Genomic DNA, 115056 nt, shown 5'->3' with positions numbered 1-115056 from the left:
ATTCACATCTAGTTTGCATAATTTGCAGGTACGTTTGTATAATTCACATATTTTTGTAGAATTGAGTAATACAAAGTCTGAAATTATACAAATATGATAAAACTCAAAATAACGAATTGATACAAACATAAACATATAAACTTTAAATTGTTATACAAATTATATTAGACAAATTACATTATATAAATTATATTATACAAAATCCGAAAACTACACGTTTATTCAAACTTTAAAATGTTATACAAAAAAAAGATTGAATGTATATGGTAATAAAACTGAAAAACCAAAGGAAATCATCATCATATACAAATACAAATCAAACGAAGAATTGTTAGTTGTGAACTATACAAATGTGATGAATTATACAAATGTGGCTAATTATACAAATTTGAAGTCAACCCATGTAATTAATGATTAATATTAGTCGCGATCAGTAATTATAGCAAACTATATCTATGATGACTAATTAAGTAGTATAAGTTTGCTTAACAACATAATTTCCCCTAAAAAAATTAGTAAATTCTTTGAATAGTCATTCATATTTGGCAAATTATTTAATAATATCACTTTTGTTTCTTTTGGAACCATAATATCAACCAACAATTTTTATTTCCTTAAAATAAAATGTACTTTCACATAAAAACATTCTTCCTTTTCCAGAATCCTGATAGGATAATAGAAAAGATCTTTTACAAGTACAAAATGATAAACTAGGGGGCCGTTTGGTTACTGGTTAGAATTATGCAGGTATTAGTTATGTAGGTATTAGTTATGTAAATATTAATTATACAAATATTAGCTACGTAGATATTATTTATGTATGATTTAGTTATGTAGAAATTATATTACATAAATTATTACTTATTGATTATTTAATTTATTGTAAATTAATATACTTTAAAAAAAAAAAAAATTGGAAATTATAACATCCATGCTTATAAATCAAGCCGTCAAAATGGGATTAGCCTATGGGCCGGCCCAACCCTACCCATTATTGGGGTAGGGTTGGGATAGGATTTTTCAAGCCCCATTTAAAACTAGGGCTTATAAGCCCGACCTATATAAGCCATTGGTCCTTGAGGCTTGATCGGGGCTGGGTCGGGGTCGGCTCATGGGTCAAAACTTTTGTAATTTACAATAATCTTACTAGTATATAAACTAATAATTTGAGTACACAATGTGTTGTAATATTATAAATCTTCGTACCCAGATACATGTATCTCGGAATATATGGACTCAAAATTAGGTTAATTTATTATATATACATTCTATCAAAGTAGATTCGCATGTATCTAGGATACACATACAAATCTCGTGCCCTCGCCTCCCTCCCATCTTGCTTGTCACTCTTTTATCTCACTCGCATATATGGTATGCGAGATACATGCTAATTAAACTAAATTTTTGCTAGTGTTATTGAAACAACACCATTGTTTGTCATATTTGATTTGAAAATCTTCTCATTTTCTTGATGTTATAGAATTACAAGTTTGAAAACAAAAAAGTAAATATAAAAATAAAAAGAAGGGCTAGCCCGCCCCAGTCCTCGGCCCTTCTAGGATTAGGTTGGGTTGAGCATTTTCAGGCCCTACCAAATGAAGGGCCAGTCCGCCCTAGCCCTTCAAATTCCTTGGCCTGCGAGGCTTGGATCGGGTGGGGCTGGGCCAGTTCGTTTTTACAGCTCTACTTATAAACAAGCAGTATCCAAAATAAATAAAATGCAACAATCCCTCAGGGTGGGGTAGGGATGTAAAAACGACGAAACTAAAAAATCATGTTAGAGGATCGTTCTGGATTATTTTTTTGGGTGGTTGTGTGTGTGGTTGGGGGGGGGGGGGCAGGGGGCGGTGGGGGAATATAAATAATGTAACTGCAAGTTACAGAAATAGACTAAGGGTGTGTTTGGTATGAAGGAAAACATTTTCCAGAAAATGTTTTCTAATTTTCTCATATTTGGTTGGGCTAAATATTTTCCAAATCAACTCATTTTCCTCAAATTTAAGGAAAATGACTTCCCTTCTAAACTTAAGGAAAACATTTTCCAAAACTCTCTTCCAGCTTCAAATTACAATTATTATTTTTGTTGAAAAAATCAATTTATTTTGTCCCTACCCTCAAACCACCCCCCAACCAACCCCCCCCCTCCCCCCAAATAATTTATTTTTTTTAAAGCTTGTTTTTAAATTCAATTTTTTTACCCCACCCCCTTCCAAAAAAATATTAAAAATTATTTTTAAAAGATATTTCTAATTTCAATTTTTTATTTTTTTACCCCCCACCCACTACCCTCGCCCCCCCCCCCCAATCAACCCCCCCTATCAGCCCCCAACCCTTCAAAAAGTAAATTTAAGTTTGTTTTTAAAAAATATTTTCAACTTCAAATTTTTATTTTTTCATCCCGATCCTCGATCACCCACCCCCCTCTCCGGTCACCCCCCCACCCCCAAAAAAAAAATTGAGTTTGTTTTTAAAAAATATTTACAAATTTAAATTTTCATTTTTTCACCCTACCCTCGACCCCCCACCCACCTCCTACCCAGCCCCCACCCACCCACCCCTAACCCCCCTCCCCCAAAAAAAATAATTTAAGTTTGTTTTAAAAAATATTCTCAACTTCAAAATATCATTTTTTCATCCTACCCTTGACCCCCCTCCTACCCAGCCCCCACCCACCCACACCAGCCCCCCCCCCCACAAAAAATTTAAGTTTGTTTTTTAAAAAATATTTTCATTTCAAAATTTCATTTTTTTTCACCCCTAGAACCCGCACCCACCCACCCCCTACCAGCCCCCCACCCCCCCTCCCCCAAAAAAAATAAAACATTTCAAGTTTGTTTTTAAAAAATCAAAATTTCAATTTTTCACCCCTACCCTCGACCCCCCCCTTCACCCACCCCCTACCACCCCACCCCCCAAAAAAAATTTAAGTTTGTTTTTAAAAACTATTTTCAATTTCAAAAAATATTTTCTACTCTAGTAAAAATAAAAGATATTTCTCAAAAATATTTTTCATTCATAAATCAAACACTAAAAATCTTTTCCGGAAAATATTTTCTACTCACCAACCAAACATGAGAAAATAAGTCAAAAATCAACTTGTTTTCCAGGAAAACATTTTCCATGGAAAACATTTTCCTTCATACCAAACACACCCTAAGTCCTTTTCTAAAAAATGAAAAGATATAACTCCTTAATTTTGTAAATTAATATACATTATTATTTACAAACAAATAAGTAAGTAAACAAATTAAGGGTAAATATGTAATTTTATTATTTTAATTCATGTATAACTAATACCCTCATAATTTACTCCACCTTCTACCCCGCATAAAATTATACATAAATTTCTTCATAAGTTATGTAAGTATTAACTTTGTAGCATTACAAAAAAACAATCAAACACCATATAAAATCAATACATGTATAATTTTTATACAACATTGGAGACACACCAACCAAACATTGTATAAAATTTATACATGAATAATTTTGATTCTACTTACAAACAAAACATGGTACAAAATTAATACATGAATAACTTTGTTATTCATGTATTAACTTTTCCCCTTTCTAGTAACCGAACGGCCCCTAGATCTTCTAGACATGTATACAAAAAAATTTATACTTTATATGCATAATTGAGTTAAATTTTCTAAAAAATGATCTGATGGTTCCTCTTTTCTTCACATTTTTTCCATTTTTCCTCTTATTTCCTCCTTAATACTGTAATATTTTGTAGCTTATCCTTTCTCTCTTTTTCCTTGTTTCATTGGTTTTCTTCAAAAAAATAAAAAAAATTGTTAGTTCTTTAAAGTGAAGTCATAACTTATGGAGAGCTGAAAATAGAAGTGACGATGTCTCAAAGTAATGGCGTAGCCAGGAATTTTATGAAGGGTGTCCAAACTTTGAATAGTAAGTTTTTTGTTTCAAAAAAATAATGATTTAAATTATCAAAATAAATAATCAAGCTACGTAATATTTAATTACATATAAGAATATTTTTATATCACATTGAAAGCATAATTTAAATATAATAATACTTCATTGATGAGAAAACTCTTTCAACGGTTGAGTAGCTGGCAAAAGCAAAATAAATTTCACTAAGCGAAATATAAGTGAATTCAATTTTAATTGAAAAAAAAATCCTTATTGGAGGAGAGATTCGAAATTGGGTCACTCAAGACAAGATTGACATTATATACCACCAAGCTACTGAACATTTATGTTAAAGTTACGCATGCTTATTTATTTTTTAACTTCAAGAAGGCAAAATAATTACAGAAAAATAAAAACACTCATGCGGGGAATCAAACTAGGGTAACGAGTGGGATTGCGACAGCTTTAGCCAACTCCACTACGAGTTACTTTATTATTTAGGGTGTCCAAAATACAATACATATACCAATATAAGTCAAAACTTTACGTGTATATATAGTACAATTTTTCGTCGAAGGGTGTCCAATTGGACACCTGGGACAACGTGGCTCCTCCCCTGCTCAAAGGTTATTTAGGTGTAACCTAAAAAAGAGGAAAAACAAAGGGCTGTATTTTGAGAGCAATATTAGCTGGGTTTTTGTTAATTTTTCATAGTATACCAATCCTTGACAGCAGTGACGGTAAGATTTTGTTAATTTTTGATAGTGAGATTACAACAGTGACGGTAGGATCGAAGATCTGAGATAAAGATGTAAGAGGAGAAATTGAGAAGATTAATAAGGGATATCAGGTCAAGAAGAATCAGTGAGGAGAGTAATACACGTGTCTTCATAAATACACTATACATTTATGAAAGGAGATGTTTGTATATCCCCGTACAACTTATTCTACTTTGGGTACAACTGATAGATGCTATGTTCGTCCTAGCCTTGTTGGCTTATAATATAGGGTAATATATATATTTTTTATTTTTAAAATCAAGTGATAGTATAAATATCTTATTTTACATGAACAAATTAAATACAAATAATTATTAAAAGAATTGATTAACATAAAATTTTAGAGTACTTACAATTTTCATAATTATACTATGAAATTGAAATATAAAAAGTAAATCACTTACCTATGAAGACAACAAATTTTAATAAGAAACGAAGAAGGACTTTGTTTGAGCCACCGTACTTCTCCCTCGTGTTGCTCTCCACTAATTGGAAGAGGCTCCTCTCCAGTACACTAACTCCAGTTGATCCAGTGCATATTTAATTTAATAATATCTGTCAATTTAAAATTTTAATAATTTATACTTATTTAAATAAAGCAATCTTTAAACCATGATTAAATAATATGAACTCTAGTTAGCAGTTCTCTCTCTTCAATCTTTTCTTCTTTTTTGTAGGAAACAACCTTCCTCTCTTTAGAGGATTTCTTCATTAAGGAAATTCAATTGTGCAAATTAAACTACGAAATTTATTTTTTGGTTCTTTTCTCACCATTATCAATCGAAATTACTTTTTACCCTCCTAAAACACTTTAATAACAACAAATAACAAGATCCAAAATATGCATTTGGGTTATGAAATTATACAAATCCATGTAAGAAGAGTGAATTGAATTCGTTCGATGGTTGTTTAGACGGAAATGATGTTCTAAAGAAGCTTGGTATCTTCTTCGAATTGGCAAAATTATTTTCAATTTCGGTTTCACCATAATTGTAAGGGCGTGAAAAACGGCAAAATTGAGTAGAAAATAAAAATGATGTTTGCTTTTTGCTGCAAAATTCGTTCGATGATTGTTTAGACAACGAATTATGATGATGTCTAAACAACCTTCGAACGAATTCAATTCACTCTTCTTACTTGGATTCGTATAATTTCATAACCCAAATGCATATTTTGGATCTTGTTATATGCTTTTACTAAAGTGTTTTAGAAAGGTAAAAAGTAATCTCCGATTGATAATGGTGAGAAAAGAATAAAAAAAATGAATTTCGTAGTTTAATTTGCACAATTGAATTTCCTTAATGAAGAAATCCTCTAAAGAGAGGAAGGTTGTTTCCTAAAAAAAAGAAGAAAAGATTGAAGAGAGAGAACGGGAGAAAATGCATAAGTATCCCCCAGTCTATGCCCAAAATCCCTGAGACACACCTAACCTTTATTAAGGTCTTATTACCCCCCCCCCCCCCCGAACTTATTTTATATATAGTTTTCTACCCCTTTTTGGCCTACGTGGCACTATCTTGTGGGCCCAGTGCGTGTTGACAATTTTTTCAAGGATAGTGCCACGTAGGCCGAAAAGGGGTAGAAAATTAATTAAAAAATAAGTTCGGGGGGTAATAGGACCTTAGTAAAGGTTAGGTGTGTCTTAAAAATTTTGGGCATAGACTAGGGGGTACTTATGCATTTTCCCGAGAGAATTGCTAACTAGAGTTCATATTATTTAACCATGATTTAAAGGCTGCTTTATTTAAATAAAGAGAAACTTTCACATATAGCAAACAAAAAAATCATATTTGTATGCTATAGCAAAGTTTGCATAATTGCGCTCCATAGCAAACATATATATGTATAATTCGCTATACATATATACAAAAAGAAGCAATTGTATAATTCGTTGGCTCCTCTTCAAAATTGTATAATTTCGCTGGCAGACCATTTATATAAATTGTTGTTAGTCTCTCGTTTGTATAAATCGTTGACAAACATAAATTATACATTATACAAGCATAAAACTGGGCAGGGGAATATTTTTATTGTATAATTATAAGTGTATAGGACGAATATATATGTATTTGCATGTGTATATACAATTTTCTCTCGCTTTATACAAACAGAAACATATAAATTGTTGTTAGTCTCTCGTTTGTATAAATCGTTGACAAACATAAATTATACATTATACAAGCATAAAACTGGGCAGGAGAATATTTTTATTGTATAATTATAAGTGTATATGACGAATATATATGTATTTGCATGTGTATATACAATTTTCTCTCGCTTTATACAAACAGAAACATATAAATTGTTGTTAGTCTCTCGTTTGTATAAATCGTTGACAAACATAAATTATACATTATACAAGCATAAAACTGGGCAGGGGAATATTTTTATTGTATAATTATAAGTGTATAGGACGAATATATATGTATTTGCATGTGTATATACAATTTTCTCGCGCTTTATACAAACAGAAACACAATTTATACAATTCTGTTGTATAAAACGAGAAAGAGAGAAAGACAAAAGAGAACTGGGCAGGGGAATATTTTTATTGTATAATTATAAGTGTATAGGACGAATATATATGTATTTGCATGTGTATATACAATTTTCTCTCGCTTTATACAAACAGAAACGCAATTTATACACTTTTGTGTATAACGCGAGAGAGGCGAGCACAGAGAGAGTGAGCGAGAGAGGAGAGTGGCGAGCAAGAGTTTGAGGGAGAGAGGCGCTGACAAACAGTTTGCTATAGGACACAATTAAATCAAAGTGTGGTTATACCATTTAATTTGAATTAATAGTTTGCCATTATGTACAATTTTCCCTTAAATAAATATGGACTGTTAGATTTTAAAATTGACAGATGCCATTAAATTAAGTATGCATTGAACCAACTGGAGAGATATATTAGTGTATTGGAGAGGAGCCTTTTCCCCACTAATTTCCTTACGAAATAAATGACTTTTTTAGTTGAGCTCAAGACGTAAATTCAAATTGATTCTTGAAAATAGCTTCATCTAGTTACCTCTACCTTTAGTTGAGCTCCTGCCTCATCTTGAAAATAGTCTCATCTTTTGTTGAGCTCCCAGACATAAGATCAAATTGATTTTTGAAAACAGCTCATCTAGTTACCTCCACCTCCCTTTCCCAAATTTTTATAGTATGATTTAACAACTTAGTATCATTTTAATCATTATAATTTTGAATATCATCTTTATTCTTTGTACAATGAAATCATTGGTTAAACATCCTATTGTTATAAAAGGCAAGTCACATATTTAGTATGTCGGTTAAAATAATTATATCCACTATTCAAATATATGAAAAAATTTACTCTATTTTGTATAAAAAATGTATACTTCATAAATATCAATCAATCATAAATAATAGGAAGTTTCTCATATTTTTCTTACATCTTGTTAGGAAAATATTTGGGGCAATTCAATGGTGATATTTTTCTATTTTTATGCGTATGTTGACCAAGAAAAAGTTGAGGTAGTATTATTGTGTTATTTTCCCTTTAATTTTTTCTAAAAGTATGTAGTGTTAAACTGGAATTAAGACGCGTTCTTAAATAAGCCTATATTAACCAAATAGGGAAATATAGACAAGAAATTTATTTCCTTTCATTGTCGTATTTGATTGGTTCGATCTATATTTATATATAAACCCAGTAGCCTACTATATGCACCCCTCTAATGCTCTCTTCAAGAAAACATACATGCACTTGTCGTATACAATAAACTATATCAAGAGTTGTATCAATGGATTGAGGGAGAATTTCGGTGTAATTGATAAAGTTGCTAATTAGGAGGTTAAAAGTTTAAGTTGTGAAAATAATTTTTTTTATATAGATGCGGGATAAGATTGTATATAATAGATTCTTGTGATATGATTCTTTTAGAATTCTTTGTACATAGTGAGAGTTTTAATGCACTAGACTATTCTTTTAGTTATATCAATGAACTATATTTAACTTGTGATTGAATACACGATTTCAAATCAACATTTGAATATATGATTTGGGATCATGATTTCAAATTTCATTTTCTTTAAAAAACATGATTTTGGATTTCAAGTCGTGATTATAATTTTTTGAAAATGTAAAACTTAATCGATAATTTTATCTTACCAAAACAATTACTAATTTTTAAATTTCAAATTTTAACTTAAAAATGTACCGTAATAAACTAATAAATTTGTGTACATGCATCATATATCCTTTAATCTATTTAGTGTAAATATAAATAACTTTTTTTTTCCCGTAACCCCTCTAATCTTATTAGGAAAAAAGGTGCCTATTTTTCAAGCTAGGAGATTTCCATTTCTTTTCATATAGTAGTAAAAAATTCTTAGGAAAAAGCCAAACGGAGACTTGACTTAAAAATGAGAACGGGGTAAAGCCAATAAATAATCGCCACGTACTCCCTCACCCCCCAACCCCCCAAACAAGAATTTCCTCTTTATTGCCGATGATTGCATTTCTTCATCAGTCTCCTACACAGAACCAACTCTTCCTTCACCATTTTTGAACTCATCACTCTCAAACCCAAAAAAAAAAGAAAAAAAAATTAAAAAAGTTTCTCTGAACCAAAAATCTCAGCAAAACTCTCAAACTTCATCATCAATTTCTCAAGTTTCATTCTCCGGAGTTGATTTGTTTGTTGATCAAAAAACGGCTACCCTCCGCTATCTCTGTGAGTTTTTTTTTTCATCTAAAGGTGCCGATCAAGTTTTTAGTTGTGAATTCATCTTTGATTCTGTTTTCTCTCTGTTTTGAGATTTTGTTTTTCGCAACCAGAATTACTGATTTAAATTTTTTTCGTTTTGTGTTTCTGTATTCCGATTATATGGCATCTGTTTTGATACATTTGATAACTTCCCCAAATTCCGTGATGAAGCTAGAATTTTCATTATATGAATCATGCTATTTACGTGATTCAACTGACTCTTCTAAAAAAGCTACTAATCTCACTAGCAGTTGAATCATATCATTTAGGTGGAGGTCAAAGGATTCAACCTTTAGTTAAATCATGTAAAAATTGTTTAATTTTCCGTCGATAAAAGCCCCTCGGACTTTTGCTAACTCCGCCCCGATTTAAATCCCTCATTTTCTCCGTTTTTTATTATTTCAATCTATTTTTGAAAATATTTTAACACAAAATTTCATTGATCAATTTGCACGGCATATCAATACAAATTTTTTGATGGACTGAATAAATAAATGAACGATTCAATAATTCATAATCAAATTAAATGCTAATTTTGCACATTCTAAATAGTTAGACCTTGAATGGGTCATCAGTTCCTGTAGTTGCATGAAATTATATGAACACTGGGAATTTAACACATGTATCTAATAGATTCTATGTTCACCATTCTCTTACGGACTTTTTCTTTTTCGTTTTACTTATGATGTGCGTGTGTGACTCAGCGAGAATAAATTGGTGGTTTTCTAATGTATTAAAACTCGAGTCAAGTTGGCTAGGAAATGACGTGTTGTTCATAGTGATAAAACGTTTTAATTTATTTGTCTTATTTTAATTTGTCATGTAGTTCAAGAAAATAGAAAAAAAGTTTTGAATTTTGTGATTTTAGTTTGACATGGTATTTATGTTATATAATATTTTCTAATATTGATAGTGTTATTTCTTTGTTGCATTAGAAAAAATAATGCATACATTAGCTTTTTGTGTTACTAATGTTTTGTTTGGTACATTTTTTCAACATATCTCTTAGAGGGTGTCTGGATTGATTTTTTCAAATGACTCCCAATTTATGTGACTTACTTTCCTTTTTAGTCAGTCGAAAAAAGAATGATACATTTGTATATTAAGTAACAATTTAACTATAAAATGTTTATTTTACTCTTAATGAAATGATTTATGACCACACAAATTTTTATTATTTATTTTGGATCACAAATTTTAAAAAATTTCATTTCTTTCTTAAACTCTATATCAAGTGAAGCTACCCCACATAAAATGAGACAGAAAAAATATAAATTAAAAGTCATAAGTTGATAATACCTAACTTTTGACTTTTTGTTTTGTATTTAGCTTTATAAAAGTACTTAAAAGCACTTCTGAAGCTATACAAATAATTTCAAAACTAAAAATAAATGTTTAAAAGCCAAAGTCATAAAAATTAAGTCAATTTAAACACCACTGAGTCATACACTTTATTTGGTATCAAGATACGAATAACTATAATGCAAGGAGTTTTAGTGCATTTATTAGCGTGGTTAAAAATATATTTATCCCTTAAAATATTTTCAGCATCCTTTCCACCATATTTGAGTAGAGTATTTTTGCATACAAATATTTTTTTCTTAGAAATTATGCAATGCATGTTATTTTTTATGAACCAAATCAAACAGTGCATATAAATTACCGTCTGCATAACTAATATCAATATTACTAATACGCCTTATTCAACATTATTCTTATGTACTTTACTAAACCATCTCTCACTCTTGGTTTCAAATTTGGCTTTTTAAATTTTCCTCCCTATAATGCAAAAACTTGATCCCCAAGTAATTTTGGTACATTCCTATCAACTACAACCAAGTGGGAATAGACTCCACAATAATGACGATTTCAATTCTTTGTTACAAAGTCTCGGTCAAATTTGCATGCGTTGACAAAACTAGTTGTCTTTGTTAATAGGAGCAACACATAGATAGCATGAATTATTTGCCAATCTTCCTATTTCGTTTTGTTTCACTAATTTTCTACATTAAATTAGTATGTCTAATAATTTAGTTATCATTTTATTGTATGACTTATAGTAAGATAAAGTTTTGAATAAGAATGATGATATTAGTAATAATTGGATAGTACTCTAGGATGTAACCTAAGGATTAATAAAGTGGATTAAAAATGTTGAGGTCTCAGATTTAAATATCCATTAGAGATTTTAAATTTAAATACATATTTTTCAAACTTTTTATAATATTAAGAAATGAAAAATATAGTAGGCTTAACAATTGTTTTGCTTAGAATAGTAAATGTTGCAATTATGTTTCTTTGCCAGGAGGCTGCTGGGGCATGATGTCCAGCAATACTCCCTTTTTTTACTGATTTTTTTCTTTTTTTTTACCCTCCCTAGGAGCTCCCACCCCTTTTGCTCCCTTGGTGACTCAAACTCACAATCTTCAGGTTGGAAGTAAGGGGTGCTTACCATCCGAGCAACTCCGTCTCGTCTTTTTTTTACTGGTAATGAAAAAACTAATATTATTTTTTGTTTTTTGCTGGCTAAATATTATTTAAACATCAAATGTTGTTATAGGTGTATATTTTTTTTTTGTTATAGGTGTGTATAAGTGAACTTATAACAATCAAAAGATGTTGTAGAAAGTATTTGGTAGTTGGAATGATGGAATTCTGGTTTTGATATTTGGTTGGTGAGTGAAAAATATTTTTAGAAGAAAAATATATATTAAAAGTTAATAATCAAATTGAATAGTATTTTGATAAAATATTTTTTTTAAATGAATAATTATGTAAAAGTGTTAGATGAAGATGAAATTAAATAGTTAAGATAATTCTCTCTGTTTTTATCTTCAACTTTTTTGCAGAGAAAAAGACTAGACATTGCTCTGTGATTGTGATTCCAATGGGTCGTTTTCCCTATCAATAATTTCACTCTTTTGTCTTTTCCTTTCTGTGTTTCCAATGAGTGAAATGTGTTTTTTATTCCATTGTTTTCTCCACCTTTTTTTTGTTTTCTTTTGATGGGGGTTCTTCATACGAAATTGTTTACAATTAGTGGCTTTATATGAAGAAATATATGAATCTTGGAATTTAACTCTGCTCTTTTTGTATGATACAATCTGTGCTTCGATTTTCTTGATGGCTTTTTGTTTCTCTTTTCTGTAAATAAATATAATATCTTGACAGGACATTATATCAGCAAGAATTAGTGTTCCTGCTATGCTAGTGAACCGTATGGGAGCTTTTTGTAAATCTTGGTAACATGATCCCAATATGTGAAAACAGGATATCGATTTCAAATTCTTAGTCGTGAGGGGGGTTGACCATTAGTCTTTGATAGTAATAGTTTTCTTGGCTTGGATTTGGTAATGTACAATATATGACTCTTGGAGTGACTATTTTCTAAACGCAGAAAAATGGAATTCTCTCAAGCATATTACATGAATGATGACTCTGACGATAATTCTCCTTATATCTTCAAGGGATTTTCCTCAGCAACTACATCTCAGAGGCGTGGTATTCACCCGGTATGTTCAAGTTCTTTATGAAACATTGATCTTTTTTTCCATAAAAAGAGCACATAGGTAGTACAACTTACCTGCAAAGAGTAAAGTAGCAGCTATTTTCTATATTTATTGCTTGTTAAGGCCTTCTCTTTTCAACAATTGTGATGTATGCATTTCCTTTGTGACTTAAGACAGCAGTTAAATTGAAAATGTTTTGTTAGTTCTGAGTCATGTTTGGCAAAACTATTGAATAAAAGTTTGAAGCGTTCTTTTGATGATTAGAGGTGTAACCTAGTTCTCATGTATTACCATCTTCTTCCCCATATTCTTTTCTTTTTGACGATGAATGCACTTGACTAACAATTCATGCAATATACAAGCTTCAATTAATTGAATGTCCCATTGTGTTTCATGATGAGCCAATCTTTAGTCCCTGTTTCCTTTATAGCGTCTTCTTTTAGACGAAGAAACAAGGGAAAGAGTCTATGAGAGCAAAATCTCTTGATTTTGAGAAGTTACCTCTCTTGTACTGCAGCTTGCAGGATATGACTTTAAGACTGAGGCTTATCAGAAGGTAGATGAATTTCCTGCACACATCATAAGAAAAGGGGATAAGAAGATAAAAGATTTGGTGAAGGAGCATGTACTCCCTTTCCTTCCTGCTAAATCGCTTATGAAGTTTAAGGCTGTGTCCAAAGATTGGGAAAAATGGATAGCTAGTCCCTTATTAACCCACCAACAAAGTTTCTCTTGCCAGAGTTTTTCGGGCTACTTCTATCAAAATATGAGTAAATGGGATATGAATACTACGTTTTTATCTCTGGACCCTTCTACAATTGGAGTTCCCAGCCCAGCCCTTGATTTCTTGCCTGAAGTTGTCAAAATTCTAAGCTCTTGCAACGGGTTGCTCCTTTGTCAGGGGTTAGAGAAGTATTATGTTTGCAATCCTGCAACCAAAAACTGGAAAATTCTCCCCCCTCCTCGGTACTATCATGGGGATGAACCGGCAATTGTTCTTGCATTTGAACCTTCTTTGCGTAACATTGAGGCATATTATCATGTTATCTGTGCATTTCCTATGCTTGATCAGTCAATCATCGGATTTGAGATTTACTCTTCAGAATCAGATTCTTGGAGCTGCTCTTCTGCATACTTTTCTGATCTAGAAAATCCGTGTCTTGTTGGTGGGGGTTTGTTTATGAAGGGGGTTGCTTACTATGAGACAAAATCAAACGAAGTATTGGCCTTTGATGTGAAAGAAGAGATCGCTGCAATTATATCTTTACCTGTTGAAGTTGAGGGGGATGGATCCTTAACACAGATGGACGGTGAGCTGAGCTACGTTACTGCTTCTAATGTAAGGGAAAATGTCTTCTTAATAGATATCTACCAAGGCGTGGAACTGAACCTGAAGCACAGTGTTAGCATCAATCTTGGACCCGAGAGGAGTCTTACTTATGCGTGCAAGGTACTACCCTGTGTTAACAGTGATGCTGTGGCTATTCAGGTTCGCGAACACATATACTTGTATCACATCAGGGAGCAGAAAGTTGAGTCTATAGCAAGTCCAAACGCATTCGGTTCAGCCAAAAAGTTCCTGCCCTACATAAACAGCCTTGCTAATGCTACATTGAACTGAAGCCTTAATTCACTCTGTCCATGGGTGAAAATCACTGATTTTACAGCTCTTTTGAATCTCTGCTTACATTATGACTTGGATGATGTATAAAACTAAGTTGACATTCTCTTTTTTGTGAACAATGAATTTTGTGTAAGGACCTGTTTCATGTGGATAGTGACATTCTTATTATCTTTCGTCTCAACATGAATATTTATTTATTCATTTTTGTGGTTTATTTTTCAACTGTAAATTATGGTATATTCACCCCACAGAAATCATAATGAGTATTGTGCACAATGTATAATGCAAGAAACAATTTTATTCAAACATGTTAGAGGTAAAAAAAAAAAATCAATGCTAGAGAGAGATCTCATTGTGTCACTTTTTTTGGTTGAATGAAAAAAGCCACGAGTTTGAGAACCAATTATTAACAATCACAAACACGTTGAAAAATTTCATCTTCCTCAAAATCTAACACGATGATGACATTTGCTAGCTTGTCTCTCTTTCTAATATCTATGACCATTTCTCTGATCAGTAAAATACTTTTTAAAGATATTTTTATCCATCATAAATTCGGATTGGTTAGCTGATATCAGTTTGGGCAAATACTAATTCCAATTTGTCAATAATAACTTTGGACATAATCTTATTAATGAAGTTACTCAAACTTATTGGTCTCATATCAGAAAAAAAGTATTAATATTATTTATTATTATTATTAAGAAGGATTAGATTAGTATGATTAAGCTTAAACCAAGTTTGTCATACTTTATAGATGCTTACCGAAAAGTGCCTATTTGTGAAGCAAACTTTTGATGCAATGCAACCACTAGGAATACTCCAATGGAGAAATGACTTGGTAAATCCAATGAAAATTAACCACGTGACCCCATTCCACAAAAATATAAAGTTATATTATATTCTCGTTTATTTTTACTTGTCTATTCTAAACTTTTTACGCTTTTTAAAAATCAAAATACTTAATGAACAAGTAAAACAAATTTGACTTTTACTCGCCTATTTTGAACTTTACACACATTTTAAAACAAAATACTTTGGCCCTGTTTGGAAAGTCACACTAGTAATTGAATTTAGTGTAATTGAGTATTATTACACAGTGTCTTACATGTTTGGTTGGTCATGTAATTATTTAGTTTGGTTGGACAGGTAATTACTTGGTCAACAAGTAATTGAATGTAATTGAAGTAGGTAATTACATGGTATAATTACAAGCTGGTTACTTTTTAAATTCTTGCTTTTAAGTTTTTTTTTTCATTTTAATTTATTTTTTATTTTTACTACTTTAAAAAAAATATTATATTATTATTTTAATATTTTTAATTTTTTATTATTATTATTTATATTTAATTTCCTTCTCATTCTCAACATTTACTTCATGTGATTCCATGCAATTTTTATTTTTTTTTCATTAGCATAATTTTGATAGTATTCTAATTTTAAAATTAAAGTAGAATTCATTGTTGAATAATGTTATAGATTTACATTCTCCTCTTCTTTTAAATCATATTTATGTATGTTATGTTGAAATTTGACATAAGAGTATTATGTCAACTTTTTTGTTTTAGATTTAGAATTTATGTTATATTTTCAATTTCATTTGTTTTAGGAGTATTGACTCGATATTTTACATTGCAAACTATTCTTTTAGTTAGACTTAATAGATTATGTTTTGTCAAATGTTTTTATAATTTTATGGCATTATATTTATAATACTAATTTTTTTGTCAAACATGCATTTCATAGAAATTTTGTACTTTAGTTTTTGTGATTAGTTTAATTAAAATATACTAATTTAAAAAATATAAATTAATTATTTTTTATAATATTAGGCAAGAACATATGTTTATTAATTATTATATTTTTAAAAGACAATATATATCTTAAATATTCAATTTAAAATCATTTATAAATCACTTATTTGTCTAGTATATTTTTTTAATTTTAGATAATTAATTTTTATTTTAAAAATTTAATATAACCTTATGATTATCAGGCCGGGGTGTAAATATATATACTTTAAATGTAGAATTTGACATATATATATATATATATATATAACGTAATTTCTGATAACCTTATGATTATCAGGCCGAGGCCACTGCATTGCTTGTTTAAAATCAAGAATCCTCAGCGCGATTTAATTATGTCTGCTTTCTGATAAGATGCTCTGTTCTGTATCATATTAAAATTCTGTATGCTCTGTTCTGTATGTATAAGATTCAAATTCTTAGTCGCGGAGATTTGATGAGTAATAGTACTAGTTTTTTCTGATTACAACTTTTCCAAGAAAGAAGAAAAATTAGCTACTTACATTGCCAAATGCCAATATATGACTTTTTCTAATTGCAGAAAGATGGAATTCTTTGAAGCAGACAACATGATCCATGACTGTCACCATAATTCTCATAAGGTTTTACCCCTTTTTCTTTATACCTCAAATTGCTCTCTTCAACTGCAGCTTGATTACTTAAACAACTTCATTTCTTATGAACTTCCTCCATATGTCGCAATGAAGAAAGATCTGAAGATAAAAGATGTGGTGAAGGAACATGTGCTCCCCTTGCTTCTTGCTAAATCGCTTATGAAGTTTAAGGCTGTGTCCAAAGATTGGGAGAAATGGTTATCTAGTCCCTTATTAGGCATGAAAATGAGCCTGAAGCGCGCATCAATCGAGGTACTAACAATGATGTTGTAGCTATTCATATACTTGTATCATATCAGAGAGCAGAAAGTTGAGTTTATAACATGTCCATGCGATAGCGGCCTGAAGGAGCCTTAATTCACTATATTTTTTCCCTACAGTAGAAAATCACTGATTTTACCTATGAATTTTCAATTTTTGGTTCATGTACACCATTTCTTTATAATCATAGATATGTCAATATATTAATAAGAAATGCAACAATTACAAATAAATGAGGAGCGTGCTTTTATTATTTAAAATTAATTTATTTTAAAGAAGCAACGGTAAATGAGAAAAGTGACAAGTAAAGAAGACAATTGTGGGGTAGAAAGCACAAAGACAAGGAGGAACTATAATTCTGGGAATAAGAATAACTAACTAATGATGTTAGGTGAAATTAGAGGTGTTAAATGGCAAGATTTGGCAAGAGAGAGAGGCCCCCTTCTTTTGAGGAACACTCCAAGTATTGTTTTGGGGGGTTGGGGCTGGGGAAAACTGCTAGACTAAGATGAAAATTTTACAATGTTAACATTTCTCTCTCTGTTCCATTTGACAATCATTATACATTCTTGTTCTTCATTGAGGTAAAAAATCTTTTTTTTATTTATTTATTCCCATATTATATAATGCAAGTAACATTGTTCATGGAAATATTGTAGGGACATTGAAGAATCGTTGAGAAGAGCAGTTAACGGGAGATAGATATTGAGGGAATTTTTATCATTTGTTAAAAATATGGATTCATCTCCTGGAACTGCTTCCTCCAATGATACTGATTCTAAAGAAAGCCCTTCTTCAAATGGAACTCCGCCTTCATCTTCAGATTCAAAAAATGATTCTCCTTCGTCTTCGTCTTCGTCTCCACCACCAAAAAATGAATCTCCACCTTCATCACCACCACCACAATCTCCTCCTCCATCTCCTAATGCATCACCACCTCCAAAAAATGATTCTCCTCCGCCTGCTTCACCACCACCATCCTCTTCTGAATCTAATTCATCACCATCAAAAGATAATAATAATATTAATAATAATAACGATCAATCCCCAAATCCTTCTTCTAATACACCTTCACAATCACCACCACCATCATCCACGTATAATACTCCATCAACCCCAAATAGTCCTAAAAATCCTCCATCATTTCTATTATTTTCTCCACCACCGCCTGTTTCTTCACGTGAATTGCCTGCACCTCCTCATGCACATTTGTCTCCTCCTCCACGCTCAGGATCTAATCAACCATCACCTGCAAACGATGATTCCTCAAGTACTGTTGGTATAGTAGCTGGAATTGCTGTCGGAGGCATAGTCATAATTGCATTAATCATTCTATGTGTATGGTGTAGTAAAAGGAAGAAGAAACAGAGATACTATATGGCTCCTGGACCTAAAGGTATGTTACTAATTACTAATAAAGTGTTGTTTAAAGCATAGTATTACTTTTTCTTTTCTTTTTTTTCCCGATTAAATATGTTTTTGATTAGGTGGTGATCCATACTACAATAACAACAATCAATGGAATAGACGTCAGTCGATGGATCATGTAATGAAGGTACCACAAAGTGAAATGGGGACTCAGAGTGGTTGGGCTGGAGCTACTCCACATCAGCAGGGAGCTAGTTCAAGCGGCGAATTTGGCTCAGGTTATTCAGGCCAAGCAGTGCCATTGCCTTCTCAATCACCTAACATGGGACTTGGTGGTTTCTCCCAGAGTCAATTCAGTTATGAGGAGCTAGCTAAGGCCACAGATGGATTTTCTCAGACCAATCTGTTAGGACAAGGTGGTTTCGGATACGTGCATAAAGGTGTTTTGAATGATGGAAGAGTGGTTGCCATCAAGAGTTTGAAAGCAGGAAGTGGACAAGGAGAACGAGAATTTCAAGCTGAGGTTGAGATCATTAGCAGAGTTCATCATCGTCATCTTGTGTCCCTCGTTGGATATTGCATTGCTAATGGACAACGCATGTTGGTCTATGAATATGTTGACAACAAAACCTTGGAGTTTCACCTTCATGGTACATACTCCCCACTTCTACTAAGATCATGTGAATCATATTCTGAAATTAAGAGAATTATTTTCCTAGTTGATTCCCGAATTTCGATTCAATATATTTCTTAATTCTAGTTTTGATAAGGGTGAAATCAAATTCATTATTGCAGGAAAAGGTCAACCTGTCATGGATTGGGAGACCAGACTTAAAATTGCTTTGGGATCAGCTAAAGGACTTGCTTATCTCCATGAAGATTGTATGAACATCCTAATCTACACTTTCACCTCTCTCTGTCTCTCTTTATCTCTCTCTCTCTCATTTCTTGATATATACATGCAGGCCAATATAGAATTATCCACCGTGACATCAAGGCTGCAAATATTCTACTAGACCTCAATTATGAAGCCTTGGTAATTAAATGATCAGCCACATTTGATATGTCAATGAAAATATGAAGAACAAGTTTTATGTTAAAACCTCGCGTTTTTGTTTAAGAAAGGTTTATTAACCATCACAATGCCTTTTAGATTTAAAGGAAAATTTTGGTTTATTAGGTGGCAGATTTTGGATTGGCTAAGCTTACTTCGGATAACAACACTCATGTATCAACTCGTGTTATGGGAACATTCGGGTGAGTCAAGCATAACTACTTAGTCGTATAAAACTTGTATTCAACAATCAGAACCAATTATGCATTTTAACAAACTTCAGATGTCTCTAAGCTAGAAAGTTACTTGCAGGTACTTAGCTCCTGAATATGCATCAAGTGGCAAACTAACAGAGAAGTCAGATGTGTTTTCATATGGAGTAATGCTGTTGGAGCTCATAACCGCAAAAAAACCTGTTGATCCTAGCAATATGATGGAGGATAGTTTAGTAGATTGGGTTTGTTCTAGATCCTCAGTTCACATTTGATGTGCTTAGACTTTTAACTTTTGCTTGAGGTATTGATCTAATATATGAATGTATACAGGCTAGGCCCCTTCTTACAAGAGCACTGGAAGAGGAAAAATATGATGGATTGGTAGACCCACGTCTTGAAGGGAACTTTGATACAGAAGAGCTACATCGCATGATAGGTTGTGCTGCTTCTAGCATTCGCCACTCTGCTAAAAGACGTCCCAAAATGAGTCAGGTATGATTACCCTCTCTAGAAGATAACAAATACTGCATATTTACATTATAATTTAACATGTTGTAGCATATTTTGGTGGTTTGCTTATATGGACTCGAGAAATCCTCTAGTTGTCATATCTTTACATGATATCAGAGTAAGGTTCATCTCCGTTTGGACAAAATGACTAGTTTCACTTATAAATATTATGTATTATGAACAGATTGTACGTGCATTGGAAGGCAATTCATCGTTGGAGGACTTGAACGATAATCCAAAACCAAGCAAGGTTCCTAGCTTTGCCGCGTCAAATGGGGCATCCACTCAGAGCTATGATACTGGTATGTATAATGCTGACATGATGAAGTTCAGGAAAATGATTATGCCAACCCAAGAATTCAGCAGCAGTCCAAGTGAGTAATGAACCAACCCTTCTTCCTCCTCCTCAAGCAACGATTCAACACGCGGGCAAGAGTAAAAAAAGAATGCACCTAAAGCTTGAGATATTTTTTTTCAAAACATATTCTTGGCTGGAACTTATAACAGAGATTTGGGATTACAAAAAATTAATGTTTATGATGAACATTCACTACTCATATCTTGATTTGAATAACAAAGATTATAGGATCAGAATACAATTATACTTTTTTTTGTTTCAATATGTACAGCAATTCACATACAATTTATTCCTACAAAAATGTTGAAGATCTTTATGTTTACCATATAGTCATCTGCTTGCTATTTGTATGTTTATATTTGATGTCCATTTGTAATTACAAAAATAATTTATGTATCAAAATCTTGTCCTTTTTTTGAGTAATTTATTTTTAATTTTATCAAAAGATTGCTTTAAAAGATTTCATTGTGCTCTCAGAGACAGAGTCACAATTTCTGTTTGTTAAAAAAAAAAAAAAGACACAATCAATAGTTTCTGTTATTGCCGTATACATTTCTCTGTTTCTAAATAATTTAACTTCAACGTTTCACTTTACTAGGATAAGATTATTAGTTATAATCACATAAATATTTTAGATTGCAAATTTCAAAAGTATTTTTAGGAATAAGTGACAAGTAAAAATGAATGGAGGAAGTAATATTGTACATTGGATGACGTGATATAAATCTCATCTCATTTTATATTATAAATAGGAAGATTCAAAGCTTAAAATTGAATTATCATTTTACCCTTATATTAAAACAATTAAAACAAATGTTATAAAATATAATTAAATAGTATATAGTAAAAAAATGCTCCTCAAATGTAATAAATATTGAACTACGTATCCTTCAAAAAGTCGTCTTCTTTATTATATATATCAAAAATAAAATAAAAAGACGTGGGACTCAAAATAGTAATTACTATAATGAAAGTTTGTTTCTCGCGTTAATGCAATAAAAGCCGTTTCCCGTGTTAATGCAAGATTGCACAAGAAAACCAAGAAATTTACATTAATCAACATTTTTCCATTGCAAATTAAAAGCAAGATTTTAAAAGATTTGTATTGAACAATTTAATAAATAACTCATTTAAATTGGTACATGAATCAAATTCACATTAATAGTCAATTTCTCTTTTTTTGTAAAAAACAAAAGTATTTGAAGAGTTTTTCCATTAAATAAATTTGATATGGACTAAAATCATTGAACTAAATTAATGCAAATTAATTTTATCTACTCAAAGGGCATCCTAACTACTGCTATAAAATGCCTAGCATGGTCTTCATGTAAATGATAAGAGGAGGATGAGAGATTATCATGCAAAAAACTAATCTTGCTCATCATTTTGTATGTGCAATAATTTTCTTTGGTTTTTATCCGCTCTTTCTTGACCAGCCTAAGTATTTTATATGTCTTTTTTTTTATATATATTTTGATATATTTTCTTATGATTTTGTTTTTCTATTGAAATATCTCGTGTTCTACATGAAGAAATTAGTGATATACAACTCATGTTCTACTAATAATTGATGAAAGGTTAATTAGTTAATTTGATATGCTATTTGGCTCTCAGTAGAGTGTTCTACTTTAGTATAAATATATTTTTGAGTTTATTATTTATGAGTAGAGAGAGGAATAATTAAATATTTGATTTAAAAAAAAAAAAAGAATCCATACCCTAAAATAAAATGCGCCACCGAATTGGAGATAAATGATGGATCATAATATGTGATTTGAGGCTGTATTTTTATTTAACTTTTCGTTTATAATCTATTTACTTTATTAGTCTATTATTCATGTGTTGAGACATTCATTCCTCAAATTGACCATATATGTTATATATCTAGAATAAGTCATTTTGAAATGTTTGAATTGTTCAATTTATATTAATTATGCAAACGTATATTTACTGTGATGAGAAGCTATTTATTGTTGATGTAAAATTTTAAGTATGGATGAAAGATTGTCAAACTCCAGTCTTCAGATTATTGGCTGGACCCATAAGTAGTTAAGTAGTAATTGTCCAAAGTAGAATGTCTACTTTTGTCTTAGAGATATTATTTATGAGAATGTGATACATTCTTTTGCCTAATTATTGAATGTTAATTATTACTCATACCTATAATTTTTTAATATCAAATGGTTTAATCTTATGTATATATTATAATAACTTATTAAAAGTGAAAACGAAAGTGTATAGTTGGATTACCATTTTGCCCCTATACTAAATCAAATACCTAATTAGTAAAATATTATATATCATTAACGTACAAATTAAAGATTCAATAAATGTAAGATAAAAAATAAAAAACTAGATCTGCATTTGAATAGTAATTGTCTATTACTATTCAAAATAAAAAGTTGAATATGAAGAGTCATTCTCCACTATTATGTAAAAACACCTACAGAATTAAAAATTTGAATTTACTTTTTAAGAACCAATTTTACAAAGATTGATGTTATCATTGGAAGTACATTGCACAATTCAAATTTCAACATGAGAATAAAAGAGAGTGAGAAATAACAAAAAATGATTGAGTATATCATCTATTTAATGTTCTTCTTCATAGTATATTTTTTATTATTTAGTGAATAAAATACAAATGGTAAAACTACTATTGTTAATTTCAGCATTTCCTATTTTAACTCAACTTTTTAGTATATAGAAATTTAATAATAATAAGGGACAAACGTGCAACACACGTTTTCAGAAACTAGTTATACAAATATATCCACGAATTATACAAATGATGTGTGAATTATAAAAACGAGGTCGTCCATAGCAGCTTAAACTATAGCTACAACCCGTAAATATGCAAACTATAACTAAGGAGCCTAATTAAGTTTATTATAATGACTATCTGTGATATATTTTTTTCCTATTTTTATTTGTTTTTACCTTTCATCTTTTATAAGTGACCCCATAGAGAGTATTAGGGACAAGTTTTTTTTAATCAATTTAAGGAACATATTCCCTTCCTCGAGTTATTAAAAAATTAACAACCACAATAAAAAGTTGTATCTCAAAGGGTACATTTATGGACAAGCTTCTTCGCTAAACGTTAATCATTATTAACCCTTTTTCTTGTAGTGTTGTAATCATAAACAAGTGTAGCAAATATAATGTTATTTTTATCTATTATTTTTTTCGTAGAAAATAGTTAATTATTCGTCTACAAATCATCCCTATTTAAATATTGCATATTTTGTGACAAAACAATGATCGTCACTAAATCGCATGTTGATTAGAGACAATAAAATAATCGTCACTAATTGCTTATTTATTAGTGACAAAAACAAAGGTCACAAATAAGTAGAAAATTTTGTGGCTAAAGCTTACACCCTTTAACTACGAACTCTATTTTGTCGTTGTTGTAACAAGTTATTTTTTATGACGAAACCTTTTTTGTATTCAAAATTCTAACTATTTTAAGGCAAACAATAGTTTGTCACAAATTAAATGTATTATTAGCGACAATATAATGTGTTACTAATAACTTAAAATTCGTCGCTCTGATACCTAATAAATGGTACAATTTTTTGGTGGAAAATTTTAGTGGACAAAAATTTGCTACGAAATTATATGTTTCGTCACTAAAAGTATATTGCTCATGCATTTAAATACGAAATAAAAATTTTGTCACAAAAGATGAATAATTAGTGACAATTTTGTGTTGTACCTAATAATTTCGTAGCTAAATATCACATTTGTTGTAGTGCGACCACGTGCTTGGCATGATTTGTGCAGATCATAGTGAATGAGTGATATTTGTATGAATTTCTTGGGTCTTTTCATTCTTTAAATCAATTCATTTGATTCTGTAATTTAATAACTAGTGTAATGTATAATTAGTATGTAGATGGTCCTTCAATTTCTTTTCTATTCGAAACTGAGTGGTCATTGAAAGTCTCATTTCATGGTTTCAATGGATGGATGGATCAACTAATAAAATGGAAAGAATGAGTTCAAACGATTGAGTGTATCCATCACCCTGTATAGAAAGTTGCAGGGTTTTATAGAGCTATCAAGAGTTCAGTTTATAGAGTTTAGACGGATCAACATTTGATTTTTGGGTTAGTAGAAAGATGGTGTTGTGAGATTAACATTTTTGTGTTTCAGTGGGGTGAAGCAACTGTAACTCTTTGAAGATAGGGAAAAAGGTCTGAAAAATACTCAAGTTTTGGCCGAAATTGTTGTTACGATATCAAACTTTATGGAAGACCTTTTATCCCCTACACTATTTAATAGAGTATTTTAAAGGTATATATGTGCCCACGTGGACACATTACTATTTAAAATGATGTGATATTTATGATGTCCACGTAGACACATATATACCTTTAAAATATACTATTAAATAGTACATAAAATGTCCTTTCCAAAGTTTGGTATAGTAACAACAATTTCGACCAAATTAAGTTGGAGTATTTTTCAGACCCTTTTCCCTTGAAGATATGATATTTTGGGAGGCTTCTCTGTTTTGGGTCCTTTCCAAAGTTTGGTATAGTAACAACAATTTCGACCAAATTAAGTTGGAGTATTTTTCAGACCCTTTTCCCTTGAAGATATGATATTTTGGGAGGCTTCTCTGTTTTGTCCCCTCCCCCCCCTCTTCAATCCCCTGAATTGGTAGAGATTAAAGAAAATCTTGAAAATGCGCGAATGGAGCTTATCAGATTGAAGATTAATAATCAGAGTAGATGATTGGTTATCAAGATTTGTTTTTCTAGGTAAAATAGGTGCTCATGTTTTCTCAATAACTGTTAATTTGGCAAGAGGTATGCAATTAATGCTAGTTGCATACCTCTTGCAAGATTAACAACTATTGAGAAAATATGAGAACCTATTTTACCAGAAAGCACAAATCTTGATAACCAAAGAGAAATAAAAGTTTCATGCTTAAAATTCCTACCACTGTTCATGAAAAAATTCAACCATCTACTTTGATTATTAGTCTTCAATCCGATAAGCTTCATTCGCGCACTTTCAAGATTTTCTTCAATCTCTACCAACTCAGGGGATTGAAGAGGGAATAAAACAGAGTCACTCAAAACAAAGAAGTCTCCTGAAATCATCATATCTTCAAGAGTAATAGTAGCTTAACTCCACGAAAACACAAAAGTGTTAGTCTCACAACACTGCCTTTCTACCAACCTAAAAAATCAAATTTTGATCCGTTTGGACTCTATAAATTGAACTTTTGATAGCTCCATAAATCCCTACAACTTTTTATACAGGGTGATGGATAGACTCAATTATTTGAACCCATTCTTTTCATTTTATTTGTTGATCCCTACATCCATTGCAACCATGAAAGGAGACTTTCAATGGCCACTCAGATTCGGATGGAAAAGGAATTGAAGGATTTATACAAACATCACTGATTCACTATGACATACACAAATCATGCCAACTACTTGAAAAAGTTTGGGTTATCTTTGTCCCTCCCAGATAATCTATAGTATTTTCAAAAGCTATGTATATTTGAAAATTTCCTATTCTTCTATCCACATTTAATATTTATCAAAGGCTTAAGTCATATGCTGCCCTTTAAAGTTGTTCGCATATTTCACTTAGACACCTCAATTTAGCCTCATACCTATTGAACACCTTATATGTTCAAAAATGGTTCCTATTGGACACAAAATGCATATGTGGCAAAAAATGTGTATTTCACCGTCCTTAAGCGCGTGAAACCATTGGAAATGTTTTTTTCCTTTTTCTTTTCAACTAATAAACCTAATTAATAAATAGTATAAATAATAATTAATTTAAAATTAAAAAGAAATCATCTTCTCCCTATCATCCCTCTCTGCAACTACTCTCATCTCTTTACACACCCACCCTACTGATGTGCCGCGAAATCGTGGCACATTTGATGCTTAATAACTATGAACTAATACTGATTTAAGTGATATTTTTGGGATTATTTTATGGGTTTGTTAATTGTGTAGGCAAATTCTGGGTTGTACAGGAAATGAAACAGAACTGATGTCGACCAAGTGAAGATCACGGAGGGGTATACGGGCCGTTGTTCTTACCACGGACCGTGGTACCTACCGTGAAGTTGAAGCAGTATAAAAACATGAAAGAGTTGAAAGAAGGTTGAAGCCCAAGTGAAGACCATAAGTGACTTCACGGGCCGTGGTCCTCACTATGGACCGTGGTAGCTCTCGTGGTACATTTTCCAGTGACCAAGTTTGAAGACCCACTCTGTGAAAGCTCAAAGGCAAGACCACGAAGGACTTCACGGGCCGTGGTCATCATTACGAACCGTGGTAGCTCTCGTGGTACATTTTCCAGTGACCAAGTTTGAAGACCCACTCTGGGGAAGCTCCAAGGCAAGACCACAGAGGTCTTCACGAGCCGTGAAGACCTTGACGGGTCGTGGTAGTGGCCGTGACAAGGCCCGACAATTCAGTCCTAACTTGATTAGGACTCATTTTAAACATTCTATTTTGGAATTACTTTAGGTCATTTTTGCAGGCATTATCGGGTATCTGACATTTTGGAGAAGAAAGGACGGCGGATTACTTTTAGTTTTGGGATTTTGGGATTTAGATTATTGTGATCAGTTGGAAGTTGTTCATCTCGATCTTGAGATTATCAAGTGGTTGTTGATTTACCAGTTATTTTTGTAAGTACATCATAACATGTTTTCATTATCCAGTATTGATTCTTTGCATAAAAACATGAGTGGCTAAAAGTCACTACTGGGTGTGTGGGATCTATGATGACATTCTAGTTGCGATTCCGTAAAATGAGTAAAAGACAATCTTTGTTTACAACCTGTAGTTTACAGCTTTCATTATCATTTTCGTCTATTGAGTGCACGCTTTAGACAGGCCTGTATCTGGTGTTTGTTCGAGAGAAAAACATTAGTAGGGAAAAAGCTAAACTAAGTTTACAAATTGGAGTTAAAGTAGGATTTCGAGAGAAGGAATCTTTAACACCATATCAAATTGAGCGAAGTCCAATATCGATAACACTTTACATTCGAGAGAATTAGAGTGAATATTATCTGATTAGGCTGAGAAGCGTTAGATTTATTTAATTCGCAAAGGTTCTGTAAATATTGACTTACCTGACACTAAATTTACGGGAGAGCATTATAATTAATGTCATAGTGAACACAAAACCTGGTTTCCTTAAATTAATTGAATCAACTTACAACGAGATCTTTTGTGAACTGTGTAACTAAGTTTTGATAGAATACTTTTCAATCAGACCCAAATTTACTTTTCTTGTTAATTGTTTAGGAAATAGTAACGACAATTGAGTAAACGCGACAGTGAAAATTTATCTGTAAAGAAATTCTCTGTGGGATCGACCTCAACTCTAGTTGAGTTCTGTAAATTGACAACGACCGTTTACACTCCTTATTTGGGGTGTAAGTTTGGACGTATACCCCCTCCAACTTTTCTCCCATTACTCCAATGATTCTCGTGTTTTTTCCTTTTTTTTTTTTATGTAAATCTAATTAAAGTCTCAAATATTTCGGCAAACTTACATTGTTTTCGATAAAAATAATATTTCGGTGAAGCAATTGATTTTTTTTTTATCTGTAAAAGTCTACTTTTTCTTGTAATTGTTATAAATAATTATTAGTGGAAAGAAGATAAAGATAACGAAGAGAAGGTTCTGATGCAATTATAATGAAAGGTGAATGAGGAATTAGCTTAGATGGACAATAATGGTGTACTGACTCCGGTGAAAGGGATAAAATTCAATGGATAAGAAGAAAGGGGTGAAGGCTATGGTTGACTAGCGTTGAGGCGCAGCGGCCAGTGGAAAGGGAACGGAGAAGAAGAAGAAGAAGAAGAAACATGGAGGTGACGGTTAAGATCGACGGAGAAGAAGAAGATAGGTGGGTGGCCGGTGGGGTTGGGGTGGGTTAATTCAAATTTTTGTTTTCTTAAATTGCTTTTTGATTATTTAAATAATTTTTTTTTAAAAATTAATCCAATTGCCATGTGTCATCGCTTCTTGGTCCATTTGCTATGTATGAGCGTTTGAAATGCACACAAATTTCTCTTTTATTTGACTATCATTTTGTGTTAAATAGGTATAAATTTGTTAAGGTTTAAGTGTTCAATAGGTACAAGCCTAGATTGATGTGTCTAAATGAAATATGAGGACAACTTTAAATGACTTTAGCCTTTATCAAACTTATGAAAACATGTCATGTGCCTATATGATACAATTTTTTATGGAATACTTAACTTGTCACGATAAATTAGTGAGTTTTGATATAAACTTAACTGTTGAAGCACACAAATCACTAACTCAAAATCAAATCACAATTGGACTTTTCATAATTCAACAACATTTTGAACTTCGTCATACTAAAATAAATAAAAAAATCATGAGGTGATCATTTTAGACTCCTCAATTGGATGATATTCCTTTTAGACATCTCATGTAGGATCCCGTTGTGTCAGTTTGACACTTTTTTGACAATCCACTAAAATTACATTGTGCGTGTAACACACTCGCGGATAACATAATATAATGGCTAATTAAGGAAAGACACGTGATATTTAAGTATAAAATAATACTTTAAAAATACATTATAGGAAAAATTAATTTTCAGCCAAAATTAATACTTAGTAAATAAAAGCATTTAGTTTCTAAACCCCACCAAACTATCCCACCCCTTCTTCCTCAGTCTTCCAAACTTTTCCAGCGCCTCCTCTTTACCCCTAATTTCATCTTTTGTTTTTTTTTCACTTTTTGGGGTTTTTATTAAATTCAGATTTTCATTTTTTTTTGTTGTAGATTTATTTTGTATGTTATTAATTTCATGCTTTTTAATTGTGTATCTAATATTACAATGCCTCAAAAAGGAATAAAACTATAAAAGGAGCACAAATACGAATGTTATGTATTATTTGTATGTTGTAGTCCCTCCCGTTTGGTATGAATATCTGCATATATGAACTTGATGGGTGTGATAGATGTACAATGGCGTGTAGCACTGAACTTGAAAGATTGCAATAAAAGTTGTAATTGTTAAAGAATAAGAATGAGAAGATGACGATGATTGTGGTGCTTTTCGGAACTGAAAAAATTAAAAAATTAATTTGATTGTATTAATAGCGATGGTGGCAGTGGTGGTGAATGGATGGTGTGTGGTGGAGGAGAGAATGAGGAAGAAGAATAGTTTTGACCTTTTAAATATTATTTTTTTGGCCTGAAAAAGAGCCTCTTCACACGCTGATTTTGGGTGCATTACACTTACCATGCCATGTCAGCGAAAAGTATCAAAATAACACAGTGGGATCCTACCTGAGATGTCTAAAATGAACATTAGTTAGTTGAGGTGTCTAAGTGAAATTTTGTGCCAAATTTAGGGGGATACCGATGAGTTTGGCCATTTTTTATGGAATACTTAACTTATCACAATAAATTAGTGAGTTTTGATATAAACTTAACTGTTGAAGCACACAAATCACTAACTCAAAATCAAACCACAATTGGACTTTTCATAATTCAACAACATTTTGAACTTCGCCATACTAAAATAAATAGAAAAATCACGAGGTGATCAATTTCTATCTTGTTTGAAGTTAGAGATTGTCAAACTATTTAAATTGATTTTTTAAAATTAATTATAAATTAAAAGTCAATAATCAAAATGGAAACACCCAACTTTTGACCTTTTTTTTTAAAAAAAAAACTTTTGAATGTGTTTGAGAATATTCTAACACTTTCAAAACAAAAATAGCTTAAAAGCAAAAAACCACTAAAAATATATCAATTGAAACAACGCTAGCTTTCAAATAGAAATATCAGAAATTTAAATTAATTTGAAAGCGTTTAAATTTTATGAAAAGTTATGTGTGGGGTACTTTGGGCCGCTGAAAAAACAATTCGAACATTGACTCACCAATCCTAATTTCGTTATTACATCCAACTCCAGGGGCAATTTTACAACATGGATTTCCCGCCCTTTTTGGTCTCTCTTACACCGGCAAGGTAATAAAATATTAAACCTACACGTTCATACCCACGCGCGCACACATCCCAGTTATTCTCCTACAAAAATCCCTACTGCATTTTCATTGCCGCCCAATTTCTTTGAATCTCTTCCATTGATTCCGATTACTCCTTGCCGGAGAGGAGTAGGTAAGTTCGTTTGTTTCAATCACAGTTTCGCTTAAATTTTTTATGATTTTGCCCTATTTTCTGACTACTTGTTGGATTTCGGTTTCCGTACATTTTTTTTGGACTTATTTTTTGGAGAGATAGAACAACAATAGGTTTGTTTTTCGAGTTGATGAAGCTTTTTGCATTGTGCATTTTGTGAAAAATCTTTTCTTTTTGGAGGTTAGGGTTTGGACACACTGAGATGGTTGCTAACGCCGACACCGGAGTGAAGGATGTTGTTACTAAAGCGGATTCTCCTGTTTCCGTCCTTGCAGAGGAGGTATTGCTTTTGTATTTTAGTTGCTTTGTTATCTCATCGAGTATTGGAATGAAATGAAATGAACCAAAGTAGAGCGGAATGGTGGATATAGAAGGTTCACATAACTAGAGCCTCATTAGTAGTAATTGTTGCTTTCTCCTTCAGGTACTCTGGCTAGTACTTGCGTTCTTTTAGGCTTTTGAATTTTTGTACTCATTATTGTTGTGTCTTGTGTCTTCATTCTGTGCATTAGTCCCATTTGAGGAAAGAAGTAAGTACTGGAAAATGGAAAAAACTTGCCTTGTGTGTTACTGTTGATTGTTGCTAAAAGCCTATGATATTTCCTGTTCGGGGTGGTGGGTGGAGAAACTTTAAGCTAGTCTTGAAGGAATCTAGCATTTTTTTTTTCTGCGTGGGTGGGGGGAATAGAGTTGTATGGCTGCGAGATGTACTAGACTGTGTATGGTGTGACATTGCACTTAATTGTCATTAGCATTGGTCTTGTGGTTTGTTAGCGTACTTCTTAAAAATCTAGGTAATTGGATGAGATAAGAGTGACAACATATTGTTTCTTGAAATGTGTCTAAACTATGACAATTAAGTTATCTTGATTTGAGTTTATGTGTTTGAGTCACATGCCAGCTTCTTGGATTATTTACCAGTTATTTCCTGTTGACGTACTTGATTGGTAATATACCTTGTTGATAGGGTTTTAAAGCTTGTTCAGCTTTTCCTTGAACACATTACTTGTACACGTTACAGTATGAAGGTAAAAGTAAATACGATCTGTATGGGTTGGAATTAGTTTGAACGAAAATTAGAATGTTCTTTAATTTTGTTGGTTTTCAAGTTAGATGCCCTCTTCTAAGTTTTGAATTGATAATTTCTTTGTTCCTTGTCCGAATGCCAGTTTCTGGCTCGGAGAGATGTTTAGCAAAATATTTGCTTATGCATTACACTTGTGTATTCTCAACTTGAAGGATACATGCAAAGAGAAGCTTGCTGTCAAATTGGAGGATGAAGTATTTCTTGATGCAAAAAATGGGGATGTCTCTCTTTTATCTGAATTGATGAAGAAGGAAGAGGAGAACTTGATAAAAGCACATGTAAAGGAGGAAGAAGTAAATGATCCCAAAGAGGCCCCGAACTTGAATGACCTTCAATTTAGTAAGTTGGACGAGCTTCTTACACAAACCCAGCTTTACTCAGAGTTCCTGCTGGAGAAGATGGATAACATCACAGTGGTATATCCTTGATTTTGTGAAGAATCTTGACTGCTGGGTGCGAAAAGCTGTCTCTATTTTGCTAATCCAGGTTCATTTCTGCATTTTTCATTTGCAGACTGGAGTGGAAGATGAAGAGAAAGGCAGTGAAGACAAGAAGAGGGGTCGTGGCAGAAAAAGAAAGGCTGATACAAGTTATAATAATGTATTTCTTCTCTTGTCCTCCTTAGAAAATAGGTCTACATTGAGTTTTTCTTCATCTTGTGAATCATTATGCGCAACACCTTGGTTAATTATTAGTGTATATTTACATGTTGTGTATGCGGCATTTGATTAGGTGAGTTCTACTAGTACCGTCCAACAACCAGTTAAGTTTTCCTTTTTGTCTCGCATGAATTGTGAAATAGCACTTGGTATTGCTTTGTGTAGCACTTGCCTGATTCTGTAGGTCATTAGTTTTTGATTTTTCAAGTCTCAAAGGTAATTTGAGAGCTTTATTGGAGCTAGTTTTTCTTTTTTGTTGGACGGGTCAGTCATTTAGTTTCTATGCATTTTGTCAGTTGTTGCCCTTCTTCCATTCTGTGAAATAGTTCAAATGTCTAATGCAGAAAAAGGCCAAGAGAGCTGTTGCTGCCATGCTTTCAAGATCTAAAGAAGGTGGTTCTGTTGAGGATTCAACCCTCACGGAAGAGGAGAGAGCTGACAAGGAGCAGGCTGAACTTGTGCCCTTGCTGACTGGTGGAAAGTTGAAGTCTTATCAACTGAAAGGTGTCAAGTGGTTGATTTCATTATGGCAAAATGGGTTGAACGGGATTCTAGCAGATCAAATGGGACTTGGAAAGACCATTCAAACTATTTCTTTTCTTGCACATTTGAAGGGAAATGGGTTAGATGGACCTTATTTGGTCATTGCTCCCCTGTCAACTCTTTCTAATTGGATGAATGAGATAGAAAGGTACATTAATATCCTATTGCGAAATTAGTAGAAGTGCTATCCGTGTTTAGTTGATGCAGGTGCTTATATTGTTATTAAATTGTCTCCGGTTGCTAGTCTGCAAGACAGGAACTAAAGGGATAAAATTTTAATTATTTTGCTTGATAGGTTTGTCCCATCCATTAATGCAATCATCTACCATGGAGACAAGAAACAAAGAGATGAGATAAGGAGGAAGCATATGCCAAGGACCATAGGTCCCAAATTTCCAATCGTAATTACCTCTTATGAGATTGCAATGTTTGATGCAAAGAAATTCTTGAGGCATTATACTTGGAAGTATCTCGTGGTTGATGAGGTACCTCTGGCTTACATAGTCTTAAACTTGTCACATTTATACTGTTTTATTCTACAAGTTTTGTGCTTTAATGTAGAAGGCAACTTGTTCTGCATTTCATGCTGATATTGTGTTTCTTGGTTCTTCCGAAGGGGCACAGGTTAAAAAACTCAAAGTGCAAACTGTTCAAGGAACTCAAGCTGTTGCCAATTGAAAACAAGCTTCTATTAACTGGAACACCTCTGCAGAACAACTTAGCTGAGTTGTGGTCATTGTTAAATTTCATCTTACCAGATATATTTTCATCCCTAGAAGAATTTGAGTCATGGTAAACAGCTGATTAGACATTCTACCATTTTTCTTGAAGTGCTTGTTTCAATAGCTAAATATTTGTTAATTCTAAATGATGCTTGTCTTATTATTTTCTTTAATGAGCCTACCTTGCTAGCATTTTTTTCTATCTTTATCCTGCATATAATATGGTTCTCTCTCGTACTGGTTATTTACTGCCCTGAATTGTAAAATTTTGGTTAGCATATTGACATCGTTTTCAGATGTAATGCAGTGCATATCAGATGAAACCAAATTGTAAATATGGCCGATCAAATGCTTTAGTTTGTGATATCAGACAGTTCTATCTTAGAACACTGATGTATAACACACAGGGTAGACTAGTCACAAGTATCTGGTTAATTGTCCTGGTTCTTATTAGAGCTCATAGCAGATATATTGCGTTGCACTTCCCTTGTTTAGAGTACAGTGTATCATTTGAAACACATGACTCACTCTTCTTCTCAAATGGTCGTGTAAAGATTTTAGTGTAGGTCAAATGATATCATGAGAAGTCAAAGTGTTAAATGATGACCTTGTTTTTATTTGCTTATCAGGTTTGATCTATCTGGGAGGTGCGGCAATGAAGCCCAAAAGGAAGAAATGGAAGAGAAAAGGAGGACACAAGTATGATTGTTGTTCAGTATTCCATTTTTCCATTTTAAAGCAGATGATGTTTGTTTATGAGTGTCATAACTGCAGGTTGTTGCGAAACTCCATGCAATTTTACGCCCTTTTCTTCTTCGGAGATTGAAAGTAGATGTTGAGCAAATGCTTCCCCGAAAGAAAGAAATAATTTTATATGCTACCATGACTGAGCATCAGAAGAAGTTTCAGGACCATCTAATTAACCAGACGTTGGAGGGTTATTTGACCGAGAACTTGTCCATCGGTAATTATCTCACTTATATAAATATCTTAAATATTCTCGGTCCATCGGTAATAATCTCACTTGTATAAATATCTTAAATATCTACTTCCGAGAGAAAATGAGTGTCTTTTGTTTTTCCTCATTTGAGAGTTAACATTATAGTCCATATCCTCTATCCACAATTGCACTTTCTTAACTATTCTCTTTCTCTAAGTTGCTACTGAAGTATTGACGGATCCAAGGTTCCATTCTCTTTCTCTAAGTTGCTACTGAAGTATTGACGGATCCAAGGTTCCATTCTCCAACAAATAAGTTCTTAAAAGGGAAATTAGCTGAATGGAAAATTTAAGTATAGTTTGTATAAAAATTTCAATGTTTTCTCAATTGGCAAGCTGATGTAGATTGTACTCAAATTTATATATAATAACATACAGAACATCTATCCAGATTAGCTTTATTATGGCATCTGTAGTTAGCTTGGAATGCGTTATGGGTTTCTCTGGTGAAGCAAACAATTCCTTTTTATTGCCATTTTCTAAGTGCACGATACCCCTCATGACACTTCAGGGTTTGCAGTATTAAAGTTCATTTTCTGAATGTGCAGGGAATCATTTTAGAGGAAAGCTCACTAACTTGATGATTCAACTCCGCAAAAATTGCAATCATCCTGATCTCTTGGAGTCAGCATTTGATGGTTCTTGTAAGTGACTATGATTTATTGAACTGATTGTATTGAGGTGTGTTGACAATGGCCTTACATTATTTTTTATCTTGTTGGCAGATCATTATCCACCTATAGAACAAATAGTTGGGCAATGTGGCAAGTTCCGCTTACTGGAAAGGCTTTTGTCAGAATTGTTTGCTCGCAAGCACAAAGTATGTGCTTCATTGTGCTTTTTTGTGTGCCCACCTTGCTGAAACTTTCTATTAATTTTACATCTTTTCCGTACAGGTTCTGATATTCTCTCAGTGGACTAAAGTACTGGACATAATGGATTACTATTTTAGTGAAAGGGGCTTTGATGTTTGTAAAATTGATGGCCGTGTGAAATTGGACGAAAGGAAAAGACAGGTGATTGGTACTTCAATTGTGATACAGATGGAGTATGTAATTTATAAGCATTTGATGACATTTTAAACCATGATTGTCGCTCATTGATGACGCCAATTGTTAAATTAATCTTAGGCTGTGTAATTTTTCTTGCTCAAGAAAAATTTAAGCAAGTCATGATAACATGATCAACATAGGCTACAAACATATTCTTGAACACCTCTGTCTATAATCTTCTGGTACTCCAGAACTCTACTTGCGTGTAGAACTTCATTGTGGCTAAGGAAGAAACCTGATGATACTGCACTGTTAATGGACAGATCTATATCTAGATTTCTGCCAACATCTTTGTTATTGGATGTTGAATTGCCATTTTGTATTAATCAAGTATGCACAGTGTCAGTATCAGAGGGGTTCATTGTTACGTTGCTTATGTATTCCACTTAGACTCAAAGTTGCTTCTTTCTTCTTTATTGCATTTAGATCTCTCCCCCTGCCCCTCCTTGCAATTTACTTGCTCTCCCTTTTAATCCTTTGTCCTGAAGTGGCAAGGTTTAATGTTTATGACTTCACATGATAATACCTATTAAAAGAAGATTAAAAAAAGGTATTCTTCTTGATAACAAATAATAATATTTGAACAGATTGAGTAAATTGGCCCAGCAGGAGCATGAAATAATTGGGTTATCTGGAAGCTTTTGATTAAGTTGATCTAATTATACTCTTCTTTTGTAATGAAGTAAAAGATCTGATTATACTCACTTGTTGCTCTGAACAGATCAAGGAGTTCAATGATGTTAACAGTGAGTGCAGGGTATTTCTGCTGAGCACCAGGGCTGGTGGTCTTGGCATTAATCTTACTGCTGCAGACACCTGCATTTTATATGACAGTGACTGGGTACCTTCTTGCACCCTTCTGTTTTTTTTTTTTTTATGTGGCTAAATGATACTCTCACACTTTATCAATACTTCAATTAAGGTTGATGTAACAAGCAATTTAACAAGCATTGCAAAATCAATGTATTTTAGGATAAAGAATAACGTTATACCAATGATGGTCTAGAGAGTAAAGGTTTTAGGATTAATTATAAGTAAGAATTGTACGTTGTAAGTTTTGCTAGCATAAGAAAGAAAGTGAGTTGAGATTAGATGATATTGTGATGACTAATGCAGACAATCCAGATTTTGGCTAAACTTTTCAAGAGAATGACATGATGGGCTTAGATGTAACATATCACATTAAATAAGATTAGCTGAAAGAGAGGATGACTACATGAATATTATGTGATAGCTTACAGGGGGTCAGGGAATACTTAATGAGTGAAAGATAACTTCGATAGAATGGTTCAAGAGTAGTAATGCTAAATGGAAGTGAATGTTGGGCCTTAAAGACCCAATACACCAACGAGATAGTCAGAAAATAGAAATACATATGTTAAGATCGATACGTAATTGTACAAGATTAGATGGGCATTCTACAGAAGGCGCAAAGGGTACAAATTGAGGGGAAAACGAGAGTAGTTCACCTTAGATGGTTTGGTCACATTCTATGTTGACCTCCAAGTGCACTGGGTGACACCATATTTTTGAAGATGTCAAAGGGAACGAGATAGACGTAAAATCTCATGGAGGGAAGCCTTTGAAATTCATTTGAACTTGGTGAAATCAGAACACAATGGAAGTATCATTATAGGCAGTACCAATAAGTCAAGATTAATGTTTACTTGCTTAGTCATTTTTGGTACCTTCCATGAGGACTCGTGTTTGACAGGAATCTTTAGTTAGGGTAGAGTGTTAAGTGAAGAGGAAAGTGGTGATATTTAGAAAATCCGTAATTGTTGAGTGTATGATCCCAAATAGAGTGGAACCGATATTGTAGATTTACATAGCCAAACCCTACTAGCTTGGGATTGAAGCGTAATTGTTGTTATGATTTTGTGATATTAGTAAACTGAAAATACATGCATTACTTGGGACTGAAGGGCAGCTTCCATAAAATGGTATGATTTTAGCATGAAGAAGCAATGATTTAGGTTTCAAGCATGTATAAGCGCTCAGCTTGTGTTTGCGGGTGGGGTGGTTAGGGAATTACTGGATTTATGACCCATTTCATCATTTTATTGATATGATATACTGTGGTGATGTGCCAATTGAATAGATTCTATTTGAAACATAGTAATCACACACTTTTACTGCATGTTGCCTTGTCTCTTCATATAGCATCACTTTATTGATATCCCATGCTTGAATCCTCACTTCAGAAGCAATAATTCCACTTATTTATTTTCTATGATCTTTTACTAACTATATTTGGTACTTCATACTATGGTCAGTTAGATAAATCAGTAACTTGCACTTCTGCTTTCAGAATCCACAAATGGATCTACAGGCTATGGACCGGTGTCATAGAATAGGTCAGACAAAACCTGTTCATGTTTACAGGCTTGCAACTGCTCTGTCTGTGGAGGTACTAAACAGCTTTTGTAAAGATACATTTTAGCTGCTCTTGAGTTCTACTCTTTTCTAAAGAGTTAAATGTGTGCTTCAGGGTCGAATGCTCAAAAGAGCTTTCAGTAAGTTGAAGCTTGAACATGTGGTGATTGGAAAAGGACAGTTTAAGCAAGAAAGAAGTACTACAGATACTATGGAGGTTTGTGTTTCTAACCCCTGCAAGATACTTATTCCGTTGTATGGCTTTGTAGCAGCTATAGTTTTGAGATGCTTTTGTGTTTCAACTGATTGTGATTGAATTTGACATCCTTTAAATAGTATATCATGTTGAAACCTCTTGCCAGTTTTTATAGCAGTGCTTACTGATCTTTCATACTTCAATTTGGCAGATAAAACGGTCAGGGCTTGATGTCCTGATTACTTATGCTGTATAGCCTTTCTTCTGTAGAAAAATATTTGGTATCAATGTAACGGCTGTTTCTGTTAGAGCTGTTGTTAGTGGTATGATAATGAAGTGTTGAATGAAGTAGTTGGTAATAATGTTTTGGTGTATCAGGAAGAGGACTTGTTAGCACTGTTGAGAGACGATGATAACGAAGAGGACAGGTTGACGCAGACAGATATCAGTGATGAGGATCTACAGAGGGTTTTAGACCGAAGTGATTTGGTTGTTGGTCCGGCAAGTGAAGATGAATCAAAGGTATATGTGGTTCCACTTAAAGGACCCGGTTGGGATGTTGTTGTTCCAACTGCAAGCGGAGGCATGCTTTCTACTCTCAACAGCTGATAAGGAAGGGAAGGGACTCATGGGCATGGTTCATTTGCAGAAATAGATGTTTTTGGGAGCTAAGCAACGTTGATTATTTTGTAATCTACTTTTTGCAAATTTATGGTCTTGGAGCACCTTGTTTGCCCATTGACGTATCACTGCAATGTCTTTTTGATAACATTAGCAGCATTTTGTAAATCTTTATGATATTTTCAGATTATTCATCTTAAATTGACCATATAGCTAAGTTCCATGTGTTTTTTCTAGTTAAAGTTTTGTTATTCTTATTTTGGGTTAGCATAGGTCAACGGAGGGGCTTAAAAGTTTAAACAATCCGCTCCTCTTTAACATTCTTTTTTCTATTTTTTATTCTTCCCATTCTGCCCCTATAGACTCGTCTAGGCATTGTTTATATGATGTCACTATTATTTAGCTAAGTTTGACGAGTTTAAACAATAAAATTTGTTCAGAGTTTTATATTTGATTGGTTAAATTTCTTAAAAATTAAGGAGAATAACATTTCTAAAGGATTAAACAAGTTGCACGCACATGTGATATTTTAAATATTGATGTGTCTTTTTCACGTTTTAACACACTTCATTTTCATCCAATCGTTGTAGCTCTCATTCCCAACACTCCCACCTCTCATTATGCCTAAATTAGATAAAAAATAATTTTAGAATAGTATTTTTTACTAATGCCCCAAACATAAAAAAGTAAATAAGAAATCTTTTGTTTTTGAAAAATATTTTTCTTATGATAAAAATTTGAAGCTAAAAAAGTATTTTCCGTTACCGGGAATCGAACCCGGGTCTCCTGGGTGAAAGCCAGATATCCTAACCGCTGGACGATAACGGATTGTTGTTGATTTTATGACAAAATATATTTATAAATGAAAGTTGATTTCATAGAGATGAAAGTACAAATGGCTGATACAGAATCAGAAAATGTGTAACATTAACAAACCAAAAAAAACCCTCATTTTCAAATTTAGAGTTGGAGTTGTAGAATATTTAGAATTTGAATGTACTTTTTTTTAAATATAGTTATATTCTTTTTAAAACTAATAAAAGTCGATTGAATTAACTAATTTACTTCAAACATACGATCAAGTTTGTTTTAAATTAGTAATATCTCAAATAGATAGTCACATAATGTCATAAATTAGATTCCATACAAGCTACTAAATTCAAATAAATATGTTTTCATTTTATTTGAAAATTTGAAATTAGAGTTAAAGATAAAGTTGTGTTTTTTGTTATAAATTTCCAAATAATTGTATGTATTTTTTTTAAAAAAATGAAATATGATTTAAATGGAATCATATTTATAAAAATAAAAACATTAGGAAATTTTAAAAAAAAATATATATAGTGAAAGTGAAAATAATATTTATGTCAAACAGTAATTTTAAAGTAAAATAAAATTTTTAGAAAGTGAAAAATTCTCATTGTCAAATGGTCCTTAATATACAAATAAATTAATGATTGAAAATAGTGTCTAACAATTGAACTTAAAGGCAAATAAATTATTATGCTAGAAAAATTAATAAAATATCTATTAGCTAAAGAATTTCCAATAAATTAATAGTGCTTGCTCTCTCACTATTACAAGAAAATTAAATTGAATATTGTATCAAGATTCGAATTGCAAAAAATGCTTTTGAAGAAATTTTAAAGATAATTAAGAAACAAATTCTATTATATTCAAACAAGATAGATATATAATGAAACAAATCAATTTTCAACACAAACACATAATGTATTTATAATCACTTTTAACTCTAATTACAATTTACAAAGGAAATAATACATAGTAAGATGATTAGAAGTAACAATCAAAACTTCGACATAATCTACACAATCATTCTTTTTAATCCTTAAAATTTTTTTGAGCAATAATTAATTAAATATGACTCTAAAATAAAACTCTCTAATATTTTACTTAATCTAATAATATCAACTGAATCAATCATATTATAAAGTTATCATGGATCACAACAAATCAATACCCATTATAAAATAAAATAATAGAGTATAATAATATAAAATGAAGATGATTTTAAATCCTTTAACGTGTCATATAGGAGAAGAAATAAACTTGTGTGGCGATTTTTAAGGCATTACACTTGTCTTAAAGAGACAACAATAAGTGTGTTGATGACATTATTTCATCTTCTTGTCTGTTTATATTACATAAACTCCTTACCTATTACCTATAAATCGAATGATGAAAGACTACAAGTTTTAAGAATGATTAACGCAATAAAATTAGCAAACAGAGCACAAGTACCACCCTCTGTTTTGTCATACCATATTGCTCGAAATAATTCAGACATCAGATTTGTAACCTCTGCTGGACAACCAGACAACAACAACATGGATCAAACTAATAAGAAACCTGAACAAGACAAAGTTACGTAAGTTTCCTTTTTCTATTTTTCCACTTAATGAAGCTGTACGTTAGTTAATTGTCATTAGATTCAGCGGCACCCAACCCACCTTCCTCAGGTGGTGCACTTGCATCCGTTAACTTTGAAAAAAAAATCAAAAATTATATATATATATTGAGAAACTAATTAAGATATAATTAACAATACACTCCTGAAAAGCATATGAGTGTGTCATCATGCTACTATTACTGGATCTACACCCAAAACTTGGGTAGACTTGGGTTCGAATCCAGCTACAGTGTTTATTTTTACTTTTTATTTTTATTTTAAGTTTATCTTAGAGCTCATAATTGAGGTAAGGTAATATTGGTGCATTCAAAATTTTCAAATTTTGGGTTTGCTTCTGATTAGATTCAATATTAATATAGTGTATAGGCTTGAGAGATATTTATAAAGAGGGTTAGTTGTCACAAAAAATAAATACCTATTTAGCAATAATTAAGCTATTGTCGTCAACTAATTTGGTTGTAATTCAAAAAATATATCGTCCATTTTTTTTGGTTGAGTAGTGATAATAATAATATGTATGTACTTTATAATGGATTGAAGGGATACGATGTCAAGTAGCTATGGAGATGCATATGCAACAAGATCAGATGAAGAAGGTTTTGGAGGGATTTATGGTGGAAACAAAGAGGATGAAGAAAATATTAAACATGGCAAAGCCCCTGGTATTAATTTATTAAATACATGTTTACTCTCTTTTAAAGTGTTCATATATAATTTGCTGATTTTAATTTTATTGATTTTCATATAGAGTATGAAACTAAACAAGGAAGTGAAGTCAAAGAGAGGGAGAAGGCTCGTAATCAGCCTTGATTTTTTTTGCCATAACTCATTATCTTAAATATATATGTACTACTTTTTCCTAGCTAGTATATATGTACTAAGGTTTAGTACGAGACGTTTAATTTCGTTGTAATGTATTAAGGAACGTTTAATATTTCATTGTTATGTGTTTTTTCTCCCCAAGGTTTAAACTAAACAAGAACGTTTAATAATTCTCCCCTAACAAAATCTCTTTTACTATAAGTGAATTCTGATTAAGTCAGAAGATTTTATAAATAATCAATTTGGTTGCGCTGAAATGGTGTTGAAAACAAAGTTCATACGGTGAGTCATCCGCGCCACAACAATTTTTAAGTGCACTTTATCTTGCTTAAAACCGTCTCTGCTGAGGTGGATTTGATTAGACTCGGATTGCCATATGTCATCTCCTAATAGGTCAAATCCAAGAATGTACATTATATATATTGAGTAGTGCATGGAGAGTTTATAAGTGAGTCCTAAATTGAATTAGAGACAACAACGAACGATTTCATATATATATATATCCAACACCAACACCAACACTGTTGTGTCAGCGGCATACATACATACAATAAAAAGAAAGAAAAAAGTAATCATCTGTTCTAAGATGAAATAACTTATCAATATTGGAGCAGCTTTAGCTAGCCAATTATTTGATCATTCATACATAAGAAACTGTACAGAACCAAATAAAGTGAAGTGGTGGATCATCATATTCAAGAAATAATTTCTTCAATAATAACTGTTGGTAACATCATAATATATAGTTTGTTTTCTACTTTTTGGTCAAAATGTTGCTAGTATTAATATTGACATTATATTTATCAATGCAACACAATTTTAATTTCCACCAAAAGTTGGACCGGATGTTTGGCACTATTGGTGAGTGGGTAACGAGGTTGATTTATACAAAGGCAGATGTACCCTTTCAACAATAGATTCGTTCAATGTTGAAAAGTTTTAATTCGTTTGATTTTAAATTCTGAATTCGCCCCTAGGGATTTGGGTAAAACATTCGAGATTTATGTATCCAACCGAAAAGGTCAAGTAATGACATTTGTTGGTGATTCATCATATGCATGCCGCAGATCATTACCGTTTTTCGCTAGGTTTCGGGCTAGAGTCTCTGACTATGAAAAATATTTTGTTATGCAATACTTTCTTCTAAAATGGGCCTTATACGACAAAAATCTGGATTATTTAGTTATTTAGTTAGGATTTCAATGCAAGTATGTAATACTGTATAAAAATTCAATGAGTATTATTATAACTCCTAATCATAAACAAAAAAATTTAAAACATTTTTTTATTAGTCTAACTAAAAAAGAATACTATATTTTAGATCCGAAGAAAGACATTTTACTCCTCACCAAAACGCACATAAATATACTAAATAGGCCACTAGTTTTTTGTCACAACACTGAACAGAAGGATTTTGATTGATCCACCATACCATAATGTGCACAGTGTTATGTTCAGCTGCAAACAAGTAAAAGAAAGAGAAAACACTGTAGAGAGAATATCATTTTTCCAATGAAAAGCATCAACAAAATTTTGATGAAGTGTCACTAATTATGGCCCAGAATGAAATGAAACAAGCTAAATAGCAGCAAACTTTCAGTTGATAAAGTGAATTAGTGGATCATCATATTCAAGAAAGTATATATTGTACACTTATATCGACCAGGATTGCAGTGAAATAACAAGTATTTAACTAAAAGTATTGAGTGAGCCTTGCTAGGTAAAAATGTACATCTTTGTGAGAGAGTGTTTTACGCTCAATTGAAACTTTCAATTCTAACACAAATTAAAATTTAATCAAGCTCTAATATAAGTATTGAACATCGATGGACTGTGAAATAAAAGAAAATATTTGTACATTGTGATTTGTGAAGCAGTCTTATTAACAGAAAAAGGGAATGTTAAGAGTACTTTTTAGTCAATCTATTTGACTGATCATCAAAAGAGAAATTAAAGTTAAAGTAAGTAAGTAGTAGTGTTCTGCTACTAAAAGAAGGAAAAGCTACTTAGCACAAACATAGAATGAACTCATTTTTGACTCCAACTCTTTGAAAGATATATGGACCAAAAAGAAAACCAACTGATAAAAGAAACAATTTGTTGTAGGACAATAACTATCATATCAGTACCATAACATCATCTCGTCTCATTAAGTATATAACTTTCACTTAATTAAAATGCATACTTTTGGTCCCTTAATATCTCATAGCTATATTGTATCTCATAATTTATAAGTGGCCAATTTGGGAAAGATGATGTGTACACAATTTTATATCCGTCTTGCGAACATTGATGGATCTAGGATTTCTAAATCCTAAAACTTGGTTGTACCACTAAAAAATATATTTAGTACGAATTGATCCAGTGTAAAAACTCAATCTTCAATTAAGTGCACACATTAGTTTTCTTGTAGCATGAGTGTCAACATATAATATTATGCTAAATTTAGAGAATATATACATAAAATACTTCGTTTTGTAGAGAAATCATGGATTCACGTGCTGTCTATAAATTCAGCCATTATTAAAAAATCATTATTTTCTATTGAAATTTTGCATTCGAAAAAGTTCAATGACTATATTCCTACAAATATTTTGATTGAATCGATGAAAAAAGAAAGTGAAGCAGTGTTTTCACAAGAAAAAATAAGAAATTTTTTCACTATTTCAGCGAGAATCTATTTTCGAGTGAGCTGATTCGGTGGGAAATGAGTGAGTAAATCAAGTTTCATAACAAAAATTTCCCATTAGTTCGTGGTAAGAAAAATGATTATTTCTAGCTAGTAGTAGGCCTGCCGGTAAAGGTAGAGTCTATTTATAATAAATCCCGACTCAAATAAAACATATTCCTTCTGTTTTTATTTACTTGTCCATTTTTTACTTGACACATTTATTAAAAAAAAAAATTGACATATTAAGCTATTTTACCCTTATTGATTGATAGAATTTCAAAATCAATTCATTCATTAATTTATTTTTATCTTTTTTAAAAATATTAACTTTCTAAATAAATTGAGGATATAATAAATAAATAATTCTTATATTTTCTTAATTTGTCAAAAATGATAAGTAAAAAGGAACATCAAGTATCGTAATCAAATATGAAGGAGGAAAATATGGTAAGTAAGCATGCTGACAGACAATAGTGTAGATGATTAGACAGTTTTTAGCAAGTAGCATATATTAAGCTCAAATTTGAAAGAACAATGTAACACATCAATAATTAAATAGTTTAGCATTGAATATTAATTTGTTAAAATATTCATAAGTAGAAGGATCAAAAAGCGCACATTTCAAAGTATTAAATGTGCTTAACTATATATATCATAACGATCAAAACAAGAATTAAAACAAAAAAAAAAAAGCAAAATTCTCTTTTCCTTTTTTTCCTTTGCTTGAATTTTTTTAAAACTTTAAAAATGAATAATGTTGCCTCCATCATCATATCATAATCTTCTTTTCCTTTTTTTTTTTTTCTTGTCTAATCAACAATGCTGAGATGCTAAAAATGGCCAAAATGAAATTGCATTATCAGAATCACGATCATCATGATCTTCAATAAACCTAAATTCATGATTTCCATAAGGTGATGTGTAACACGGCATTTTCTGTCCTTGTGAATTATGAACCCACGATCCGTTTATCGTATGTTGTGTACTGCTCTCCATTCCGATTCCACCTGCGTTACCATTAGCCGCGGCTGCTGCACTAGCTCTCCTCTCTTCTTTTTTAAATCGAATCCCACACGCATTACAAAGTGACTGCACCACACCATATAGTTCAATTTAGTATATATGAATAAAAAATTCGTTACAATAAGCATATAAAAAATATATTTACCTTAGGTCCTCTAGGACCATTTCTCCATAAAGGTGTAGAAGTAGTGTCACAATTAGCACATCGACGGGCTACAAGTGGGTCAGCGTTGTTGCTACCCGAATTAACGTTGTTACTACCACGACCAGATTTGTGATGATGAGTCGATGAAGTATGATTTTTGTTCTGTAGAATATTCCAACATTTTGACATGTAAGAAGAAGAACGACGTTGTTCATGAGTCGTCGTTGACGACTCATGAACTCGCTTTTCATCATTGGTAGTACTAAGACGAGTGGAAGGTGTACCTAAGGAGAGAGTACAATCAACTGAAGACGAAGAAGAAGAAGGAGAAGAAGCGAAGGAATACATGTTTTCGGAATAATTTTCATCTTTTTGATACTCATGATGAGTACTATAGAACATTGAGTATGCACAAGTGTTGTTATTTTCATGACCGTAATACAAATTGCAACTGCACGGACCACCATGACAATAAGCGTTACCACAACTATTCATCGTGATTGTTTTTGTCTATGAAATTGAAATTGAGAGAAGAGAGTTTTGTGTAGCCTTTTGTAGTGTACAAAAGAGAGGGAAGATATGGAGTAAGTGAGGTAGTTTATTAGCTTTATATAAGCTACTAGTAAACTTTAGTGTATAGTAATTAATTAATTAAACAAATACACGTCAGCAAGTCCACGTTGTCGTCAAATGTGGTCTACAACGTTTTTTTTTTTTTTTTTTTTTTTGGATTCTTTGTTTGCAGATGAATGAAGAGGTGGGGACCCAGATTAATGTGAACAAGTCAGAGAAAGAGATAGATGGAGAAGTTAAAGCAAAAACTCAAAGTGAGAGTTCGACTGAAGAAGAGTAAAGAAGAGACTTAAGTTCTAGTAGATGTTGTCGAGTACTCTTTTCGTTTCAATTTATTTGTCTAATTTTAGATTCGTAGAATGTATTTAAATATTCTTTAATTTTTTGATCGAGATATTTTTTTTGAAACGAATTAGAACAAAATTATGACAAACCAATTGAAAGGGAGATAGTATAATTGCATAGTTTAAGTGGCAGTGGTCTCTATATTTAGCAATACCTGAGTATTACTGGCAGATCTATCATAGCAGAATTCGAATTATTTGTTGGGATTTAACTTTTTGTGTAGTGATTAGTGTACTGTTTACTTATAATATCAGATTAATATATAATTAATAAGCAATATATGTACAAGTAACTGGCGTTACTATTTGAATTTGGTAAATTAGAAATGCAGTAAATTACGATATGTTAAAATATACTGATAAATAATATAAAAATTCTTTACACATCGATATAATGTGTATTCTATACTATGTATTATACAAATTAAACACAACTATTATATATAACTGAATAGGTAACTTTAACTCAAATAATATTTTTTTGAAAATTAAACTACATATAATTAATAACATGTCATATTTGAATACATAAAGTTAATATTTTTGATCTTATAACCAAATAAAGAGAGGAGATAAATTGGTCAAAAGAAAGACACGTGACAATGAGGAACAGTCTTCCATGGATCTGCCTTCTCCGATCACGAGGCCACCCAATATCTGTCGGTATCCATATCTCCGCCCCGACCCAACTCACGTCACGACGGATGGTTCCTTTAGCTTGTACCAACAACACAATGACATTTCTATGCCCCTCATACATGGGTATATCGTTAATTATATCCTAATTTATGTTAGTTTCTCAAGATACATATACATAATTTTTACCAAATTAACAAGTGCATACTATATAAATGGGTCCACCTTTGCTACAGGATCCATTTGGGAATTCCGCTTCCAACAAAATTAAAAATTATACTTAAAAATCGAACGCAAAGACCATTGCTATCAATCTAAAGTTTATGTGATGCAAACTTGTAGCATAGATTTTGTTCCATTCCGAGGTTGGTAGGTAGGTAGATAATTGAAGAAATAAATTGACACAAGAAATATAAAAGTAGATATGGAAGTGATACTTATGAGAGTAAGTTTCCTAACACTGAATTGCACCATTCCTCCTATCATAAAAATTAGGTACACATCACAAGAACAATCAGTTTTACAGTTTCTGGCATTGCATGTCCATTACTCAGTAACCGTACCCTCAATTCACGTGATCAACTACTCATATTCAAATATACCTAATCTTATTCTTAATTTCCTATCCAACTTATAACCTACAAATTTATTTATTTATTTTCCTAAGTGAAAATACTATTACTTTCGTCTCGTATTAATTATTAATTTTATTTTTTCACATTTTAAAATAAAAAGTACTTTTCACTATTATAACATATCTTTTGCTAAGAAATTGTATTTTATTTGAGAACAAGACTAAGCAAATAATCATATTTCAAGAACGTTTAATACTAAGAGTAAAATGAAATAAAAATAATTAATTTCATCTTTATTTTATAAAATGACAAGTAAATTAAGATAAATATATATGTTTTAACTTCGACAACTAATATGGTACGCGTACGGAGAGAGTAACATGATTAACTTTTTTTTTTACTTTTCATCCGGTGTTTGGTGTCTATATTGACTATATTCAGTCTGCACACATGGCTAATCATTAGGAGGTGGTGCTTCCAGCAAAATTTTCTTCATATCTAGAATTTGAACCTAAAACTTTTAATTAAGGGTGGAACAATCATACACCACAACCATGTTGGTGATTAAAACTTAATTTCAATTAATGATGCAATTAAGTAAGTTAAAATATAAAATGCATTGGCAATTGTGGATGGTGGGCAAAAAAAGAAGGGATACTCTGGCAATCATCAAAGCAACATGTTTCTTTCTTTCATCAGAACTAAGAGAGAGCAAAATCTTTGACTCAGAAGATGCAAACTTAGAATGGTAAAAAAGGGAGGAAAACAAAAAAGAAAAGGTGTACCCACCCACCCTCTCTCTCTTTAAAAATAAAAAAACTATATATTATAATAATAATTTGGTACTCTACCCCACAAGTGTAATGATGATGGAAATGGGGTCCAACGAAATTAGAAACAAAAACTTCCCTCAAGAATATCGATAACAAGATTCAAAAAAGGGTTAGAGAATAAAATGATCTTGAGATTGGCGTCCCCTTTGCTCGACAAACAACAAGACCAGACCAGACTTGCCATTCACTTTCCAAAATATGCTCTATCAACTATATATTATAATCTTTTCATTTACCCAATAATTTTTATTATCATCACTACCATACACTATAAACGTTGCATGGTATAACACCCCCCTCCCTCCCACCCCCCACCTACTCATGTCACACCAATATTTTATCATATTACGAGTTTAAGTTATATACATTATCTATTTAATTATATTCTTAAAAATATCATCATCAGGCTATTTTAAAGATATTTATATATTAGTCTCCTTAAAATATGAAATTTGTAATCTTAAAAATAATATAAATTAGATCCTGCCACATGTAAAAATGATCTAATATTATAAAAAAAATTTATAAAAAAAAATGCATATAACTGAAACTCTTACCATACCTACAATTTCTATTCCACACATAAAATGCACAATGTAGTAGCATGGAAAAAGGGAGTAGCATATATATTTTTTCGTTATTTTTTACTTGTTCAGTTTGGACTTTACACGTCTTTTAAGAAATAATGATTGATACTAATATTTTATCACATGGATATTTATATTATTTAATGTTTAGTATTAGATCTTAAAAATTAATTAATATTAAAAATAGCACATCAATTTTTTTTAAAAAAAATACTAAATATGACACGTAAAATTTAACACTAGATAAAGATAGGGTCAATGCAAATGAGTATAAAAGTAGTATCATCAGTCAATAGAAATGAAATCTAATAATACGGTTTTTAATGTAACTCTGGGATTTGATTAATCATGGAAGCCAATTACCCCCCACGAACGCCTCCATAATTCTCACATTCTTTGAGGCTAACAAATATGCTCACGCTTCCTCATAAATCATCATACATTACAAATCTACCATAATAAAACTATATATTATAATATAAAAATAAGTATAATACAATGACCATCATCTTACGTGGCATCTTCGATTTTGTGGGTCCATCTAGTCCTAGCTATAATCCTAATATTAAATATCTCCCTAATTATAGTCCTAAATTATCCAACTTTGCTCCTTCATTATTTTTACCGACCAGTTTAAGGTTAAATCATTTTTACTATCACATCATTTAAAAGATATCATTTCTTAAAATCTGAATTTAAATATAAAATATATTAGTTACTACATCAAACATTTTTTTTTATGATGATACCTTTTTCTTTTTTATATGCAATATATTACTTAAACTCATAAAAAAAGGATATATTAATCAATGGGTTTTTATCTTTATATACAAATATTTTTAACAATATATATAATAATCACTATCAAGAGCAGATCTGGGGGTAGTGTTCATCTCAATCCCTTCGACAAGAAATTACATTGTATACATAAGGTATTTTAAATTGTTTTTAGTGTATATATAAAAATTTTGACTCACCTCAACACAAAACTAGATGTTGACTTAATGGTTTAGGAGTTTTATTGATCACTATAATTTTTATTTAATTTGTTAAGAACAATTATTGATGGTTACTTCCTTCGATCTGTTCATGTTTACTTGTTCATGCTTGAGTTTGACATATCCCTTAAAACAATAAATAAAATAATATAATTATACTATACTATCCCTAATTATTATATGTTGAAAAATGAATTAAAAACAATTATAACTACAAAATTATAAAATGGTAAATATAATCTTTTAGATGGACGGAGGACCTTATTGAGTAAAAAATTCTCTTAAATATAATATAATATAAGTGTATAAAGATAAAGTTCTCATGATTACACATTAAACCCGTGCCATACGTAAATAATAATTACTACTAGCCATTTTGAAATTCCCCCGTTACACTTTGAATATTTGCATGCATGAACTAATTATCCAACTATCCAATCCATGCAAATAAACTAAGAGAAAAAGCACACAAACAAAATCTGCATATTAAAAAGATTTTGAATACCAAGATTCAAATCTAGATTGATTACTACATACTACTTTATATGCTACAAACGACGAAAAGAACAGTGTCTAAATTCTAAAAAAAGAAGAGAACTATATTATACTATATAGTATATTATAAAAAAAAAAAAACACAAAAGGAAAAGGTAACGTACATTCCTCAAAAGCAACAAGATACAACTGGAATGAATCTCACTTGCCCAGTTTATTTTTAGCTTTTTATGTCTTATAGGACTAAGTTTTCGATTGGTCAATTGGTTAGAGTAAAGAGAAAAAAAGTGATCGATAACAACCCCCAAAAAAAATATGCAAATTTGTAATAAAGAGAGGAACACTTGATAAGATAACCTATATAGAAAGTTATTTAGTAAGTTTCTGATCTGGTCTGGTCAACAATATAATGTGTTATATTTATTATTATTATTACTACTTTCCTCTAAAGAATAAATACTGTAGCCTCTTATTGTCTCCTATGAAGGGTTCTAGTCTTGTACCCAAAGAAAACTAAGATTTACCTTTTTTTTTTCTTCCATCCACTCATTATATACGTTTTGTCTGCCTTGTCACTACCCCTAATTCTACCTTTTTGCCACCCCATATTTTATTATTTTTTAATAACATAAGTTCGGGGTATATTTGTCCTTTTTCCCTTCATGGTATATATTGGAGAGTTTTTTCTTTTGGACGGATAGAGGTATTTTAAGACCTTTTAACTTTGGTGGAGTTTTTTATAATACACTGATAATACGAGTTAAGGATAAGGGGGTGTCATATATGTATGAGTATTTAATGTCATGTTTTGGGTGTTTAATTGCGGTTATGTGATAATTTCTATAATTATCTGTAAATTCATAAGCTTGTTTTGAATAAATTGAGTGATTATTGTGTTAATTGAGTATATGTTTCAGATCACTTTGAATATCACGTACACTTGATGATAATTATATTACATGAACTTCTTTTCTACATTATGTGAGCATATGAAATTTATATCTGATCCAACAAACATGGTTATTTACTGATGTAATTTATGACAGATGGGATCTAATTTTGGATGGGTGATGATATTTTTTATTTTTCTCAACTGAAATTTAAGTCCAAACATAACTTTAATTTTTTAATATTTTCTTAACTTTAACTTTAATTTTTTCCCCAATATAATATTTTCCAAACACTTGTACGTAAGAACTATTACTTCACTTACAAGACAACCATACTTAACCTTTTATCTATAAAATAAAATAAAAACATGCAATATCTCACAAGAGAAAACATAGATTAGTCTTTTTTGTGCGATAATTTTGTAGGCAAAAGAATTGGAAACAGAGGTATCGGGTTCAAATATGGGTATGCAATTGTTATTATTAAGGAACGTTTTACCTTTAAATGTAAAAGTTTTTGAAGGCAAATATTTAATTAGTCGAGTCCCAATACAGCTATCTACCAGGCACTAAATGATACTCCCTCTGTCCCTAATTACTTGTCCACTTTTGAATTGGCACACCTATTAAGAAATTAATTAATGACATAGTGAGTTTACCATTTTACCCCTATTAATTATGAAGTGGATGAAAAGTTCTACATTTTTCAAAGTAATTAGTCATTTAATTGAGGGTATAATAGATAAAAAAAAATTTGTTCTTTCTTGATTTGTCAAAATGGACAAGTAATTAGGGATAACTATAAAAGGAAAAGTGGACAAGTAATTAGGGACAGAGAGTAATAAAAAAAATTGAAAAGAGGAAAAGAAAAGAAACCAGGGTTAACACTAAATTTATTTTGTCTTATTTTTTCTAATAAATAAAAATTTCTGGTAAAGTGTGGCCGACAATCGGCATTTAGGTGGTAATATATTTATTTAAATAAAAATGGTGATAATCACTATAAAAATCCTCTGGAAGACATAATAATATAATAAAGAGGCAACATCCTGAGTATATTCTCGTGGTCTCTTCTTGTTATATGTGTAAGATTTGTTTCCTTTTGATCTATGAATTAATTTACCTTGAAGTTATTAAAAAATTAAACGATCGTCTACCCTACTTAATAGAATAATACTTATGTAATTAAACTAATTAATTTGGCTAGTCTAACACTTTACGTTTTCTTAAGTCATGTAATATGCCACATGATTTTGTTAATTTTCAATGTTTACTTTATATTTGCTTATATAGTGGCACTCTCTCGCAAGTTTGAAATTTATTTTGATCAAAAACATTTTTTTAATACACAAAGGGCACTACTACTTAACTTGTGGTAAATGGACAAGGATTTTCCATAAATAAATATAGGTTGGGCTTTATTAATAATCTACGGTTATGATTTAGGTATTTACCACTTATAGCGAGTGTTTGAGGGGTCAGACGAAAATTTTTTTGAGGTAACAGATGATTATGTATATTTGTTGTATTCATATGCATTGTATCCGACGAATACAACAAAAATATTTTGGATTGTGTTCATTCGCTTCAGTTTCACTTGTATTCATTCGCTCTACTGTATCAATTGTTACCAATTTGTATCACGTGTATTCATTCACTCTAATGGTGGTATATACCAACATGTACAATCATAATGGATATAGTCACGATAGATTGTATGTATTCACTCAATTTCGCTTGAGTAAGGCAAAATACAGAAATACAAGAGTGAAATGCTTGGGTGTATACAGGGATACAAGCAACAATATACATTGTACAATCAAGGCAAAATATAAAAAATGTAGTGATTGTTAAAAGTTTCCTTATTTATAATACATAAATACAAGTGAATTACAAAAATACATCAAGGATCTACAAGAAGTTTTAGAGGTGCAAAATCAAGGTGAAAATATAGAGATTTACCGAAAAATATCCTTCAAAATACAAAATACAAGTGAAAATACAGCGAGAGGCAAGTAAGAGAGAGACGAGAAAAAATATTCTATAAAAATATAAAATATAATTAAGAATTGTTATTTTCTAAGAGTGTAGTTATGAATAATAAATATAATGTATATATTAGGTATATACCATGTTCTTAATGGATTCATTTACCCAAGTGTGCTCTTGAGGCACAAGAGTAGCCTAACTAATGGGCCAAATAAGGCCTGTATTAAAACGGGTCATTTGCATATTTTCCCTATTTTGTGTTGATTTTTATTTTTTTGTTTCTCAAGGTAAATAATTTTTTTGAAAGGTATAAATTTGTATTTTCGTATCATAGTATCTTTCAGGTTACGCTTCGTGTCATTAAATAATTTATGTCTCGCTATGCATAAGTTTGATTTTCAAGGGCAAAAATTTAATACAAGTTCATTTGAAGTGCAAACTTGCAATTAATCAATTTTAAACAAGGGAAAATTACAACAAATGCATTTGGGTGATCTAGTTCACAAAATATATGCACAATGTATAGGTTGTATATACTTACACTAAATACACCTATACTATATATACATACAATATACATTACTAGTGTATATATTATGTACTCTTCAGTCATTTTAATACATATTTTGTAAACTAGTTGACCGAACTGTATATATTAGTAGGTATCCCTTTAAACACATGTAAGTACCAACCCTAATACTTTTCAATGGTAGTATCCTAAATATATATAAAAATACATTTATCGTAGCAACAATTTACCAATTTGCTAAAAAAAAATTAACGCCACTCCTTCATCAGTGAAATTACACCAAATGACCTTGAAAATTGGTCATTTTGAATATGCTTGTTCGTGTGGAAACCTTCAAGGTCAAAAGTCAAACTTGTTAAACTTGAAAGTCACCTATTAAACAAGCGAAGTCAAAAGTTCAAGACCATTCATTTCCAAAGTTACTTCATTTCCTCTACTATTTTGAAAGTTGACAACAAATAATCTTGTGAATTTTCAGAGAGAATTCAGTAACCATACGTGAAATTAACCCCTTGGAATGCTCGTTGTATTTGATTGCATAGAATTGGTTTGTATCATCTGAAGAAACGTTGAATTTCTTCAAGTGTTTTCCCTTTGGTTTCAGGTACCCAAAGTCTAACAAAAACAACTGTTGATGCTGATACCATTGTATAGATGATGAATGTTCCTGCCAATACAACCATTTTTTTTCGAGTTGTTCATAGCATTCTTATATACAAACAATATGTAGTTGGAGAGAAGTCTAATAAAACGCGCACCTCCTTCACTCCAACTCAAAAGCAAGTTGGCTGTCATTGTAACAACCCATGATGTTAGCCAATTTGCCAATGTAGCAACATTGCCACCAAGACTCTTAATGTCTACTGGCAATATCTGCACAAATTATTTCGAAAACTATAAGGTCATGCATATAGCAGTTGAATTGCTCGTATTTTGATTGCTAATTTTGCTTTGAACTACTTGTTTTGGTAGGTGTTAATGATCCATGTACAAAGATTTAACTATGAATTAGCTTCGACGTACCTCAGACATTATGATCCATGGAATAGACCCCAATCCCAGAGCAAATGCCATCACTAAAACCTGGAAAATTCATTGGTAAAGACTAAAGGCTCTGAAAAATGCTAGAAATCACACATAATACGCGGATAAGCAAAGTGTAGGACAGTAATTAGGGAGGGGGGGATAAGTAGAAGTTGAAGCATGAACTATACCACAAGTCCAACTAGTGATAATATTCCTAATGCAGGATGCCAACTTTTGGGCGACAAAATCCTGATTTCAAGTAGAAAAATAGTACTGTAATGTTAAGCAAGAGATATTGTTAAATCGGATAACTGCTTGATATATTCTCATGGATGTGAATTTTAAGTTACTGACCTTTAGGTAGAATGCTGTTGCAACAAGGAAGCTGCTAACTGTCATTAACGACGAGGACATCTGAAAAATGTGTGTCAATATAAAAGTTTTTTTCCCTTAATATGTAGTAGTAGTTAGTATCAAATGAAAAGTTTCTGCCTAGACATACAATTAGAAGTACTCTGCGACCCGCCTTGTCCACCAGTGATGCAGCTATAGCTGTGACAACAACCTATAGAAGTACTTTTGTTAAAACTCAAGAACAATATTTGCATAGAAATGAAAACTATATATCGCGGGAGTGACTTACTTGAATTGCCCCGAGTCCAAATGTTGCAGCTTTACTAGATGAAACTCCTGTTAGTTTGAAAAGCATTGCAATTAAAGCCATATATATTGAACCATTCACTCTGTACATACTCTCTCTGTGACAAACAGTTACAAATACAATCTAATGATCGAGAAGTTCTTCAAGGTACTAGGCGATAAGGCCTCTAACACCACTAACATGTTCGTCTAGGATTTCGTTTCAAATCATTTGATGATTCTAGTTTGACAACTTCACAGATAATCGAAGAACTGACTAACCAGCAGATTTGAAGATGTTACTGGAATACATTAAGATACCATTAATGCCGCTGAGTTGCTGGAGACTGAGTAATCCAATACCTATCTGCATATTATTAGAACCAACTCATGAGAGTGACCCTTGAGAGGAGTAAGGGGAATTCAAGCATATATTCATAGACTACCATCTCTTGAAACATAATGGTACAATGCACAAGTATACCAGCAAAGGATAGTAGTATCGCCTTCTCTTAAGCTCAGAAAAATGAATACTAGCTTTTTTACTCGATGATCCCACAGATTTCTGGACAAAGGATATAAACAACAGACAAGCACAAACACATTTTATGAGCAAATTGAAGGTTCAAAACAGTTGAAGATCAGACAGATAACCAGCTCAATTGATTTACCTTGATCTCATTCATTTCTAAGGATATGTCAGTGTCAAATCCCCTTAGAACTTGCAACGAAGTTTCAAAATCCTCAAAATTCCCCATTTTAGCCTGAACATTACACTATGGAATGTTAGCATAATATAAACACCAAAAAAAAGCAGGACAAAAACACAAGTTTGTTACGCATACCAACCAACGAGGAGATTCTGGTATAAAAAATAGACCAGGTATCAAAACCATGCAAGGCAACATTCCTGCAGAGGGGAATTATAAGTTGAAAAAGTTTCACTATTAGAAAGACTCAAACCAATATGTTCGATTCAAGAAAATAAACACAGAAGCATTACATTATAATCTCACTGTTTCAATTAACTTGCGAATACATAACATCACATGAATACGTATCCTATTGAACCTTCAATGTATAGGATGTTATACGGGTAGATCCACTCATCAAAAAAGAACATCTAATCCATTATTCTCGTACTATTTCAAAAGCATATATATGTGTATAAGTACTATACTGGATAAGGTACTATTTCTACTAATGGTACGGTAAGAACTTGATGAATGTCACCAAATGCTGTTACTTGATAAAGAATCTCCAATGAATTCTAGTACTAACACAGGGTAAAAGCAATCCATTTGTTGATAAGTATCAGATGCATGAGAAAATTTCTTTGGAATTGATTGAATTTCAACAAGAACTCGTACATTGCTCACCTATAACTGCAAGCACTCTCCAGCTCGCAAAGAGTCCCAGTAGATATGCGACCATTATCCCAACTGTTAAACAAAGCTATACACCAAGAATGAAACGTTAAAATATCGAACCATTATAAGTGAAAGCACATAACAATACTAACATTATTAATAGATCCAAGAACTCCTCTCATGTTTTGAGGTGAAATCTCCGATATATATACAGGAACCTAACAAACATGAAGAATTTAGGTAATCAGGAGGTTCTCATTACAACTCCAACTAGAGCTATCACAAAAGCAACACAAGTACAACATTTACCACATACAAAATGATGCCAACGCCAAAACCTCCCATCAACCTTCCCATGTATAAAAATGATGTGTCCTGTTAATGATGGAAAATGCATATATTCAACTAAACTTCCTATAAAAGAGATTCAACTGAAATGTGTAACATATATATAGCAACTAACCACTCACTCTTGAAATTGAAATGGCGAACCATCCGCTAATATTAGGAAGTGCTGCAATCATTAGTGTCTGCATTTCAATATGAAAGGAGGGAGTAAATCATGATATAGCAAAAAAAGGAACACGCGCAAAAATACACACAAAAATGGTTTAACTTCTATACACTGATGATATCGAGATTGTACAATTGTATATGCAGAGTCTTATACCCCTTTTCTTCCAATGTATTCAGATATCTGACCACTTGCAATTGCACCAACCATTGCACCCACATTCACTAAAGATCCAAAGATCAAAAACTGTTCATGAAAAAAAGACTAGTTATCCTAACATAACATCAATACCGCGAAATTTAAATTCCCTGAAACATTATAACATTGTATCAAAATACTTAGAAAACAATGCAAATGATGAATATAACAACAATGTACTACTAGAAAGAAGATTAAAACCTCTGAAATTGAAAGTTCGAGGTCATTCATGATATCAGACTGCGTAGGATTAGTATATCCCAACTGCAAAAATAAAATTAGTAACTTAAAAAACAGGACAAGTTAATTACATGACATTGGTAATGTCAGTATATATATAAGTTAAGTCCTATGTCATATTACATTTTTAGTTTATATGTCAATTTTTCTTACTTTCTTAAACTTTGTGTCAAGTCATATAACGAAAAGTTAGGTATGCATACAGTGAATCCAAATTGAAAAGAGCCCAATGCTACAATGAGGACACATAGATAAATGGAGACGGATTCGCGTAGAGTTTGGGCTGATGATTCCATCATGCTGGACTGTCTGGAGCCCATTCGATACCAGCTTCCAGTATGTAATAATGGCTTCCGGAGACCATCCTCAGAGATAGCAGAATCATCTCGAAAACTCGTCCTCGTTACGTCTTTCCCTTTCGTAGGGAGTAATAATGGCTTTCGAATTGAGTTCTCATCAGAATTGCTGGCATAATCCTCTCGGAAACTCATCTTGCCAATATTAAAATTTCTTAGAAAATAAAGTTGAAGCCTGAAATGATGACATTGTTGATGTTAATGGGAGAATAATATATCAGCAACAGACTCTGCTATAAACATGGAGAAAACAGAGCAGTTATAGTAGTTGAATACTAGTCCCTCCCTCCCAAATTAAATAACTCGTACAAATATGTACACGTTGTTTGGATGGTTGTACCCATTGTGTATTGTATTGTATTGTATTGTTAGTTTAGATACAATGTTTATTTTGCTTGTTACTTAAATTCTATTGCATCATTAGGTAATGACAAAAAGATCTATTTTATGTAAAGACCGACTTGGTGTGATCGCGATGTTAGCTTAATATTTTCTTCTCATTTTATTTTTATTTATTATTTAATAATTATATTTCATCTTTTACCCTACCTTTTCATAGTAGCTCTACCTTGTACCCTACTTTTCTTGTAGGTTTATCATTCAAACTATTGATGTGTGACATTATGTAAGAACGGAGAACGATATAATTTATCCAAACACTATATTCATTAAAACAATACATACATTATCAATATTTTACCCATGTTAAGTCCCCACTTATTTGGCAAAAAGTTCACAAAGGTATACTCTTTTTTAGGGTAGTTTTGAAATGTTGTGAAGTTTTTCTATATTTCTTAAACTTCATGATCGGCCAAATTACATCACATAAATTAGGATTGAGAGAGGGTCATATTTGTTCTTGTACTCTCAGAAAAAGGTTATATTATCCGTTGTTATACTTTCTTTGATATATATGCCTTTGTCATCCAACTTTGGACACATATTTGCCCTTGGACGATTAAGTCTCATGTCCCCGCTTATATCATCCTACGTGGCACCTATGTGAATATATTCATAATTAAAAAAAATTAGTCGAAAGGCGAAATCTGTAACTTTCTTGCGCTTAATAAGCCATCTAAAAGGAAAATTAGATATGTTATTATGATCATGAAAGTTGGGATAAGCTTTGTTTTCCTGCATATAGTATCTAATATAATAAGCTTTGCATTTGTTAGTTTCTAAAATATTTTGTGACTACATATTATAGGAGTAGGTAGCTAGCTATAAGAAAAAGTTGTGTACTTCATTTTCCAGGTAACAAGTTTTAACAGTAAGACAATCAATTTTAGGGGACCAAATCGTGTTAAAAACATGAAAGTTAAACTCTTTACTTTTGTGAAGAATTAACATTGAGATTCAAGTGCTGAGCTATCTGCAGGTATTCCTTTATTGTGCAAATTCCAGAAAATTATTTATGAAGGATAGGATCAGGATACAAGACTGTAACTGTGCATGCTCATCAACTGAAATGGCATGTTAGGCCAAATAACTAATAGTAGCAATATACTTTACACTTCTTGTTCGTTTTCGCTTCAAAGCGAAATAAAAATAGAATGTACATCAACTGGTGTTTTGTAGGAGACCAGTCGATGCAGAATCTTAAGCCAGAAATTTTATGTGATGGCTTTATCCCTTGATGTCTTCATCAATAATGTCTCATAATTTTGAAAGATAACTAAATCTGAAGCTAGAACGAATTTCTGTCATACTATCTCTGTCTAGACATTATGGACTTGACTAAGTCCAGTATCCGAACATAGTCATAAAATAAAGACGATTCTTTGCCTTCAAGACCGTCCCTGCTCACCCTGTTACTGCCTGCAAGATTGTTGCACGGGCTTCCACCAATCAGTAAATCAAATCCGCCAAATGAATCTATCAGTTGCTCCAAGCGGTCTCCATTCAACTGCTGCACATCATCAAAATCAATAAGATTGCCTCTCTGATTAGTTTGCTCCCACCAACTTCTCACAATGTTTCTGTTCACTTCAGATTTTTCCACAGAGACCACATTGTTTAGTTGAATCCCAAGACGGTAAAGAGCAACTTCAGCACCGCCAATCCCAGAGAAGAGTGATAAGACGTTCATCCCATTTGGAAACATGTCTTTCAACACTGATAAATGGTATGCCACTGTGTCAACCTATAATAATATCAATCCAAGTATCATGTTAAAAATTATACTAAGGAAAAGAAATTGTATAAGTCAAGGTAGGAGTTAATTACATCTTGTAACCCCAAGTTAAAGGGGAGAAAAGGAAAGGAAGGGGGATGGGGGCAAGACTTGGATATACAACAATAACATACTCAATGTATTTCCACAAGTGGGGGAATGGGGAAGGTAAGATGTACGCAAACCTTATCCCTACCTTTGAAGGGTAGAGAGATTGTTTCTGATAGACCCTCGACTCAATACATCCAAGGATAAGGATCATAAATCACCAACAATATATCTTTCCACCGAAAGAAGATTTAAAAGAGAAAGTGATCTAGTATGGCCCAAGCAATAATACTATTTGGTAAAGACGATAAGACAAGGGGATATTATGATGTTGACCAAGAAAAAGGAAAGAAGAAAGAGACAAGACCTTATTGAGGCAGCACCAGAATACCATATGGTGTGGCCATGAGAGAGCAACAGGATACTATTGCAGAAGAAGCTAATACCGTCCATATGAATCAAAAAACGTCCTCATTATATAGAGCTGTCTTTTCAAAATCAGTAAAGACAGGTTAACTGGATCAGATGTTCAACCTATTCAAAGAACTTCCTCAAGTGTTTGTTTGCTAACAGAGAGTAACGACTTTTACTACTATCAACTTTTTAAGCATAGAGTGTATGACTGGTAAGCTTTTAGATATTTATAGTTAAGATAGGGTCATAGCTTCTATCATCCCTTCTCACTTTACCTACCTCCACCTCCTTCTACACTTCTATGACCAGTTCACCACTACAAGGACCCAAGTAGGTATGTACACAAATCATACAATCATTCAGCAACTCAAGATTAGTTTAAGCACAACTCCCTGTAGCTGATTCATCTGCACACTCTCAAAACGTTGAATGCCTCCCAGGAATGTCAGAACTCCAGAAGAGGACTAGTTTTGGAAAAGGTATACACACAAAAAAAACTTAATCAAGTCATGCTTTCGGTTTTCTTTCTCTAGACTTTTGAAAACAAGAGTTCATTATATGTTGATGCTAAGGAACAAACGACGTCTTTCCTGAAAGGAGGAAAAAAAAAGACTTTGTAATGATGTTTACTAGTAATGAATAGTCACTCTTGCACCCCACTCCACACCACTCCACCCCAGAAAACCATAACTAAATAGATAAATTACAAAAACACCAAAAACGAAAGAGGGACAACTGATTTACTCATCAGTTCAGCTACTTAACTTTTACAATATGTAAACCACCACAATTACAGACACATCATTTGTGGGACATAGCTAGTGCAAAACTGCTCCTTTTTTTTGGTTAGCGCGTAAAAGTTAAAACTCCTCTTATAACTATCAAAATTTGCTACCATAGAGTTCACAATTGCACAATGAGGGATAACAGGTGTAACACAGCTTCTTTCCAACCGTTCTCTATGACGGAGTGTTTTTTGTCGGTTTGAGGTTGGAGCAAACCTCACACTAAGTGTTGCACCAGGGTAAGACTGAAATTTCCAGATTGTCTCTCATATGCTTCAAATAATCAACCATTCCTTTGAGGACAAAGCTTCTCTTCATTATAAAGAAGTGGTCAACCATTGTATATGTTTAAACAATTTTGTTGCATATAATAATTGAAAACAGAAGCTGAAGTCACAGGAAATGTGTCACCTTGTTACATCACCTCATTCCTCCAAGAAACAGAAAGGACAACACAAAAACACAAAGCTGATTGTTTATACTCTGTCAAAACAGGCTACTCAACCCTTTGTGCCCAGAATGAGATGGAGGAAAGCTGGTCATGGAAACTAATTTGGAAAACAAAATTACCCCCAAAGGTGATTTGCTTCACTTGGACAGCACTCTACAAAGCATGTTTGACTCAAGATAATCTAAACAGAAGGAAAATGCATATTGTCAACAGATGCTACATGTGCAAACAATGTATAGCAACCAACAGTCACCTACTACTAGACTGCTCAGTTGCTACAGATATCTGGAATATGTTCTTTTCAGTTTTTGGGCTCAGTTGGGTTATGCCTGAGAGGATTAACAATGCTACATATGCTGGAGTACTTGGAAGGTTGGTAGAGCCATCACGAAAATCTGGAAAATGGTCCCTGCTTGTATTTTTTGGTGTATTTGGATAGAAAGGATCGTAGATGTTCATGGAATAGAAACTCCTAATCACAGTCTCAAGGCTGTGTCTAATTTTGTTATATAGCTAGAGTAATTTGTCCCCTGTAAACTCCCCAGGCAACTTTTTGGATTTTGTTAGCACCTTATCTTTAGTATAGGGCTCGCTGTAATGGAGCTAACAAACTCACTTTTGATCTCACTCTTTTGTTAGCACCTTATCTTCAATGAAATCTATTACTTCATCTAAAATAAAGCTAAACTGAGACAACACTGGTGTTGTAACCTAGTGTTGCAATTTCATCTAAAACTCAAGTAGTTCATGGTTAAAATCTCACCCACGGGATTCCCTTTCCCCTTATTCACAGGCCTCCCCCTCTTCCTCCACCCAACCACCCCAAAAAAAAATATTCAATATAAAATTTTTTAGTCCTTTTGCTGATGAATCGCCATTACCCCCTACACACATGGTTACCAGATACCCATGGAAAAGCACATTACAATACTTGTGTGCTTCAAAGTCATGAAGTCCCAGAACTCATATTCTAGAGCTACTGATATCCCTTAACTGTAGATTCAACAGCACCAGTTATGCATCTTCCTTTCATTTTAAATAGGTTCTCTACCTCCTTTTTCCGACAATTCATCCACTTCCCTCAACTTAATAGAGAAATTTTAGAAAATTAAGATGACACTGAAATTGTAGCGTCGATGAATGTTCTGTTCAAAATTTCAAATACCACCAATGTCATTCCCCTTCTGAAAAAAATAAAGCTACATTACGTAGTATAATTTGTTTTGTTTGAAAACTGGTATACGTAGTGAGCTTTTTAATCAGCTTAGACTAATATATTATGTTAATTATAGGATTTAAGCCAGTTGATGCATAATGATCTCCGCAAAAAATTGTGGTTAAGAGAAAACAAAAGAAAGAAAAGATTACAGCAAGACTTGGATATACACGTGAAAATTAGAACAAAAAAGGTTAGGCTAACCTGGAATGAATTACCAAGCGATTTGTATCTATCGGTCCTACTTATACCACCTCCCCTGGTATGGTTCTTTGGAAACCCCAATAGCATTTCAAATTCATCTGGCTCCAAAGGAGCAACTTTGTTTCTCCCAACCCACACCAAATTCCACTTCCGACATTGATCAAGAACAAACTTTTGCACCCTCATAGGTGGCTCACCGTCAAAGGCCTCCACAGCTTTCCTGATCCTATCAGTCAATCTTGCACTTCCAATAGCTGTTTGCAAACAATTTAACTTTGTCCGTGGATCCCAAGATGGCCACCATTTCTTTGTTAGGGGAAGTGCCTCATTAATGGTGCGTGGGGGAAGTGGAAGCAAGGGAAATCTATTTTCAATAGGTAGGTTATGAATATAACCCCTTTTTCTTGCAGTAGCACAAAAATACTTTGAATCGACAAACTCAGGCTCAATATCATATAGGAATCTGGAAATGGTATCCCACACACCCTTTGGAGCTAGAGCAACATTTTCGTAATAGAAAAAAGGGGGGCCAAAAGCTTGCTCTGGAATAGTTCTTCGGACAATTGCAGGAACTGATTCTGTAGGAACCCCAAATCCAATCATAGGTTTGGGCAAACGAATTGTCTCTTCATCAAAAATCGCCCTTGGCTTTTTACTTTTGCACAATTGATTGAACATCTTCCTCTTCTTGTATCCACCACTACCATGGTTCAGTTTTGGCTGTCGCAATGGAAGTGAGGCATCAATTCTATGAAAAATAATATTGCTATTTTGACAAAGTTGAACAGAATGTCAATTCACATGAGTCCATTGCAAAATAAGGCGAGGGGAAAGCAGACCTTTACATCTTCTGGCAAATAGGGATCTTCTGCTCTTGCCATTTGAGCAGCACAGATGAAATCTGTCAATTCAGCAAGTGATGCTTCTGGACCTAGAAAGTTGTAAAGAGGACATTAATTACCTGGAAATGAGATCAAGATAGGCGCTGCAATTGTAAAAAGATATTCAGGAATATTGCAGCATCAATAAGCAGGTTTTCTTCCAAATGCAAGAGCATTGACACAAAGATAACTCAACTTAGTAGCATCTACCATATAACTAGCATGAATAAGATTTCTTCAGCCAATGATAAAACCTTAGCATATAAATACATATCAAAACCAAACTAAATGTCTAATCAGATATAAGACTCGGATAACATTATTAATGTAGAGGACAGAATATAATTTAATATACGCACCACATCTCTCCATTGCTATAGAAACCTCTTCCAATGGGTATCCCATATTTGCCAGAAATAATATTGTCTGCTCTTTTTCAGACAAAGAACTGCTCTCTTCTTTCACATAGCACTGTTTAGCAGAATTCTATCACATGTTGTAAAAGGAAAATGTTAGAAAAGTTTGATATATTTGTGCCAAGACAACGCGTAACAGAATTCAGGACAGTTATTAAAACCACAGATATCTTCAATTTATTTGTAGTTCTACACAAATTCGTAAAACTAAACCACCTCACATTTTACTCATTCAATCTAGTAGGTGAAGCCATGGGTGTTCAAAAATACCATAAAACCAACATTGAATACATAATAATGAGTTAAAGATATCAATAAAGCGCCCAAACAAAAAAAAACACTAAATGTATCTTTTGAACAAAGAGAAACCAGATTGACTCAATGGCACAGTAAGACACTGAAAAGAGAAATGGAGAATAGTGTATTTTGGGGATAACGTACTGTACAGTAGTCTGAGTCAGAGGACCAACTATCTTCCTCATAAACATCATCCAGAAAGTTCTCGTTGTATTCAGAAGAGCTATCATCAGAATTAATGCAGGGCTCCAGGTGAGGGCTAGCACTGGGCTGTTCTTCAGGAGAGTCGTCGATGGCCTGCAACATCCAAGACAAACAAAAAGTTTGATTGATAACTAAAATTTACACAAACAGATAACATAATTTTTCTATAAATTTTCAGAGTTCATACATGAATTATAGCTCATTGACCCTCACCTATGAGGTGGCAATGTCAGGTGGACAGGAGGGAAAATTCTGCTGCGGGCATCAAGATTAGATAGATTCTTGTTAAAAGCAGATTGGGATGATAGATTCATGAATATCAAACAAAATGCTCTCCCAAGAACTATCTCAAATCACTCCTCAGTTGAGTTGCAATGTGGAAATTGGAGGGGAAACAAGTGGTATTTCAAGTCCGAGACAATATGGCTGAGGTCAGAAGGCTTCCTCTAGTTGGTAAAGGGATGATGGGACTCTTTTCTAGTAAGTGGATTCCCTGAATATGTATTATCCTGCAAGCTGAAGCTACTGAAGCAGAATTTTTTTTTTCCTTTTTGATAACCGAGAAATCCGTCTGTGACCCACCCTTTGGACCAATCACAGCCTTCTAAACTCGGTGGATAACGGGCCCGCCCCTCTACCCTTCTCCACTTAAATACCAGGCTTCGCTTTGCATGGTGTGGGGCTTGAACCTGCGACCTAAGCCACAAATCCTCCACCTTTTGCCACTTGAGCTAGGCCTTGGGGGCTACTGAAGCAGAAATTAAACGAGTGGAATATAGATTCTTTTGGCAATATGGAGAAAAGGATGGATGATGTGTTGAGGAAACTGCAGATGCTTGAACAGAGAAGAAGGGAAATTGACTGGAGATCAGTTAGTTGAGAAAGCTGGAATTTTGTTGGAAATACAAGAGGTGGCAAAGCTAGAAGGGATCTTCTGGAGGCAAAGATCCAGGTTATTATGGCTGAAGGCTAGTGATAGAACACCATATTTTTCCATAAAATTGCTAATGTTAATAAGAGATGCAATGTGTTTGACAAGCAAAAATTCAAGGATGAAATAATTGAAGAACAGAAGGCATCCAAAAGGAGATTGTGAATTTTTTATAAAGATCTGTACATAGAAACTGAAAATTGGAGGCCATAATTCAGAACTGAGTGTCCCAGAATCACGCAAGGATCTTTCTCAGACGAAGTAGTAGAAGGGGTATAAAAATTCGTGAAGGAAAATAAGCTCCTAGCCCAGATGGTTTCAATATGGCTTTCCATAAACATCGCTGGTCAGTGATAAAGAACACCAGATTTTTCCATAAAATTGCTAATGCTAATAGGAGATACATGTTTGAGAAGCTAAAAGTCAATGATGAAATAATTGAAGCACGGGAAGGTATCAAAAAGGAGATAGTGATTTTATACAAGTATCTGTACAAAGAAACTGAAAATTGGAGGCCATCATTCAGAGTTGTGTCCAAGAATCACTATTGAGGAAAATGAATGGTTGCAAAGACATTTCTCAAAGGAGGATGAAGAGGAGGTTATAAAAAATTGTGAAGGAGAAAAGGCACCCACCCAGATGGTTTCAACATGGCTTTCTAGAAACATTGCTGGTCAGTAAAAAAAGTAGGTGTACTAAGAGCTATCAACTTTTTCAACATAGGAAGGGTAGAGAATTTCAATGCTTCCCCCATTTCTCTTATACCAAAAAATGCAGGTGCACAGCTGCTGAAAGACTTCAGGACTTTAGCTTACTGGGTAGCTTCTACAAAATAATTTGCCAAGTTGTTGGCAGAAGGGCTGAAAACAATAATGAAGAAGCTGGTGGCTGACAAACAAATAGCCTTTATTAAAGGGAGACAAACTGCAGATGTCGTACTTATTGCAAATGAATGTTTTGATGAAAGGAAGAGGCAAAGAGAAGCTGGTATATTGTGTAAGCTTGATATAGAGAAGGCATATGACCACTTAAATTGGGCATATTTGCTAAACTTGTTGAGGAAGATGGTTTTTGGGGACGGTGGATAGGGTGGATCAGATTTTGTATATCCATGGTTACTATCTCAATTATCATAAATGGAGCTCCAGGAGATTTTCCCCATCTCAAGGGGGATCAAGGCAAGCATATCAGCTGTTTCTTTTTCTCTTCATTTGGCTATGGAAGGATTAAGCAATATGATATGCAGAGCAATGTCTTTAAACTGGATCAGAGGTTTTAAGGTGGTGTCAGAATGCAAGGAAGGGTGGAAATATCCCCTATTTTATATGCTGATGATACCTTATTCTCTGTGGGGCTAAAGAAAAATCAAATGGGATATTCAAGGCGTGATGCTTTTGAACTTTGAGGCTGCTTCCTGATTAAAAATAATTTATTCAAGACCTATTGCCTATTTGTACCCAGTAAACAAGGTACAAGATGTATAAAGTTTGGCTGAAAACTTAGGATGTCAGGTAGGTAAGCCCACCACTTACCTGGGAATCCTTTGGGGGCTAAATTCAAGAGAAGCTCAATTTGGGAGATGCTTATTGAAAAGTTTGGAAGGAAACTTGCAGTCTGGAAAAGACAATACCTAGTGGGAGAGTAACTCTAATAAAGCACACAATAGAGTGCTTGATTCATTACCTACCTATTTAATTTCTCTCTTTCCAATGCCAGCAAAGGTGAGACAAACTCTGGACAGAATTGGGAGGAATTTCTTGTGGGGTGGAGACAAAGAAAGAAAAATCATTCCACCTAGTAAAATGGGAAGCCATGCTGCTGAACAAAGAGGAGGGTGGATCGGATAATAGGAATTTGAAGATGCACAACGAAAGCCTATTGATAAAGTGGTTGTGGAGACATGGAAGGGAAGCCAGGTTAGGAAAAGGTGATTTTCCACAAACATGGCGTCAAATGGAATGGATCACTAATCCGATCAACTCTCCACATGGTTTGGGACTTTGGAAATACATTAAGAGTCTATGGCCAAACTTTGAACACTGTGGAAATCAAAGTGGGAGAAGCAGAAGAACAAAATTTTGGCAGGACTCATGGATAGGGCATAGGCACACCCCTCTTAGAGTTAAATATGCTAACTTGCATAAATTTTGAGCGGATGCAAGGATTACAGTATTTGATTGTAGAAACAATAGGTGTTGGTGCCTTCACATCAAAAGGGACTGTTTCGATTGGGAAGTACCCATGATGGTTACTTTTGCAAGAACTAGAACAAGTGTCAATTATTACCTGAAGAAACAGATTCTCTATTCTGGGTAGAGCAAAAAAGAATGAAGTTCTCAGTTAAGTCATGCTACATGAGGCTGAATAAGAGAAACGAAAGCAATTTTAACTAGCCAGGGAAGAAAATATGGAACACACAAACACCTTATGAAGCTGCTTGCTTTATGTGGGAGGTAGCACATGATGCTTGTTTGACTCAATACAATCTTTAAAAGAAGAGAATGGCGATGTGCACTCTTTCGCAAGAAAAAGAAAATGACAATATTATCCAGATGTTTCCTATGTAACGAGAAGGAAGAGAATGGCAGTCACTTGTTTTTGCATTCGTCATGCGCTAGACAGCTTTGGAGTTTGTTCATCTCCCTGTTTGGGAGGTCTTGGGTGATGTTGCAGTCAGTTCAGGAATTATTGGCAAGTTGGGGTATAAAGGGCAGAAGCAGACCAATGAATAAGCTTTGGAACGCCATCCCTCCATGCATATGTCGGGTAGTATGGTGGGAAAGAAATTTTAGATGTTTTGAGGGAAAAAAAATCCTTGTATAGATGGTGAAATATAGATGTTTACGCCTGCTGGCTCTAAGGTATATTTTCAGGTTGTAGAACAAAGGGTTCATCAGAAACAATCTCTCTACCAATTTACCCAACAAAGCTAGGGGTAAGGTCTGCGTACATCATACCCTCCTCAAACCCCACTTGTGGGACTACGCTGCGTCTGTTGTTGTAAGAAGACGTCTTCCTTTTTTTATGGTAACACAAACTAGCTTATTGCATGGCCATTTTTTTTTTTCGAGAATGGTAACTTTTTCTTCTATTTATCCACAGGTATACTACATCAAAGTAACCCCCCTCCAAAAGTATTACAAACTAGACTGACTCCATCTGTGCTTTTTGCCACAAATAGTTTAAAACATCAAAAAGTTCTTTTGCCTGTACTAAGACTTTCTGTTTACACCAAAAATAATAAAGAGCTATACAATTCATCTTGAAATTCTGCAAATTGTTCTTCTTGCCCTCAAAACATCTTTGATTCCATTCTTTCCACACTGTCCACCATATACAAGCAGGGACAACCCTCCATCTCTCCTCCTTAATTGTAATATTGCCAATATTGATCCAACAATTTAGGAGTTGTACTATGTTTCTTGGTTTCACCCAAGTGATCTTTCTAAGGCTGCTGAATATTCTCCATAATTGATCTGTCCATTTGCAATGCAAAAAGAGATGGTTGACTGTCTCTGCCTGTTCCTCACACAAATAGCGTCTTGAGCATAGTTGGAACTTCCTCTTCTTTATATTCTCTTGTGTCAGCACTGCTCTCTTTGCTAGTAGCCATGTGAAACAGTTTACCTTGTATGGGATTTTAGGTCTCCATATCATCTGCCATGGCCAGAGCTCCATCCTATCATTTGAATTTGATTGATTAAGATCTTTGTAAGCTGACTTAACACTGAAAACCCCTTTGCTACCAATCTTCCACACAACCTTGTCTTCTTTCCTAGTCAGATTGCTAAATTGTGCCATTGTATCATGGAAGGCCACTATGTTCCCCATCTCCCAATCATTTAGATTGCTCCTAAGATGTAAGTTCCACCCCTGTCTTGTCCACATTTCAGCCACAGTTGCATTTTGTTGAAGGCTTAGTGTATATAAGTCTGGGAAGAATTGTTTCAGGGTTCTTTGGGCTATCCATCTATCCTCCCAAAATGACACCTTCATTCCATTACCCACCTGGAATCTGATTCTAGAAAGAAACAGAGGCCAAAGATTTCTTATTGATCTCTAGATACCACATCCATATGGTGTAGTTACCATCTTTGTCATCCACCTATTCTCCATTTCATATTTTGCCCTGATCACCTCTCTCCATAGCATATTCTCTCCTGTCATAAACTTCCAAAGCCATTTTAACATTAGGCTTTTGTTTTGTTTCTTCATGTTCTTGATCCCCAGTCCCCCCTCTTTCTTATTTTTTATGACCTCTTCCCACTTGACTAGATGAAACTTCTTTTTATCTTCATTTCCCAGCCAAAAAAAAATTCTTCTCAAAGCATCTATCCTCTGTATGACATTGTCTGGTGCTGGGAACACAGACATCATATAAGCAGGTATTGCATCTAGCACACTATTAACCATGGTTAATCTACCTCCCCTAGACAAATATTGGCTCTTCCAGTTGGTAAGCTTCTTTTCGCATTTTTCTATCACTCCATTCCAGATCCCTATTGATTTGGTCTTTCCCAGTGTTTTGGGAAGCGAGAAGCGGAAAAAAGCGACGAGGGCTCGCTTCACAGAAGCGAGAAGCGAGAAGCGAAGCGCGCGCTTTTTTTAAGTAAAGCGATATTTAGTATAAAAATAAAAAAATATTAAATAACTGAATAGAGGTAATATATTCTTAGATTAAAAGTAAATAGATAGTCAATAATACTCATAAGTCATAACATATAAAGCAAAAAATCAAAAACATAATTAAATCACAAAAGAATCAAACTCCTATTCTTCAACAAGATCCTCAAACTCTTCAAGTGGAAAGAAAACAGAGCAGCAAAAGAATTGGAAAAAACAGAGCAGTAATATTAATTGAAAAAAAAAGCAGGTCAGTAATAGAGATTGAAAAACAGAGCAGCAAACAGAAATTGGAAAAAAAAAATGCAGCAATAAAAATATAGATAACACCCAGCAGCAACCAAAAAAAAAAAAAGCAGTAGCAGCAGCCTCAAAGAGAAGAAGAGAAGGAGGAGAAGAAGAAGAAGAAGAGAACTTACAGCAGTGGCAACCTGGCAGCAACCAAAAATAGAAAAAAAATCGCAGATCAGTTGCAAAGAAGAAGAGAAGAAGAAAACTTACGCAGCAGAGAAGAAGAAGGAGAAGAGCAGTCGCAGCAGAGAAGAAGAAGGAGAACTCATGCAGCAGAGAAGAAGAAGGAGAACTCATGCAGCAGAGAAGAAGAAGGAAAAGAGCAGTCCAAAAAAGAATTTGAAGTCGCAAAGAGTATATTAAGTCGCATAAGGATTTCAGCAATTAAAAAAAAAAAAAAACTTACAATTTTAAAAAAAGAAACCCTAAACTGTTACCTTGTCAAAAAAAAAAAAAAAAAAAACCCTAATTTGCGCTTTTTCAAATTAAGCGCGCTTTTTTTACGCTTTTGCTTTTCTGCGCTTCTCGCTTCTACAGTAGAAGCGAGCGCCTTTTCAATGTCGCCTCGCTTCACGAAATAAAAGCGCAAGGGCCTCGCCTCGCCTCGCTTCTCGCTTTAAGCGCGCTTTTTTGCGCTTTTTACAACACTGGTCTTTCCCCCCAATGGCATACCTAGGTATATGGTTGGTAGTTCCCCTACCCTACCACCCAAAACCCCTGCCAGACTCTCCACTTGAGCCACTTCATTTATGGGATAAATGAAACTCTTCCCCCAATTGATATGTAATCCAGAGACTGCTTCAAAGATGATGAATATTACTCTTAGGATCAACATTTGCTCTGTCATTGCTTCACAAAAAATAAGGGTATCATCTGCATATTGCAGATGTGTAATCTCCAAGCCATTTTGTGCACTGTTGTCCACCCTAAAGCCCCTTACCCAACCCTTCATCTTTGTTGTGTGAATTAGGTTACTCAAGCCTTCCATGGCTAAGATGAATAAAAAGGGTGACAGGGGGTCACCTTGTCTCAGTCCCCTTTGGGATGAAAAGAAACCACTAGGAGTTCTATTAACTAAAATAGAAAACTTGACTGTGCTTATGCAGAATTTCACCCATCTAATCCATTTGGCTCCAAAACCCATCCTTTGCATCATAAGTAGTAAGAAATTCCAGTTTAAATGATCATAGGCCTTCTGTATATCAAGCTTGCATAGAATTCTAGGGCACTTGCTTCTCTGTCTAGACTCAACACATTCATTTGCAATCAACATTGCATCCATTATTTGTCTACCTTTTATGAATGCCATTTGTTGGCTGTCTACAAGCCTGTGTAGCACCTTCTTTAACCTTTCTGCCAGTAGTTTAGCAATGATCTTGTAAACTCCAACTATTAGACTAATAGGTCTAAAATCTGTCAGTTCCTCAGCTCCCACTTTCTTAGGAATTAAAACCACAAAGGTGGAATTTATACTCTTCTCAAATCTCTCTGCCTTATGAAACTGCTGCACTGTAGCCACCAGATCAGGTTTAATGATGTCCCAACATTGGCTGAAGAAAGCCATGGAGAAACCATCTGGCCCTGGTGCTTTGTCCCTGCACATGCTTTTATGCTCTCTAGAATTTCCTGCTGCTCAAAAGGTGCCAAGAGTAATTTGTTTTCTTCTTCATGAATCATAGGACAGTTTCTCATCTCCAGGTAGGGTCTCCATTGTTCTGGCTCAGAGTATAGTTCCTCATAATAAGTTACTATCTCCTTCTATATCTCCTCTGGTTCAGTCAAATTTTCTCCTCACTTTCAGCTTTGAGATTGTATTCATTCTCCTATGTGCATTTGCAGTTCTGTGGAAGAAATTAGTGTTTCTATCCCCCTGCTCTAGCCACACTGCCCTAGATCTTTGCCTCCAAGCTATTTCCTCCCTTTTAGCTACGTCTTCAAACTCACTGATTAATGTTGTTTTAGAGGTTATCTCTTCTGGCCTCAGGGTTCTGTTCTCTTGTATATCCTCTAATTCAGCTAGCTGTTTCAAGACATTTTGTTTTTGTGTTCCCAAGTTCCCTTGTGCAGTTTTGCTCCATTCTTTCAGCTTTTCTTTTAGTGCTTTGAGCTTTGCAACCAAGACATAGTCAGGTTTCCCTATGAAACTGAAGGAGTTCCACCATCCTTTAATTTTGTCATTGAAACCCTCTATGTCCAACCACCAGTTCTCAAATTTAAAGTATGACTTTGCGTTTTCCCAAGCACCGCATTGTAACATTATGGGAGAGTGATCTGATGTCACTCTGTGAAGTATGTGCTGCCTTATATTTCTAAAATTTGCTTCCCACTCTTCTGAGAACAAAATTCTGTCATTTTATTTAATAAAACTCTTACCTTTTTCCAAAAAAAAAAAACATAATTATATTATTTTATTTACTCTCCCCTTTTGGAGATAGAGGGGGTTTGCTAGTATTAAAGGGTCATTACTTTGTGAAAAAATGATGGACAGAAGAAAACCATCATTACAAAGAACACAAACAAAAATCAAGCATTCTCAACACAATACAACCTTGCTACCAGAGCTGTGAAAACCAGGTAAAGAACAACTGGCATTGTTTATCGCACAATCAACACCTAGAATCCAATGTTCACATGGCACAATCTCTTCATGGGTCCTAATAGGTGTCACCAAAAACCCTGACTCGTCCAAACTTTGTTCTGAACAAGTTAACAAGTTTCTCTCACTAGACCATCTTCAGCAAGTGAAGACATATATAGGCATGAGAAAAGAGAAGGAAGAGAGTTGGGAATGACTTGCACCATGCCCTCAAGCATGTTCGGATTTATATAGTGTTATACAAGTAATCCCAAAGAAGAAAGGAAAGTTAGTCCTGATAATTCTTATTCCTATTTAAACAATTATGGGAATTCTATATCCTTCCTATATACACAAGGAATGAGTTCTTGACATATTAATAATTTCCTAGTGCTTAAGACTCCCCCAAGTTGGAGCATACAAATTGTGTGCTCCTAACATGTCACAAACTGAACTCTAGAGCCACGAAGTAATTTTGTAAGAATATGTCCTAAATGATCATTTGAGTTGATGAAACCAGTCACAAATGCACCCCGATTCAATCTTTTGACACATCAAAAAACAATCTACTTCTATATATCTCATTCTATCATGAAACACTGGATTTGAAGCAATGCGATTGCAGCTTGATTGTCACATATCAAATGGGTAACAGAATGAGGTGTTTGATCCTTTACATACAATGAAGGTAGGATTCCGATTCTATTGGTCTGAAGCACCAGTCATTTTTGTTTTTTGGAATAAGAAGAAATTGTTTTTGCGTGAGATTCCGAAGGAAAAGAAGATTTTTTCCAAGAAAGGAAATGGTCTTTTCTAGTTGAAACAAAAGGAAGCAACTTTTGGACAAGAGAGAACCTTTATTCATTAGCAGAAAAAGAATTAGAGGAAGCAATAAAAGAGGGACAGAATTTTCAGAGTAGGAACTCAAACCCTAACTTTTGGCTCTAATAACAGAAATTTCAAAGTAGGGACTCAAACCCTCAGCTCATATAGAAATTCAATATCAGAGGAGGGTGTCGGTCACGCAAAAGGTAGTAGCGCCGGTAGCTGAGCATATAGTGGCACCTAACCGTTCGCCAAACAGATGAACAGTGCTTGAATGCAGAGAGGAACACCGATTGCTGGAGAGAGGAGTTGTGCTAGACACCAAAAGTAAGAAGAAAAAAATGAGTGGCCAGGCGCCAGTTACGGAAGCTATTTGAGTCTCTACCAAGATCTTAGAGTCTCCGATACCATGTGAAGAACAGAGAAGGAAGAGAGTTTGGGGAATGAATTGCTTGATTATTCCCTCAAGCATGTTGGGGTTCATATAGTGTTTACAGTAATCTTAAAAGGAAAAGTAAGTAAGTCCTAAGAATTCCTATTCCTATTTACAAAATTACAGGATTCTAAACGTTTCCTATATACACAAGGAATGGCTTCTTGCCATGTTAATAATTTTCTAGATCTTAATAAATAATTATTAGATGAGCTGGTTACCAAAGGAGTGATGGATTGAACAAGAATATCTTCATTCCCTTCACATAGTTACCCTTTGTTACAAAATCTAAAAAATGAACAGCTTGCAAACATGCTACAAAATCTAAAATGAGTAGCTTGCAAATAAAGAGGAAGACATTCCGCACCTTTAATGTCAAAAGAGCATCCAGCACCAAATCTGAATTTTCTCCTGCAGTCCCAAATCAAGTAACATAAATACCGTAACTGTAAAATCAATTTTTAAGTTGTATAAATACTTGGTAAATTCAAATACCATTTTGCTCTATTGCTTTTGCAATGGACTCTTCAGAAAATCCCATCACTAAAAACTTCTGAATGAACGTAGACTGGCCAGGTACTGATGATGAGCTTGCCTTCACGCAAGAGAAGACCAAAAGAAACCATAAGTTGAGATGCAATGGTATAAACTATTTTCTAAATTCTTTCTTCTTTTTTTGTGTCAAAAAAGATGTTCTTGACAAGAAATAACAGTAGGGTATCAATATGGGCTAAAAGCGTTTACCTCCCCATCACCACTAATAGCATACTGTCCATTAGTTCTTAAATCCCTGCATGAGGAAAATGTTGTATCCTGTATTTCTAACTCATCTTCAGTATCCCAGTCAATGTTGTCACTATCTTCTTCAGAAAGATGTTTGTCCTACACGGGATTGAACAAGAAATACAAACAAAGTATAAATATTTTTCCTCTATTTACCAAAAATATTAATAAAGAAGGATCATATACTTTCTTTTCTGATCTGTACGACCAGAAGGAAGTCGAAAAACTGCACAGTAATAGAGAATCGAGAAACGAGATAAATTTACCATTTCACAATGTAAGCCTGAAAAGAACTCTAAATTGTTCAGCACGAAGAATAATTGAGCCCCCTACATAACATGAGAAGGTAATCGTGAATTACTGCCATTAACAAAGCAAAAGTTAGTCCCTCAAAAAAATTTGAAACTGGTAATATTGTATTCCTCAGCATGTCGCATTAAGGACATGCTGGAGACTTTCAGAAAGATGCAAACAGAAACAAAAGAAAATACTTACAGTGATCCTAATAAATCTACAAGTTGATCTATATCTTCTAAGCCTATCTCTTTACACCAAAAATAACAAGATACTATATAATTCCATTTGACTTTTAGAATGAAATTGGATCTATCTTCAAAACATCTCTCATTTCTTTCTCTCCAAACAGTCCACCAAATGCGTTGGGGTATTATCTCCACCACTTCTTGTGGCTTTTGCTCCCTCCTCGAAAAGTTAGTCCATCAAATCTCTCACAGAAAGCTCAAAAACAAAAGCTTCTTCATGTCTTGACATAAAGGCAAGACTTGTCCCATTTTTCCATTGAACACGTAAACTTTGCCAGGGTCCTAAGATCCCCCTATAATTATTTGAAAAAGTGTAAATACCCCTTTTCTGGCAAGCACCAGTTTTACAACAATATGTGAAACACAAGCACCAATCACATGATGCCACCTCATTTTCTTCTTGTTTTAATCCTATTTATAATTTTCTCTTCAATTTTTATTTTAATTGATCTTTCATTTTTTCTTTTTCAAGCACCAATTCCCTTCCATGTAGCCACCACCCCATGCCATAGCTACCAACTTCAGTGTAGCCACCAGTTAACACCACTTAATCACCACCAAATTAGAATTTAAAAATTACTAAACCAAGGCCTATATTTAAAAGGAAATGAATTGATCAAATGACTTTGCTCCTAAATTTAAACATGTACTAAACTAGAGTTAACGTGTTGTCTAAGCTATGTGCCATGAGAATTGATAAAGAGTCTAGCTATAAACTTAATTGGCACTTGTATGGTTGAAAGATTGAACTTTTTTTTTTTTGATAAGGACAATGTAAAACATAATTTTTTAGGCTCAGAAATATGAACAGCTCTATCAAAGATTGAACTTACCTTGTATTGAGCTTATTTCACCGTACATGTGGAAAGGAATAAAGGTAAAAAGGGGTGTTATTGTCGTTCACTCTTGGAAGTTATGAGGATAGTTTGGTGTGCTGTTGTTCCCATGCATAATTGTCAGATATTATTGGGAAAATCATGGTATGCTAATAAAGGATCTTCATACAACATAGAAAAGAATAAATACTCTCTCAAGATGAATAGGGAGAGATTTGCTCTCGCATCTTTGACTCTATCACAAATTTGTGAGATTACAAAAAAGTAGAGAAATGAAAGATGATGATGATGAGAGAGAAAAAATTGAGAGGATTAAGGGAGTACATGTTGACATCCCAAAAGAAGAAATAGGAGAGGTTGTGTTCTGTGAAGAGAATGGGATGCCAAGTGAGATTGAGAGAAAAGAAAAGAGAGATGACTCTCTTATTCTAACTCTAACACACCTACTTCTTCGTGTTTTGACTCTCTTGACGGTACTCATGAGAAAATTTGATTGATAACTCATCATTCGATGAACTCAATCCTAAGGTGGTCGAAACTACATGTCTCATCGAGCAGGTGCATGTTGATGAGAAAAACAAAAGTTAAAAAGAATTACTTTGTGTTTGTCCAAAATAAGACTCATGGCAAGAAGTCCAACAAAGGCAGTTGTTGGTCTAAAACCAATGAGCAAGGTTGTTCCTTTGCTACTACATAAGACCAATTACGATATGTATAATTGATTTCTTCACATTCTTGCAAAATTAGTTTGTTTTTTTTTGGTTGGAGTTAACTATTGCGAATTGGGGGATTAGGTTTAAGTTTTTTGCCTATCAATTTTGAATTAAAACTTCAACTTCACCTAAAATGTTCCATGCAGACAAAAATTAGGTTCGCCACATTCATTACTGAAAAAATTAAAAACCATGAAACTTACCTGAGAATCCTTGTCGATCAAAGGGTGTCAAGCAACTTTGTGCTGTGCTATATCATAAATCTTCTTAATATCCTGCATCACCCAAAAAAAGAAGAAAAAAAGGTTAAAATAACAGGGAAAAGATAAAGTTTCAGCAAATTCAAAAACCAAAAGAGAAAATCTCATACATAGATTTGAGAGTGAAGGAAGAAGAGGAGTTGAGAGAGATTCTTGTGGAGTGATGAGAGAGATTGAAATGTACTGAGATGAGAACATCCCTACCCCTACCTATGAAGCGTACGCGCCACATTGGATAATTCACTGCCACTCGCCTACACGTCGGATTCCCCTTTTAATTTATCAACAACCTTGATTATACACCTTGTTTGTCTCTATGCGTTTTTACTTATCAAATTTTGATTTGACATATATATTAAAAAAATATTAATTGTTATGATGAATTTACCATTATATATATATTAATTGATAGGAACTCAAATATCTTTACTCCTTATATTTTTCAAAGACATTAATTTATATAAGAGAAGTATTGAAAACACCCTTAAACTAAGTGTAAATTAGTAGTTTCATCTCCAAACTATTAACAGCTTTAAAACATCTCTCTACTTGACTAACTGAACTTAAATACAACCCCGATTTGCTACAAGATATATCAAGTGGTATCAAATTCTTATATGTCATGTAACTTTAAATAAAAAGTCAAAACAAGTGTTGAAAACACCCCTAAATTTGGCAAAAATTTAGTTTAGGGATGAAACAAATAATTTGTGTTACATAAAATGAGTCTTTGTCATTACCGATAATTTAAACGATACGATACAATATAATTTAAGTAACAATCAAACAAACATGGCATTTAAACCAACTATACATACTCCATCTGTCCTTTCTAACTTGTCCATGTTTACTTGTCATTTTTGACAAATCAAGAAAGAAAAAACTTTTTAATGGGGAAACTAAGCAAATAACCCTTAAAAGAAAAATAGCTACAAACATATACCCATTTATATTCATATCCCACTAAATAATTATACTTTATATCCCTAACTAATTTTGAGTAACTGATACTAAATTAGTATCATTGTCACGACCCAGACCGTCGTGATTGGCACACACACTAACACTTCGGTGGGAGAACCACTGCTACATCCAAACCAAACAAATAATCTAAAAACTAAGGCATTTAAATCAAACACTAAGGAAAGAAAAATAGAGTTCCCATAAACTCTAACAAAAGTCTAACAATAATAAACTAACAATGCGGAAAAATAACCTAGAACCTGAAAGTCAATGTACCAAAACATCTAAAGTTCAACACGTCTAAACAAGAAGGGATATAACCCCATACTAAAGAACTAATCAACTAGTTAAAACAAATGTCTAAGTCTAAAAATGGTGGACATAGACGAAAGAGAATCCCATGGCAGCCGGAAAAAATTGGCTTACCCTTGAATTCGAAGTGATGATCACTGATCTCCTAAGTGAGGTCTGTCAGTAGCCCCTTGAAGATGTCATGCACTCAACAAAAATAAGAGCAAGTGCAGTATCAGTACACAACCACGTGTATTGGTAGGATCACGCGGGTATCCCACTAGTGCAACATAAACAAGTCAAACAACATTATAATCACATGCATATATATCAACATATACAATATTAACAACATTTAACAACAAACAACTTCACATTTATGTCAAATCATTGGTTCTCTCATGGAACCCAAACCCAAACAGTTAGCATACCGGAACGTGGTATCCGATCCCAATATTATGCCGGAACATGGCAACCGATCCAAGTTAGTTATGTCGGAACGTGACAACCGATCCTATTCACACACCACAGTCACAATCACAAGTATATCATCAAGATCATACATTTAAGTCATGATTCCATGGCATTCATCAATTATCTATCTCATTTACAACAAGTGTGATCAACATTGCAACATTCATACATATACAAGTATCATAATGAAGCAAGAACAAGCATACAGCACACAATCATAGAATCACAACCATCACCTACTTCGAAACAAGCTTGAAGTCCTAAGAAACATGATCCTTCCCTTTCCGGATTTGTTCTGCTTGTTTTTGGTCTACAAACAATCAATATAATACGGGAATCAATAAACAATCATTAATTACCCGGATTACTAACAATTCTATGAACCCTAGATCAAACCCATGATCATAATTATCCAAATTAGGGTTGTTTCCACCATAGAATCTATAACAAAACCTTCCCCCATTAATATTTACTCATTCTACTACGTTCTACGGATCGAAAAACGGATTCGGGGAGTGAAAAGCTTACCTTTAGCCTCAAGAATGGTGAAAAATGAGTAGGAGTCATCTGGGGTCGTTCCTTAGCTCTAAAAGTTGAAAAAGTACATAATGAGGTCATTTAGGGGTTTATTAACGACTTTAATTCGCGTCGAGCCTGCCACAATGGCCACTACCCCGCCAAAGCGGCAAAACCTAGCGCCAAAGCGGCATTCTCGAGACAGAGAGTTATTTCAAGAATTCCAAAATTCCCATTTCACAACACACCTCTAACCTATGACGCTCAGTAAATACCCTTTACGCTAAGATCGATTCTGAAAGTTCTACTCGCTCGAATTCAATTTCGTAAAGTCATACGGATTTCTTAACGAGATATCTAACTACTCATGTAATCAAAATCATAAATGATTCACCCGATTGTTACCAGATGTTCCTACACCTCAATGACTCCGATTTCATCCAAATCTGGACAAGGTTGGGAAAATCCAAATACTATGAAAAAGTTTTTCGGCCCCAAATTTTCTCCCGTTGGCTTTTCTATAACGATGAGAACATGTTGTTACAATATATACCAATTTACCTATCACTTGTCCCCGAGTGACAAAACTTAGGAAAATAGGCTAAGGAAGGAAAGAAGTAGTACCTGCATCGACGAACAATTGGGGATACTGGTCTCGCATGTCCCTCTCGATTTCCCAAGTAGCTTCCTTAACTGGACGATGCTTCCACAGACTTAATCTCCTTGAACCTCAACTTACGCACATCACGATAAAAAATTGCAATCGGTTCCTCCTCATATTTGAGGTCCTTGTCTAACACAATTGAGTCCCACTTTATGATATAATCTCCGTCACCATGTTATCTCTTCAGCATGGACACATGAAATACTGGATGAACTCCTGATAAATTAGGAGGTAAAGCCAATTTATACGTTACCGGCCCCACACATTCAAGAATCTCAAATGTACCAATGTATCGCGGACTTAGCTTTCCTTTCTTACTAAATCTCATCACCCCTTCCATGGGTGATACCTTAAGAATAACATTTTCGTTGATTTAAAACGCCATGTATTTTACCTTATGATTCGCATATTTCTTTTGCCTACTCTGGGATGCTAAAATCTTATCTTGAGCATGCTTCACTAAATCAACCCCTAAAGGTTTCACATCTCTAGCCTCAAATCATCCTATGGGTGATCTATATCCCCTCCCATATAATGCCTTGAATGGTGCCATATCAATGCTGGAGTGATAACTACTATTATAGGAGAATTCACACAAAGGTAAGAACTTATTCCAATGTCCTCCAAAATCAATCACACATGCCCTTAACATGTCTTATAATACTTGAATAGTCCTCTCCAACTGCCCGTCTGTCTGGGATGGAAGGCTGTACTAAAAGTGAGTTGTGTGCCCAATTCATCATGCAATTTCCTCTAAAACTTGGATGTGAATTGGGTCTCACGGTCTAAGATGATAGAAAGGGGCACCTCATGCAACCTCACTATCTCTTTCACATAAACTTTAGCCAATTGCTCAACATTATAATCTATTTTTACTAGAATAAAATGGGCCGACTTGGTCAATCTATCAACCACTACCCAAATAGAATCAAACTTCCCTAAAGTCTTGGGAAGACCAACCACAAAATCCATGACTATTCTTTCTTATTTCCATTCCGGAATTGCATTTTTTGAAGTAAACCTGCAGGTCTTTGATGTTCATACTTCACTTATTGACAATTTGGACATTTCGCCACAAACTCCGCTATATCATTCTTCATGCCCGACCACCAATAAATTCGCTTCAAATCTCTATACATCTTGGTCACACCTGAATGAATAGAATATCGCAAACCATGAGACTCCGCCAACAATTTCTCAATCAAGTCATCTACTCTAGGAACACAAATTCTCCCTTTAAAATTGAGCACACCATCCGCATTAAGAGTGATTCTTGTGCCTTACCAATCGCAGTCTTTTTTCTATGTTCCTCCAAATTCTCATCTTCAAATTGTTTGGCCTTGATCGCTTCAATGAAAGTGGCCTTTACCTCAATACTAGCTAGCACCCCACCTCTTTCTGAGATGCCCAACTGCATGAACTTCAATTCTAAGGCCTGAATTTATTTAGCTAAAGGTCGCTTGGCTACACTTAAGCAAGCTAAACTATCCTTACTCACCCTTTTTTTACTCAAAGAGTCTGCCACCACATTAGCCTTGCCCGAATGGTATTGAATTGTCACATCATAATCTTTAAGTAACTCCATCCACCTTCGATGTCTCAAATTCAGATCCTTTTGAGTGAACACATGCTGCAAATTACGATGATCGGTAAACACCTCACATTTAACACCATAAAGATAATGCCACCAGATCTTAAGAGCAAATACTACCGCTGCCAACTCCAAATCATGAGTTGGATAATTTCTCTTATGCACCTTCAATTGGCGCGACACATAGGCTATAACATTCCTATCCTGCATTAACACCGCGCCCAACTTAGAATGAGAAGCGTCACAATAAACTATAAAATCCTTATCTTCCACCGGTAATGCTAGAATAAGAGCGGTGGTCAAGAGTCTTGAGCTTTTGAAAGCTCTCCTCACATTTTTCAGTCCATTCAAATGATATCTCCTTTTTGGTCAAGTTAGTCAAGTGAGTGGCAATAAAAACAAAGTTCTTCACAAATCGACGATAATAGCTAGCGAGCCCCATAAAACTCTTAACTTCAGTCACAGAACTTGGTCGAACCCAATTCTTAACATCCTCAATCTTTTGAGGATCTACCATTACCCCTTCCTTTGAAACTACATGCCCCAAAAATGCAACCGATTTCAACCAGAATTCACACTTAAGAAAATTTAGCATATAGCTTTTGCTTCCCAAGAACACCAAAAACTCTACGAAGATGGTCGACATGCTCTTTCTCACTTTTCAAATAAACCAAAATATCATCAATGAAAATTATGACGAAAGAATCAAGAAATTGCTTGAACACTCCATTCATTAAAATCATAAAAGCTACAGGCGCATTGGTCAAACCAAAAGACATAACCAAAAACTCATAGTGCCCATAACGAGTTCTAAACGTCGTCTTGGCACATCCTCATGCCTAATTTTAATCGATAATAGCCAGACCTTAAATCAATCTTTGAGAAAACCGATGCACCTTGCAATTGGTCAAAAAGATCATCTATTCGAGGCAAGGGGTACTTATTTCGAATAGTGACCCTATTCAATTGCCGATAATCTATACAAATCCTCATACTACCATCCTTCTTCTTAACAAACAAAATTGGGGCACTCCATGGGGAAGCACTAGGACGAATAAATCCTTTATCAAGAAGTTCTTGGATTTGAGCCTTAAGCTCTCTTAATTTTGCCGGAGCCATGCGATATGGAGGGATAAAAATGGGATGCATACCTGGCTCTAAATCAATGCAAAAATCTATATCTCTAACCGGAGGCATTCCAGGCAAGTCATTAGGAAACACTTCACTAAATTCAGACACTACAGGAATAGACTCAATGGATTGAGCCTCAATCTCAACATCCATAATATGAGCCAAATAAGCCAAACAACCCTGCTCTACCAATTTACTAGCCCGAATGGAGGATATAATCTTAGCTTGCTTAGGCTTGTACTCCCCTTCCCACTCTAATTTTCCCCTTCTCAGAATTTCTAGAGTTACAAACTTAGTATTACAATAAAGCACAACATAATAGGGGGAAAACCAAGTCATGCCTAAAATTATATCAAAGTCAATCATATCCAAAATCAATTAATCAGCCCAAGTCTGAAATCCCATAAACAAAATAGGACAAACACGATAGACATGGGTAACTATGACTGACTCTCCAACTGGGGTAGAAACACAAATATGGGCATCAAGAATATCACAAATCATATCAAAATCTGAGGCAAATCTCACGAATACATATGAATAAGTAGAACCTGGATTAAACAACACATTAGTCATCATGTCACAGACAAGAATAGTACATTTGATCACCGCATCAGATTGCCTTCGCCTCATTCTTACCCGAAAAAGCATAACACTGAGCCTTATTATCATGACGAGCCACTTTCCTGCCTGGTTGCACGTTACCCCTACCTCCGTTACCATTACCATTTCCTCTATCTCCACGGCCTCGCTGATTACCTCTTCGCCTACCTTGCGGACGCCCTCAACCATTATTACCATTCCCCGTGGGTACCACTGCTCTAGACTGCTGCTGCGCAGAATCTAACACACGGGGGTGGGGACAATCTCTCTTCATATGCCCATGCTCCCTACACTTGTAACAAGTACAATCAAAAGATGGTTTGCCGCCCGTCGAAGGCGCGACTCCCTGCCTATCCTAAAAAGTATGAGATGGACTTTTCGAGTAACTACCTGCAGAGGCGGGCATAGCGGACTGAATTGTCTTGGCTGCAAGCATTGGCCTTTCGGACCCCTTGGAATTAGAAACTTGAAAGTTACCCAAGTTCTTGGCCCTTTTTGCCCATGCCTTAGCTTGACCATCTCGTCTCACCCCCTCCACTTTTTTAAAATAGTATGTTACCTCATTGAAGTTCCTCCCTGCAGAAGTCATATGAACAGATAATACTTGCAACTCAGAATTTAATCCCCTAATAAATAACTGGATCCTCTCTTCCTCAGTAGTCACCAATTGAGTAACAAATCTAGACAAAGCATGGAACTTGGCCTCATAAGCAGCCACAGTCATACCACTTTGCTCCAAAGCCATGAACTCATCTTTCTTGCGATCCCTCAAAGTCCTAGGCACATACTTCTCCAAAAACAGAGCATGAAACTGGGTCCAAGTAAGTGGAGGTAAAGTTGAAAATCTACATTCCATATAAACTCTCCACCACTGCTTAGCCTCACCTTGAAGTTGAAAGGACACAAACTCAACCCTCATGATGATGGACAATTCCCAACTTATGAAGCCTCTCATAGCTATCTAAGATAAACTCATAAGCATCCTCATTCTCAGAACCAAGAAGCACAAGAGGCTTTAGCTTCAAAAACTTAGTCAACATTTCATGCTCATCACCAGTCATAACAGAACCCAACAAAGGACGAAAGAAAGCATCGTTATTTCTAGTCCTACCCACCTTGGGCGCAGTGCTAGCAACAAGAGGATTAGTAAGAGCTTGAGTTGCTTGAGCAGAAGGAAGCACTCCAGGACCAACCAATCCCTTTAAGAACGACATAATCTGTTGATCTAACACTGGATCCAAATGAGGAACATATGTAGTCCCAGCCTGCACCTCTTCCTCTTGTCCTATATCTTCAACATCTTCAACATCAACATTCTCCTCTTCAATCTCTTCATGATGCGCAAGAGGGTTCTCATTCACAAAAGCATTCTCAACAGGAGCTCCATTTTCAACAGCTGTTACTCTTCCACGACCTCTACCCCTACCTCGATCGCGACTTCTCACTGCAAATTCCTCGACGGGAGCATTGACAGGAGCTACGGGCCTAACGCCATTGAATCTAATATTAACCATCTGTAGACAGAAGAGTGAAGGAGGTTAGATACTAATTTAAATCACCAGATACCAATTGGAATCAAGTCATAGCACGAAAGGAGACAAGAGAAAACATAGAGATTTCCTAAAGTCCTATAGCCTCTCGAAGAAAAGTAAAGATGTCCCCGTACCATTCTGCGAGACTCTACTAGACTTGTTTTGGTACATCGTGACCAATGAACCTAGGCTCTAATACCAACTTTGTCACGACCCAGACCGTCGTGATTGACACCCACATTAACACTCCGGTGGGAGAACCACTACTACACTTAAACTAAAAAAATAATCTAAAAAATAAGGCATTTAAATCAAACACTAATGAAAGAAAAATAGAGTTCCCATAAAAGAAAAATAGAGTTCCCATAAACTAACAAAAGTCTAACAATAATAAACTAACAATGCGAAAGAATAACATAGAACCTGAAAGTCAATGTACCAAAACATCTAAAGTTCAACACGTCTAAACAAGAAGGGATACAACCCCATACTAAAGAACTAATCAACTAGCTAAAACAAATGCCTAAGTCTAAAAATGGTGGATATAGACGAAAGAGAATCTCATGGCAGCCCGAAAGAATTGGCTCACCCTTGAATTTGAAGTGACGATCACTGATCTCCTAAGCAAGGTCTGTTAGTAGCCACTTGAAGATGCCCTGTACTCAGCAAAAATATGAGCAAGTGCAGTATCAGTACACAATCACAGTGTATTGGTAGGATCACGCGGCTATCCCACTAGTGTAACATAAACAAGTCAAACAACATTATAATCATATGCATATATATCAATATCTACAATATTAACAACATTTACGAACAACGAACAACTTCACATTTTATGTCAAATCATTGGTCTCCTCATGGAACCTAAACTAAAATAGTTAGCATACCGGAACGTGGTATCCGATCCCAATGTTATGCCGGAACATGGCAATCGATCCCATATTTATGCCGGAACGTGGCAACTGATCACATTTACACACCACAATCACAATCACAAGTATATCATCAAGATAATACATTTAAGTCATGATTCCATGGCATTCATTAATTATCTATCTCATTTACAACAAGTGTGATCAACATTATAACATTCATACATATACAAGTATCATAATGAAGTAAGAACAAGCATACATCACACAATCATATAATCACAACCATCACCTACCTCGAAACAAGCTTGAAACCCTAAGAAACTTGATCCTTCCCTTTTCGGATTCGTTCCACTTGTTCTTGGTCTACAAATAATCAATATAATACGGGAATTAATTAACAATCATTAATTACCCGGATTACTAACAATTCTATGAACCCTAGATCAAACTCATGATCCCAATTATCCAAATTAGGGCTGTTTCCATCCTAGAATCTATAACAAAACCTTCCCCCATCAATATTCACCCATTATATTACGTTCTACGGATCGAAAAATGGATTCGGGGAGTGAAAAACTTACCTTTACTCTCAAGAATGGTGAAAAATGAGTAGGAGCCGGGGGGTTGTTTCTTAGCTCTAAAAGTTGAAAAATGCATAATGAGGTCGTTAAGGGGTTTATCAACGACTTTAATATGCGTCGAGCCCGCCACAACGGACACCACCCGTCACAGTGGCCCCGTCAAAGCGGCATTCTTGAGACAGAGAGTTATTTCAAGAATTCCAAAATTCTCATTTCACAACACACCTTTAACCCACGACGCTCAGTAAATATCCTTTACAGTAAGATCGATTTCGGGAGTTCTACTCGCCCAAATTCAATTCCATAAAGTCGTACGGATTCATTAACGAGTTATCTAACTACTCATGTAATCAAAATCATAAATTATTCACCCGATTGTTACCAAATTTCCCTACACCTCAATGACTCTGATTTCGTTCAAATCTAGACAAGGTTGGGAAAATCCAAATACTACGAAAAAGTTTTTCGGCCCCAAATTTTCTCCCGTTGGCTTTTCTATAACGACGGGAACAAGTAGTTACAATCATATATTGTATTAGTATCATTAAGGTTTATAATTTCGCTTATATAATACTAAATCACTATCATATATTGTATTTGTATCATTAATGATGATAATTTCTCTTAATTGATACTATATATATATATTATTATTATTATTATTATTATTTATTTATTTTGGTATCATTAAGATTTCTTATTAAGAAATTACTCATTAGACAATGATACTATAAGATATATATAATATATATACTCTTATAGTATCATTGCCAAATGAGTAATTTTTTAACAATAGTCTCTTCTCATTTATTGTTGAAATTACGTTATTATCCCTCCATTTTAATTTTATTTGTCCAATATTTTTTTTATTTATTACTTTTATTAAATCGAGAAAGAATAATATTTTTTTCATTTTATATTCAACATTAATTGATCAGAGACATAGAGACATAAAAAGCATTCAACGAAAGCAATTGATATGTAAGTTTCAATCTTTTTTCATTTATTATTGAAATTACGTTATTACCCCTTCCATTTAAATTTTCTTTGTCCAATGTATTTTAAATATATTTATTACTTTTATTATATTGAGAAAATCTAATTATTTTTTCATTTTATACTCAACATTAATTGAGCTGAGAACTAAAGGAATAAAACGCATTCAACGAATGCGATTTATGTGTAAATTTCAATCTCTTTTCATTTATTGTTGAAATTACATTATTACCCCTTCCATTTAAATTTTATTTGTCCAATGTTTTTTAAATATATTTATTTCTTTTATTTATTACTTTTATTATATCGAGAAAAGATAATTATTTTTTTCATTTTATACTCAACATTAATTGAGTTGAGAAAGAAAGGTATAAATCACATTCAACAAATGCGTTTTATGTGTAAGTTTTAATCTCTTCTCATTTATTGTTGAAATTACGTTATTACCCATTATATTTAATTTTATTTGTCCAATATTTTTAAAATATATTTATTATTTTAATATATCGAGATTTTTTTTTTAATTTTATACTCAACATTAATTGAGCTGAGAACTAAAGGCATAAAACGCATTCAACGAATGAGTTTTATGTGTAAGTTTCAGTCTCCACTCATTTATTGTTAAAATTACGTTATTACCCTTCCATTTAATTTTATTTGTCCAATATTTTTAAAATACATTCATTTCTTTTATTTATTACTTTTATCATATCGGAAAAAGATAATTATTTTTTCATTTTATACTCAACATTAATTGAGCTGAGAACGAAAAGCATAAAACGCATTCAACGAATGCGATTTATGTATAAGTTTCAGTCTATTCTCCTTTATTGTTGAAATTACGTTATTACCCCTTCCATTTTAATTCTATTTGTCCAATGTGTTTAAAATATATCTATTTCTTTCTTTATTTATTTATTACTTTTATCATATCGAGAAAAGATAATTATTTTTCATTTTATACTAAACATTAATTGAGCTGAGAAAGAAAGGCTTTAAACGCATTCAACGAATGCGATTAATGTGTAAGTTTCAGTCTATTCTCATTTATTGTTGAAATTATGTTATTACCCCTTCCATTTTAATTTTATTTTTCCAATGTTTTTAAAGTATATTTATTTCTTTTATTTATTACTTTTATCATATCGAGAAAAGATAATTATTTTTTTCATTTTATACTAAACATTAATTGAGCTAAGAAAGAAAGACATAAAATGCATTTAACGAATGCAATTTATGTGTATGTTTCAGTCTCTTCTCATTTATTGTTGAAATTACGTTATTACCCCTTCCTTTTAATTTTATTTGTCCAATATTTTTAAAATATATTTATTACTTTTATCATATCGAGAAAAGATAAAAAAATTTTCATTTTATACTCAACATTAATTGAGTTGAGAAAGAAAGACATAAATCACATTCAACAAATGCGTTTTATGTGTAAATTTTAGTCTGTTCTCATTTATTGTTGAAATTACGTTATTACCCCTTCTATTTAATTTTATTTATCAAATATTTTTAAAATATATTTATTACTATAATATATCAAGAAAAAATAATTATTTTTTTATTTTATACTCAACATTAATTGAGTTGAGAACTAAAGGAATAAAATGATTTATGTGTAAATTTCAGTCTTTTCTCATTTATTGTTGAAATTACGTTATTACCCCTTTCATTTAATTTTATTTGTCCAATATTTTTAAAATATATTTATTACTTTTATCATATCGAGAAAAAATAATTATTTTTTCATTTTATACTCAACATTAATTGAGTTGAGACAGAAAGACATAAAATGCATTCAACCAATGTCATTTATGTGTAAGAGCTAAGAATAAAAGACATAAAATGCATTCAGCGAATGCAATTTATGAGTAAAATTATGTGTCTTCTTATTTATCGTTGAAATTACTATATTACCCCTTCCGTTTAATTTTATTTGTTCTCTATATTTAAAATATATTTATTTATTTCATTTATTACTTTTATAATATCAAGAAAAGATAAATATTTTATCTTTTAAAAAAAGTCATGTCGTTGAAAACTTGAAAAAATCCTTCATACCTAAATAGTAAGAGGTGAGAATGAAAGACATAAAACGCATTCAACGAATGCGATTTATGAGTAAAATTTTGTGTCTTCTTATTTTTTGTTGAAATTACTATATTACCTCTTCCGTTTAATTTTATTTGTCTACTATTTTAAAAATATATTTATTTATTTCATTTATTACTTTAATAATATCCAGAAAAGATAAATATTTTATCTTTTAATAAAATGTCATGTCGTTAAAAACTTGAAAAGACCCTTCTCAGATACCTAAATAGAAAGAGATGAGAATATAAGACATATAACACATTCAGCGAAAACTGTCTATCTCAAAACTTTATTGAATAAACTGAGTATGAAACATAAGTTTTAAATAAGATATCTGAAACTAAAAGACTCTCAAAAACTGTCTATCTATGAAGCATCTACTATATATAGAGGAGTATCAGGACAAGACCCATGACTCCTCAAAAGAACTACTACTAACAACTCATAAACCTGGAGTACTCCGAAATCACGGAGGTCTCACTCATAAGAAGATGAGTGGATGAAGTGATCTCAACAGACTCTTGTTGAGGATCCTCAGAACCTGTATCTCTATCATTGAAAGATGTAAGTCGAATGACATTAATACATTGAATGTACGAGTATGTAATATAGTTGAATAACAAAAAAACTGAAAGAAAGGACTGCAATAGATAACAATGTACTCAGGCTGAATGTAAAGAAATAAATAAGTTAAATCATTTAAAGCTTTACAAAATACTTTCTCATCTCTGAACTCAACTTAATAAGTGATATATAAAAATACGCTTTAACTCTATTGGGAATTGTCTAACCGATAACCATCACTATGAGCTACATGATGATACAACGTCTCGCCCACGCTGCTAGATTTGTCTTATACCTTATCGGGGTATAGAACATCCTCAACTAAGTGGATCCACTGCTATGCTTAAAAGCAATAAGGAATTCTCTAAAAAGTATGACTCTTTACCCATGTTGGCATACATGGTTTATGAAGACTTTGAGTTGTCTGAACTCGTCCCCATATCGATTCTCAATAATACTCCCAATAATATATACTCATGGTCATATGTTTAAAAACATAACGTTTCCTCTGGTTTGAGATAATTGCTTAAACTACCCTCTTAAAAGAGGTAACAACTCTTGAAATATCTTTTGAACTCATAACTCATTTAGAAATCTCAATTTCTTTTTTATCAATGTAAAACTCTTTCTCAAAAACATATCAAAATCATATTTTAACATGATCATTGATGACTCGGAAAGTCATACTGCATAAATATTTATGGTATATCTAGATACCATATTGCTCATACATTGATGACATACTCGATTGTCATACAAATCATGTTTTAGAAACTCTTTTCTCAAAACTCATCTTTACTTTCTCAGAAACTCAGTTTAAAACTCAAGTATTGACTTTAAAAAGCTTCTCAAAATTTATAACTCAAATCATAGGGTTCATGTGAAGTTATGGACATGAACGACTCAACTAGGGATCTTCATAGCAATATGGAAACTCAGTACTCAGTACTTAAGAACCCAGAATTCAACGATACTACTCATAAAAAAATACTCAATTTATTAGGTTCATGCTGAAATATAGACATGAACGAATCAACTCAAGAATCTTAATGCATAACATATATCAATTCAATAATTATGAATAGAATTTCAAAAAGAAACTAGAACTCGAGAACTCAAAATCAACTCATCTAAAAAATACTCAAATCTAAGGGTAGAATCCTAGATTTCTTCTTTACTGTTTTGAAAGTAGATGTAGGGCGTGAGAACGAACTAGTACAACACTATGATAGCCTTACATACCTGAAAGAACAAGGTTCTTGAAGAAGAACTTGATTAGAAGCCTTGAAACCCTAGCTTGAAGGAGAAAAATCAAGAAAACTTTATTGAGATTTCTTGAATTAGTTTCTTGAAACTCTATGGCCAAGAATTATGATTTTCATTAGTGATTCATAATTGTATGGAGGAATTTGAGTTGGAAAGAAGGAATTCTTGGAGAAGAACTTACCTTGAAGAAGAATCTTGAAAAAGATGGAAATAATCTTGAATGGAGTCTTCTACTTTTATTTTTCCTTAGGGTTTGAGAGAGAAGAGAATGATAGATTAAGAGATGAAAATATGATTGTTTTGAGTCTTTAATTAGGCAAGCAATTTGTTTAGGGTTTTCTTAGAGATAAAAAGACAAAAACGACCATTTTTTTAATGTTTTCTCGTCCGCTAATTCATCACAACATTGTATCAAGTTACTAAAATAGTCATAACTTTTTACTCAAACCTCAGATTGTAGAGAAATCGGTGGCGTTGCAAAGAATATTCAAATACATTTAATTTGATAGGTTATGGGCCACGTAACTCTTTATATTCTAAGGGATATGGTCGTTTGAAGTTGACCCAAGTAGAATCTTACATCAAAACTTAATCGATAAGGAAACTTTCAACTCTACTTTGTGCTAGGAGTTTCTAGTGACCTTAATTGATATCTAAAATCATTCCCACACTAAAGAATTACTTTTGCACATATGGGAAATTTAATAGTCACCCGATATTACCCTACAAGTAAATGAAGAATGGTTTGAATCTTAGAATTTTTTCGAGTGGTACATCATTGAAAACTTGAAAAAACTCTTCTCAGATACCTAAATAGAAAGAGCTGAGAATATAAGGCATAAAACGCATTCAGCAAATGCAATTTGAGTAAAATTCCATGTCTTCTTATTTATTGTTGAAATTACTATATTACCCCTTCCATTTAATTTTATTTGTCCACTATTATTAAAATATATTTATTTATTTCATATAATACTATTATGATATGAAGAAAAGATAAATATTTTGTCTTTTAAAAAAATGTCATGTAGTTGAAAATTTGAAAAAAACCTTCTCGAATACCTAAATAGAAAGAACTGAGAATATAAGGCATAAAACGCATTCAACGATTGCGATTTATGAGTAAAATTTTGTGTTTTCTTATTTATTGTTGAAAATATTATATTAACTATTTCGTTTAATTTTATTTGTCCACTATTTTTAAAATATATTTATTTATTTCATTTATTACTTTTATAATATCAAGAAAGATAAATATTTTATCTTTTAAAAAAATGTCATGTCGTTGAAAACTTGGAAATACCCTTCTCAGATACTTGAATAGAAAGAGTTGAGAATGAAAGGCATAAAACACATTCAACGAAAGCGATTCATGAATAAAATTCTATGTCTACTTATTTATTGTTGAAAATACTATATTACCTGTAATGACCCAGAAGGTCATTTTTGGATTTTTCTTTATATAAAATTATCGTTTTACCCATCTCGATAGTTGACCCGAATCATGTATAATTAATGTGTGAAGTTGGTTGGAAATTTTGAAGTATCTGAGTATCTATTATTATTATTTAATTAGTGGATAATTTCAGATCAGTATTTTAGTTAATAATTAATGGGCCAAGTCCATGAGTTATTGAATATTCAGCACTATTTGGCCCATATATACAAGTAAATTAGAGTTAAATGAGGCTGACATTTTTGAGAGTCAAAGCACGAGCGAAAAGAGGAAAACTGTTGCGCGGGCACACATTTACCAAAAGGCATCATGGATAATTGAGGTAAGGTTTCTGTTTGATGAAAAGAAAATTGTGAATTGGTAATCATTACCTAGTAGCACTTGCGGTGATTATGATTGGTTGGTAGGAATGGCTATTACTAGTATATGTATGTTGTTCGCGTAGGTTGAAGTTCCTGTTAGGCTCCTATGAGACAAAAGAATTAATTTATGGGTTTATCTTTGCATTATCATGAGATAGTGAATTGGGCGATAGGTAATAAGTGTGAGTGGATTAGTTCAAAAGGGTTTCAGTTTTTCCAATTGGTAGTTACGGTGAATTAACATATTATCTTGGTAATTTATTATCCAAGTTTCCGTTAAGAATTTTCTTAAGCTTATTACATTATGATTCAAGGTTTGATATATTGAAACTTAACCCTAGCCTTGAAATTTGAAAAAAACATGAGAATTGACATGTTAATGGACATCAAAATTTAGAAACTTGATTTTAGGTTTGTATGAGATTTTGGGTCTACGCTATACCTATAGTAATATAGGTGTTGTTAGTTTCGAAATCTTATAGTGGCTATCTATTTGAATAGATTGTATTGATTTGGAAGTCTAGCAAAAGGGAAGATTTAAGTCCCAAAGTGATTGTTCGACTATTTGAGGCAAGTGGATTTCTAAACCCTTGGTAAATGTATGGAATTCGTGTATTTCCTTGTAATATGTGTTTGGGGGTAATGAGACTTGGTGATGGGTTGACTTGTCCACATTGATTAATTCTAATAATGAAAAAAAGGGTAATAAAAGGCAATGTGATTAATTGTTTGTGTGTGATGTGTTGAGAATTGTTTGTGACAGGCATTGGTACGAGTATCGGTGTATAAAGGGAAAGTTTATTACTATAGAATGCAGATTGTAATCCGAGAATGCCGAAGCATATGGGCATTAACTGATATTATATATTGACTTGATTTATTATGTGTGATTGTATTCTTTATTGAACCTGTATACTGGTGATAACTGAGGTGATTACATATCATATTGATATTTGATTGAGATGCATCATCCCTTTTATTGAAATCATATTCTGCACATGCATTGACATGAGATTGAGTATAAGTTGGGCACGTGGAGATCGTTTGTGCTGGAGATGGTGAGATGTTAAGATTATAATTTGGCCACGTGGAGATCGTCCGTGTCGGTATATGGACCTCGCGAGTCCCCCATGGGTTATGAACTCTCGATGTATTTCCGAGGAGTATTATGTATATACGGTTGAGAGAGTACTTGGTATTCTAGGGCATATCATTTCATGGTGTCATATTGCATTGCATCCCATGACATCTTTCATTCTTGATGATTATGTGTTTTATTGGTGGTTGGAAGTACTTGATATTTGATTACTTCTATTTGATGAACTTGATCTTGTGTGTTGCTGATATTGTAAGTGCCTTTTTGTGGAACTTTGATTGGTGAATATGGAGCTTGTTGTTGAGAATATGTGTTGTTAGAATGTTGTTGTTGAGATATGCGCTTGTAAATTGTGAACTGTTAGTTTGGGCAGGTTTTATACAGGTTGTAGTTGTGGAGGTTCGGTTGGGGTGTAAGGAGTACCCATATTCTATCCCCTTAGCTTGTGTTTAAGAAGTTTACTTGCTGAGTACCGTGTGGTTGGTACTCACCCCTTGCTACTACATTTTTTTGTAGGTTACTAGTCCGGACTTTTGTGATATTTTCTCTTCTCCTTGTCTGAGGCTTCTTGTGGAGGTTTGTGAAGTAGATGTTTTTCATTTCAGCAGACCTTCTTTCTCCTTAATTATGATCTTGTTCTATTCTAGAAACAATGTTATTGAACTTGTTTTTTTTATTCAATGCTGTTATAACACATTAGAGGCTTGTACACGTGACAACCAGATTTTTGGGGTATTGTTGAGTTGATTATAAAAATTTTCGCATTTTATTGTAAGGGTTGAGTTTTAGGCTGATTTGTCTTGGTGGGATAAGACGAGTGTCATCACGTCTATTTTTGGGTCATGACATTACCCCTCCCATTTAATTTTATTTGTCCACTATTTTTAAAATATATTATCTATTTCATTTATTACTTTTTTAATATCAAGAAAAGATAAATATTTTATCTTTTAATAAAACGTAATGTCTTTGAAAACTTGAAAAAATCCTTCTCAAATACCTAAATAGAAAGAGCTGAGAATCAAAGGCATAAAACGCATTAAGCGAATGCGATTTATGAGTAAAATTTTGTGTCTTCTTATTTATTGTTGAAATTACTATATTACCCCTTTCGTTTAGTTTTATTTGTTCACTATTAATAAAATATATTTATTTATTTCATTTATTACTTTTATAATATCAAGAAAGATAAATATTTTATCTTTTAAAAAAGTCATGTCGTTCAAAACTTGAAAAAACCCTTCTCATATATCTAAATAGAAAGAGTTGAGAATGAAAGGAATAAAACGCATTCAACGAATGCGATTTATGAGTAAAATTATGTGAAAATACTATATTACTCCTTTAGTTTAATTTTATTTGTCCTCTATTTTGAAAATATGTTTATTTATTTCATTTATAATATCAAGAAAAGATATATATTTTATCTTTTAAAAAATAGTCATGTCGTTGAAGATTTAAAAAAACCTTTCTCAGATATCTAAATAGAAAGAGCTGAGAATATAAGGCATAAAACATATTCAGCGAATGCGATTTATGAGTAAAATTTTGTGTCTTCTTATTTATTGTTGAAATTACTATATTACCCCTATCATTTAATTTTATTTGTCCACTATTTTTAAAATTTATTTATTTCAATTCTTACTTTTGTAATATAATGTAAAGATAAATATTTTATCTTTTCAAAAAAGGTCATGTCATTGAAAACTTGAAAAAACACTTCTCAAATACCTAAATAGCAAGAGCTGAGAATATAAGGCACAAACGACATTCAACGAATGCATTTGATGAGTAAAATTTTGTGTCTTTCTTATTAATTGTTAAAATTACTATATTACTCCAGCCGTTTAATTTTATTTGTCCACTATTTTTAAAATATATTTATTTATTTCATTTATTACTTTTATAATTTTAAGAAACGATAAATATTTTATCTTTTAAAAAAATGTCATGTCGTTGAAAACTTAGAAAAACCTTTCTCAGATACCTAAATAGAAAGAGTTGAGAATATAAGACATAAAACGCATTCAGCGAATGTGATTGATGAGTAAAATTTTGTGTCTTCTTATTTATTGTTGAAACTAGAGAACTTGGCCGCGCTTCGCGCGATCATTAAAAATTAAATATTTTTGATTAATTTTATATTTACTCTGTTGTTTAATTGTAATATTATTGTTTGTTTTAATAATATGAAGATTGTGAAAAAAATAAAGCTCGACAAATTTTACATCTATTAAATGAGGAAGAATATATTTTTTTATCAAATAAGTTAAAATATATTTGCTAATAACAAATTCTTCCATTGCATGAAGTTGATCCTTTAATATATAATATATATTCCAGTGTACCATTCTCCTTAAATGTCTAACAAATATTTCATAATGTGAAATAACACTGTAATACTAAATAAATGCATCAACAAATGAAATTTATATTGAAAAATATATTGAATAATGACGTAATAATGCCTTAATAGAATTTCCTATCCATTTAAAAAAAAACTTCACTGTTTCAATTTTGTTATATCTTCTTATTTAGTAGAAGAATCATAATTTACTATATTCTACTCCACCTTAATTTGTACCATCAGAGTTTTAAGAATAAACATTAAATTTTAAAGTCGAAATAAAAAATCATTAAAATATGACAGAAAAAATAATAATAGTATATGAAAATCAAAATAAGGTTCAAGAAAAGCTTTTTCACGATAATTTTTTGAAATATATTTATAACAATTAAAATAGAGTTGTTATTTTATCTTTAAAATTAAGTTTGATTGAATTGAATTAGTAGAATAAGAAAAAAATATTAAACTAATAACTTTTTAATATTATTAAATGCATTTTCTTTTTAATTGAGTAGTAGATTAAAAGTTCCGTATTAGGATATTAAAATATATCTTACTCTCTCCTTAATTATTATGGTATTGCATGCAAACATATATTTTCCTTAAATGGTGATTCATTTTCCATTTACAGTTATATCCAATTAATTTCTAATGTATTGAATGTGGTTATGGAATATTGAAATAATATCTTTATCTTTCCTTAATCATAATAAAATTATAATTTAACATTTATTTTTCTGAAATGATAATTTTGTTTTAATTCCTAGAGCATATTGTTTACTATATTGAATAAAATTATAATTTAACATTTATTTTTCTGAAATGATAATTTTGTTATAATTCCTAGAACATATTGTTTACTATATTGAATATAATTATAATAAAACACATTGTATTTAGTATGACAAAAGAACTCAAAAATTTGAGAAATTAGATAAATAGTAATCTTAGCTTCTAAGAAATGTCACATCATCATTTACATATCCAACTTTATATATATAAAAAAAGAGTTAAAAAAGAAAAAATAAGTGATTTAAGAAAATTATATAAATAACATTAATGATGAGATGAAGATTAAGGAAAAAAGTGAAATAAATTAGTAGTATTGATGATGATAAAAGTTGAATAAATCATTTTTCTATTATTTAAATTTTTAACATAAAATTTCCAATCTTTTAAAATTAAAAATAAATGTTAAAAATATAAATAAAAATCGAGGCAATAATTATTTTAAAGAAATAACCAAAATTGTCAGAAAAAATTGATAATAATAAATAAGTATCTATTACTAAGAAGGGTCTCACTACATTTTCTATTTTAAATTTATTGTTACATATGGATAGAAACTTTTAGAAGAAGAAATGATCCAAAAATTTAAAAATAATGATTCCTTAAATGGTGATTCTTTTTCCATTTACAGCTTTTCAATTAATTTTTAACGTATTAAATATGGTTATGGATATTGGAATAATATTTTTATCTTTCCTTAATCATAATAAATTAAGCCTTGGAACTTTCATGGTATATATATAATTTATGTGAAGAATTTCGGCATAGATATATTATCTCTTTATGGATCAAGAAGATATTAAAAGCACTCGTCTAGAAGAGGTAGATATACCTCAAAACCTTGATTTGTTAAACAAATGGACTATTCCGAAAGTTAATATAAAAACCATTTATGATTATGGTTGGTTTGATAAGATTTCTAATAAACAGTTGATTAAAACAACTGAACAATCATTGACGTTAAACTCGTCCGAACAAACTATGGTGGGATAATTATATGCCCTCTGATGCGAGAGCAGTAGTAATTAATGCTAAGGCAGTAAATGAAGGAGTTGATAATTTAGGCTTTGCCTTTGTTCAAAATAGAGAAGACGTTGTGTATGCACTTATTTTGACTATTCTTGAACATTTTAGTGGTAGATTTACCAATCAATATGTAACCATTAGATCTCTACTAAATGATCTTAGATGTAGACATTTAGGTGAGTTTAGATGGTATAAAGACACTTATTTAAGTCGGGTAATGGAACTTCCCGAAAATGGTTTAGAATTCTGAAAAGCCAAATTTATTGATGGCTTACCTTCTTTATTTGCAGAAAGAATAAAGAAGACTCTTAGAAATCCACAAGGAATTATTCCCTATAATGATTTTACTTATGGAAAGCTTACTGGGGCTTGTACGCAAGAAGGCATAAATTTGTGCAAGGAGTTAAGACTCTCAAGACAGCTTAAAATGGATAAGCTTAGAGAAAAGTCTTAATTAGGAGATTTTTGTACTCAATTCGGTTTACCGGATGCTTCAAAAAGCACCAACCGAGAAATTTCTAAATCAGAATCTCATAGATCTCATCATAAGAAAAGAAGATCTAGAAAAAGGACTAGAGAAGAAAGAGATGAGCGTAGGGCTCATCGTAAATCTCATAGATTTACTAGGAATAGGTCAAGGCGAAATCTTGATAAGATTAAGTGTAATAAATGTGGAAAATTTGGGCATATAGCTCCAAATTGTAAGCTAGAAAAGCTTAAGACTCTAGAACTTGATGATGATATTCAAGAGAAGATTTATAGTTTTCTATATGCTTCTGGTTTCGAATTAGATTATGATGATTCTGAAGCAAGTTATGCAACAGAGGATGAGCAACCTGAGTCATCTAGTAAGGTTCAACAAGATTCGAATGATGCTTGCAAATGTCCGGGTGATAGTTGTCACTGCGAACATGATGAATTCTACAAGCTACAATCTCAGTTCGAAGACATGAATATGTTCACTATCACTGCAGACAATGTGATAGAACTTCTAAAAGAAGTTACCGATAATACTCTTCGTGAAAAGATCATTCAATTGGTTGCTGGTAAAACTAGCTCTTCATCTCATATTCCTAATGATAAAAAGGTTAAATATGAGTTTAATTATTCTGCTACTTACTCCTTGTCTGAAGTTCATAATAGACTCTCTTCTAAACAAACCATGATTATTCGCGTTACCTCTTTTGATGATTTAAAAGGAGAAATTGAACATTTGAAGGAAGAAATTAAATTTCTTAAACAAAATCATATTATTTATGATCACCGTCTTACTCAGATTGAGTCTGCTAATAGCAAAGGAAAAAATAAGGTTGATGATTCTACTCCTGAAGAAAATACTCTTGCCAACCCTTTAAATATTGATCTGAAACAAAATATGTTTGTAGGAATGATGCAAATTGTTACAGCTCATAAATGGTTTGTTAAATGTACTATATTAATTGATAATACTTTTCTATAACTAACATTGCTATGATTGATAGTGGCGCTGATGTGAGTTGCATTCAAAAAGATCTAGTACCTACTAAATATTTTGGAAAAACCACTCATATGGTTAAATCTGCATCTGGTCATGCTTTAGATATAAAGTATAAATTATCTAATACTCGTATTTGCCAGAATAAAGTTTGTATTCCTCACTTCTTTTTCTTAGTAAAAAATCAGTTTTACCCTCCTATTATTCTAGGAACTCCTTTTATAAATGCAATTTATCCTTTTACTAATATAAATGCTAAAGGATTTTCTGCTACTTATTAAAATCAAGATATTAGTTATACTTTTATCACCGAGCCTATTTCTAGAGATATTAATGCTCTAATTGAAATGAAACAAAAGCATGTTGATTATTTACAACTTGAGATATTTAGTATGAATATATTCGATACTTTAAAATCTGATAAAGTACAGGAAAAGATTAAACTCATTTCTGAAAAAATGGCCATTGATATTTGTGCTGATCATCCTAGTGCCTTTTGGAATCGGAAAAAGCATATTGTAACTCTTCCATATGAAGATGATTTCTCTGAGGAAAATATCCCTACCAAATCACGTCCTTGTCAGATGAATACCGAATTGGTTGAATTCTGCAAAAAGGAAATTGATAATTTATTACAAAAAGGTTTGATAAAGCCTTCCAAATCACCATGGTCGTGTACTGCTTTTTATGTTAATAACGCAGCAGAAAAAGAACGAGGTGTTCCCAGGTTATTTATAAATTATAAACCTTTAAATAAATTTTTAAAATGAATTAGGTATCCTATTCCAAACAAAAGGGATTTATTATCAAGATTATATGATGCTAATATCTTTTCAAAATTTGATTTAAAATCTGGATATTGACAAATTCAAATATTTAAAGACCATTCTTATAGAACGACATTTAATGTTCCATTTGGACAATACGAATGGAATGTAATGCCCTTTGATTTAAAAAATGCTCCCTCGGAATTTCAAAATATTATGAATGATATTTTTAATCCTTATTTGGATTTCATCATAGTTTATATTGATGATATTTTGGTTTACTCAAAGACTCTTGAAATGCATATTAAGCATCTAGACATTTTTAAGAAAATAGTTATTCAAAATGGTTTGGTCATATCTAAACCTAAAATGAGTCTTTTTCAAACAGAAGTTAGATTTTTGGGTAAATTGATTTTTCAAGGAAAAATGACTCATATTCAGCGATCTATTGAATTCACATCAAAATTCCCTGATATTATTACAGATAGGACGCAATTGCAGCAGTTTCTGGGAAGTTTAAATTATATTTCCCTCTTCTACAAAAATTTGTCTCGAGATTTAGCTCCGTTATACAACAGGCTAAAAAAAGATCATAAGAAGCCTTGGACTAATAGTCTCACAGATCTTGTAAAGACTATTAAAGAAAGAGTTCAATCTTTGCCTTGTTTAACCCTTGCTAATCCTGCTTGGCCAAAGATCGTAGAGACAGATGCGTCCAATATGGGTTATGGTGGAATATTAAAACAAATTAACCCGCATGATAAAAATGAATACCTTATTCGGTTTCATTCTGGAAAATGGAGCGATGCTCAGAAAAAATATGCAACGGTAGCTCATGAAATGTTAACTATCGTTAAATGTGTTTTAAAATTTCAGGATGATCTTTACAATCAGAAATTTGTGATAAAAACAGATGCTCAATCAGTTAAATATACGTTTGATAAAAAATTTAAACATGATGCATCAAAATTAATATTTGCTAGGTGGCAGACACAATTAGCCCCTTTTGATTTTGAAATTCATTATAAAAAGGGAAGTGATAATTTCCTCCCAAACTTCTTATCTAGAGAATATCTTTCTTCTTAAAAAAATGGGGTTTCTTGACTTTTCTATTGATATTATTTTGGTTACAATTTTGAAGGCAGTTCCTCTTAATAGAGATTTATAGGAACGTATTTTATAGAGAATTATAGACGGAATGGTGATGGATATCGTCGCTAGTTACATGATTGAACAAGAACTTTATGAAAGATTTTATTGTTCTGAAGTTTATGACCTTTTAGATGATTAAAACTAAATGCTATGTTTGCAGGACGGATCCTCCTTGGGTAACCAAGGCTAGAGGAAGGGGCAATTATACTCGCGGAAGGGGAAGACCCTCCTCCTAAAAAACATCGGGATCGTCATACGGATCCTCATCCAGCTCTCCAATTATACAAAGGGGAGGAATGAGCTTGGTAAAACTAACAAGCTCTTCAAAAGAAGCTACTTCTTCGATGCATCTGGATGATATTCCAGAAAATAATCCATTATACGCCCAACTGAGAGCATATTTATCTCAAAAGCAAAGTGATACTTTTGCATCAGTGGCGAAAGAAGAGGTTGATGATATTAGATCCTATGAAAGGGTAGTAAAGAAAGAAATGATATTTCTTATTGAAAACTCTGAGATACAGGGAAAAGAAGAACCCTGGAAGATATTCTAGCGATATTTACTTAACAGATTATACTTCCCAGGAGAGTCATACAAAACTCGCTTATATTACGAGACCATTTTAACGAATACAGGTAGTGTTGAATTTCAACACTTCTCAGGTTATAACACCAGCGAGAACGTTTATAACTTCTCCAAAATGATCATAAAGCAGATTATATCAATTGAAGATTGGGGTATATCCTCAATGAAAGAAAGGCAGATCAGCCTCAATAAAATCCCTACCAATTTCACTTATTGGGATTATATTAACGCTTTCAGCAAAGTCCTTTACTATAACAATGAAAGGCATAAACATACTTGGTTGACCCAATTCCTAACTGGTTCTTGAACTGGTGGTCATACCACGGACCGACGGTAAAGATTTTACCTGATCCCTTTTTAAAGTTATACAAAAACTGGGTTAAGGTTTCATCAGACCTTAATGATTTATACCACTCAGATCATGTTTGTTATATAGAAAAAATTGAACAAATTTATTTCTTCATAGAATTTTCGATTCCATGGATCCATAAATGTCCCCGAAAGTAGGTTTTACTGAAGAACAAATTCCATGCTTATATTCGATTTATTATAATAATTTATGGGATAAATTAATGAAGAAGGATCTCATGACTAAATCATTATATGGCCAAGAATTATTGGACTCTATTTCTCAAAGAATCCAAGATTATGGTACTATTCCTCACAAAGGAATAATTGCTGACAACTCCGTCAAACATATTGCCAGAAGAATTTCCATTCAAGATGGAAGTAAAGAAGAAATGATAAAGGAGTATTTGATGAAATAAGGAGGAATCTACTCCTCAATATCACTCACTATGAAAAATCAGACACTTCAATGAGGAGTGAAACAAGTGATGATATCGCAGATGATGCTCAGGAGGCCCAGCCTTGTGAATCGGTGAAACCCGTGACAGAAGATATGTTGTCTAAAGCAGAAGATTTACTTAGGGAGTTGAAAAAGAAAGACAAGATGACCACTATTGATTAACAGTAGATACACTGTTAACCCACAGTAGAAAAATTGTTACTGTACATTTGGTACCCATTGATAAGGGACCCATGGTCACTGTAAATCACTGTAGATCGGTCACTGTAGATCACTGTAGATAAATGCTTTTTTTCTTCTATAAATAAGGTCTTTTGTAGTTTGAAGGAGGGGCGTCGAAAAACACTCTCTCTTCAAAAGTTTTTTATTTAAGTTGTTTATTTCTCTTAGTTTGTAAAGCTCTCGGTTTGCCGGAAGTAATAAAGTTGTTGATACAAGGTAATTTAATTCTCTACTTTTATTTATAAATCTTTTTTTATATCTCCGATCTGGAAGCTGTGACTATGTCCGGCTAAAAATTTATATCTATGCCGGATAACTAACTTCTCTTTTATATAGACCATGAACGGATCTAAGCTTTATTTAAATATAGAAGAATTTTAGTATGACTTCTCGACTTGGTTCTGAGATTGAGGTACAGCCAAATCTAGTACTACTTTTATTGGTTTTGTCTTTATGACTCCGTCTGATGAGCCATGGTTTTTAGCCTGAAATTGAGTTTGATAAGTAGGGTGCCTCATACCCGGTTAGAACTATCAGACACATTGGCTTAATAAATGTATGTATTAGCTTCTTGACAGGCCCTTTGCTTGGGTAAAATAATTAAACCATGCAGTCTGAGAAACTATGTTAATATTCTTGTGTATTTCGATTCTTATGTAGTTGGACTACCTTTAAGGATATTGACTTGCTTGATCTATAACTGGGCGGACCACCGCCAGGTCAGTGATCCTGTATAGTTGGTATTTTTTATATTTTATAAATTTTCAATATAAAATTTTTAGTCTTTTAAAGTTAAAAAATAAAACTAAAACTAAAAATCGAGGCAACAATTATTTTAAGGAAAAAATAACAAAAAATGTTAGAAACATTGATAAGAATAAATAAGTATATATTGCTAAGAAGGGTGTCACCCCACATTTTCTATTTTAGCTTTATTATTACATATATAGAGAAACTTTAAGATGAAGAATGATCCAAAAATTTTAAAAATGACAAATCAATTATGTAAAAATACATATGTAATTCTTATAAAGTTATAATAACTAATTTCTTGAAATAAATAATTAAAAGAAAGAAAAAAAGTAATTAAGAAAATAATATAAATAGCACTAATTATGAGATTAATAGCATTGATGAGGAAAGGAACTAAATATGGTCATCTTTTTAAATTCTTTTTTAAGAAAATATATATAAACTTTAATTAAAGATAAATAAGAAAAAAAAACTTTAATTAAAGATACAAATGTAATGACCCGGAAGGTCATTTTTGGAAACTTTGGACTATTTGTTTAACTATGGTTATTAATTTATGAGAAATTTTAAATAATTTATTTTAATTAGTAATTAATGGGCCAAGAATATAATTTTATTAATATCATATACCCATTTGGCCCATGTATGAGAATGAATTAAAGTAGATTGGGGTTTAGTTTTTATTAACTACAAAGAAAAGAAAAATATTTATGATAGAAGCAGAGGCATAATTCGGCGCCACAGGAAAGCATTCTCGCTCCAGGTAAAACAAGAATTCGCCTAACTAATCTTCATCTCTAATTCGTATGTTCTAGTCTTAGGAGTAAGAGTTTAATTAATTATTAAATTGGTAGGTTGGAATAGTCGAATATTGACAGAATATTGGAGATATTATAATGTAAATTATTTTTGATTGGGTGTATGTATTTATGGCAGTGGATTGATGTTTCATGATGAGGAAATTAATGATGAGATAATATTGAGTGGAATATAAAGGTTGTAGCTAGCTTAAGTTCTGCGTATTATCTTCCGTAACAAGTTGGTTTCTATGTTTATTTTTGGTTAGCATATTGTGATCAAGATTTTAATATATTGAGATACCTAATTACATATTAGGTGTATTGTAGTATGTGGATACCATTAAAATTATGCTATTTGAGGGAATCAAAACTTAACCCTAGACTTGAAATTTGGAAATATGAGAATTTACATGTTAACTTGATTATAGAATGGGGATGAGTTTTTGGGTCTAGGTTAGACCTATAGTAACATGTATATTGTTAGTTTTGAAATCTTATTGTGGTTAATTATTTGACTAGATTGCTTTGAGTTAGAAGTTCAACGAAAAGGGAAGGCTCCCGGAGTGATTGTTCGATTATTTGAGGCAAGTGGATTTCTAAACCCTTGTTAAGTGTATGGAATTCATGTATTTCCTTGTATTATGTGTTTAGGGTAATGAGGCTTGGTGATGGGTTGATTTGTCCACATTAATTAATTCTAATGATGAAAAAAAGGGATAATAAAAGTCAATGTGATCAATTGTTTGTGTGATGTGTTGAGAATTGTTTGAAAGGCTTGTTGAATCATTGTTGATGTTGTATCCTGATTGTCTTGTGAATTGTGCAATGTTATGAAAATGCTCATCTCCTCATTATTTGTGTGAACATGTCATTTGCATTGTTCTGAGACATGGTTGTGACAAGTGTTATGTGCATTGAGAAATAATAAGAAAATAAAGAGGATGTACCATTTCGAGGGACGTATCGCGCGCTGCGATGGATACTATATTTCGAGGGACGTGTCGCGCGCCGCGACGGATACTATATTTCGAGGGACGTATCGCGCGCCGCGATGGTTACTATTATCGAGGGTCGTATCGCGCGCCGCGATGGATGCATGGACAGATATGTCCCCCATGGGTCCCGGACTGAGAGACATCGGGTGTGTATCATTAGGTCAGACATGCATCACTATACTTGACATTGCATTGCACTCATTTATTATTGGTGAACTTGATCTTGTGTGTTGCTGATCTTGTGAGTGCTTTTCTATGGAACTTGTGACTGATGAATATGGAGCTTGTTGTTGAAGATATGCAATTGTTAGAGTGTTGTTGTTGAGGATATGAAACTATTGTTGTTGTTGAGGATATGAAATTGGTAGACTGTTGTGTTGAGCTATGTGCTTTGTAAATTGTGAACTGTTAGGTTGGGCTGGTTTTATATTGATTGTAGTTGTGAAGGTTCGGTTGGGGTGTAAGGAGTACTTGTATTCTATCCCCTTAGCTCGTGTTTAGAGGTTTACTTGCTGAGTACCGTGTGGTTTGGTACTCACCCCTTGCTTCTACAAATTTTTGTAGGTTACGAGCCTGGATTTTTGTGGTACTTGTTATTCTCTTCTTTTCCGAGGCTTCTGGGAGATTTGTGAGGTAGTTGTTTGTCTTCTCAGCGATCCTTCTTACTCCTGTTTATGATCTTGTTCTACTCTAGCAACAATGTCATATGAGACTTGTAGTTTTCTTTTGATTCAATTGTAATACTTTAGAGGCTTGTATACGTGACAACCAGATTTTGGGGGTATATTTGAGTTTATTATAAAAAATTCCGCATTTTATTGTAATGGTTGAGTTTTAGGCTGACTTGTCTTGGTGGGTTAAGACGAGTGCCATCACATCTATTTTTGGGTCGTGACAACAAAAAACTCAAGACAAAATAAAAGAAAAAAGAAATTTGAAGAATAATGAGGTTGAAAGAAATATTATCTAATTTTCTCTCTTTTCAAATCACAAAATAATTTTTTGCTTTTTCTCCTCCTAATTTGATACGAATTCCATAAATAGATTGGTTTTTTGTCCAAATATTTCTTCTTACCATTTGAAACACTAATCAACCTTCCTATAAATTTCTCAACCACAATGAATTTTCTCTCCTTGTAGGAGGAATAAACATTTTTTTCAAAAAAACCTTTCATTTTGAAGAGAAACTTTTGTTACATGATCTCTTTCTTTACATCAATGTCTTCACAAGAATCATGAGATATTCTCTCTTTCTCTTTTGTTAAAAAAGTCACATGACCTAGAATTTGATGGACATCTTAGCGACATAAGTTGATACCGTATATTCATCATCATCGTCAGAAGAAGAAGAGCCAAAGTGAAGAAATTTGTTCTTATTTGTTGCAAATGCTCAATTTATTTTTTATTTTATAAGCTAAATAATTATAAACAGTTATGAAAAATGAATAGTTTTTATCTTTTCATCTTCCATTTACTTAAATCTATATTAGTGTAATGGATGTTATAAAGGACATAATTAATTGGGTATGACATAAATACTTTCAATTTTTTTGAAATACAAATAAAAAATACAAAACAAAGATAAAATGTCAAAAAAAGGAGAAAAAAATATATAGAAATGCTGGCCATAGAGAGGTGCCACATCAGATTGTCTATATTCAACTTTATATATATATATATATATATATATATATAGATTACTACATTGCCCCTTCCGTTTAATTTTATTTGTCCACTGTTTTTAAAATATATTTATTTATTTTATTTATTACTTTTATAATATCAAGAAAAGATAAATAGTTTATCTTTTTAAAAAACGTCATGTCGTTGAAAAATTGAAAAAACTTTTCTCAGATACGTAAATAGGAAGACCTGAGAATATAAGGCATAAAATGCATTCAGCGAATGCGATTTATGAGTAAAATTTTGTGTCTTATTATTTATTGTTGAAATTACTATATTACCCTTATCGTTTAATTTTATTTGTCCACTATTTTTAAAATATATTTATTTATTTCATTTTTACTTTTATAATATCATGAAAAGATAAAAAAATTATCTTTTAAAAAAAGTCATGTCATTAAAAACTTGAAAAAACACTTCTAAGATACCTAAATAGTAAGAGCTTAGAATATAAGGTATAAAATGCATTCATCGAATGCGATTTATGAGTAAAATTTTGTGTTTTCTTATTTATTGTTGAAATTACTATATTACCCCTTTCGTTTAATTTTATTCTCCATTATTTTTTTAAATATATTTATTTATTTCATTTATTACTTTTATAATATCAAGAAAAGATAAATATTTTATCTTTTAAAAGTACGACATGTCATTGAAAACTTGAAAAAACACTTCTCAAATGCCTAAATCGAAAGAGCTGAGAATATAAGGCATAAAACGCATTCAACAAATGTGATTGATGAGTAAAATTTTGTGTCTTCTTATTTATTTTTGAAATTACTACATTGCCCTTTTGTTTAATTTTATGTATCAGTTATTTTAAAGATATATTTATTTATTTCATTTATTACTTTTATAATATCAAGAAAAGATAAATATTTTATCTTTTAAAAAAAGGTCATGTTGTTGAAAACTTGAAAAAATCCTTCTTAGATACCAAATTAAAAAGAGCTTAGAAGGCATAAAACGCATTCAACGAATGCGATTTATTAGTCAAATTTTGTGTTTTCTCATTTATTGTTGAAATTACATTATTACCCCTTCCACTTTAATTTTATTTGTCCAATGTTTTTAAAATATATTTATTTCTTTTATTTATTACTTTTATCATATCGAGAAAAGATAATTATTTTTTCATTTTATACTAAATATTAATTGAACAGAGACAGAATGACATAAACACATTCAACAAATGCGATTTATGTGTAAGTTTCAGTCTCTTCTCATTTACTGTTGAATTTATATTATTACCCCTTCTGATTAATTTTATTTGTCTAATATTTTTAAAGAACATTTATTTCTTTGATTTATTAATTTTATCATATCGAGAAAAGATAATTATTTTTTCATTATATATTCAACATTAATTGAGATGAGAAAGAAATGCATAAAATGCATTCAACGAATGCGATTTATCTGTAAGTTTCAGTCTCTTCTCATTTATTTTTGAAATTGCGTTATCATCACCCCTTCCATTTAATTTTATTTGTCCAATATTTTAAAAATATATTTATTAATTTTATTTATTACTTTTATCATATCGAGAAAGTATTATTATTTTTTTATTTTATACTCAATATTAATTGAACTGAGAAAGACAGTCATAAATCATTTTCAATGAATGCGTTTTATGTGTAAGTTTCAGTCTCTTCTCATTTATTGTTGAAATTACGTTCTTATTTTAATTTTATTTGTCCAATATTTTTAAAACATATTTATTTCTTTTATCTATTACTTTTATTATATCGAGAAAATACTATTATTTTTTCATTTTATACTCAACATTAATTAAGTTGAGAAAGAAAGACATAAATCATATTCATCGAATGTGTTTTATGTGTAAGTTTCAGTTTCTTCTCATTTATTATTGAAATTACGTTATTATCCCTTTCATTTTTTTTGTCTAATATTTTTAAAATACATTTATTTCTTTTATTTATTACTTTTATCATATCGAGAAAATATAATTATTTTTTATTTTATACTAAACATTAATTGAGCTGAGACAGAAAGAAACAAAACACATTCAACGAATGCAATTTATGTGTAAGTTTCAGTCTCTTTTCATTTATTGTTGAAATTACATTACTACCCCTTCCCATTAGTTTTATTTGTCCAATATTTTAAATATATATTTATTAATTTTATTTATTACTTGTATCATATTGAGAAAATATAATTACTTTTTTTATTTTATACAAAACATTACGTAACACCCCGTAAAAACCTAGTAAGACCTAGCTAAGGCTTGACTAAATCTAGTAGGTTGAACTAGAGCCTCACATGTTAGCTTATAGTTGGCTTTTGAAGTTAGTTTGAGGAGATTGGAGGTCAAATGTCAAGAAACGACTATAACGTCCGGAAACTAGTCATTGAACTAGTGAGTTGCAAGGGTCTTGTCGTTGAAGTTTGGAGTGTTGTTTGAGGGTGAAAACTTGTAGAAGTGACTCTCATACTTAGATGGACATGTTTAGGGTTCAAACGTCTGGGTACGGCTCCTCAAGGACCACCCAAGGGGCCCTTGAGGAGGACCCCAACATCTGCCAAAAAGCTGTCAAAACAACTTGGTTCACGAGACCCATTCACGGCCAGTAGATCAATTTACGGCTCATGGGTCAAGGGTATGGATCAGGCTTGCGAAAGGGGAGCCTCTAAACCAAACGACTGAGCAGCAACACGAGGCGTCAGCCTATCCACTGTCCGTGGATGGGGAGTCGTCGATGGCACCTGCAATGCAGTTAAGAAGTCGACCTAGGTAAGTGAGGTTCAACTTCAAATGGTCATATCTCATAGCTCAAAACGAATTATGTGGTCCATTACCTATCCAATTAAAGACCGCTGAGTTCTCTTTCCAACGCCACCGAGTTTGCCCAATTCCGATCTTGGAGTAAAAAGTTATGCCCGAAATAGTGAAGCACTATCAGTCCCCAACCACGAGACCAAACCATGGACAATAGATCAATCTACGGTCCGTGGATGGGGATCCGTAGATGCTGCCAATTTTAGTAAGTTTAGTTTTAAGTTGGGGGGTTTGGGAATTAAGTTAGCTAATTACTTAAAGGCTTAGGGGGTTGGTTAAGTGGTCAAATAACCTCCTAAAAATAGTTAATAAGACCCCAAATCAAAACCCTATTTCCTTTCTCTCCCAAAGTCTTCTCTCTAGAGCTCCATTGAAGACCAACGAGGAAACCAACCTAGAGGCTTGAAGATGGAGGCTTTCTCTTAGGATTTTCGTGGGTTCTGCACCTAAGGTATGGTGGTTTTCATCCTTGGGTAGTTATCACCCAAGGAGCCCTCTCAAAGTCTTTTTAACTCAAATTTTAGAAATCTTCAAAAGCTAGGGTTTCAACTCAACCCCATGGATTCCTTTCAAAGTTGTTCTAAAAGATTGATTTACATTTGTTATGGATTATATTATTGATTTAAGATGTAACTTGAATTCCAAAGAATCCATGAGTTTTCCCCCAACCCTAGCTATGGCTCTTCTCTACGATATGATTGTGATTAGAAGTTGATTCAATTGATTGAATTAGAGTTGTTTATGATGTAATTACATGATCTAAGTATAGTTTTACATGTATTCTTGGTTAACTTATGAATCTAAGATGAATGAGTTGGTCTAGGGTTATATCATGAAAGAAGCAAATTGAGTGGTTAGATGTGATCTTCTAGGGTTGATGAATTTCTTAATGAATGACCTTAGTTTAGATCACCTAGACATGAATGGAATATGATAGAATCTTGTAGACCTAGATTAACTTGATTATGATCATATTGGTTATGTTGTTGGTTTATGATGTTCTTCTATCTAATGTGTCAAATCTAAGATGATAGACTTGATCTTAACCCTTGTCTTTGAAGGACAATCTATGAAGGTATGTCATGATGAAGTTATATTATATGAATTGTTTATCCGCCTATGGTGGAGGTGCTTACTTATCATGTATCCCTTGTATGAATGGATTGATCCACTTATGGTGGATGTGCTTACTTGTCAACATGAATTGTAGTGTTGAGATAAGGTCCCTCTTCCCTACGACCCTAGATATGACTAAAGTATGATATAATATGAATACGAATGATATGTTATGATCATGGTAGTGTTGGTATGTTGAATTGTATGTGGTGCTACTGTGGAAGGACCCTACCTACATATCCCCCTCTATATGAGTATATGATTCTATACATGCCATGAATGACCTACTTGAATGATGAATGTATCCATGTCTATTGAGTGAATGTTATATATGTTATTTACATGGTCTAAGATCCTTAAATGCAATATATGTGAATTGTGCATGAGTTGGGATATTATGTACATGTTGTGACCCCCCCCCCCCCCACTTGAGAAGGGAGGTGTCTATGATGTTAATGTTGTTGTTGTGCCATTGTGAGGACAATCATGCACACACACACTCCATGCATAAACATGAATATGATGTGTCTATGGTGTCAATTGAAAGGATAATTCTCATATGCACCTCTACACACTATAATGCATGATGATATGACTAAGTACGATATGCTATGACTACACATGATAGGTTGATATTATGGTAGTATCATATGTTTCATGAAAGGCTTTTCTCATGAATATATTATGCATATAATACGAAAGGTTTTCTCATACTATGATATATGTTGATTCTAAGGTTGAAAGGACATTCTCACCTAAAGAATCTATGAGCTATTATGATATATGTTGGTTTGAGTGCCTAGTGCATTCTCCATAAATATGACTTAAGTAAAGACTAAATGTTACTTCAAAGAGGGGAGTTTGTGCTTAGCACCGAGAGGATATGTCTATGAGATAGGATTCATTCACAAAGGCGGGAGGTTTCCACTAAAAAGGTCTCATGAGATGGAAACTACAATGCTATTAAGTATAAAAAGGGTTTCTTGAAGCAATCTCTTTATCCCTTAACTATGTGCCAACATAAGATTCTTAGCTAGTGGATCCACCTAAAAGATATTATGTACGTCCTACCTTAGGCAAGTAGAACACTCTCTTTTCGGTGTGGGAGTAGAACACATGATTCCATGTAGCTCACATGGTCTATGTCGGTTATGACAAAATATCCCAATGTTGTAAAAATGAACTAAGATGTGAAAATGAATTATGAACGAGGATATGGGCTCTAACTAGGGTTTCTTGAGAGATACTACTTAATATAGGTAAGGGTATGAGACTTTACCTATACATTGCACAAGTGGGTCTTGAGAGGAGTTCTTGTGTGAGTCCTATATGTATGACAACTTATGAAGGTATGGCATATAAGAATCTTAAGAATGACTTCACTTAAAATGAATTGTGCATGTGGACTACACTTATGACTTTTTGATGGGTTTGCTTAGTATATGTGGGGGTATGGGACTTCATATGTACATTGCACAAGTGAACTTGTGAAGGGGTTATGAGGGTGGTTTACTTATGACATGAAGTATATGAAATATGACTAAGATGTATGAACTACGAATATGATGCATGAACTATGACTAATGACTTCTTAAGAGGACCTACTTTGAGTGAGGGGTAGTATGGGATGCCGCTCATAGATGATGAGTAGCCTTCAAGAGTAGTCATGGTATAGTTCCACTACATGTTGATGATTTATGAGTTGTTGCATGTCCTATTTGGGTATATGTT

The 115056-nt window shown here is 32.9% G+C and overlaps 6 protein-coding genes, 1 long non-coding RNA gene, 1 other non-coding gene and 1 pseudogene across 9 annotated transcripts; 5 read left to right on the top strand and 4 right to left on the bottom strand.

Annotated features, from left to right (window-relative positions):
- Positions 1–9106: 9106 nt before the first annotated feature.
- On the top strand, positions 9107–14669 carry LOC125825241 (F-box protein At5g49610-like). 2 transcript variants are annotated; one of them, XM_049504590.1, is made up of 3 exons: positions 9107–9355; positions 12786–12900; positions 13415–14669. In XM_049504590.1, the coding sequence occupies exons 2-3, from the start codon at positions 12790–12792 to the stop codon at positions 14516–14518; spliced, it is 1215 nt and encodes a 404-aa protein (XP_049360547.1). In that variant the 5' UTR covers positions 9107–9355; positions 12786–12789; the 3' UTR covers positions 14519–14669. The 2 variants fall into 2 exon arrangements, with proteins under 2 accessions (XP_049360547.1, XP_049360546.1); XM_049504589.1 differs by lacking the exon at positions 9107–9355 and having other exon boundaries at positions 12773–12900.
- Positions 14670–17646: 2977 nt separating this feature from the next.
- On the top strand, positions 17647–17908 carry LOC125825249 (uncharacterized). The gene is made up of 2 exons (XR_007442837.1): positions 17647–17791; positions 17867–17908. It is a non-coding gene; the product is annotated as an uncharacterized LOC125825249 (long non-coding RNA).
- A 21-nt stretch (positions 17909–17929) lies between these two features.
- LOC125825195 (proline-rich receptor-like protein kinase PERK1) lies at positions 17930–20993 on the top strand. The gene is made up of 8 exons (XM_049504527.1): positions 17930–18603; positions 18695–19225; positions 19371–19457; positions 19541–19611; positions 19756–19832; positions 19942–20086; positions 20175–20336; positions 20539–20993. The coding sequence occupies exons 1-8, from the start codon at positions 17943–17945 to the stop codon at positions 20734–20736; spliced, it is 1932 nt and encodes a 643-aa protein (XP_049360484.1). The 5' UTR covers positions 17930–17942; the 3' UTR covers positions 20737–20993.
- A 9844-nt stretch (positions 20994–30837) lies between these two features.
- On the top strand, positions 30838–39260 carry LOC125825231 (ATP-dependent DNA helicase DDM1). Its single transcript, XM_049504571.1, has 16 exons — positions 30838–30882; positions 31089–31183; positions 32143–32406; positions 32504–32590; positions 32994–33340; positions 33488–33677; positions 33809–33984; positions 34544–34613; positions 34689–34878; positions 35462–35557; positions 35639–35733; positions 35810–35929; positions 36687–36806; positions 38277–38375; positions 38457–38558; positions 38916–39260. The coding sequence occupies exons 2-16, from the start codon at positions 31106–31108 to the stop codon at positions 39144–39146; spliced, it is 2265 nt and encodes a 754-aa protein (XP_049360528.1). The 5' UTR covers positions 30838–30882; positions 31089–31105; the 3' UTR covers positions 39147–39260.
- Positions 39261–39914: 654 nt separating this feature from the next.
- Positions 39915–39986, bottom strand: TRNAE-UUC (transfer RNA glutamic acid (anticodon UUC)). Its single transcript has one exon. It is a non-coding gene; the product is annotated as a tRNA-Glu (tRNA).
- Positions 39987–41287: 1301 nt separating this feature from the next.
- Positions 41288–42399, top strand: LOC125825193 (uncharacterized). Its single transcript, XM_049504526.1, has 3 exons — positions 41288–41547; positions 42130–42251; positions 42338–42399. The coding sequence occupies exons 1-3, from the start codon at positions 41288–41290 to the stop codon at positions 42397–42399; spliced, it is 444 nt and encodes a 147-aa protein (XP_049360483.1).
- A 3496-nt stretch (positions 42400–45895) lies between these two features.
- LOC125825244 (GATA transcription factor 19-like) lies at positions 45896–46745 on the bottom strand. The gene is made up of 2 exons (XM_049504592.1): positions 46251–46745; positions 45896–46171 (listed from the first exon to the last, which is right to left on the bottom strand). Exons 1-2 carry the CDS (start codon positions 46743–46745, stop codon positions 45896–45898), a joined length of 771 nt encoding a protein of 256 aa, XP_049360549.1.
- An 8489-nt stretch (positions 46746–55234) lies between these two features.
- On the bottom strand, positions 55235–59188 carry LOC125825248 (sugar transporter ERD6-like 6; annotated as a pseudogene).
- Positions 59189–60431: 1243 nt separating this feature from the next.
- LOC125825234 (DNA (cytosine-5)-methyltransferase DRM2-like) lies at positions 60432–79135 on the bottom strand. The gene is made up of 11 exons (XM_049504574.1): positions 79054–79135; positions 78887–78958; positions 76859–76921; positions 76554–76691; positions 76305–76404; positions 76177–76220; positions 66072–66224; positions 65574–65700; positions 65173–65264; positions 64334–65053; positions 60432–61185 (listed from the first exon to the last, which is right to left on the bottom strand). The coding sequence occupies exons 3-11, from the start codon at positions 76859–76861 to the stop codon at positions 60751–60753; spliced, it is 1812 nt and encodes a 603-aa protein (XP_049360531.1). The 5' UTR covers positions 76862–76921; positions 78887–78958; positions 79054–79135; the 3' UTR covers positions 60432–60750.
- Between the last annotated feature and the right edge of the window lie 35921 nt (positions 79136–115056).

This window comes from Solanum verrucosum, unplaced genomic scaffold (assembly GCF_900185275.1).
Source record: "Solanum verrucosum unplaced genomic scaffold, falcon-dt-bn FXZP01000113.1, whole genome shotgun sequence".
Lineage (NCBI taxonomy): Eukaryota > Viridiplantae > Streptophyta > Magnoliopsida > Solanales > Solanaceae > Solanum > Solanum verrucosum.
The sequence above is the reverse complement of the archived record's forward strand: the minus strand, read 5'-3'. Positions and strand labels throughout refer to the sequence as shown.

Bases quoted from the DNA above. Each gene is read 5' to 3' on its own strand.
- LOC125825241 (XM_049504590.1), top strand. From the start codon at position 12,790: ATGGAATTCTCTCAAGCATATTACATGAATGATGACTCTGACGATAAT. The intron at 12,901-13,414 runs GTATGTTCAAGT...CTTGTACTGCAG, and splicing joins AGAGGCGTGGTATTCACCCG to CTTGCAGGATATGACTTTAA.
- LOC125825195 (XM_049504527.1), top strand. From the start codon at position 17,943: ATGGATTCATCTCCTGGAACTGCTTCCTCCAATGATACTGATTCTAAA. The intron at 18,604-18,694 runs GTATGTTACTAA...GTTTTTGATTAG, and splicing joins TATGGCTCCTGGACCTAAAG to GTGGTGATCCATACTACAAT. The intron at 19,458-19,540 runs GTATGAACATCC...ATATACATGCAG, and splicing joins TGCTTATCTCCATGAAGATT to GCCAATATAGAATTATCCAC.
- LOC125825231 (XM_049504571.1), top strand. From the start codon at position 31,106: ATGGTTGCTAACGCCGACACCGGAGTGAAGGATGTTGTTACTAAAGCG. The intron at 34,614-34,688 runs GTATGATTGTTG...TCATAACTGCAG, and splicing joins AAGAGAAAAGGAGGACACAA to GTTGTTGCGAAACTCCATGC. The intron at 38,559-38,915 runs GTTTGTGTTTCT...TTGGTGTATCAG, and splicing joins GTACTACAGATACTATGGAG to GAAGAGGACTTGTTAGCACT.
- LOC125825193 (XM_049504526.1), top strand. From the start codon at position 41,288: ATGACATTATTTCATCTTCTTGTCTGTTTATATTACATAAACTCCTTA. The intron at 41,548-42,129 runs GTAAGTTTCCTT...AATGGATTGAAG, and splicing joins CCTGAACAAGACAAAGTTAC to GGATACGATGTCAAGTAGCT. The intron at 42,252-42,337 runs GTATTAATTTAT...ATTTTCATATAG, and splicing joins TAAACATGGCAAAGCCCCTG to AGTATGAAACTAAACAAGGA.
- LOC125825244 (XM_049504592.1), bottom strand. From the start codon at position 46,745: ATGAATAGTTGTGGTAACGCTTATTGTCATGGTGGTCCGTGCAGTTGC. The intron at 46,172-46,250 runs GTAAATATATTT...GGTGTGGTGCAG, and splicing joins ATGGTCCTAGAGGACCTAAG to TCACTTTGTAATGCGTGTGG.
- LOC125825234 (XM_049504574.1), bottom strand. The intron at 65,265-65,573 runs GTGCGTATATTA...ACAACTTTCTAG, and splicing joins TATAGCAATGGAGAGATGTG to GTCCAGAAGCATCACTTGCT. The intron at 65,054-65,172 runs GTCTGCTTTCCC...CCATTGCGACAG, and splicing joins ATTTGCCAGAAGATGTAAAG to CCAAAACTGAACCATGGTAG.